General features: G+C 47.2%; 1 long non-coding RNA gene across 1 annotated transcript; it reads left to right on the forward strand.

Moving 5' to 3' along the window:
• Positions 1-31,519: 31,519 nt before the first annotated feature.
• On the forward strand, positions 31,520-82,171 carry LOC147115494 (uncharacterized). Its single transcript, XR_015078624.1, has 3 exons — positions 31,520-32,046; positions 45,416-45,528; positions 81,490-82,171. It is a non-coding gene; the product is annotated as an uncharacterized LOC147115494 (long non-coding RNA).
• Positions 82,172-144,179: the final 62,008 nt, after the last annotated feature.

The following is a 144,179-nucleotide window of genomic DNA, read 5'->3' on the forward strand; positions in this document are numbered from 1 at the left end:
GCGGAACACCACTAGTTACTGATTGCCAACCCAAGACTGAACCATTTATCCCCACTCTCTGTTTTCTGTTAGATAGCCAATCTTCCACCCATGCCAGTATATTACTCCCAATCCCGTGATTTTTTATCTTGTGCAGTAATCTTTTGTGTGGCACCTTGTCAAATGCCTTTTGGAAGTCCAAATACACCACATCCACTGGTTCCCCTTTATCCACCCTGGTTTATTACGTCCTCAAAGAATTCGAGCAAATTTGTCAAACATGACTTCCCCTTCATAAAACCATGCTGACTCTGTCTGATTAAATTATGCTTATCCAAATGTCCTGTTACTGCTTCCTTAATAATGGACTCCAACGTTTTACCAACCACAAATGTTAGGCTAACTGGTCTATAGTTTCCAGCCTTTTGTCTACCTCCCTTTTTAAATAAGGGCATTACATTAGCAGTTTTCCAATCTGCTGGGAGCTTTCCTGAATCCAGGGAGTTTTGGAAAATAATCACCAATGCATCCACAATCCCTACCGCTACTTCTATCAAGACCCTAGGATGTAAGCCATCAGGTCCAGGGGATTTATCTGCCTTAAGTCCCATTATCTTACCGAGTACCATCTCCTTAGTGATTTTAATCGTGTTTAGCTCCTCCCCCCCATTGCCCCCTGTTTGTCCAGTGTTGGGATATTTTTAGTGTCCTCTACTGTAAAGACTGATACAAAATATTTGTTCAGCGTATTTGCCACCTCTATGTTCCCCACTACTAATTTCTCGGTCTCGTCCTCTAAGGGACCAACATTCACTTTAGCCACCCTTTTTCTTTTTATATAACTGTAGAAACTCTTGCTATCTGTTTTTATATTTTTTGCTAGTTTACTTTCATAATCTATCTTCCCTTTCTTAATTAATCTTTTAGTTATTCTTTGCTGGCTTTTAAATGCTTCCCAATCTTCTATCCTCCCACTAGATTTGGCTACTTTATATGCCCTTGTTTTCAGTCGGATACTGTCCTTTATTACTTTACTTAGCCACGGATGGCTGTCTTTTCTTTTACGCCCCTTTTTCCTCAGTGGAATATATTTTTCTTGAAAGTTGTGAAATATCTCCTTGAATGTACACCACTGCTCATGTACCATCTTACACCTTAATCTATTTTCCCAGTCTACTCGAGTCAACTCTGCTCTCATACCTTCATAGTCTCCTTTATTTAAGCTTAGTACGCTGGTTTGAGATCCAACTCTCTCACCCTCCAACTGAATTTGGAATTCAACCATGTTATGGTCACTCATTCCAAGGGGATCCTTTACTAGGACATTTTTTATTAATCCTGTCTCATGACACAGGACCAGATCTAAGATTGCCTGCCCCCTGGTTGGTTCAGTTACATACTGCTCAAGGAACCCATCCCTAATGCACTCTATGAACTCTTCCTCAAGGCTGCCCTGCCCAATTTGATGTGTCCAGTCAATATGAAAGTTAAAATCTCCCATGATTATAGCTGTTCCCTTATTACAAGCCCCAACTATTTCCTGATTTATACTCCGACCAATAGAGTTGCAACTGTTAGGAGGCATATAGACTATGCCCACTAGTGACTTTTTCCCCTTGTTATTCCTTATCTCCACCCAAACTGTTTCACTATCCTGATCCTTTGACCCAATATCATTTCTCACTATTGCAATGATTCCATCCTTTATTAACATAAGCACCCCACCTCCCTTTCCTTCCTGTCTGTCCTTCCTACTAGTCAAATACCCCTGGATGTTTAGTTCCCAGTCATGGTCACCTCGCAGCCATGTTTCTGTAATGGCCACCAGATCATACCCATGTGTAGTTATTTGTACTGTCAACTCGTCTATTTTGTTACGAATGCTGCGTGCATTCAGATAAAGAACTTTTAAATATGTTTTGTGACAATTTATTCCTGCTTTTACCCCCTTTACTACTTTACCTTTATCTTTATATATTCTGTCCCTTCCTGACACGCTCTGGTTTTTAATTTCCCCACTGCTACTTTGCTCTATTGCCTTCTCCGCTGACATTTTTATTTTTCGCTCTCTTGAAACCTCCCCCCCACTAATTAGTTTAAAGCCCTCTCTACAGCCCTAGTTATTCGATTCGCCAGGATTCTAGTCCCAGCACTGGCCAAGAGAAGTCCGTCCCAACGGAACAGCTCTCTCCTGTCCCAGTACTGGTGCCAGTGTCCCAAGAAGCAAAACTCATTTCTCCCACACCAGTCTTTGAGCCACGCATTTAACTCTCTGATTCTATTTACCCTAGCCAAATTTGCTTGTGGCTCAGGTAGTAATCCAGAGATTATTACCCTTGTGGTTCTGCTTTTTAATTTGGCCCCTAGCTGCTCATACTCCCTCAGCAGAACCTCTTTCCTTGTCCTATCTATGTCATTGGTACCAACATGGACCACGACAACTGGATCCTCCCCCTCCCACTCCAAATTTCTCTCCAGCCCAGGGGAGATGTACTTAACCCTGGCACCGGGCAGGCAACACAACCTTCGGGACTCTCGCTCTCGGCTGCAAAGAACCCTATCTATCCCCCTTATGATACTATCCCCTACCACTACAACATTTCTTTTTACTTCCCCCACTTGAATGGCCCCTCGTTCCACGGTGCTGTGGCCAGGTTGCTCATCCTCCCTGCAGTCCCCGTTCCCGTCCTCACAGGGAGTAAGAGCCTTGAGCCTGTTGGACAAGAGCAAGGGCTGCGGCTCCTCCAACGCTATCTCCTGGATCCCCGTACCTGCCTCATTCATAGTCACACCATCCTGACCCTGGCCACAGAATACATCTGAATTAGTTAATCTAATTGGTGTGACTAATTCCTGGAACACAGAGTCCAGGTAACTCTCCCCCTCCCTGATGTGTCGCAGTGTTTGAAGCTCGGACTCCAGCTCTTCAACACGGAGCCAGAGTTCCTCGAGCAGCCAGCACTTACTGCAAATGTGATCACTGTGAGCATCAATGGTGTCCACCAGCCCCCACATATTGCAGCAGTATCACATCACCTGCTCTCCCATTCGATGTAATTAATTAAATTTATTAATATTATTTTTAAATACCCGCTGCCCCGATTCTAGATGATGAATATCACACCTCTAGTTTAAAAAGAGAGAAATACTCACCAACCAAACACTTACCTGCTTTCTGGTGACATCACACCTTGATTACTTTTTACTTCTCTCCTTCCCTCTGAGTTCCGAGACTGGTAAGCCTACCTGGATCTCTAGAGCCTTTTATAGCCCCGCTGCTGCTGCTGAAATTCCCGCCGATGCACTGAGGCCTACCTGGGTCTCTGGAGCCTTTTATAGTCCCGCTGCTGCCGCTGAAATTCCTGCCAACGCACTGAGGCCTACCTGGGTCTCTGGAGCCTTTTATAGCCCCGCTGCTGCTGCTGAAATTCCCGCCAACGCACTGAGGCCTACCTGGGTCTCTGGAGCCTTTTATAGCCCCGCTGCTGCTGCTGAAATTCCCGCCAACGCACTGAGGCCTACCTGGGTCTCTGGAGCCTTATATAGCCCCGCTGCTGCCGCTGAAATTCCCGCTGACACACTGAGGCCTACCTGGGTCTCTGGAGCCTTTTATAGCCCCGCTGCTGCCGCTGAAATTCCCGCCGACACACTGAGGCCTACCTGGGTCTCTGGAGCCTTTTATAGCCCCGCTGCTGCCGCTGAAATTCCCGCCGACGCACTGAGGCCTACCTGGGTCTCTGGAGCCTTTTATAGCCCCTCTTCTGCCGCTGAAATTCCCACCAACGCACTGAGGCCTACCTGGGTCTCTGGAGCCTTTTATAGTCCTTCAATTTATTGTCAATCAGGACCTCCAGATCTCTTTCATTCTCCATACGCACTATTTTCTTTCTAATTAAGTAATAGTCTCTTCCTGGATTTTCTGTACCCATGGGAAACACTTTGTGAAACGATTTTCTGCATTGAATTTCATCTGTCCAATTACTGAAGAAATGCAGCTTTGTTGGGGTTGCGTTCTTTTGGATGGAAGGTTGAACCAAGGCCCCAGTTGCTTGTTTAGGTAGATATAAAAAAGCCAACAGCATTATTTGAAGAAAAGTATTTTCTCAGAATCCTGACCAATATCACCAAAATAGATTATTATTTTTAAAAATTCATTCTCGGGTCATGGGCGTCGCTAGCATTTATTGCCCATCCCTAGCTGCCCTTGAGAAGGTGGTGGTGGGCCTTCTTCTTGAACTACTACAGTCTGTGTGGTGCAGTGTAGTCACTATTGTTATGTAGGCAAATGCAGATGCTAAGTTGTGGCCGCACCAAGTCCTGTTAGCCCATCACCCGCTGTGCTCACATTGGCTCCCGGTCCGGCAATGCCGCAATTTTAAAATTCTCCTCCTTGTTTTCAAATCCCGTCATGGCCTCACTCCTCCCTATCTCTGTAATCTCCTCCAGCCCTGCAACCCCACCGAGATATCTGCGCTCCTCCAATTCTGGCCTCTTGCACATCCCCGATTTTCATCGCTCCACCATCAACGGCCTTGCTTTCAGCTGCCTGGGCCCTAAGCTCTGGCATTCCCTACCTAAACGTCTCTGCCTCACTACCTCTCTCTCCTCCTTTAAGACTGTCCTTAAAACCTACTTCTTTGACCAAGCTTTTGGTCACCTGCCCTAATATCTCCTTGTGTGGCTCGGTGTCAAATTTTGTTTGGTAACGCCCCTGTGAAGTACTTTGGGACAGTTTACTATGTTAAAGGCGCTGTATAAATGCAAGGTTTTGTTGTTGTTGTCATTGGTGAAGGTACTCCCACAGTGCTGTTAGTTAGGGAGTTACAGGATTTTGACCCAGCGACGATGAAGGAAGGATGATAAGTTGGGCTGGTGTGTGACTTGGAGGGGAACTTGTATCTACGTGGCAATTTATCTGATTTGCTATTTGTGGGACCGTGCTGTGTGCAACTTGGAATCTGTGTTCACCTACATAACAACAATGACTCTACTTCAAAAGGTATTACAAAGTATCGCAAAGTATTTACAGCATAGAAACAAGCCATTCAGCCCAACAGGTTGCCCGCAAGTGGAAGCATCTTCACTATGTTTACCTTATCAAACCCTTTCTTAATCTTGAAGGCCTCTGTTAGGTAACCCCTCAGTCTTCTCTTTTCTAGAGAAAAGAGCCCCAGCCTGCTCAACCTTTCCTGATAGGCATAACTTCTCAGTTCTAAGGACATAAGAAATAAGAGCAGGAGTCGGCCATACGGCTCCTCAAGCCTGCTCCGCCATTCAATAAGATCACGGCTGATCTTCGACCTCAACTCCACTTTCCCATCCCATCCCCATATCCCTTGATTCCCCTAAGTCCAAAAATCTATCGATCTCAGCCTTAATTATACTCAAAGACTCAGCATCCACAGCACCTCTGGGGCAGAGAATTCCAAAGATTCACAACCCTCTGAGTGAAGAAATTCCTCCTCATCTCAGTGTTAAATGGCCGACCCATTATCATGAGACTATGCCCCCTAGTTCTAGACACTCCAGCCAGGGGAAACAACCTCTCAGCATCTACCCTGTCAATCCCCTTCAGAATCTTGTATGTTTCAATGAGATCACCTCTCATTCTTCTAAACTCCAGAGAGTATCGGCCCATTCTACACAATCTCTCCTCATAGGACAGCCCTCTCTCTCATCCCAGGAATCAATCAGTTCTGGCATCATTCCAGCAACTTCTCCAGTGACTCTATATCCTTTTTATAATATGGAGACCAGAACTGTTCACTGTACTCCAAGTGTGGTCTCACCAAGGTTCTATACAAGCTTAACATAACTTCTCTCTTTTTCAATTCTAGCTCTCTCGAAATGCTTTGTTTGCTTTTTATGGCCTTATTAACCTGTGTTGTTACTTTTAGTGATTTGTGTATCTGTACCCCCGATCCCTTTGCTCATCTACCCCATTTAGACTCTTATTTTCCAAGGGGTATGTGGCCTCCTTATTCTTCCTACCAAAATGTATTAACTCACAATTATCTATAGTGAGGTTTATTTGCCAATTACATGCCTGTTCTGCAAGTTTATTAATGTCTTCCTGTATTTTGTCGCAGTCCTCCTCAGTATCAAACACAACACCACCGCCCCCCCCCCCACCCCCACCCCCACCCCAGTTTGGTGTCACGGCAAATTTTGATTCTTTGGTATTCTTTGATTGTTAAGGTGGGTCAGTCTTGGCTTAGTGGTAGCAGTCTTACCCCGGAATCAGAACATTATGGGTTCAAGCTCCACTCCAGAGACTTGAATGCATAACCTAGGCTGATGCTTCAGTGTAGTACTGAGGAAGTGTGGCATTATTGGTTGAGATGTTAAACTGAGGCCTCATCTGCCCTCTCAAGTAGATATAAAGATTTCATGGCACCAGTTGAAAACAAGCAGGGGAGTTGCCCTGGTCAATATTTATCCCTGAACCAACACTGCCAAAACAGATTAGCCACCTTATCGCTGTTTGTGGGACCTTGCTGTACACAGATTGGCTGCTGCATTTTCCTACATTACAGCAGTAAATGTACTTCAAAAAACAAGTCATTGACTGTGGGACATTTTGATGTCCTGAGGTAGTGAAAGACACTATACAAATACAAGTTCTTCCTGTCTTAAGTGCTCACTTTAGGAAGGCCTGAGGTCATGAAAGGCACTACAGTATATCAATGCAAATGATTTCAAGTGCATGTATTATGAGTCCTTTGTGCTTTTCGATTCTATGATAAGTCAGTTTCTGCTGCTGTTCTTGCTGCACTGGGAGTGATAAATATTTACGATTGAAGTCACATTTTTTTTCTCTTGTTAACTTGGACGAGGAAGTGAGGTGGTGGGTGGTCTCTGCCTACTGTTTGTAGTGTATGTACCTTTAAGAGAGAACTACTTTTACAGCTCCTGTATACTGTAGTACCGGCAGTGACCACACATGTATATAAGCCTTGAGCAGGCTCCTGCACTGTTAGTCTTTAGACTACCCTCCTCCAGTAAACACCTGTTGATTGTTAATCTACAGCCTCCGTGTTGTTATTGAAGAACACTACACTTTAAGATTCACGGATTCAACAGTGGCGACGAGGTCGATTCGAATCTATCTGCAACTCTGCATTTCCTTAGGATTCGCTCCGGGAGGACGGTGGAAGAAAGTCGAGGCCAGAAGCACGGGCGTCGACCACGAGCAACCGCCCAGTCATCTGGCAAAGAGTGAACACCGCAGGGGAGGCTGTGGAGAGCGGGGCTTGGTTCCACAGCCACGACGATCCAGCAACAGACTGGCAACAGGTACAGCGCAGACCCTTCCCTGACAGCGGCGGCTGGAGCCGACCGACGGCACAGAAAAGGCTGAGCAGCGTCGACGGGGTAAGAGAGAGGGTAAAGCGCACAGGGTGCAGCCGGGGGTTGAAGACCGAGCGGCGTCGACGGAAAACAAAAAAAAAAGAGAGAGAGGGTAACGCACAGCCAGGGTTTAGGACCGAGCGGCGGCAATGAGAGAGGCGCACAGGAGAATGCGCAGAGCGCAGCCTGGGCTCAAGGGCTGAGCAGCGTCCACGGGGAAAGAAAGGGAGCGCGGGAGACGCCATTGAGCCGCGGAGAAGAAGGGAGAGCGCGGGAGACGCCATTGAGCCGAGGAGAAGGGAGAGCGCGGGAGATGCCATTTTTGAAGCTGTAGCGGAGAAGAAGGGCGAGCGCAGGAAGAAAGGAAAGCGCGGGAAATGCCATTTTGAACCAGTGGAGAAGAAGGGAGAGCGCGGGAGATGCCATTTTAGCCAGTCTAACCACACCCAGGGATGCCGAAGAGTGGCAGTGTCACAGCGTTCGATGGTGAGGTCGAGGATTGGGCAACATATGTGGAACGCACTGAGGTGTACTGCAAGGCGAATGAAGTGCCAGATGCCAGGAAAGCACTGGTTTTGTTGAATTCCATGGGTGCAAAAATGTATGGCTTACTGCGAAACCTAATAACCCCAGAGAAGCCAGTGGATAAGGATTTCGAAAGCATAGTGGAAATCCTACAGGACCACTTAAACCCCACACCACTGCTGATAGCAGAAAGATTTAAGTTCCACAAAAGGAACCAGCAGAAAGACGAAAGTAATGCGGAGTACTTAACGGAACTGCGCAAGCTATCGAAACACTGCCAGTTTGGATTGGGACTAGCAGATATGTTAAGGGACAAGTTTGTGTGTGGGCTTCAAAGTGAAGGAACCCAGAAACGGCTTCTATCAGAAAAGGATCTTACGCTGGAAAAGGGTTTCACCATGGCAGTATCACACGAAGCAGCCGCACGGGGCGCTGCAGAGATACAACGGAGACCGCAAGAATATGGCACAAATGAAATGTCATATGGAGCAGGGAAGTGTTATCGCTGCGGCAGAACAACACAGGGCCAGAAGGATTGTTGGTTCAAGGACCAAGTGTGCAGACGGTGTGGAAAAGCAGGACACTTAGCAAGAGTCTGCAGGTCGGGAAAGAAAACCAGCAGCAAGAAATCTCCGCAGGAAAAGTACAAAAAGGTGCATAAGTTGATGGAGAGTAGTTCAGACGAACAGAAAAGTGATACAGACTCCGGAAGCAAGGAGCTGGGTTGTCTGAAACTACATAACGCAATCAAAATGAAGGATCACCAAACTATCTGGGTCACGCTCAAGATAGATGGAGTCCAAGTGAAAATGGAATTGGACACAGGATCAGCCCTAACAGTCATAAACTGAAGAGACTACAAGCGGCTATTTCCACATATACCCTTGAGAGATACAGAGATTGTCTTGAAGACGTACACGGGGCAAAAATTCTACCCCAAAGGAAAAAGAAGGGTGAACGTGATATACAACGGCCAGGAAATACCAAAAATGGACCTATATGTATTGCCGGATGGAGGACCACCACTACTAGGAAGTGAATGTATCCGGAAGATAAAATTAGATTGGCATTCCATACAGGCACTGATGGTAGAGGCCAAAAAGGATGACGATGCCACACCTGGACGACTGTCAAAAATGCTAACTGACGCACAAGAAGTGTTCCAGGAGGGACTCGGACCTCTAAAAGGAATAACAGCGACGATTAAGAAAGAGGAAAATGCAAGCCCAAAGTTTTGTAAGGCCAGACCGGTGCCTTATGCGATCTGCCCAGCCGTCGAAGCAGAGCTGGAAGGTTTGGAACGTTCAGGAGTACTGTCCAAAGTGGACTGGAGTGAGTGGGCTACACCCATCATTCCTGTAATGAAGAGGTCATTGAGTAATACGCCTGGGGAACCAAAGAAGGTTCGCATCTGTGGGGACTTTAAGGTGACAGTGAACCCAGCCCTTCACACGGTACAATATCTGCTTCCGCGGATTGAAGATATTTTCGCCTTGCTATCTGGAGGAAAACGCTTCACTAAGATTCATCTGGCCCAGGCTTACCTGCAAATGGAGGTAGAAGAAGCCTTGAAACAATACCTCACGATCAACACTCACAAAGGTCTCCACCAATACAATCGGCTGTTGTTCGGTGTCGCATCGGCTCCGGCTATTTGGCAAAGGGCAATGGATCAAGTCCTGCAAGGGATTCCAGGGACCCAGTGTTATTTGGACGACATCCTGGTCACGGGCAAAAATGACAGTGATCACCTCGCCAACCTGGAGCAGGTGCTCACTAGATTGAAGGGATATGGGCTACGAGCTAATCGCCAAAAGTGCGAGTTTTTCCAGAAGCAGATCTCGTATTGTGGCCACGTTATTGATGAAGAGGGGTTACATAAGTCCCCTGAAAAGATTGAGGCAGTAGTCAAGGCTCCAGCACCGGAAAATGTGTCACAACTGAGGTCGTTCCTTGGGCTGGTGAACTACTACCATAAGTTCTTACCAAATTTGTCTACAGTATTACACCCACTGAACACCCTACTGCAGACGGGGGTACCATGGAAGTGGAATGACGAATGTAAACGAGCTTTCCAGAAGTGCAAAGAATTGATCACATCAAAAGAGGTATTGGCCCATTTCAACCCAGCACTACCAATTCGGTTGGCGTGTGATGCATCACCTTATGGTATTGGAGTGGTGCTGTTGCACAAATTCCCAGATGGGTTGGAGAGGCCAGTAGCCTTTGCGTCTCGGTCACTAACCTCAGCTGAGCGCAACTATGCCCAGATTGACAGGGAGGCCCTCAGCCTAGTATAGGGAGTAAAAAAAATTTAACCACTATCTGCATGGGCAGAAGTTCACCTTGCTGACTGACCACCAACCACTTGTCTCCAACTTTAATCCAAAGAAGGGCGTTCCGGTGATGACTGCACAACGGCTGCAAAGATGGTCCCTTTTTCTAGGGGCGAACCAATATGAAATAGAGTATAAAGGCACGAAACAGCATGGAAACACTGATGGGCTATCACGCCTGCCACTGCCTACTGCGGAGGAAGCACCAGCAGTGGACCCTATCGCAATATTTTATTTGTCAATAATTGAACGCTTGCCAGTAACTAACGCGGATATAGAGAAGGAGACCCGAAATGATCCGACACTGTCTCGGGTATATGATTTGACGGTGAAGGGATGGCCAACACATGGCGACTCACTGTTGCCAGCATTCTCATCCTGAAGAGAACAGCTGTCAGTATGCCAGGGGACAGTGATGTGTGGATCCCGAGTGGTAATTCCACCCAAGTTAAGGGAGAGAGTGCTCAATGAGCTTCACGAAGGCCATCTGGGAGGGGTGAAAATGAAAAGCCTTGCTCGGGCTTATGTGTGGTGGCCGGGGATCGATCAACAAATCGAGGACCTAACAAAGAGCTGCTCAGGATGCCAGAAAGTCCAAAATGCACCACCACATGCCCCTCTACACCCATGGGAGTGGCCCTCCTCTCCATGGCAATGGGTGCATATTGATTTTGCTGGTCCATTCATGGACTCAATGTTCTTAATAGCCGTGGATGCGCACTCGAAATGGCCTGAGGTGATCAAAATGTCCTCCACCACTACAGAGAAAACGATTGCAGTCCTATGGACCATATTTGCCAGGAACGGCTTGCGAGAGCAGATTTGCTCTGAGGGCAGCACGGTGGCATAGCGGTTAGCACTGTTGCCTCACAGCGCCAGGGACCCGGGTTCAAATCCAGCCTCGGGTGACTGTCTGTGTGGAGTTTGCACATTCTCCCCGTGTTTACGTGGGTTTCCTCCGGGTGCTCCGGTTTCCTCCCACAGTCCAAAGATGTGCGGGTTAGGTTGATTGGCCATGATAATAAAATTGGCCCATAGTGTTAGGGGGGGATTAAATACATGGGGTTACGGGGTTAGGGCTTGGGTGGGATGGCTGTCGGTGTAGGGACCGGGTGCTAGGGTTTGGATGATCAGCCATGATCTCGTTGAATGGCGGAGCAGGCTCGAAGGGCTGAATGGCCTACTCCTGCTCCTAGTTTCTATGTTTCTATGTTTCTATAATGGACCACAGTTTGTGTCCGAAGAGTTTCGGAAATTTATGAGAAGGAATGGGGTAAGGCATTACACATCCGCCCCGTATCATCCAGCCACAAATGGATTGGCTGAGAGGTTCGTAAAAACCTTAAAAAAGGCAGTAAGGGCCATGTGCGATGACGGCATTCCACTGCAGCATAAGGTGGACAATTTCCTGTTAGCCTACCGAAACGCGACACATGCAGTTACCAACCAGGCCCCGGCCATGATGTTCTTTAACCGAAGGTTGAGATCTCGTCTGGATTTGCTCAGACCAAATGTGCGAAGAAATGTTGAGAATAAGCAATTCCAGCCGATCAATGAGAAGCCGACAAGGAGCTTCAATGTAGGGCAACCAGTCTTGGCCCGCAACTACCGAACAGAGAACTGGCAACCCGGAACGATATGCACACGGCAGGGGCCACTAATGTACACAATGGATGTCGGGGAGAACATTGTGAGACACCATGTCGACCAGATCCTAGCGTCACAGGAATGAGTCAACCCCATGTCTCGCGTACCTGGTGATGAACCCAACATACCGGTAGCAACTACCCCAGAAACAGTAGCATCGGAAACTGATGAACTCACCGACGACAGGGGGCCAGAATCGCCTCCGCACCAAGAGCAAGACACTCAGGAAAGGCGCTATCCAGAAAGGATCAGGAAGCCGCCCCAAAGACTGAATCTATAAATGGACTATTTCAGTTAAATGTGCATGTTAAAGTGTTAACTGTTATTTGAATGTTATGGTACTGTTAATCTAAAAGGGGAGGAATTGTCGTGTATGTACCTTTAAGAGAGAACTACTTTTACAGCTCCTGTATACTGTAGTACCGGCAGTGACCACACCTGTATATAAGCCTTGAGCAGGCTCCTGTACTGTTAGTCTTCAGACTACCCTCCTCCAGTAAACACCTGTTGATTGTTAATCTACAGCCTCCGTGTTGTTATTGAAGAACACTATACTTTAAGATTCACGGATTCAACACTGTTGATCATGTTTGGGGTCATCATCCTTGCCTGTATGTGGGTTAGTCACTGTTGTATTTTTCAGTGCATTGTGGAGTTTCACTTGGAGCTGGGGTACTTCCCCATGGTCTTTGACCCTTTCCAACACGCCATGCTTGGCCAGCTCCCCCGGGGGCAGCATCAGGTGGACACATGGCGGTCTGGATCTCCCAAGCGTTGGCGGTTGAGTGCTCATTGTAATTGGCCTTGAAAATGTCGTTCACAAAGGGGGTCGTGATGCTCGTGGCCTTGGAGGAGATGCCGGTGATGGGGGTGAACCTACTTCATCACTTTGTAGATGTAGAAGGAGCAAACTCTCCTTCCTCCACCTTCTCCGCTTCCTGTCGCCCTTTGATGGCGCCTTATTCAAGGCTTCCTTGGCACTGATCTGCATTCTCTTTCTGCCAGATGGTTTGGTTGTTTGGAGAGGAGAGAGGAGACGGAAAATTGCACATGATGAACGTCCAAAAAATGGGACGCAGGTTGTTTGGTATATCTCCAATACTGGGCCGAGGCTGACCATCACTCAGTCAGACTGGGTTAGACCTCAAAAGGTGCTTCAGCCACAGGTTTACATTCGGGGAAGGCTACATCCTACACTAGTGAGGCTTTGTACCTTCTTGCAGCTAGTAGTGAGAACTGGAAGCGTTTAATTTTGTAGTGCGGAACTAACACTGACAGAGTAATTGGGTTAGTCTCTCTTTTTTTTTTGCTTCTCCCAGGAGATTACATAACTGCGGGGGCAGGGGAGGGAGGGAGAGCGGAAGGGAGGAAGTGTTTAGTCAATGATGTTCCTGCCATCATGAGATGTGGGGCAGGTTTGAGGAACCAGTTGGTCTTTTTCTGCTCGTACTTTAATGTGAGTATTTCAGGGTCAGAGTATGGGAGCTGAAACTCTAAGAAGACGGCTAACCCAGCAGGACTGAAATTTCCTGGGCCTGCTGGTGCTCCAAGAGCTAATTGGAATATCCTGTAACTGAAGGAAATAACGAGGCAGTTTTCACCAGAACAGGATTTCCAAAGTGAAGAAAACAACAGCTGATCGTACAGTTAGCCGCAGAAATCTTCATTCCTGTCTCTGGTTCTTTTCGCTGTTGCGTTGAAAAGCGAAGAAAGTTTCAGGGCTTTACAAAACCGTGCACTTACACTGGGCTTTACAGTCGTTTAGAACACGCGTTAGAATAACAGGAAGACCAGACGAGGGCACTGCAGTGGATGTGGTATCCATAGACTTCAGGAAGGCCTTCGATAAGGTGCCACACAAGAGACTCATAGCAAAGGTCAGGGTGTGTGGAGTTAGGGGCCAGGTAGAAGAATGGGTTGAACCATGGCTACAAAACAGAGGGTAGGATTTCAGAGAAGTTCCTTGCACTGGCAGAAAGTAGGAAGTGATGCCCCTCAGGGATCTGTGCTGGGACCACTGTTTTTCACCGTATACATGACTAATTTGGGGGGTGAAATTGGTCTACGACAACAGCGCCATAAAAACCGATAAGGCCATAAAGAGCGCAAACAAATTACTGGGGTTCATTTGTAGTGGAATAGAATACTAAAACAGGGAGGCAATCTTAAATTTATATAGAACCTTGGTTTGGCTACATGGCATACTGTGAACAATTCTAGTCTCCATACTACAAAAAGGATATTGAAGGACTGGAGAACGTGCAGTGAAAATTGACAAGGATATTATCAGGCTGGGGCTCTTTTCTTTAGAAAGGTCAGTCCCTGATACAGGTCTTTAAAATTGTGAAGGGATTCAACAGGGTGGATGTGGAGAAACTGAAGGGTTTTGCAAGAGTAAATGTCCAATGGCTAAAGGATCGATGACCAGAGGACACAGATTTAAGGTGATTGGCAAAAGAACCAGAAGCGACATGAGGAAAAACTTTTTTACACAACGAGTGGTTAGGATTTGCAATGCACTGCCTGATAGGGTGGTGGAGGCAGATTCAATAGTAGCCTTCAAAAGGGAATTGGAGAAATACTCGAAGGAGAAAGAATTTCAGCGATCTGGGGAAAGAGCAAGGGGAGTGGAACTAACTGGCTTGCTCTTCGAAAGAGCTGGCGCAGACTCGATGGGCCGAGTGGCCTCCTTCTGTGCTGTACTATTCGATGATTCTGTAAGCCTTTCTCTTATTACTGTTCGGACTTCGAGAATTACGAATAAGCGTAACAATGACAGACAAATATGTGATCAATAGAATTGGTCTTTATTCACACTATAGTTCAAAATTCAAGTGTACAATCGCAATCAATATGCACCCAATTTACCTGTATGTAAATGTAACCCCAGTAACTCATATGCTACCCCTGGCAATTTATATCCCAAGTCAACCATACATAAAAGTACCCTTTTAACAATATCTAAGCTCTATGTCCGACTTTCATACATACTCCTTTATCTCTGGGTGATCAATCCAGAAAAGTTGTAAGTCGAAACGTAGACTGGCCAGCTTTTTCTGTTCGTCTTTTCTTCCATTCGGTCTCCTTTATTCTGAAATTCCCGCCTATGGGTCACTCTTTATAGTGCCTTTCTGCCAGCCTCCCTCGTATATCACTGTCTGCTCACCTCTGATTGGTCAGTTTCACTCCAAACCGTCCCTGATTGGAATTCCTTCCGCATGACACGTTCATGTTCCTGTGAGGTGTGTGGGGGCGGGACTTCCTTGTCAGTCCTGTTCCTTCCTGTCCATGTGGCCTTTCAAACAAAGGACCATGTGCTGACCACCAGGCAAAGGAACCCCTGCTGACTTCCTCCATTTTGTATCCGTCTGTAACCATTTCACAATTCAATCTGAGCTTCGATCTCCACATGATAGCAGCAGTTTTATTACAGTTTTTGGAATCTTACAATTCTATGAAACTGTTTCCATTTGCAGGTGAGTCCAGAACAAGATGGGCATAAATATAAGATAGTCACTAATGGATCAAATGAAGAATTTTGGAAGGGCTTTGTGCACACAGAATGGTGAGAATGTGGAGCTGGCTGCCACATGGAGTGGCTGGAGCAGAGAGCAGTGATGCATTTAAGGAGAGGCTTGACGTATACATGAGGAAGAAGGAAAATCGAGGGATACAGGAGCAGGGTGGCAAGAGGTAATGAGCGTGGGAGGAGGCTCGTGTGGAGGATAAACACCAGCACAGAGCAGTTGGGTCGAATGGACTGTTTCTGTGCTGTAGATTCTGTGCTGTAATTCTCTGCAATTCTATGTAATTATATATAACAATCAAAATCCTCCTTTAGAACTGACGTAATAAAACTCACTACACACTTGGTTTGAGTATAAAGCAAGGCTTTAATCAACTTGTTTCAGAACATGGAGGTCTAGTTGTACTTCACTAGTTCCTTGTCTTACAAAATGTCCCTGGGCAAGCTGGGGCCCACGCCCGAGTATTTATACTCCTTGGACGGCGCCACCAGCTGGCCGTCCAGCGTTATTTCACGAGTAGTTTCTTGATGAATTATGAGATTTATAACAAGAACTATCCCTCTATTAAGATTTTAAAAAGCCGTTCATAACTGCTCTACCCGATGCTTCAGCGGGTAACTGCACTGCCAAGTGTGGAACTGAGTTATACTGTCCACATGGGTTCTAGATTTGAGCCGCGGTCTCTGTTGGCTAGCTGATGTTAACCGGGACAGCGGCCAAGGTGCTATAACTGGTGTTAGGGAGAGGAAGAATCAGCTGGGGTTGCCATTCCCAGCGACTCATAAAACTGAAAGAGAAACCAAGTAATATAAATGTTTGTGTCGAATTTCTCCACTAGCTCAAAGGTTGGGGGTGGGGGGGATGGTGGGGGAGGTCAAAGTACATCCCCTGATTTGTTGATAGCCGTGAACTGGTAGCAAAAAAGCCCCAGGGACAACTGGTGTGTGCGCGAGCAGAGGGATGTCTTAGCCAGTCTGCTGCGTGGAGGAAGAGGAGGAGGGGAAGTCTATCCGTGATACACAAGAAAGACTCAAGTCATCAATTCAGCAATCTGCAAGTTATTAAGTTTAAGTTGCATTCAATGTTTTTGGCATATAAGATCGAGTGAGTACAATTCAAGATTTAATTGAAGACAGCAGCTGGGAATTGAGCAACTGTGTACACGTCCGACATTCCGTCACGCCAGTGCAACAGTGATGTATTATTGGTAACTGTTTTTGGATAGGGACACGACGGGATCACTTTAACATTGATTCTTTCTTCGCTTTGTCACACTAAGAACCGGACCCCAAATTAGCAATCTCCGTCCTGCGTAGGTCGTTCCAACACACAGCTGTTTATGGTACGGCCAATAAGAAAGCAATAGAGCGTAGCATGACAGCTGCTGGGGAAAGCTTTTTCTGGAGTCTGGGGATGAGACTAGGCGCTGTTGTATCCAGCGTTTGGTGCCCAGCATGATTGGGGGCAGGGAGATAAGTATTTCCAACTAGAACTGGAATGACTATTCAACGGGTTATGGCCTGCATCCACGATATTGTCAGATGGATGGACTGCAGCAACTCACCAAGGTTATATTGGCCCAGTAATTCCGGGCCCAACGCATGAGTAAGGACGGGGTACTCACGCGTGTGCCCGGAGGAATTGCCGGTTTTCAGCATGCACAGTGCATGCGCTGAAAACCGGCATTTCCTGTCCTCTGTCCCAAGGGGTTAAGAGGCTGAACGCGTGCGCGGTATCGGGCAGCGCGTGCGACTTGGATTTCCTCTATTTTTAGAGAGTTGCGCGTGTGTAAAGGCCTCCGGTATTTACGCATTGAAAAACCACACGTAAGTACTTCGTTTTTCAGGTAAGTGGTCTATTAATACAATTGAGAATTTTTTTTCCCACAGGTTTGTTATTTTTAAAGAATTTTACAGTAAGGTAAGTTTAGTTTTAGCCCCGATTTTTTATATAAATTTTTTTTTCAAATTTTATAATTATTGTTTAAAATAGTTTTTCAGAGTTCTTTATGGTTCATTTAAGTAGTGCAATGTTTTTTTAAATTTTCTTCCAGGTTTAAGTAGTGTTTTGGGGCCAGGAGTTTTCATGAGTTTGACAGCTCTTACTGTCAAACTCATGAATGAACTTTTGCAACCTCCCATTGGTTGCCCTGTGCTCACGTGATCCCAGCCGGCTCATCGCACTAAGTACGCTGCTGGTTCACGCATGCACAGCGCGGCAGGACCTCAAGCGGGCCAGTCAGAGGAAATGCAATGCGGGCCAGAATTAAAATGTCAGCGCGCTGGGTAAGTGAACATCGGGGGCTTGCACACGCGGCGAGCTCCCGATCCTAATTTCAGGGCCATTGACTGCGCCTCCCTCCCCTGTGGCCTCCACCACCAAGAGGGACAAGGGCAGCAAACAGAAACTCGGCTCAGGTGGCTTTCTTTGGTTTAAAAAAATCATAAGCATGGTGAGCGATTTCCACTTGTGTCAGGCACTCTTCCTCCTTGCTTTCCACTTTCCAGTTTTGGATGAGCAGAAATTTCCTCCCGTATCGGGAAGACCGAAGCCATTGTCTTCGGTTCCCACCACAAATTCCGTTCCCTAGCCACCGACTCCATCCTTCTCCCTGGCAACTGTCTGAGGCTGAACCAGACTGTTCCCAACCTTGGTGTCATATTTGACCTCAAGATGAGCTTCCGACCACATATCCGCGACATCACTAAGACTGCTTATTTCCACCTCAGGAACATCGGCCGACTCTGTCCCTGCCTCAGCTCATAGAAACATAGAAGATAGGAGCAGGAGTAGGCCATTCGGCCCTTCGAGCCTGCTCCACCATTCAACGAGATCATGGCTGATCATCTAAACCCAGCACCCGGTCCCTACACCGACAGCCATCCCACCCAAGCCCTAGTCCCCGTAACCCCGTAACCCCACGTATTTAATCCCCCCTAACACTAAGGGCCAATTTTTATCATGGCCAATCAACCTAACCCACACATCTTTGGACTGTGGGAGGAAACCGGAGCACCCGGAGAAAACCCACGCAAACACGGGGAGAATGTGCAAACTCCACACAGACAGTCACCCGAGGCCGGATTTGAACCCGGGTCCCTGGCGCTGTGAGGCAACAGTGCTAACCGCTATGCCACCTCATCTGCTGCTGAAACCCTCATCGATGCCTTTGTTACCTCTAGACTGGACTATTCCAATGGCCGGCCTCCCATCTTCCACCCTCCATAAACTTGAACTCCTCCAAAGCTCTGCTGCCCCGTGTCCTAACTCGCACCAAGTCCCGTTCACCCATCTCACCTGTGCTTGCCGACTTGCATTGGCTCCCAGTTAAGCAACGCCTCAATTTTAAAATTTTCATCCTTCTTTTCAAATCCCTCTATGGCCTCGCCCCTCCCTGTCTCTGTAATCTCCTCCAGCCACACAACCCTCCGAGATCTCTGCGCTCCTCCAATTCTGCCCTCTTGCGCATCCCTGATTTTAATCGCTCCACCATTGGCGGCCGTGCCTTCAGCTGCCTGGGTCCTAAGCTCTGGAATTCCCTCCCTGAACCTCTCCGCCTCTCTACCTCTCTTTCCTCCTTTAAGACGCTCCTTAAAAACTACTTCTTTGACCAATCTGTTGGTCATCTGCCCTAATATCCCCTTATGTGGCTCGGTGTCAAATTTTGTTTGAGAACGCTCCTGTGAAGCACCTTAGGATACTTTAATCATTAAAGGTGCTATATAAATAGAAGTTGTTGTTGTTGTTGCTGTGACAGGCACTCTTTCCACTTGTGTCAGAAACCTGAACGAACAAAGAAAAGCAAATCAGTTTTTAGTCCTTCTAGATGTATACACGCAAACTCTATCTCACATTTAGACCCTCTGCTTTTGCCTCTCCAGCTCTTAAGACCTGAATATACCAGGATCCCATCCAATCCATCCTTTCAGCCATGCGAAAGACTTTGGTTCAGAAGGAGCCTAATAAAGACAGAGAGTTGTGCACATGAGGTGGGGAGAAGAGATTAGTCAGTGAGTTGTAACAAGTCTGGTCATAGATGCCTCAGGCATTTGCAATTAAGTTCTCCTTTCTGCCAGAGACTACAGCAATGTCCCATTTATGCTTTCCCTGTACATAGTCCCACAATCTTGGAATCAGCCTTCTACATGGGATTATCCTCGTTGGGACCCATTACCTTCCAGAAGGTGCCCCTCTTCCGCCATTCAGGGCACACGCCATGCCCTTCGTGACCTGCCTTCTTTAACGTGTTCTATGACTGTACACTGGTGGCTCCCTCTCATTGTTTCAGCATTGGTCTTTCTGTCCTTTCTGCAGTGTACACCAGGCCTCTTGTCTGTGCCTTTGCCAAAGTCCAGCTCCCAGCACTGAACACACCAGCACCTGCAGAAACATTGACGTTTTCACCACAGGGGGAGTGGAGACAAAGTCAATAGCAAAGCTCGGTTATGAATTAAACCTGCTAATGTTAAGCAAGCAAAATGTAAGCAATCAAACTACAAAAATGGGATATGATAGCATTATTTACACATTTCGTTATTATATCCAAATAACCTTACCGCAAAGTCGATGAGCAGTTTTACACCTCGCACCCGAATTTACTCTCCACTGAAACTATCAGCCATGTCAGCCATGGCTCAGTGGGCAGCACTCTCGCCTCTGAGTCAGAAGGTTGCGAGTTCATAGTCCCAGTCCAGAGACTTGAGCACCAAAATCTGGGCTGACACTCCAGTGGAGTACTGAGGGAGTGCTGCACTGTTGGAGGTGCCGTCTTTCGGATGAGATGTTAAACCGAGTCTGCCCTCTCAGGTAGACGTAAAAGATCCCATGGCACTATTTCGAAGAAGAGCAGGGGGAGTTATCCCTGGTGTCCTGGAGCCAATGTTTATCCCTCAATCAACATCACTAAAAAACAGATTATCTGCTCATTATCACATTGCTGTTTGTGGGAGCTTGCTGTGCACAATTTGGCTGCCATGATTCAACAGTGACTACACTTCAAAAGTACTTGATTGGCTGTAAAGCGCTTTGGGGCGTCCTGAGGTCACAAAAGGCGCTATAGAAATGCAAGTCTTTCTTTTCTTTCTTTTTTATACTGGGCAGGGTGTAAAACCGGCGTTCCACCCGATCCTGTGGGATTCTCGCCCGGCGAGTTAGGTTACAATGACCCCCCAATTATTGGAATCGGGGAAGGAGGCAGTGATTCAGGATTGAAAGGAGCATCTAGACCTACCAGAACATTGTGTGGCATTGTCTAAGTATTGCTTTTCATTTATTTATTGATTGGCTCGGCAAATAATAGCAATCAAAAGATTTTGTTTTTTCGAGTGGGACCCGCAGGCAGTTTCAGAAAGTCACATGAGCGTTGCTTGGGTTCATTGCATGCCAAGTCCACGAACTGCCTTCAGAAGGAATAAAATCCCCAAACTTGACAGATGAAGCCTCCTGGGACTCAATTGCAGAACGACATAATCTCTCTCTCGATGCTTTGTGGCGAGATTTGCCAAGGGCAGTGTTTACAGAAGGCCTGTCTTCCCACAGCACGCAAAGATTGGATAATCCTGGCGGGCATCTGTCCAATTATCCAGCACTTCCATTAGCATTTGCCTCCTTGACCATTTGGGTGAGACAATGAGTGACTTATGCGAATCTAAACTGCCGCTAGTAAATGAAGACTCTGTTCTCGCCGTTTAACATTCTGCTGGTGAAACAATACTTTATGTAGCTCAGTGCGTCAGTTGATTCATGAGGGAGAGCGTAGGAGTTTCATGAGTTATTGAGCTCTGAGGGGTGTGGGAACATTCGCAATCCATAGTCGGGAAAAATGTAGTAAATACTTTCCGCCTCCCCAGTACCAGGTTTTTTTTGGACACTAAGGGAAGTAAGGGATATGGGGATAGGGCGGGAAAGTGGAGTTGAGGGAGTAGATTGGCCATGATCTTATCGAATAGTGGAGCCGGCGTGAAGGCCGTACGGCCTACTGCTGCACCAGAGCCGTACAAAGCATTGTGGTGCTAGGTTCAATCTTTGGTTTGTGCAGATCTCAGCTGGTCTCAGTGATGGCTGGGGCAAAGAAAGGGGAAATTTAAAAAAAATCAGCCAAGGTTCGCCCTCCTACTTGCTACCCAGCAGCCCTTGCTAGAAAGTGTGAGTGTGTGCTGGTGGCAATAGGAGGACAAGGTTCGCGCTCGACAACGATGATCTCTGCAGTTGAACAGCCAATGTGTGACAGCCACTCGCTAGGCTCATGCATGAGGAATGGCCACTTGAGCGAGGTATTGGATGGCTGCCAACGTCCGGAGAACTGAAGCCCAGCACGAGTCAGGAGAAGAGGGGCAAAACTGAGCCAGCAACGAGGTAATGGTAGTGTAGCAACCCTGCGGTTGTGAATTCAAACACCGCGATGGCAAGATATGAAATTGAATTGAATAACTCTGGTAATTTATGGGCTAGTACCAGAATAATAACCATGAAAACTGCTGTCCGTATCCTAACTCCCATTCACCATCACCCCTGTGCTCGATGTCCTACATTGGCTCCCGGTCCTGTAACCGTTCGATTTTAAAATTCTCATCCTTATTTTTAATTCACTCCATGGCCTCACACCTCCCTAACTCTGTAACCTCGTCGAGCCCTGCAACTCTTCGAGATCTCTGAGCTCCTCATAGGATTACATCAGATATATGGCACAGAAGCAGGCCATTCGGCCCAACCAGTCCATGCCGGCGTTTATGCTCCACTCGAGCCTCCTCCCGTCTTTCCTCATCTAACTCTATCAGCATAACCCTCTATTCCCTTCTCCCTCATATGTTTGTCTAGCCTCCCCATTAAATATCAAACTAATTACAATTAACACTTTTAACATGCTACATTAACTGAAAATAGTCTATTTATAAATTCAGTCTTTGGGGAGGCTTCCTGATCCTTTCTGGATAGCGCCTTTCCCGAGTGTCTTGCTCTTGGTGCGGAGGCGATTCTGGCCACCTGTCGTCGGTTGGTTCATCAGCTTCCGATGCTACTGCTTCTGAGGTAGCTGCGACCTGTTCGTCGGGTTCCTCACCAGGTACATATGGCCGAGACATGGGGTTGACTAGTTCCTGTGACTCTAGGATCTGGTCAGCATGGCGTCTCACAATGTTCTCCCCAACATCCACTGTGTACATTAGTGGCCCCTGCCGTGTGCATATCATTCCTGGTTGCCATTTCTCTGTTCGGTAGTCATGGGCCAAGACTGGTTGCCCTACATTGAAGCTCCTTGTCGGCTTCTCATTGATGTGCTGGAATTGCTTACTCTCAAGATCTCTTCGTACATTTGGTCTGAGCAAATCCAGACGAGATCTCAACCTTCGGTTAAAGAACATCATGGCCGGGGCCTGGATGGTGACTGCATGTGTCGCATTTCTGTAGGCTAACAGGAAATTGTCCACCTTATGCTGCAGTGGAATCTTGTCATCGCACATGGCATTTACTGCTTTTTTAAAGGTTTGTACGAACCTCTCAGCCAATCCATTTGTGGCTGGATGATACGGGCCGGATGTGTAATGCCTTACCCCATTCCTTTTCATAAATCTTCGAAACTCTTCGGACACAAACTGTGGTCCGTTATCAGAGCAAATCTGCTCTGGCAAGCCGTTCCTGGCAAAAATGGTCCGTAGGACTGCAATAGTTTTCTCCGTGGTAGTGGAGGACATTTTGATCACCTCAGGCCATTTCGAGTGCGCATCCACGGCTATTAAAAACATTGAGTCCATGAATGGACCAGCAAAATCAATATGCACCCGTTGCCATGGAGATGAGGGCCACTCCCATGGGTGTAGAGGGGCATGTGGTGGTGCATTTTGGACCTTCTGGCAGCCTGAGCAGCTCTTTGTCAGGTCCTCGATTTGCTGATCGATCCCCGGCCACCACACATAAGCCCTAGCAAGGCTTTTCATTTTCACCCCTCCCAGATGACCTTCGTGAAGCTCATTGAGCACTTTCTCCCTTAACTTGGGTGGAATTACCACTCGGGATCCACACATCAAGGTCCCCTGGCATACTGACAGCTGTTCTCTTCTGGATGAGAATGCTGGCAACAGTGAGTCGCCATGTGCTGGCCATCCCTTCACCGTCAAATCATATACCCGAGACAGCGTCGGGTCATTTCGGGTCTCCTTCTCTATACCAGCGTTAGTTACTGGCAAGCATTCAATTATAGTCGAATGAAATATTTCGACAGGATCCACTGCTGGTGCTTCCTCCGCAGTAGGCAGTGGCAGGCATGATAGCCCATCAGCGTTTCCATGCTGTTTCGTGCCCTTATACTCGATTTCATATTGGTGCACCCCTAGAAAAAGGGACCATCTATGTAGCCGTTGCGCAGTCATCACCGGAACGCCCTTCTTTGAATTAAAGATGGAGGCAAGTGGTTGGTGGTCAGTCAGCAAGGTGAACCTCTGCCCGTGCAGATAGTGATTGAACTTTTTCACTCCCCACACTAGGCTGAGGGCCTCCCTGTCAATCTGGGCGTAGTTACGCTCGGCTGAGGTTAGTGACCGAGATGCAAAGGCTACTGGCCTCTCCGAGCCGTCCGGGAATTTGTGCGACAGCACCGCTCCAATGCCATAGGGTGATGCATCACACGCCAACCGAATTGGTAGTGCTGGGTTGAAATGAGCCAACACCTCTTTTGATGTGATCAATGCTTTGCTCTTCTGGAAAGCTTGTTTACATTCGTCACGCCACTTCCATGGTACCCCCGTTTGCAGTCGGGTGTTCAGTGGGTTTAGTACGGTAGACAAATTCGGCAAGAACTTATGGTAGTAGTTCACCAGCCCGAGGAACGACTTCAGTTGTGACACATTTTCCGGTGCTGGAGCCTTGACTACTGCCTCAATCTTTTCAGGGGACTTAAGTAACCCCTCTTTATCAATAACGTGGCCACAATACGAGATCTGCTTCTGGAAAAACTCGCATTTGTGGCGATTAGCTCGGAGCCCATATTCCTTCAATCTAGTGAGCACCTGCTCCAGGTTGGCGAGGTGATCACTGTCATTTTCGCCGGTGACCAGGATGTCGTCCAAATAACACTGGGTCCCTGGAATCCCTTGCAGGACTTGTTCCATTGTCCTTTGCCAAATAGCCAGAGCTGATGCTACCCTGAACACCAGCCGGTTGTATTGGTAGAGACCTTTATGAGTGTTGATCGTAAGGTACTGTTTCGAGGCTTCTTCTACCTCCATTTGCAAGTACGCCTGGGCCAGATCAATCTTAGTGAAGCGTTTCCCTCCAGATAGCAAGGCAAAAATACCTTCAATCCGCGGAAGCGGATATTGTACAGTGTGAAGGACTGGGTTCACTGTCACCTTAAAGTCCCCACAGATGCGAACCTTCTTTGGTTCCCAGGCGTATTACTCAACGACCTCTTCATTACAGGAACGATGGGTGTAGCCCACTCGCTCCAGTCCACTTTGGACAGTACTCCTGAATGTTCCAAACCTTCCAGCTCTGCTTCGACAGCTGGGCGGATCGCATAAGGTACCGGTCTGGCCTTAAAAAACTTTGGGCTTGCATTTTCCTCTATTTTGATCGTTGCTGTTATGCCTTTTAGTGTTCCGAGTCCCTGCTGGAACACTTCTTGTGCAGCAGTTAGCATTTTTGACAGTCGTCCAGGTGTGATGTCATCATCCTTTTTGGCATCTGCAGTCAGTGCTTGTATGGAATGCCAATCTAGCTGTATCTTCCGGATCCATTCACGTCCTAGTAGTGGTGGTCCTCCATCTGGCAATACATATAGGTCCATTTTTGGTGTTTCCTTGTCGTTATATAACGTTCACCCTTATTTTTCCTTTGGGGTAGACTTTTTGCCCCGTGTACGTCTTCAAGACAATCTTTGTGTCTCTCAAGGGTATATGTGAGAATAGCCGCTTGTAGTCCCTTCGGTTTATGACTGTTAGGGCTGATCCTGTGTCCAATTCCATTTTCACTTGGACTCCTGCTATCTTGAGCATGACCCAGATAGTTTGGTGATCCTCCATTTTGATCACCTTATGTCGTTTCAGACAACCCAGCTCCTTGCTTCCGGAGTCTGTATCACTTTTTTGTTCGTCTGAACTACTCTCCGTCGCCTTATGCACCTTCTTGTACTTCTCCTGTGGAGATTTCTTGCTGCTGGTTTTCTTTCCCGACCTGCAGACTCTTGCTATGTGTCCTACTTTTCCACACTGTCTGCACACTTTGTCCTTGAACCAGCAATCATTATGGTCGTGTGTTGTTCTGCCGCAGCGATAGCACTTCTCTGTTCCGTATGACATTTCATTTGTGCCATATTCTTGCGGTCTCCGTTGTATCTCTGCAACACCCCGTGCGGCTGCTTCGTGTGATACTGCAATGCTGAAAGCCTTGTCCAGCGTAAGATCCTTTTCTGATAGAAGCTGTTTCTGGGTTCCTTCACTTTGAAGCCCACACACAAACCTGTCCCTTAAAGTACCTGCTAGTCCCGTTCCAAACTGGCAGTGTTTCGATAGCTTGTGCAGTTCCGTTAAATACTCAGCATTACTTTCATCTTTATGCTGGTTCCTTTTGTGAAACTTAAATCTTTCTGCTATCAGCAGCGGTGTGGGGTTTAAGTGGTCCTGTAGGATTGACACTATGTTTTCAAAATCCTTTTCTACTGGCTTCTCTTGGGTTACTCGGTTTCGTAGTAAGTGGTGTGCCTCAATAAATCCGAGACTCAATGTTAGTGAAACAAAACAAGGCTTTTATTGACTTAGAAGGTAACACACAGAGGAGAATGTATCTTCCATCCAGAGGTCTGCCGTACTGGATGTGCTGCAGGCTGGGCCAGCTTACATAGGAGCCAGGTATGGGCGGAGCCCTACACACAGTACAATACAATGGAAATGAAACTGAAACCAACCACAGTCACAGGCAGAGAAATACTGATGAGTGATGAATGGAATATTTCATCACAGTAAGCCATATGTTTTTGCACCCATTGAATTCAACAATACCAGCGCTTTCTTGTCATCTGGCACTTCATTCGCCTTGCAGTATACTTCTGTGCGTTCGACATATGTCGTCCAATCTTCGACTTCATTGTCGAACGCTGTGTTATGGCCACTCTTCGGCATTTTTGGGTGTGGTTAGACTGGCTTAAAATGGCATCTCCTGCGCTTTCCTTTCTTCCCCGCTGCGGCTTAAAATGGCGTCTCCTGCGCTTTCCTTTCTTCCCCGCTGCAGCTTAAAATGGCGTCTCCCGCGCTGCTGCCAACGCCGCTCTCGGCGGTCCTCGTGGCAAATGGCGACGCCCTGTGGGTTTCGTGCGCTGCTCCTGCGCTGCTGCCAATGCCGCTCTCTGCGGTCCTCATTGCAATGGCAGCGCCTCGCGTTTTCCTGCACGCCTCTCTCCCCCGTTGACGCTGCTCGGCCCTTGAACACCGGCTGCGCTCTACTCTCTCTCGCCTCTCTCCCCCGTTGACGCTGCTCGGCCCTTGAACACTGGCTGCGCTCTGCTCTCTCTCGTCTCTCTCCCCGTTGACGCCGCTCGGTCCTGAACACCGGCTGCGCCCTGTGCGCTCTGCCCTCTCTCTCTCCCCCATCGACACTGCTCAGCCTTTTTCTGTGCCGCTCGGTCGGGCTCTAGCCACCGCTGTCCGGGAAGGGTCTGCGCAGTACCTGTTGCCAGCCCGTTTCGCTGGACCACCGTGACTGGAAAGCCAAGCCTGTCACTCGACAGCCTCCCCTGCGATGTTCAAATCTCCGCTGGATGACTGGGCGGTTGCCCGTGGTCGACGTCCGTGCTTCTGGACTCGACCTCCTTCCACTGTTCTCCAGGAGCAAATCCCTGGGAGGTGATGCAGAGTTGCAGGTAGGTTCGAATCTGCGTCGTCGCCAATGTTAGATCCGTGTATCTTAATGTTGTGTCCTTCAATAATCAGACAACAGACTGCAGGGAACGATCAACAGGTGTTTACTGAATGAAGGTTACTCTAGAACTAAATGTACAGACTACTACTCAGGGTTTATATACAGGTGTGGTCACTGCCGGTACTACAGTATACAGGAGCTGTAAAAAGTAGTTCTCCCCTTAAAGGTACATACATTACACATTCTTTCCTGATATATACACCCTCGCATTTCTAAACTCTTGAGCATCCCTGATTTTAATCGCTCCACCATTGGCGGCCGTGCCTTCAGTTGCCAAGGCCCTATGCTCTGGAATTCCCTCCCTAAACCTCTCCGCCTTTCTACCTCTTTCTCCTCTTCTAAGATGCTGCTTAAAACCTACCTCTTTGACCAAGCTATTGGCCACCTGTCCTAATATCTCCTTACAAGGCTCGGTGTCAGGATTTGCCTGATAACGCTCCTGTGAAGTGCCTTGGGAGGTTTGTGCTATGTTAAGGGCGCTCTATAAATGCAAGTCATTGTTGTTGTGCCAGGGGCAGGGACCCCTAAGCCAAAGCTCCCATCCCTGGACCTGCTGTTGCAGTGGAGCCAGTATGCTTAGTGAAGTCGGGCATAACCATCTCAGGCACGAACATGTTAACCATTGGGGAGCTCTAGGCCATGTCGCCAGCCTGCACCGCCAAAATTTTAAAATTAAAAATAAAATCCATGGATCACCAACCCCCCACCGCACCCCCCACCTCATCCATTGTTGGTGGTGACCAATTGGAGCAGAGCCGAGGTCGGGGTAGGCGGAAACCATTTTCCCACGGGCAGAGCAATGCTGGGATTTCTACGGGCATGAGGCAGGCGCGGAGGTGGGTATTTTTTTTGATTCAAGGCATGTGTGCGTCACGGGCAAGGCCAGCATTTATTGCCCATCTCTAGTCATCCTCGAGAAGGTGGTGGTGAGCCGCCTTCTTGAACCGCTGCAGTCCGTATGGTGAAGGTACTCGCACAGTGCTGTTAGGGAGTGAGCTCCAGGATTTTGACCCAGCGATGATGAAGGATGCTTTATGAGGCTTGGAGGGAAACTCGGAGGTGATATAAATAAATAATAAATATAAATAAGAGCTTTATGAATAGAGGCAGAGAGTACAAAGGCCAGGAAGTTATGCTAAACTTGTATAAAACATTAGTTCTGCCCCAGCTGGATTACTGTGTCCAATTCTGGGTACCATATTTTAGGAAGGACGTGAAGGCTTGTGAGAGCTTACAGAAGAGATTTACTTGAATGGTTCCAAGGATGAGGGACTTCAGTTACATGGATAGACAGGAGAAGCTGGGGTTCTTCTCCTTGGAGCAGAGAAGGTTGAGAGGAGATTTGATAGAGGTGTTCAAAATTATGAGGGGTCTAGACAGAGTAGATAGAGAGAAACTGTTCCCATTGGCTGAAGGGTCGATAACCAGAGGGCACAGCTTTCAAAAGGGAATGGGTAAATACTTGAAGGAGAAAAAACTGCAGGGATATGGGGAAAGAGCGGGGGACTGGGACTAACTGGATTGCTCTTCGAAAGAGCCGGCGCAGACTCCGTGGGCCGGGTGGCCTCCTTCTGTGCTGTACTATTCTATGACTCTTTGATGATGCTCTCAAGCACCTGCTGCCCTTATCCTTTTAGCTGGTAGAGGTCGCGGGTTTCGTTTGGGAGGTGCTGTTGAAGAAGCCTTGGCAAGTTGCCAGAGAAGTGCTTCAAGTACCATGTGCACCCAGCTGTCCCACAATAATGAGGTGACCTCCCATTGACCCCGCGAACTGCAGCAGTGTTACCGCTGGAGAGCACCATGGGCACGATCCCGACGTAACTGCGAGAGGGGAGTGGGGGCGAGTGGGGTGGGTGGGGGGGGGGGGCGGCGGAATGATTGCGGCCTGAACAAATCGGAGGCTAAACTTCCCTAAGCAACAGCCATCAGCTTCTAACTGACCTCGATGCACATTAGGCTTTGCGATCCATTTACACATGTTTTTTTTTATTTGTTCCTGGGATGTGGGCAACGCTGGCAAGGCCAGCATTTATTGTCCATCCCTAATCGCCCTTGAGAAGGTGGTGGTGAGCCACCTTCTTGAACCGCCTCAGTCCGTGCGGTGAAGGTGCTCCCACAGTGCTGTTAGGGAGGGAGTTCCAGGATTTTAACCCAGTGAGGATGAAGGAACTGCCGATATATTTCCAAGTCAGGATGGTGTGTGACTTGGAGGGGAACTTGGAGGTGCCCTTATCCTTTGAGGTGGTAGAGCATGCGGGTTTGGGAGGTGCTGCCGAAGAAGCCTTGGCGAGTTGCTGCAGTGCATCTTGTAGCTGGTACACACTGCAGACATGGTTACACAGGCTCTTACATCAGCTGGAACCTTCTATCTCAAACAGCTGAACTGCACGACTGCCAGAGAGAGCAGCAGCTCCCGAGAATTTAGTGATAAATATAAACAGTGCTTGGTACACATTATAAGAGAACAGAAATGGCTGGCAGAGGCACAGGAAAGTAATTGAATCAAGGAGCTTGGTGCACTTGCAAACAGAGCACATATGGTTCAAGTACTCCAGTGCAGTACTGAGGGAGCGCTGCACTGTCGGAGGTGCTGTCTGTCGGATGAGACGTTAAACCGGGGCCCTCTCAGGTGGATGTAAAAGATCCCGTGGCATTATTTCGAAGAAGAGCAGGGGAGTTATCCCCGGTGTCTTGACCAATATTTATCCCTCAATCAACATCACCAAAAAACAGATTATCTGGTCATTATCACATTGGTGTTTGTGGGAGCTTGCTGTGTGCAAATTGCTGCCACATTTTCCACATTACAACAGTGACTACACTTCAAAAGCACTTCATTGGCTGTAAAGCATTTTGGGGCATCCTGAGGTCGTGAAAGGCGCTATAGAAATGCAAATCTTTCTTTTTTTTGTTCAATTTCTTTATATATATGTATATATATATATCACCTTATATGCTCCGACCGACCATTCCCGTTATTATTTAAAGTTGCTTATTTGGGATAGGTGGACTGAGTGTGCCCTTGTCTCACTGATTCATGAGCCCCGTGGGCTTAGCATGCTGTCCCATTCTTACTGCCGAGTTTCGGAGAAAGCAATCCGTGGTTGATTGCTGGCAAATTCTGTGTGTCTGATGTACAGTTGGAACAATTCTTAGTGCTTACCATCTGCTGCTCCCAGCAGCTGGGTGGTCTTCATGGTAGGAATCCAAATGGTGCCTGCACAAGATCATTTTTTGATGAACTTTGTTCCCAGTCTAAGAAATATTACATCAAATTACATAGAAATTATAGCACAGGACAGGCCATTCGGCCCAACTGGTCAGTGCCGGTGTTTATGCTCCACACAAGCCTCCTCCCACCCTCTTCATCTCACCCTATCAGCATAACTTTATATTTTGGGTGCTGGGAAATGGAACACCTCAACAACAACAACTTGTATTTATATAGCGCCTTTAATGCGGTAAAACATCCCAAGATGCTTCACAGAAGCGATTATCAAACAAAATTTGACACCGAGCCACATATAAGGAGATATTAGGACAAGTGACCAAAAGCTTGGTCAAAGAGGTAGGTTTTAAGGAGCGTCTTAATGGAGGAGAGCGAGGTAGAGAGGCGGGGAGGTTTAGGGAGGGAATTCCAGAGCTTAGGGCCCAGGCAGCTGAAGGCACGGCCGTCAATGGTGGAGCGATTAAAATCGGGGATGCTCAAGAGGCCAGAATTACAGGAGCGCAGACATCTCGGGGGGGTTGTGGGGCTGGAGGAGGTTACAGTTATAGGGAAGGGCGAGTCCATGGAGGGATTTGAAAACAAAGATGAGAAATTTTAAATTGAAGCGTGGCCGGACCGGGAGCCAGTGTAGGTCAGCGAGCACAGGGGTGATGGGTGAATGGGACTTGGTGCGAGTTTGGATGACCTCAAGTTTATGGGCATCAACTTCAGACATCAAGAACTCTCGAGGCCAGGCCTGGCATGATTAAGTTCAGAATAGAGGATGGATTGTCCTCTGATTGCACTTGACCGCAAATCTTCAGCTGGGCACAGCACAAGGAGTAAAATCAGGTGAGGAGGATCACAAGCCCTGCCTAATTTTCTATCCATTAATTTGGACACATCCGTTTTAGGTTGTGCCCAGGAGATCCTATGGCCTAGAAATTCGTTGGGCTGCGTCACCAGTTAGCGCCCAAAGAGGGCACTTAGTGGTTTTAGCGCCACTGGCCACACCTCCCGCGAAATTTAGCAGGGTATAAGAATTCGCAATAATTTACAGTTCTGATGATTCATGTTTTTTGATTAAAGTATCCCTGGGCAATGTGCTTTTTAAATTTCCAGGGATAAAATGGCAGTCACCACATGGCCGAGACAAAAAGGCTTGGAATGCAGCTTTCTGTGTCTGGAAGTAAGGTTCGATGAAGACAAAGGACAATGCTTTGTTTACAAAGCAACTGAATGCTATTAGCATTTGTTTAGATACACCTGAAACTGCAGAAGAGACTTTTGCACCTTGAATGGGAATCGTTCAAGATTTGAAATGGGTTTCCAATCACCCAGTACTGGACTATAGAGCAGATGTAGCTCCCTTTTGTTTCAGCACAGGGAGCTCTGAAAATCACATTAACTCAATCTAACCACTTTGAGTTAGCCTATCACAGCTTTGGGGTTAATTTTGCACACAGCCCTTGCAAGGCACGGATGTGAGGGGCTCACCAGGTATAAAAAAAAGGCTGAGCAGCCAGCTCGCTCTCTTGACTCTTGGCTCTTGACTTCCTGGGACGATAAGGTGAGCTCTCTCTCTCTCTCTCTCTCTCTCTCTCTTCGCTGGACCATGTGAGCAGAGATTTTCTGACTCTCAACAAGGCAACCTAGCAGGAGTTAAGGGGGGGATGGTGATTTAAGGGAATTGCTAAGATTGTTTAAATACATTGTAGCCATTGTACCCCTCGTTTTTGCCGTGTGTACCCCCTTGTTATATAGTTTTACAATTTTAGTGTGTTCGTGTGGGATAGTTTGATATTGTGATTATAGTTTCTTTTAGTTAATAAAGCTTGATTTTGTTCTCTCATCCAAACCACTTGTTCCGTTTAATATCATTAATTATAAGTTCCTCCACTCAGAACTAAAGGAGGGGTAGCGATTCGAAACCGCTGTTTGTAAATTGGTTTAGAGTGCAGCAGCAAAAAGACTGCTGGCCAGGTAGATTACCTTAAACCAGTTTAAAAGAAGCCCCCGTAATCCTTACAAGGGCGCTAATGGCGGCGTTAGCCTGTAGCGCTGCACTGCCACCGATGACGTCATCGGTGTGCGCAGCGCCCCGCTACCGCCCCGATCGCGATATTTGGTCGCGCCCCCCGCTGTAGCGCCGGTTGCAAATTGCGACCGGTTCAGGGGGGCCTACCTGCGGCGGTAGTGGCGCTAATTAAAAGGGAGGTGCGGGGCGGTCATTTTTTTCACTGGCCGCCTGCCAGCACCTCCTCGCGCCGCCGTCCCCGGCCTCCTGATCCCCCCACCCCCCCGGGCAGTGCCGGCTGTCTCCCAAGAGCCCGGCACTTCTCCTCGGTGCCGGGCTCTTTTGCCGGCACTCGCGATCGGAGATCGCGCTGGTGCAGGCCCCTCCCCTTTAAGAAGGGGAGGAAGGCCTGCAGTACCGCAGCGCGCCGTGCCACAGCGTGTGGCGCTGCGGCACATTGTGCTGCGATATTCAGTTGCAGCGCCCCAAGACGGATGCGGGGCGCCTCGAGCAGTGCCCCGCTTCCATTTGGGGTGCAGAAACTGAGTATCGCGCTGGTGCAAGCGACTCTTTCCGGGGTGGGACTCCCGACGCCCAGGCGAGACTGGTGCCCCAAATGGGGCGCCACTGAATTTTTAGCCCTATATCTCCAAGTGTAAGGAGGCAATCTGCCCCTAAATCTCCCTCAATTCTATTCCAATAATGTGGCTTAGACCCAAGATGAGAAAAGTAGCCCGTGCTACACTAGTGTGACATCATTGCATCTCCCATTCCACCCGCTTTGAGTGAGACCGCCCTTTATGCCAATTCACTAGCTGAGGGCTAACCAGTGATTTATAAATGCTTAGCATAACTTCTTAGCTTTGGTGCTCCATGCCTCTACTAATCAAACCAAGGATCCTCTATGGTTTTTTTTTATCAGCCTTCTCGCTTTGTCCTGCCGCCTTCAAAGATGTGTGTATGTGAACCACCAGGTCGCTCTGTTCCTGCACACTGGCTCAGTCTTCTGATCTTGGGCCTATGCCATATTGTTCGAATAGAGTACAGGGAGATTTAGGGGCAGATTTTCCCTTACTACACTTGGGCAGCAAGTCAAATTGGGCTGGATCAATGCCACTGAGGTGAAAGGCCAGGGAGCTGACCATTCAGTCCCCCCGCCCCCCCAAATTATTCGAGGACACGCACTGGCCTTTTAAAGGCCGATTAAAATGAATGGACGGAAAAAATCACAGGCCGCGATTTTTTGACGTGCTCCCTGTAAGTGCTGCTCCTCACTGGGAGCACCTGATCATGAACTCAGCCCTTTCCTTTCCTCCTTGTGCACTGGAATTGTCTAAGATTCTAAGAATCTTCAGCAGTAGCCCTTATCCACAATTGGACACAATCAGAATTCCACTGATGGGTGAGACTAGAACTAGGGGGCATAGTCTTAGAATAAGGGGCTGCCCTTTCAAAACTGAGATGAGGAGAAACTTCTTCACTCAGAGGGTAGTAAATCTATGGAATTTGCTACCCCAGAGAGCCGTGGAAGCTGCAACATTAAATAAATTTAAAATGGAGATAGACATTGTCCTAGCAGATAAGGGAATTAGGGGTTACGGGGAGAGGGCAGGGAAGTGGACGTGAGTCTAGATTTGGATCAGCCATGATCCTATTGAATGGCGGAGCAGGCCTGAGGGGCCGTATGGCCTACTCCTGCTCCTACTTCTTATGTTCTTATGTTCTTATGACACAATACGAATTCACAAATCATTAAAAGCAGCAACACAGCTTAACAAAGCCATAAAAAGTGCAAACATAGCAATGGGGTTCATTTCTGGAGGGATGGAATCCAAAAGCAGAAACGTTATGTTAAACTTATATCGAACCTTGGTTAGGCCACAGCTGGGAGCATTGTGCACAGCTCTGGTCTCCATATTACAAAAAGGATATAGAAGAACTGGAGAAAGTGCAAAAAATATTTACAAAGATGATACCAGAACTGAGAGGTTATATCTATCAGGAAAGACTGAACAGCCTGGAGCTCTTTTCTCTAGAAGAGAGAAGACTGAGAGGTGACCAGATAGAGGTCATTAACGTTATGAAGGTGTTCAATAGGGTAGATGTAGAGAAGATGTTTCCACTTGTGGAGGGAATCCAAAACTAGGAGCCATAAATATAAGATAATCACTAATAAATCCAATGGGGAATTCAGGAGAAACTTCTTTACCCGGAGAGTGGTGAGAATGTGGAACTCGCTACCACAGGGAGTGGTTGAGGCGAATAGTATAGATACGTTTAAGGGGAAGCTAGATAAACACATGAGGGAGAAAGGAATAGAAGGATATGCTGATAGGGTGAGATAATGTAGGGTGGGAGGAGGCTCATGTGGAGCACAAACACCGGCATGGACTAGTTGGGCCGAATGGCCTGTTTCTGTGCTGTAAGTTCCATGTCATTTTATGCATAATACATAATGCAGCGTCTACTAGGCCGAGGAAGAGTGCTCTGAATTTCAAACGAAAACAGGAGACCCAATTCTGTGTGACCAGAATAAATTGGCTGGCTTCACTGTGCCAGCTTTGTTTAATGTGTGTTGCTTGCACTGGCTCTGTTTAGCATATTAGGAGCATAATATAGCAACAGGGCACTTTTAACTCGGGAAAGGGAAGGGTCAAGTCCTACGCTACATTCCAACGTAGAGTGAACAGCCAACAATATTACATATTTTCATCTCCCAAATTATGTTCATGTTAAACAAATTGTGTTTTTTTCTTAAGCGAACAGTTTTTTTTTCTGTCACATTAAATAGAGATACACAGGTTGACTCAGCCTTTTGCAGGATGTCTAAATGTGGAGGGGGGGATGTTTGGAAGGCCAGTCCAGCTATTATAAACCTATGTGGGTCAGCTAAATGGCACGGATACAGCAGCAACAGTCAGCGAGCAATAAGACTATCAAGTGTCTAACCTGCTAATTTTAGAGAAGTCTCACTACCAAACTGACTGCCCCAGTTTGCTTCACATACCTAGGAGATGGTGACTATTTGCTTTCTTAAAGCCTTATGGTGTTAAAGATAATTAATATAGTGAAATACTTTTAAATTACTCTTGGGTGATAGTCTCAGTGGTATTCTTCGCGCCTCTGAATCAGAAGGATGTGGATTCAACGAAGACAGGGGACCCAATTCTGTGTGGTCAGAATTAATTGGCTGGCTTCACTGTGCCAGCATTGTTTTGAGCATATAGAGGGGGTTGGGGGGGGGGAGGGGGGCGGGGGGTGGTGGTGGTTAGAGTTTCTGCTTGTTTGTGAAATTCGCCCGAAATTGGCATAACCCGCGCAAAAGATCGCGGAATTTGAAGCGCAAATTACGTCCAACACAAGTGGAGTTTCCGCGATCTCTTGCGCGAGATGAAAAAAGATGCCGCTAGCAGCCAACCCGCCCACAAAATTGGCAACAGCCCCAGCTCGAATTAATCACCATTGGGGGTTTCCGCTGATCGTGCCCGTTTGCGGGTCTTTCGAGAAGGTTCTCAAAATTAAGCTGGTTCTTTTTTTAAAATTCGTTCATGGGATGTGGGCGGCGCTGGCAAGGCCAACATTTATCGCCCATCCCTAATTGCCCTCGAGAAGGTGGTGGTGAGCCGCCTTCTCAAGTATTGTCAGCTGTGGGTCAGTGGGTAGCACACTTGCCTCTGAGTCAGAAAGTTGTGGGTTCATGTCCCACTCCAGGGACCTGAGCATATAAATCTGGGCCGACATTCCCAGTGCAGTACTGAGGGAGTGCTGCACTATCGGAGGTGCTGTCTTTCGGAATTGACGTTAAAACCGAGGCCCTGTCTGCCCTCTCAGGTGGACGTAAAAGATCCCATGACACTATTTCGAAGAAGAGCAGGGGAGTTATCCCTGGTGACCTAGCCAATATTTATCACTCAATCAACATAACAAAAACAGATTATTGCTGTTTGTGGGAGCTTGCTGTGTGCAAATTGGGTGCTATGTTTCCCACATTACAACAGTGACTACACTCCAAAAGTACTTAATTGGCTGTAAAGCGCTTTGAGAAGTTCGATGCTCATGAAAGGCGATATATAAATGCAAGTCTTTCTTTCTTGAACCGCTGCAGTCTGTGTGGTAAAGGTGCTCCCACAGTGCTGTTAGAGAGGGAGTTCCAGGATTTTGATGCAGCGACGATGAAGGAATGGTGATATATTTCCAAGTCAGGATGGTGTGTGACTTGGAGGGGAACTTGGAGCTGGTGGTGTTCCCATGCGCCTGCTGCCCTTGTCCTTCTAAGTGGAAGAGGTCGCGGGTTTGGGAGGTGCTGCCGAAGAACCCTTGGTGAGTTGCTGCAATGCACCTTGTAGATGGTACACACTGTAGCCACGATACGCCAGGGGTGGAGGGAGTGAATGTTTAAGGTGGTAGATGGGCTGCCAATAAAACGGGCTGCTTTGTCCTGGATGGTGTTGAGCTTCTTGAGTGTTGTTGGAGCTGCACTCATCCAGGCAAGTGGAAAGTATTCCATCACACTCCTTACTTGTGCCTTGTAAATGGTGGAAAGGCTTTGGGGAGTCAGGAGGTGAGACACTCGCCGCAGAATACCTAGCCTCTGACCTGCTTTTGTTGACACAGTATTTATGTGGATGGTCCTGTTAAGTTTCTGGTCAATGTTGACCCCCAGGATATTGAGGGTGGGGGATTCGGCGATGGTGATGCCGTTGAATGTCAAGGGGCGGTGGTTAGACTCTCGCTTGTTGGAGATAGTCATTGCCTGGCACTTCTGTGCCGCAAATGTTACCTGCCACTTATCAGCCCAAGCCTGAACGTCATCCAGGTCTTGTTGCATGCGGGCATGGACTGCTTCATTATCTGAGGAGTTGTGAATGGCACTGAACACTGTGCAGTCATCAGCGAACATCCCCATTTCTGACCTTATGTTGGAGGAAAGTTAATTGATGAAGCAGCTGAAGATGGTTGGGCCTAGCACACTGTCCTGAGGAACTCCTACAGTGATGTCCTGGGGCTGTGATGATTGAGCTCCAACCACCAGAACCATCTTTCTTTGTGCTAGGCATGACTCCAGCCAGTGGAGACTTTTACCCCAGATTCCCATTGACTTCAGTTTTACTAAGGCTCCTTGATGCCACACTCGGTCAAATGCTGCCTTGATGTCAAGGGCAGTCACTTTCACCACGCCTCTGGAATTCAGCTCCTTTGTCCATGTTTGGACCAAGGCAGTAATTGTAGTGTATGTAACTGTTCTACCTTTAAGAGAACTATTGTATGTAACCGTCCACCTTTAAGAGAACTATTTTAGGTGTGGCACTACTTTATCTTGGCTGCTGTATACTGTAATACCGACGGTGACCACACCGGTATATAAGTGCTGTGTCAGGATTTATTGGGCAGATTCGCCCTGACCTTCGAATAGTAAAGTCCTGTTAAAGTTACTCTTGTAGTCTGTGTATTAATTCGCCATAATACCTACAGGCCTAGAAATTCACTAGCCTTAGCGCCGCTTTTGAGGCGCTAGAGGGACTAGCGCCAGAGTTATGACCAGTTGAAAAATTCCCTGGGGCCCTAAAGCGGCGTTGCACCGGTAGCGCTGCGCCGGTTGCCATGCCGACGGGCCCCAGCGCCGAAATTCAGTTGCGGCCGCCTCGCCCGTGGCAGCCGCAACTAAGACTCTGGCAACAGAGTCCAACATGTGTTTGCACCGGCGCATTAAAGGCCCCGCGGCGTCCGGCCGCTTTCCCGCCGGCCGCCTGCCCGCAGCTCCCTCCCCGGACTTCTCCCCCCCCCCCCCCCCCCCGGAACAGATGCAAGCCCGGCACTTGTCCGAGGTGCCGGGCTCATTTTTAAACAGATTTGCGCGGGCCGCGGCCGGGTGCAGGCAGCTCCTCCTTAACGGAAGGAGGAGGCCTGCACTTCCCCAGCCTGCCGCACCGCATCGGGTGCCGCAGCGCCGGAATTGCGGCGCTAAACGGCAGTTAGCGCCCTTTTCCAGGCGCTAAGACCCTTCAGTAGCGCCGGCAGCCGTTTGGGCGCGGCGCTACTGAATTTTTGGCGCGCGCAGGGGGACTTAGCGCCGGCACTAACTTCCGGCGCTAAAGCCCTGGCTAAGCCAAAACCCAATTTCTAGGCCACAGACTTTACAGTGGCGACGAGTTCGATCTTACCCTGCGGCAACAATACTTCCGAAGCAGTTAACGAGCGTCGAGAAGAGGCACCCGCCCTCGTCGTTCTGCTGAGAGAAAACTCGAGTCTGCAGAGCAAGGAAGAAGGAAGAATTCAGACACGAAGCCTTCCATCAGCAACAGGCACTGATTGTCCCTTCTGCCACGGTGGTGAGTGAGCCGATCAGCACGAGAAGCAAGTCGGCCACGGTGACTGTGAGTAAAGGGAAACTAAAAAAAATAAACGGAGGATAAGGGCGGTGAACTCGACCACGGTCGGGGGAAAGGAGCCGGACAGAAGTCGGGCCCAGAGGCGCTGCGACCGGGATCGTAAGGCGCGGGAAGATATAAAAATAAATAAACCGCGGTGAACTCAGCCGCAGCTGGGGAGGAAAGCACCGGACTGCGAGAGGGCTGGGAGGCGCAATTGGAGTGAAAAAGGCCGGGCAGCGACCGAGGCCACGAAGCGCTGTGACCGGGATCGTAAGGCGCGGGAAGATATAAAAATAAATAAATCGTGGAGAACTCAGCCGCAGCCGGGGAGGAAAGCACCGGACTGCGAGAGGGCTGGGAGGCGCGATTGGAAGCCGCTGAGGGAGAGACAGAGCCCGAGCGAGCGGGAGAGACAGAGCCCGAGCGAGGGAGACTGAGCGAGATCCAGCCCAGCGGCTGAAACTGTTCGCCGTCAACGGGTTGTACCCAGCGCCGGGTGCCCTGCCGAGAAAAGGGAACAAGGAACGCACTGAAGCCGACGCGCAGGCTGCGAACCCCGAAAGCCAGCGGTCGTCCCCCGAGGGAAAAGCTTACCCCTCCCGCCAGGGGAAGAAACGCGGGAAGCCGCCAGTAGGTGGGGAAGAAGACAGAAGCGGGAAACCGCCATTTTGAAAGTGGGCGGGGAAAGAAGACAAGCGCGGGAAACCGCCATTTTGAAAAAAAAAAAGTTAAAGAAATATTTCGTTGTTGTTTCTCAGGAAGAGTGTGAAGATGCCTAAGCGTAGTAACATCAACGGTTTCGATTCCGATGTGGAAGATTGGGCCACGTATGTAGAACGCATCGAGATATATTGTAAGGTCAATAAGATAGCAAATTATAACAAAGCTCTAACCTTACTAAACTCAATGGGTGCGAAGACATATGGGTTATTGAAGCATCTTCTATCACCAGCTAAACCGGAGGATCAGTCTTTCGCTAATATTGTTGCTGTCCTGAAGGATCATTTTAACCCCGCACCGCTGATGTTAGTGGAACGATCAAAATTTTACGTGAGAACGCAACGAAAAGAGGAAAGCAACGCTGAGTACCTGGTTGAACTGCGTAGGCTAGCAAAATACTGTCAGTTTGGGGTAAATCTGACAGAGGCACTGAGAGACAAGTTCATGTGCGGGATGTCGAAGGAAGGAACACAAAAACGACTGCTTGAAGAGAACGACCTTACACTTGATAAGGCTGTCCTTATTGCAGCATCGCACGAAGCCGCAGCGAGAGGCACGGCGGAAATGCAGCGGAAGACAGCGGTACTCAGTGTGGATCAAATGACTTCGGGTACAACGAAATGTTATCGTTGTGGGAAGACAACACACGACCAGAACCAATGCTGGTTTAAAAACCAGGAATGTAGAAAATGTGGCAAGCTTGGTCACATAGCTAAGGTATGCCGGTCAGGAAAGAAGACCAGCAATAATAAGTCACCGCAGAAGAAGTACAGAAAGGTACATAAGGTGACTGGGAAGAGTCCAGATGAACAGAATTCGGACTCAGACTCCAACAGCAAGGAACTGGGTAGTCTGAGGATTCACAATGTGAGTGAAGAAGCTGACCGACAAACTATCTGGGTCACACTACAGATTGCAAAAGTCCAAGTGAAGATGGAAGTGGACACCGGATCGGCGTTGACGGTCATGAATAAGCAAGATTACAAAAAGTTATTCAAACATATTCCCCTACGGGATACGGAGATAGTATTGCAGACATACACGGGGCACAAAGCATACCCCATCGGAAAGATAAAAGTCAAGGTGAGATACAAGGACAAAGATCACCAAGGGATGGACATGTATGTGCTGCCCAAGGGAGGTCCACCACTTCTGGGACGGGAGTGGATCAGGAAAATAAAGATAGACTGGCATTCACTAAACACAATGACGGTAGATTCCGGAAAGGAAGATGTTAAACCTGAACGGTTGTCCAGAATATTGGGCGAAGCTAAAGAGGTATTCCAGCAAGGACTGGGAACACTGAGAGGAATTAAAGCAAAAATCAAGATTGCAGAACATGCAAGCCCAAAATTTTTCAAAGCCAGATCGGTACCTTACGCGATACGACCTGCTGTGGAGGCAGAACTGGAAGAGCTTGAACGTTCAGGGGTACTGTCTAAGGTGGACTGGAGTGAGTGGGCCACGCCCATTGTTCCCGTCATGAAGTCTTCATCAAGTAACAAGCCAGGGGGACCGGGAAAGGTCCGCATCTGCGGAGACTTCAAGATCACAGTTAATCCGGTGCTTCACACGGTACAATACCCGCTCCCGCGGATTGAGGATATCTTTGCTTCATTGTCTGGCGGGAAACACTTCACCAAGATAGACCTGGTACAAGCATACTTACAAATGGAAGTCGAGGAAGAGTCGCGCCAGTATCTCACAATCAACACGCACAGAGGCTTGTATCGTTATAATAGACTGGTTTTTGGAGTAGCTTCGGCTCCAGCAATTTGGCAGAGGGCCATGGAGCAGGTCTTACAGGGTATTCCAAGCACGCAGTGTTACTTGGACGATATCCTGATTACGGGAGAAGACGAGGAGGAACACCTCACAAATTTGAAACTGGTGCTCACCAGGTTGAAGGAATATGGCCTTCGAGTTAATCGCCAGAAATGTGAGTTCTTCCAGAAACGGATCTCGTACTGCGGTCATGTCATTGACCAAGAGGGGCTGCACAAGTCACCTGACAAGATAGAAGCTGTCGTGAAGGCCCCCGCTCCGGAAAATGTATCACAGTTGAGATCGTTTCTGGGGTTGATTAATTATTACCACAAGTTTCTGCCAAATCTATCCACGGTGCTGCATCCGCTGAATGCTCTGTTGCGGAAAGAAGTACCATGGAAGTGGAGCGAGGACTGTAAGAAGGCCTTTCGCAGAAGCAAGGCGTTGATTACCTCTGAGGAAGTGTTGGCTCATTTCAACCCAACGTTACCTCTTCGTCTAGCTTGTGATGCTTCCCCTTATGGAATTGGAGCAGTACTTTCACACAAGTTACCAAATGGCTCGGAAAGGCCAGTCGCATTTGCGTCCCGATCATTGACCTCCGCTGAGCGAAATTATGCTCAAATAGATAGGGAGGCCCTCAGCCTTGTGTGGGGAGTAAAGAAATTCAATCATTACCTGCAGGGCAAGAAGTTCACATTACTGACAGACCACCAGCCGTTGGTGTCCATATTCAACCCTAACAAGGCCGTTTCCACTATGACAGCGCAAAAGCTACAGAGGTGGTCCGTGTTACTTGGGGCACACCAATATGACATCGAATACAAAAGGTCCAAACAGCATGGAAATGCTGATGGGTTATCGCGCCTACCGTTGCCAGTAGTAGAAGAGGCGGCTACAGTGGACCCGGTAGAGATGTTCCACTCATCCATAGTGGAATGTCTACCAGTAACAAATTCGATGATCGAAAATGAAACAAGAAATGACCCGACTCTCTCACGAGTCTACGATTTAACAGTGGAGGGATGGCCAGCATATGGCGAACCAACGCTGCCCGCATTTTCGCAAAGAAAAGAACAGCTGTCAGTGTGCCGAGGAACCTTGATGTGTAGATCTAGAGTGGTGATTCCACCCAAACTTCAGCATAAGGTGCTAAAGGAGCTTCACGAGGGGCATCTGGGTGGAGTGAAAATGAAGAACCTAGCAAGAGCGTTTGTGTGGTGGCCAGGTATTGATGGAGACATCGAAGAAATAACCAAGAGCTGTCTAGGATGCCAGAAGGTCCAAAACGCGCCACCACAAGCTCCTCTGCATCCATGGGAGTGGCCCTCATCTCCTTGGCAAAGGGTACACGTCGACTTTGCTGGTCCATTTATGGACTCAATGTTTCTAATAGCGGTGGATGCACACTCCAAGTGGCCGGAGGTAATAAAGATGTCCTCTACCACCACGGAAAAAACCATCACAGTATTAAGGACCATATTTGCCAGGAATGGGCTGCCGGAACAGATCTGTTCTGATAATGGACCGCAATTTGTGTTCGAAGAATTCAGGAAGTTCTTAAAAAGGAATGGGGTCAAGCACTACACGTCAGCCCCATACCATCCCGCCACCAATGGATTAGCTGAAAGGTTTGTCCAGACCTTCAAGAAGGCATAAAGGCCATGGGTAATGAAGACATCAACCTACAACATAAGGTAGATAACTTCTTGTTGGCGTACAGGAATGCAACACATGCGGTCACAAACCAAACTCCCGCCATGATGTTTTTCAATAGAAGACTAAGATGCCGGCTGGATTTGATTAAGCCAAATGTCAGAAGGGACGTAGAGAACCGGCAATTTCAGGGCATGAATGAAAGGCCAACTAGATCCTTTCAGATAGGTCAACAAGTTTTGGCCCGGGACTACCGTACCGAGAAATGGCAGCCTGGAACTATTGGGAAAAGGCTAGGGCCGCTGATGTATACCGTGGACATTGGTGACAGCATTGACCAGATCATAGGGTCATCCACAAAGGACCAACCTACTCCACAACCTGACACGGCTAATGTTGAAGCAGAGATACCCAGAGCACCTACCTCCGATCTGGTAATACTGGAATCAGATGAACCTGACACTGTCCTTCAAGCCGAATCGACCTTGCCAGAAGAACCTACTACCCCGCCGAAAACTACTACACCACCGAGGCGTTATCCGGACAGAGTCAGGAAGCCTCCAGAGAGACTGAATCTGTGAACTGTTTTGCATAAGTTGTATATATGTTATGATGTTATGTTAATGGGGAATAAGTATGTTGCAAGCTAAAAAGGGAGGATTGTAGTGTATGTAACTGTTCTACCTTTAAGAGAACTATTGTATGTAACCGTCCACCTTTAAGAGAACTATTTTAGGTGTGGCACTACTTTATCTTGGCTGCTGTATACTGTAATACCGACGGTGACCACACCGGTATATAAGTGCTGTGTCAGGATTTATTGGGCAGATTCGCCCTGACCTTCGAATAGTAAAGTCCTGTTAAAGTTATTCTTGTAGTCTGTGTATTAATTCGCCATAATACCTACAGACTTTACAGTAATGAGGTCGGGAGTCGAGTGGTCTTGGCGGAACACAAACTGGGCATCAGTGAGCAGGTTATTGGTGAGTAAGTGCCGCTTGATAGCACTGTTGATGACACCTTCCATCACTTTGCTGATGATTGAGAGTAGACTGAAGGGGTGGTAATTGACCGGATTGGATTTGTCCTGCTTTTTGTGGACAGGACATACCTGGGCAGTTTTCCACATTGTCAGTTAGATGCCAATGTTGTAGCTGTATTGGAACAGTTTGGCTAGAGGCGCGGCTAGTTCTGGAACACAAGTCTTCAGCACGACAGCTGGGATGATGTCGGGGCCCATAGCCTTTGCTGTATCCAGTGCGCTCAGCTATTTCTTGATATCACGTGGAGTGAATCAAATTGGCTGAAGACTGGCTTCTGTGATGGTGGGGACCTCAAGAGGAGGCCGATATGGATCATCCACTCGGCACTTCTGGCTGAAGCGGTTTCAAACGCTTCAGCCTTGTCTTTTGCACTCATGTGCTGGGCTCCACCATCATTGAGGATGGGGATACTCATGGAGCCTCCTCCTCCCACTAGTTGTTTAATGGTCCACCACCATTCATGACTGGATGTGGCAGGACTGCAGAGCTTTGATCTGATCCATTGATTGTGGGATCGCTTAGCTCTGTCTATAGCATGCTGCTTCTGCTTTTTAGCATGCATGTAGTCCTGTGTTGCATTTTCCCCAGGTTGGCACCTCATCTTTAGGTACACCTGGTGTTGCTCCTGGCATGCTCTTCTACACTCCTTGTTGAACCAGGGTTGGTCCCCTGGCTTGATGATAATGGTAGAGTGAGGGACATGCCGGGCCATGAGGTTACAGATTGTGGTGGAATACAATTCTGCTGCTGCTGTTACTCTCAGTACTGATTCATCAGCTGAGGGAGGTTGGTAAGTGGTCATCAGCAGGAGGTTTCCTTTCCCATGCTTGACCTGAAGCCATGAGACTTCATGGGGTCTGGAGTCAATGTTGAGGACCGGACATACCCAGGGAAGGTGATGGTGGAGTTCGGGACATTGGCTGAAAGGTATGATTCTGTGAGTATGACTATGTCAGGCTGTTGCTTGACTAGTCTGTGGGACAGCTCTCCCAATTTTGGCACAAGTTCCCAGATGTTGGTGAGGAGGACTGGGCTGGGCGTGCTGTTGTCGTGTCTGTAGCTGGTGCCGAGGTCGATGCCAGGTGGTCCGTCCGGTTTTATTCTTATTAATGTGTTTCGTAGCGGTTTGTTACAACTGAGTGGCTTGCTCGGCCATTTCAGAGGACAGTTAAGAACCAACCACATTACTGTGGGTCTGGAGTCACATATCGGCCAGACCAGGTAAGGACGGCAGATTTCCTTCCCTAAAGGGCATCAGTGAACCAGATGGGTTTTTAATGACAATCCGATAGTTTCATTGTCACCATTACGGATATTAGCTTTTTATTCCAGATTTATTTAATTAGCTGGATTTAAATTCCACAGCTGCCGTGGTGGAGATTTGAACTCACGTCTCTGGATCATTAGTCCAGGCCCCTGGATTACTAGCCCAGTGACATTACCACTATGCTACAAGGACAGCACAAGGTCACTAATAGGTATGTTTTCAAAGCTCTTGAATATATATTTTTTTAATTTACTAAGAAACTGACTGCTGTACTCCAGTATAACTAGCAAATGGTTCTGTATATTTAAAAAAAATCATTTTCAGTTATTTAAAATTCGGTTACTCACAGATGGTGGATTGACACTCTGATTGAAAATGCTTATTTTTTGTAATAAACCCATTTTCAGCAGTATTAATCAAACTTTACCAAGTTACCTTTCTTAAATATATCAAGGAATATTTTTTTTAAAATATTTTTTTATTTAATGCTTTTAGAGAGGAATTGCATGCCCTATGTAGGATTTCAAATAATATACAGCTATCTCTATTGTGTTCGCGTGTTTGGTTTTTTAAGGGGCTTATCACGCAGTAGACTATAGGAAATCTCTAACTTGTCTGCTGGCATCATCGGTGTAACTTAGAAGTAAGGGAAATACCATTTGGTCCAACGAGCTCATGCATTTGCAACTGATTTCTACTTGTTGTTGATTTCTACCCCACTTAAGTGTTTTCTCACCATGGGGTCAATCTTGCATGCAGTGTAGAGCACCGTGTAATATGTACTCATATCTGGAATTCAGGTCATTGCGCTCCATAAAATGTTCCGCCCAGTTTAGTTATCGGGCAGCAAATTCTGCACGTTATAAGTTCCCAATTTGCAGGAAGCTCTGCACCAGGAACGCTAAGTCGTAAAATCTACTCCTTTGACCCCTGTTTCTCTATCAACAACAAGCTTCTACAACAGTGACTACACTTCAAAAAGTACTTCACTTGCTGTAAAGAGCTTTGGGACGTCCCGAGGTCGTGAAAGGCGCTGCAGAAATGCAAGTCCTTCGCTACACCCAATGCCCATAACTCGCTTTCCTGCAGGAGATCGACAGATTTTTGGACATTAAGGGAATCGAGGGATATGGGGATGTTGCGGGAAAATGAAGATGAGGTCGAAGATCAGCCATGATCTCATTGAATGGTCCGAAGGTCCGAATGGCCGACTCCTGCTCCTATTTCTTACGTACTTAAGCAGGAGTAACTGAATAGCTATCTGGAGCAGTAATCCTGACTGATTTTTACCCTTCCTAGCACTAGGATACTGCAGTCTATTGTAATATCCAACCTTTGAGCCCTGCTGAAATCAGCTAACTCAGCACTGGATCAACCCTGGAATATTTCTGTATGGCTCGAATCCACACCGACCAGTATATTATACTGCCAAATCATTGATGGATCTCTGTTCCATTGGCTGAATTAATTCCATCTTAGACGGCAGCACATTGAGCATATCATACCCTTAACAGCTATTATTTTGCACACCACACTGCGTGCACATTACTAAGGTCGTGTACAACATCAGGAGTTAATTTGGAATTGAGCTGCTATGGAGGTAACAGCTGTGACTAATAATAAATTGGATTAGGAGGTAACATTGGAGCAGTTGATATTATTCAATACGCTGCGAGCTAATAGAAGGCACTTTATCATTTAAGATTGGGTTTTCAATATCTGTCACGTCGGTTCGGGTCTCTGATAGCACTCTTATCTCGGAGTCAGTAGGCTGTGGGTTCAAGCCCCACTCCAGGGCAAGACCACATAATCTAGGCTGACACTACAGTCGAGCGCTGACACTACAGTCGAGCGCTGACACTACTGTCGAGCGCTGCGTTGCTAAAGACATTGGGGTGCAAATACATCAGGGGCGGTAACGCAAAATGGGCGATAGCGAATCGGCGGCCATTTTGCACTCCGCCCGATTTGTTTTCCCCGATTGGCTTTAATAGAAAAGAAAATCGGGCTGATTAGAAAATGGCTGCCGATTTTCTGTCGTCTGCTTTGTGCTACCACATGTAATATATGTGGGTAGAACAATTGAAGGACAGAGACAGGATCAGTTGCTAGTCATGGTGCTTGTTTACTTGGCCAGAGCGAATTGAGCATGCTCATACTAAACCATGTGACAAACCATGTAATAATACATTACACACCTTTCCCCTTAAAAAAAAATGTACATATTCCCCTCTCAAATAAAACAAAACACCTTTCCCAGCATTACATGCAGCACATAACAAAAACTCCTGGCTTTTTTTTCTTTTAAATGAACTACAAATGAACCACAAATCCAGTTTAATACAGGTTGCGCGTCCCAAATCCAGAGATCCAGACTCCGGGACAATTGGTGGCAGGGGTCCGGAATCCGTAAAATGTTCCGGAATCTGGACACCCTGAGAGAGGCTTACTGAAAAATCGGAAATAGCGCAACCTGGGCCCAGGCATTTCCGGACTCGGAACGTGTTTCTGATGTCCGAAGTCCGGAAATATCGCAACCTGGGCTCGGGCGTTTTCAGACTTCGGACATCACAAACACGTTCCGAAGTCCGGAAAAACCCAAAAACCGGCTCGGCCTCGGTCCCGAGGTTGCCGGATTCGGGACGCTCAACCTGTAACAGGTTTGCGAAGCCTCCCTGATCTCCTAAAAGAAGTAGGTACCACCACTTTGTTTCCCCACTTGATACAAACTTGCTCACAAGACAATTCAGTACGGTGGTTATGGAATGGTTTCAACTCTGTGTCCAGACACTGATCAGTCCATCCATTCAAGGTGTCTTCATACACTCTTTTCAGTACTGAGTCCTTTTGAGTCTCATTTGCAGTATCAGTTGCATTCACGGGAAAGTCTTTGTCAACTGCAGCTAGCATGAAAATCTCACCTTCACGCTCAACACGAGTCTTCATGTGGCAACCTGGACAAGGCATCTGCAATTGCGTTTTGCTTTGCAGTGCGATATTCAATCGTGTAGTCATAGTGTGACAACAACACTGCCTAATCTTGATGCGGCCATTGCAGGGATGGCAGGTTTGGGCCCCAATATTGCGGGGAGCGGTTTGTGATCGGTTATCAGGGTAAACTTTCTGCCAATCAGGAACTGTTGAAATTTTTTGATTCTAGACACTATGGCGAGTGTTTCCTTTTCAATTTGTGCGTAGTTTCTTTCGCTCTTTGTGAGGGTTCATGATGCAAACGTGATTGGGTTCTCTTGGCCGTCATCCATTACGTGGCTTATGACAGCTCCCACACCATAGCTGGAAGCATCACACGCTAACTTAAGCTCACGCTCTGTGTCATAGTGCGCAAGTAGAGCATCACTGGAGAGACTTCTCTCACAAGTCTCGTAAGCTTCCTGTTGTGCTTTTGCCCACTTCCACTGGACATCCTTCTTGAGGAACTTGTGCAATGGAACTATCATGGTCACTAACTCAGATAAGAAATGTGTACAGTACTGGACCATTCCAAGGAAAGATCTTAACTCAGACACGTTCTGTGGCTTTGGAGCATTGATGACAGCATCAACCTTTTCCTTCACTGGTTGCAAGCCATTTGCATCAACTTTCAGCACAAGGTACACAACCTCGGGCTGCACAAAAGCACATTTGCTCCTTTTCAATTTGACATTGTGGGAATTCAACCTTTGAAGCACTAAATTTAAAACTTCTAGATTTTCTTCCTCGCTGCTTGTTGCGATCAGCACATCGTCTTGATTGCATAAGCAATTTGGAATTCCTTGCAAAATCTTATCCACCGTAGCCTGGAAGATTTTCGGGAAGGACTTTACGCCATATGGCAGCTCGGTGTAGGAGTACAGTCCCTTGTGTGTGTTGATGGTGAGATACTGTTGACTCTCTTTGTCAACATTCAGCTGAGTGTAAGCATACGACAGGTCAAGCTTGGGGAAAACCTTTGACCCCGAGAGTGCTGCATACAAATCTTACAATGTAGGTAACGGGTACTGCTCATCATCAACTGCTTGGTTGATAGTAATCTTGTAGTCACTGCACAAGTGTACAGTTTTGTCTGCTTTGGGCACTACCATGTTAGAAATAGCAACTTAGAAACATAGAAAAATAGGAGCAGAAGTAGGCCATTTGGCCCTTCGAGCCTGCTCCACCATTCAATATGATCATGGCTGATCATCTATCTCGATACCATATTCCCGCTCTCTCCCCATACCCCTTGATGCCTTTTGTGTCTAGAAATCTATCAATCTCCTTCTTAAATATATTCAGTGACTTGGCTTCCACAGCCTTCTGTGCTAGAGAATTCCATAGGTTCACCACACTCTGAGTGAAGAAATGTATCCTCATCTCAGTCCTAAATGGCCTACCCCATATCCGGAGATTGTGACCCCTCGTTCTAGATGCCCCAGCCAGGGGAAACATCCTCCCTGCATCCAGTCTGTCTAGCCCTGTCAGAATTTTATACATTTCAATGAGATCCCCTCTCATTCTTCTAAACTCTAGTGAATACAGGCATGGTCGACCCAATCTCTCCTCATACAACAGTCCTGCCATCCCAGGAATCAGTCTGGTGAACCTTCGCTGCACTCCCTCTATGGCAAGTATATCCTTTCTTAGTTATTTACCCACTCACTCAACTTGTCTAAATTGCCTTGAAGCCTCTTTGCATCCTCCTCACAACTCACAATTCTACCTAGTTTCTTGTTGTCAGCAAACTTGGAAATATTACATTTGGTTCCCTCATCCAAATCATTGATATATATTATGAATAGCTGGGGCCCAAGCACTGATCCCTGCGGTACCCCACTAGTCACAGCCTGCCACCCCGAAAACGACCCATTTATTCCTACTCTCTGTTTCCTGTCTGTTAACCAATTTTCAATCCATGCCAGTATATTACCCTGAATCCCATGTGCTTTAATTTTGCACACTAACCTCTTATGTGGGACTTTATCAAAGGCCTTCTGAAAATCCAAATACACCACATCCACTGATTCTCCCTTATCTATTCTACCAGTTACATCCTCAAAAAACTCCAGTCGGTTTGTCAAACATGATTTCCCTTTCATAAATCTATGTTGACTTTGTCTAATCCCGTTGATATTGACTCTAGCATTTTCCCTACTACTGATGTTAGGCTAACCGGTCTGTAGTTCCCTGTTTTCTCTCTCCCTCCTTTTTTAAATAGTGGGGTTACATTTGCCACCCTCCAATCTGCAGGAATTGTTCCATAATCTATAGAATTTTGGAAGATGATAACCAATGCATCCACTATTTCCATGGCTACCTCTTTTAGTACCCTAGGATGCAGATTATCAGGCCCTGGGGATTTATCAGCCTACAGTCCCATTAATTTCTCCAGCGCTATTTTTTTACTAATACTAATTTCCTTTAATTCCTCCTTCTCTCTAGACCCTTGTGCCCAGAAATTCAGTGGGCTGCGCCACCAGTTAGCGCCCAAAGAGGGCACTTAGTGGGTTTTGCGCCACTGGCCATGCCTCCCGCTAAATTTAGCGGGGCGCTAATGGTGGCGCTAGCCGTTAGCGCTGCGGCACCACCGATGACGTCATCGGTGTGCGCAGCGCCCCGCTACCACCCCGATTGCCAAATTTGGTAGCGCCCCCTGCTTTAACGCCGGTCGCAATTTGCGACCGGTTCAGGGGGGCCTACCTGCGGCGGTAGAGGCGCTGAGTTGTGGAGCGGCCATTTTTTTTGCTGGCTGCCTGCAAGCACCTCTTCGCACCACCGTCCCCAGCCTCCTGAGCACCAACCCCCCCGCGTTGTGCCGGCTGTGTCCCAAGAGCCCGGCACTTCTCCTCGGTGCCGGACTCTTTTGCCGGCACTCGCGATCACTGATCGCGCTGCAGCATGCCCCTCCCCTTTAAGAAGGGGAGGAAGGCTTGCAGTACCGCAGCACGCCATGCTGCAGCGTGTGGCGCTGTGGCATGTTGCACCGCGATTTTCAGTTGCAGCGGCCCAAGAGGGATGCGGGACGCCTCGATTAGCGCCGCGCTTCCGTTTGGGGCACTGAAACTGAATTTCCAGCGGGCGCTCGTGACTCCTTCCGGGGTGGTACTTCCGGCGCCCTGGTGAGACTGGCACCCCAAACAGGGCGCCAGTGAATTTCTAGGCCTTGGTTCCTTAGTATTTCTGGGAAGTTATTTGTGTCCTCTACCGTGAAGACAGAATCAAAGTATTTGTTTAATTGCTCTTCCATTTCCTTGTTCCCCATTATAAATTCTCCCATTTCTGACTGTAAGGGACCTACATTTGTCTTCACTAACCTTTTTCTTTTTATATAGAATCGGGGGAGCCCATTCACTTTAATCAGTATTTACTAGCACTCCGTTCTCTCTGAGCTTCACTAGCTCTTCCTCCACCTGACTTTTCAACACATAGGGGACCTTGCCTTACAATAGATCGGCTTTGCATTGGACTTGATGCGGATATGCACGTCATACCCAGTGATGCCCTCATAACTGTCTGTGAACATGCTTTCGTACTTCTTCAGAATTGTGTCAAGTCGCTTCATTGAAGCATCTACACTGAAGACGTTTTTCCAGTCTAGTTTTAACTTTCTCAACCAGTCTGTGCCCATGAGGGTTGGCCTGTTGTTGTAGCTCGCTACACTAATAGGCAGCTTTACTGACTGGCCATTGTGTTGAACTGTATATTCCATTTACCCACATGTCTCTAGGATTTCTCTGGATTAGGTTTTTAACTCTACAGTACTCTTTGTAAGTGGTATTTGATTAAACTTACTCTCATATGTGTCCTTACTCATGATAGAGCAGTCCGCCGCCATGTTGATACACATATCAATATATTGGTCATTGATCAAAAGTTTTGTACGGAAGTCTTTCTCATGACTGCTAACATTGCCGCTAGTGGCACAGATACTGTAGATGCCGAGTTCTTCAACATCAGGTGTGTTCACGTCAATATTGTGAATTCCTCCCTTTTGTTGTTGCTGCTTTGCATTGCCACTAGAATGGTTCTTACTTCCTGCTTTCGATCTAGCTCTGCAAGTTGTTGAAATATGACCTTGCTTCTGGCAGTGAAAACATTTTGCATTTCTGTATTGGCAGGATTGTGGTGAGTGATTTCCATTGCAGCGGTAACAGTTCACTGAACTGCTCTCACCGACATGCTTTTGACTCCTTCTCACAGCTTTAGGTTTGGCGGTGGCCTTGTGACTATCGACCTCAGCTGCACTAGTCACTTGAGTTGGACGGAGCCCCCTAGCATTTTTAGATGCCATCTCCATAGATAGGGCAATTTTGCATGCTATGTCAAACGTTAGGTTCAGAGTGTTCAGTAACTTGGATTGTATGCGCTTATCCACCAGTCCACACACAAACTTATCTCACAATGCACGATCCAACAATGTGTCGAAGTTACAATGCAAAGACAGGTTTTTAAGAGCTACAATGTACTCACTGATGGTTTCACTTTATTTTTGGTTTCTGGTACCAAACTTGCCATTTCTAATGGCTTTTGGTCGAAATGGTCCTCGAGTTTCTCGACAATGTCTTCAAACGACACATCCTTTGCTTCCCTTGGCGTGAGTAGGCTTGTCAACATTCTGTAGACATCTGGCCTGATTACCGTTAGAAAAATTGCTTTTTTACATTCACGAATTACTTTATTTTGAGCTTGAACATTCTCATCTGCACCTTCGGTCTCAATAATGTTATTGTCCCTCAAAAACATCTCCATCCACTCAATGTAAGAATTGAATGGTTCACGGGGTCGGTCATACATGCCGAGGCTTCCGATGAATCCCGTAGGTGTGGCCATGATTGTCCCGATCCCGTCGAACAGTGACTCAGCTCGCTACCTGTGTACCTGTGAGAATCAATGCCGCTGTTGCTGTGTGTACATACCCGCGAAGGTGAAGCACAGACAATTCTGTACTAGCATTAACAGTAAAACATCGCAAAAGTTCAGTTTAGGTGTCACAAATTCACCTTAAACTTGTCCACTCGAAGGTTGAACATTGTGTCCTTCCATGATCCTAAAAAACCTGCAAGGGGACATAGACAGGCTAAGTAAGTGGGCAGAGATTTGGCAGATGGAATACAATACTGGAAAGTGTGAGGTTATGCACTTTGGCAGGAAAAATCGTAGAGCAAGTTATTATCTTAATGGCAAGAAACTGGAAAGTACTGAAGTACAAAGGGATCTGGGGGTCCTGGTGCACGAAACTCAAAAGGTTAGTATGCAGGTGCAGCAAGTGATTAAGAAGGCCAATGGAATGTTGGCTTTCATTGCTAGGGGGATAGAATATAAAAATAGAGAGGTATTGCTTCAGTTGTACAAGGTATTGGTGAGACCGCACCTGGAATACTGCGTACAGTTTTGGTGTCTATACTTAAGAAAAGACATACTTGCTCTCGAGTCAGTACAAAGAAGGTTCACTCGGTTAATCCCGGGGATGAGGGGATGGACATATGAGGAGAGGTTGAGTAGATTGGGACTCTGCTCATTGGAGTTCAGAAAAATGAGAGGCGATCTTATTGAAACATATAAGATTGTGAAGGGGTTGGATCGGGTGGATGCGGGGAGGATGTTCCCGATGATGGGTGAAACTAGAACTAGGGGGCATAGTCTTAGAATAAGGGGCTGCTCTTTCAAAACTGAGATGAGGAGGAACTACTTCACACAGAGGGTGGTATGTCCATGGAATATGCTGCCCCAAAAAGCTGTAGAAGCTACATCATTACATAAATTTAAAACAGAAATAGACAGTTTCCTAGAAGTGAAGGGAATTAAGGGTTACGGGGAGCGGGCAGGAATTTGGACATGAGTCTAGGTTCGGATCGGACATGGCCCTGTGGGTAGCGGAGCGGGCCCAGGGGCCATGTAGCCTGATCCTGCTCCTATTTCGTGTGTCTAATTCTGTTAGATTCAGGAGATGGTTCTGTGATAGTAGATTGGCGGTTAGGATCAGATCAGCCATGATCTTATTGAATGGCGGAGCAGGCTCGAGGGGCCGATTGGCCTACTCCTGCTCCTATTTCTTATGTTCTTATGTTCTTACAGGGATTTAGCCATGTAACTGCCTCTGTGGAATCGATGTTACAGATTTGCTTATTTAAGTGGAAATACCTTACTGGAAAAAATAGTAGGCCAATTTAAATAAAACATTTAAAAATGTAAAAAAACAAACTGGGGGAGTCTAGAACTAGGGATCACAGTCTCAGAATAAGGGATCAGCCATTTAGGACTGAGATGAGGAGAAATTTCTTCACTCAGAAGGTGGTGAATCTCTGGAATTCTCTGCCCCAGAGGGCTGTGGAGGCTCAGTCATTCAGTATATTCAAGATTGAGATATTTGCGTATTAAGGGAATCAAAAGGATATGGGGATAGTGTGAGAAGGTGGAGTTCACATAGAAGATCACCCACAATCTTATTGAATGGTGGAGCAGGCTCAAAGGCCCGCATGATAGCAAAATACTGCAGATGCTGGAAATCCGAAATAACAACAGAAAATGCTGGAAAAACTCAGCAGGCCAGGCAACATCCGTGGAGAGAAAATAGAGTCAACGTTTTGGGTCAAACCCCTTTATCAAGACATGCATGTTCTTTTTGCTTATGCTCTTAAAATAGTGATGGAAATCGCATCAAAAACACAGGGTGTGTGTGGCACTGCCATGAGGAATGACCCATGATTTGCTCTTCCATCTCAGCAAATCAAATAGAAACATAGAAGATAGGAGCAGGAGTAGGCCATACGGCCCCTCGAACCTGTTCCACCATTCAATGAGATCATGGCTGATCATCCAAACTCTGTACCCTGACCAGTAACTCATCCTGCCTCTGTCCCTCATTTGTTCTACCCACATATATTACATTTTTGACGACGAGGGTGGGATCCCAAAGCCATTTTTTGGGATAAGAACATAAGAACATAAGAAATAGGAGCAGGAGTAGGCCAATCGGCCCCTCGAGCCTGCTCCGCCATTCAATAAGATCATGGCTGATCTGATCCTAATGGCGGGGGAGCCCAGAACCAGGGCTCACAGTCTAAGGATAAGGGGTAAGCCATTTAGGACAGAGATGAGGAGGAATTTCTTCACCCAGAGAGTGGTGAACCTGTGGAATTCTCTACCACAGAAGGCAGTTGAGGCCAAATCATTAAATATATTCAAGAAGGAGTTAGATATATTTCTTAAGGATAAAGGGGTCAAGGGATATGGGGAGAAAACAGGGTCAGGGTACAGAGTTTGGATGATCAGCCATGATCTCATTGAATGGTGGAACAGGTTCGAGGGGCCGTATGGCCTACTCCTGCTCCTATCTTCTATGTTTCTATTTGATTTGCTGAGATGGAAGAGCAAATCATGGGTCATTCCTCATGGCAGTGCCACACACACCCTGTGTTTTTGATGCGATTTCCATCACTATTTTAAGAGCATAAGCAAAAAGAACATGCATGTCTTGATAAAGGGGTTTGACCCAAAACGTTGACTCTATTTTCTCTCCACGGATGTTGCCTGGCCTGCTGAGTTTTTCCAGCATTTTCTGTTGTTATTTCGGATTTCCAGCATCTGCAGTATTTTGCTATCATGCGGGCCTTTGAGCCTGCTCCACCATTCAATAAGATTGTGGGTGATCTTCTATGTGAACTCCACCTTCTCACACTATCCCCATATCCTTTTGATTCCCTTAATACGCAAATATCTCAATCTTGAATATACTGAATGACTGAGCCTCCACAGCCCTCTGGGGCAGAGAATTCCAGAGATTCACCACCTTCTGAGTGAAGAAATTTCTCCTCATCTCAGTCCTAAATGGCTGATCCCTTATTCTGAGACTGTGATCCCTAGTTCTAGACTCCCCCAGTTTGTTTTTTTACATTTTTAAATGTTTTATTTAAATTGGCCTACTATTTTTTCCAGTAAGGTATTTCCACTTAAATAAGCAAATCTGTAACATCGATTCCACAGAGGCAGTTACATGGCTAAATCCCTGTAAGAACATAAGAACATAAGAAATAGGAGCAGGAGTAGGCCAATCGGCCCCTCGAGCCTGCTCCGCCATTCAATAAGATCATGGCTGATCTGATCCTAACCGCCAATCTACTATCACAGAACCATCTCCTGAATCTAACAGAATTAGACACACGAAATAGGAGCAGGATCAGGCTACATGGCCCCTGGGCCCGCTCCGCTACCCACAGGGCCATGTCCGATCCGAACCTAGACTCATGTCCAAATTCCTGCCCGCTCCCCGTAACCCTTAATTCCCTTCACTTCTAGGAAACTGTCTATTTCTGTTTTAAATTTATGTAATGATGTAGCTTCTACAGCTTTTTGGGGCAGCATATTCCATGGACCTACCACCCTCTGAGTGAAGTAGTCCCTCCTCATCTCAGTTTTGAAAGAGCAGCCCCTTATTCTAAGACTATGCCCCCTAGTTCTAGTTTCACCCATCATCGGGAACATCCTCCCCGCATCCACCCGATCCAACCCCTTCACAATGTTTCAATAAGATCGCCTCTCATTCTTCTGAACTCCAATGAGTAGAGTCCCAATCTACTCAACCTCACCTCATATGTCCATCCCCTCATCCCCGGGATTAACCGAGTGAACCTTCTTTGTACTGACTCGAGAGCAAGTATGTCTTTTCTTAAGTATAGACACCAAAACTGTATGCAGTATTCCAGGTGCGGTCTCACCAATACCTTGTACAACTGAAGCAATACCTCCCTATTTTTATATTCTATCCCCCTAGCAATGAAAGCCAACATTCCATTGGCCTTCTTAATCACTTGCTGCACCTGCATACTAACCTTTTGAGTTTCGTGCACCAGAACCCCCGATCCCTTTGTACTTCGGTACTTTCCAGTTTCTTGCCATTAAGATAATAACTTGCTCTACGATTTTTCCTGCCAAAGTGCATAACCTCACACTTTCCAGTATTGTATTCCATCTGCCAAATCTCTGCCCACTTACTTAGCCTGTCTATGTCCCCTTGCAGGTTTTTTATGTCCTCCTCACTCACTACTTTCCCTCCCATCTTAGCATCATCTGCAAACTTTGATATGTTACACTCGGTCCCCTCCTCCAAATCGTTAATATAGATTGTAAAGAGTTGGGGACCCAGCACTGACCCCTGTGGAACACCACTAGTTACTGATTGCCAGTCTGAGAATGAACCATTTATCCCAACTCTCTGCCTTCTGTTAGATAGCCAATCCTCTATCCATGCCAGAATATTACCCCCAATCCCGTGATTTTTTATCTTAAGCAATAATCTTTTGTGTGGCACCTTGTCAAATGCCTTTTGGAAGTCTAAATACACTACGTCCACTGGTTCCCCTTTATCCACCCTATATGTTACTTCCTCAAAGAACTGCAGCAAATTTGTCAAACATGACTTCCCCTTCATAAAACCATGCTGACTTTGTCCTATTAAATGATGATTATCCAAATGTACTGTTACTGTCTCCTTAATAATGGACTCCAAAATTTTACCGACCACAGATGTTAGGCTAACCAGTCTATAGTTTCCAGCCTTCTGTCTACTGCCCTTTTTAAATAAGGGTGTTACATTAGCAGTTTTCCAGTCTGCCGGGACCTTTGATGAGTCCAGGGAGTTTTGGAAAATTATTACCAATGCATCCACAATCCCTACCGCCACTTCCCTCAAGACCCTAGGATGTAAGCCATCAGGTCCAGGTGATTTATCCGCCTTGAGTCCCATTATTTTACCGAGTACCACTTCCTTAGTGATTTTGATCGTGTTTAGCTCCTCCCCCCCTATAGCCCCCTGTTTGTCCAGTGTTGGGATATTCTTAGTGTCCTCTACTGTAAAGACTGATACAAAATATTCATTCAGTGTTTTTGCCATCTCCATATTTCCCACCATTAATTTCCCGGTCTCATCCTCTAAGGGACCAACATTTACTTTAGCCACCCTTTTTCTTTTTATATAACTATAAAAACTCTTACTATCTATTTTTATATTTTTTGCTAATTTACTTTCATAATCTATCTTCCCTTTCTTAATCAATCTTTTTGTTATTTTTTCCTGTCTTTTAAAGTTTTCCCAATCCTCTATCCTCCCACTAGATTTGGCTACCTTATATGCCCTTGTTTTTAGTCGAATACTATCCTTAATTTCTTTACTTAGCCACGGATGGCTGTCTTTTCTTTTACACCCTTTTCTTCTCAGTGGAATATATATTTTTTGGAAGTTGTAAAATAACTCCTTAAATGTACACCACTGATCATGTGTCGTTTTACCCTTTAATCTATTTTCCCAATCCACTCTACTCAATTCCATTCTCATACCTTCATAGTCTCCTTTATTCAAGCTTAGCACGCTTGTTTGAGATGCAACCGTCTCACCCTCTAATTGAATATGGAATTCAACCATGTTATGGTCACTCATTCCAAGGGGATCCTTTACTAGGACATTTTTAATTAATCCTGTCTCGTTACACAGGACCAGATCTAAGGTTGCTTGCCCCCTGGTCGGTTCAGTTACATACTGCTAAAGAAACCCATCCCTAATACTCTCAATGAACTCATCCTCAAGGCAGCCCTGCCCAATTTGATTTGTCCAATTAATATGATAGTTAAAATCTCCCATAATTATAGATGTTCCCTTATTACAAGCCTCAACTATTTCCTGATTGATACTCCGTCCAACAGAGTTGCAACTGTTTAGGCCTATAGACTACACCCACTAGTGTTTTTTTCCCCTTATTATTCCTTACCTCCACCCAAACTGTTTCATTACCCTGATCTTTTGACCCAATATCATTTCTCTGTATTACAGTGATTCCTTCCTTTATTAACATAGCCACCCCACCTCCCCTTCCTTCCTGCCTGTCCTTCCTGATCGTTAAATAACCTGGTATGTTTAATTCCCAGGCATTGTCACTCTGCAGCCATGTTTCTGTAATGGCCACAAGATCATACCCATATGTAGTTATTTGTGGCATTAACTCGTCTATTTTGTTACGAATGCTACGTGCATTCAGATAGAGAACTTTCAAATATGTTTTGTGACACTCAGTTCCTGCTTTTGCCCTTTTTATTACTTTACCTTTTACTCTATACCTTCTGCCCCTTCCTGACACGCTCTGGTTTTTAATTTCCCCACTGCTACCTAAATTTATGACCTTCTCTGTTGCCATTTTTATTATTTGCACTCTAGGAACCTCCCCCCCACTAGTTAGTTTAAAGCCCTCTCTACAGCCCTAGTTATATGATCTGCCAGGACTCTAGTCCCAGCACTGGCCAAGTGAAGCCTGTCCCAATGGAACAGCTCCCTCCTGCCCCAGTACTGGTGCCAGTGTCCCAGGAAGCAAAACCCATTTCTCCCACACCAGTCTTTGAGCCATGCATTTAACTCTCTAATTTTATTTGTCCTAGCCAAATTCGCTCGTGGCTCAGGTAATAATCCAGAGATTATTACGCTTGAGGTTCTGTTTTTTAATTTGACCCCTAGCTGCTCACACTCCTTTAACAGAACCAGCTTCCTAGTCCTATCTACGTCGTTTGTACCAACATGGACCACGACAACTGGATCCACCCCCTCCCACTACAAGTTTCTTTCCAGCCCAGAGGAGATGTCCTTAACCCTGGCACCGGGTAGGCAACACAGCCTTCGGGACTCTCGCTCTCGGCTGCAGAGAACTCTATCTATCCCCCTAATAATACTATCCCCTACCACTACAACATTTCTATTTACTCCCCACTCTTGAATGGCCCCCCGTTCCATGGTGCTGTGGCCAGGTTGCTCATCCTCCCTGCAGTCCCTGCTCCTGTCCCCACAGGGAGTAAGAACCTCGAACCTGTTGGACAAGAGCAAGGGCTGCAGCTCCTCCAGCTCTACCTCCTGGATCCCTGTACCTGCCTCACTTCTAGTCACACCGTCCTGTCCCTGACCATGGGCTACATCTGAATTAATTAACTTCATAGGTGTGACCACCTCCTGATACACAGAGTCCAGGTACTTCTCCCCCTCCCTGATGTGTCGCAGTGTCTGAAGCTCAGACTCCAGCTCATCAACACGGAGCTGGAGTTCCTGTAGCAGCAGGCACTTGTCACAGACGTAATCACCGTGAGCCTCAATGGGGTTCACCGGCTCCCACATCTCGCAACAGTAACACATCACCTGCTCCATTCTATGTAATTAATTAAATTTTTTATTGTTAGTTATGGACACCCTCTGCCCGATTTTAGATGCTAGTATCCCCTTTAATTAATTGGATTTAAATTAAATCAATCCCTCTAGTTACACCAGTTAAATGGTTTACCAACAGTCACTCTGCACCAGAAAGGACTTATTAACTACAACCCACAGAGTTAAAGTTTGAAAAGAGCACCTAACACCCCACTTATCCTAACTCACACTTACCCAAACTCACAGCACTCTTTGATGAGTCGCACTCAGTGCTTGCTCGCACTAGGGCTGGTCCTTTTATACTGTTTGTTTGTTTACAGCCAAATGAGTCACCCCTGCTGATTGGTTAGAAAACTGGTTTCCACTGCCTGCTGTGCCAATTTACTCCTCCTGCAGTGTAACCTTGTTTTACTCTTCTTAAACCAACAGAATCCCAAATATTTAACTTTTCCCCTTTACTTAAACTGCTTAAGTAATCTTATCAAGAATGATATAAAGAGAAATAACAATTAAAGAACTCTCACACTTACCCAAACTCACAGCACTCTGATGACTCACACTCAGTGCTTGCTCGCACTAGGACTGGTCTTTTTATACTGTTTGTTTGTTTACAGCCAAATGAGTCACCCCTGCTGATTGGTTAAAAAACTGGTTTCCACTGCCTGCTGTGCCAATTTACTCCTACTGCAGTGTAACCTTGTTTTACTCTTCTTAAACCAACAGAATCCCAAATATTTAACTTTTCCCCTTCTTAAACTGCTTAAGTAATCTTATCAAGAATGATTTAAAGAGAAATAACAATTAAAGAACTCTCACACTTACCCAAACTCACAGCACTCTTTGATGACTCGCACTCATTGCTTGCTCGCACTAGGACTGGTCTTTTTATACTGTTTGTTTGTTTACAGCCAAATGAGTCACCCCTGCTGATTGGTTAGAAAACTGGTTTCCACTGCCTGCTGTGCCAATTTACTCCTACTGCAGTGTAACCTTGTTTTACTCTTCTTAAACCAACAGAATCCCAAATATTTAACTTTTCCCCTTTACTTAAACTGCTTAAGTAATCTTATCAAGAATGATAGCAGCACGGTGGCATAGTGGTTAGCACTGTTGCCTCACAGCGCCAGAGACCCGGGTTCGAATCTGGCCTCGGGCGACTGTCTGTGTGGAGCTTGTACATTCTCCCCGTGTTTGCGTGGGTTTTCTCCGGGTGCTCCGGTTTCCTCCCACAGTCCAAAGATGTGCGGGTTAGGTTGATTGGCTATGATAAATTGACCCTTAGTGTTAGGGGGATTAAATACGTGGGGTTACAGGGATAGGGTGGGACATGTGTTGGTGTAGGGGTTACGGGGATCGGGTGGGATATGTGTCAGTGCAGGCTCGATGGGCCGAAATGGCCTCTATCTGCACTGTGGGGTTTCTGTGATTTCTGTGTGATTCTGTGATTTAAAGAGAAATAACAATTAAAGAGCTCTCACACTTACCCAAACTCACAGCACTCTTTGATGACTCGCACTCAAACTGGTAAAGTCGCATGACATCAGCTTCCTCCTTGACACTTTACAGGCAAATGCTTTCAGAGGGTGAGGCAGAGTTCAGAGTCACACCCTGAGGAGAACCGCTGCAGTCCGTGCGGTGAAGGTGCTCCCACTGTGCTGTCAGGGAGGGAGTTCCAGGAATTTGACCCAGCGACAATGAAGGAACAGCAGATATATGTCCAAGTTGGGATGACGTGTGTGACTTGGAGGGGAACTCGGAGGTGGTGGTGTTCCCACGCACCCGCTGCCCATGTCCTTCTAGGTGGTGGAGGTCACAGGGTTGGATTGTGCTGGGCTACAGTTCACCTGGTACCAGTCATTCTCTTGCACCTCCCTCAAGTGGCTGTTCCTCAGGTGGACCACCATCACAGTGGAAGGCGTTTTATTAACCATGGTGGGGGCGGGGGTGAGGTCATCACAGCCGGACGCCAATCCTGTCCTCATCTGAAGACCAGAGATGTGGATCTTCCAGCAGAGCTCCATGAATGGTGATCTGAAGCAGGGTCCTTGGCTGATTAGTTTTCGTCACCATAGCCTAAGAACTCAGTTGTCGAGCCCCACCTACTGCCTGGTGGCAATCAGCTAACTTAGCTGCTGCAAGTGACTCCTCTCTACAGGAAACTCTCGATTTACCGGCACCCAAACAACTGGAAATCTCGGTTAACCAGCAAAATTCAGGAGTAGGTTCAGTTAAGTTTTTCTTCATATTAGTGGCCGTTTCTTGATTCTTGGCTGTGTAATCGGGGGTTCCTGCACTTGTTGCTAAGCAACAGGGACGCTTGGTCTGTGGCCGGGCTTCTTGCACCTGTTGCTAAGCAACAGGGAAGCTTGGATTTGTTTCTGTGTACAGAGCTCTCGTACCTTTTAACTATAACTCTCTGTAATCCGGACTTTTTGATAAGCCGGCACCACGGCGGTCCCGTCGGTGCCGGATAAAAAAGAGTTTCCTGTATTTTAAAGCCATCTCATATAGTAGCGCATTTGGGAGCAGAGGGTAGCACCCTCGCTATTGACTCAGAAGGTTGTGGGTTCAAGTCCCACGCCAGAGACTTGAGCACAACATCTAAGTTGACACTCCCCGTGCAGTACTGAGGGAGTGCTGCACTGTCAGAGGTGCCGTCCTTTGGACAAGATATTCAACTGAGGTCCCGCCTGCCCTCTCACATGGACATAAACGATCCCACACCACTATTTTGAAGAAGAGCAATGGAGGTCAGCCAGTGTCCTGCTCAATATTTATCCCTTAAGCAACATCACTAAAACAGATTATTTGGCCATTATCACATTGTTCTTTGTGGGAGCTTGCTGTGCGCAAATTGGCTGCCGTGTATCCTGCAACAGTGACTACACTTCAAAAGTACTTCATTGGCTATAGAGCACTCTGCGACGTCCTGAGGTTGTGAAAGGCGCTGTATAATTAGCAATATTTCATTCAATTATTCTTTGGCAGATAAGAAAAGAAATGGAGGAGCAAAGAGATCTGGGAATGCAAATCTCTAAATCTAGCAATGCAAGTCGATAAGATCATAAAGAGTACAAACAAAGCACTGGGGTTCATTTCTAAAAGAACAGAGGAGACAAGCAGGGAGGTAATGTTAAATTTATATAGAACTTTGGTTAGACCACACGAGAGTACTGGGGGCAACTGAAGCCAATCGGGAGAGGCGCCTAACGGGCGGCCGATCTAATATCCCCTAATATCTAATATCGCCAAAAGTTACAATTACCCCCGCTGTGGGCAGTTCTGGTCTCCATGCTAAAAAAAAAAGGATATTGAAGGACTGGAGAAAGTGCAGAAAAGATTTACAAGGATGTTACCAGAAATGAGAGGAAGTGACTATCGGGAAAGATTGAGCAGGCAGGAGTCCATTGCCCTTTAGAGTCATAGAGTCATAGAGTTATACAGCACGGATAGAGGCCCTTCGGCCCATCGTGTCCGCGCCGGCCATCACGCCCTGTCTAATCTAATCCCATATTCCAGCATTTGGTCCGTAGCCTTGTATGCTATGGCATTTCAAGTGCTCATCCAAATGCTTCTTGAATGTTGTGAGGGTTCCAGCCTCCACAACCCTTTCAGGCAGTGAGTTCCAGACTCCAACCACCCTCTGGGTGAAAAAGTTCTTTCTCAAATCCCCTCTAAACCTCCCGCCCTTTACCTTGAATCTATGCCCCCTAGTTATTGACCCTTCTACTAAGGGAAAAAGCTCCTTAGTATCCATCCTATCTATGCCCCTCATAATTTTGTACACCTCAATCATGTCCCCCCTCAGCCTCCTCTGCTCCAAGGGAAACAAACCCAATCTGCCCAGTCTCTCTTCATAGCTGAAGCGTTCCAGCCCTGGTAGCATCCTGGTGAATCTCCTCTGCACCCTCTCCAAAGCTATCACATCCTTCCTGTAGTGTGGCAACCAAGGGGGGGCATAAATAACTGAAGATGGTCACTGACAGATCAAATAAAGAATTTAGGAGGCAGTTCTTTCCACAGAGAGTGGTGTGAACGTGGCGCTCACTGCCACAGGGAGTTGATAAGGCCAGAAAGAGTGCAAACAAAGTACTGGGGTTGACTGAAGCAGATAGCTTGGACACATTTAAGGGGAGACTTGAAGGAGCGGGGAATAGAGGAACACAAGGGCAGGGCGGGAAGCAGTAAGCAGAGTGGGAGTAAGTTCGTGTGGGGTATAAACACCGGCATAGACCACTTAGGCCGAATCGCCTGTTTCTGTGCTGTAGACTCTACGTAATCCCAGGAGATTGCATGGTTGCGGGCGGCGGGGTGGGGGCGGGGGGGGTGGCGGGGGCACATTGGGGGGAGAGAGGAGAGAGGGGTGGAGATGAAGGGCTGGGAAGGGAAGAAGTGTCTAGTCATGGTGCTCCGGCTATCGTGGCATGGAGGAGGCTTGATGGGCCAGGTGGTCCTCTCCTGCCCATCAATTTTGTATGACCCTGGGACAGCTGAGGCTAAGAGGAGGTCAGCCAGGCTGGCGATGGCCTTGCTCCTTCACTGCTGTGAACAGCCGTGTGGAAAGTGCAGCGAGTGGACTGATAGCAAAAGTGTGGGCTTAGTTTATTCCAAATTCACATGGTTACAGTGAGGAAAAACAGGTGCAGAATCACCACAATATATATTTTTTTGACAACTCACATTTGCCATAATAAACAAGGCCTTGAAATGGCACTGTGGGATAATAGTGTGGGAATATAAATAATCCATCTGAAATTCTTCTAATCTGAAGCATTAACATGGCCTTTTGGCACCAATTTGTATATAATGCTTTTGAGTGGGTTTGGGACAACCGCACAGGCCAGTTAATGTCTTTACTCATTGTGGCCGCATTAAGAAGGGCTGTCTAGACAGTTGACTTTCATCCCATTACTCTGGCCTGGGAAGATCGTGTTGTCCCAGGGTTCAAATACTCCCTGCCACCCAATTCCCTTTGATCTAGCCTCTCATGGAATCAGCCTTTCGATTACTGTGAATTGAATCACTTGTATTTATTCTCTGGCGTTTAAATGATTTACATTAAAGGTTCAAAATAAGCCCGCAAGTTTTATAACCTTGAAGAACGCCTTTGTTGTTCTGAATTTTAAGTTGTTCTGCCGGAGGATTCAACTTATTGATATTGAGTTCACGCATTGACAGCTTTTTGTAAAATTCCTGTGTGCAAAATTCTAACAAGCCATTAACTAGTTTATTTTCAAGGGATTAACAACTTGCTGGAACTTTACAAGAGTGTGCTCACCAGTGATAGTGCTCAGTAGAGTTTTAGCTCTGAAAGGTTGACTTTATCCTTGCCCGTCTGGTGCAGGCAGGGCCGGGCAGGGCGGGCAGTTAAAATGGCGGCGCGACATGCTTGCTCCGATCCCGCTCCCTTCCCGTGGGTTGTAATTCTAACCTGCTCTTCTGATCAGGTGAGCAGGATGACCCACAGAAAGGCAGCGGAGTCTTTCTTTAAATATGCGGATCGGGCTCCGATTATGTCATCAGGACCCAACCGCAATTGTAACCCTAGGCCAGCGCGGTGCAAGCCACCTTGGTGGCAAACTGCCGGCAATCGAGTCCCGGGCTAGGCGTGGCCCAGGAAACAAAGGAATTTGGAATTACTTTTTGTTTCCTTGTGGGCCAGGAGGAGCAGGAGTTCGCCTCGGGACTGCACGAGGAAACCTTAGGCCTCCCGTGTCCTGGGCTACCCGCCCAGCCCCCTCCCCCGACTGCGATGCCACCCCGATCCCCCCCGGCCCTAAGCACCTAGCAGAGTGTAGGACTCCAGCCTTCGGGTCCCCAGTTGACAGCCTCCTGCCTCCCGAATCCCACCGCCGACCACCACCCAGCTAGTACTTCCTTACTGGTGGGCTCCCTCTTTACATAGAAATTACAGCACAGCAACAGGCCATTCGGCCCAAAATTTATTGTCCACACGCGCCACCTCCCACCCCTCTTCATCTCACCCTATCAGCTTATCCTTCTATTCCTTTCTCCCTCGTGTGTTTTTCTAGCTTCCCCTTGAATGCATCACAGAAAGTTAACATGCAGGTACAGCAAGCAATTAGGAAAGCAAATGGTGACATGAATCTTGCCATTCATGTAGAAATGACATGAAATAATACTGGGCGGCCTGCTGGTGGCGCTGTCCAGGGAGAGTATAAATACTCGGGCACGGGTCCAGCTTGCTCAGGACATTTTGTAAACAGGAACTAGTGAAGGACAACTAGATCTCCATGTTGTGAAACAGTCGATTAAAGCCTTGTTTAATACTCAGACCAAGTGCCTAGTAGTTTTCTTACGTCAAATGGTATGTTAGCTTTTGTTACAAAGGGATTAGAGTATAAGAGTAAGAAGTCTTACTACAGTTATACAGGGCATTGGTGAGGCCACACCTGGAGTACTGTGTACAGTGCTGGTCTCCTTACCTAAGGAAAGAAATACTTGCCTTAGAGGGAGTGCAGCGAAGGTTCACCAGACTGGTTCCTGGGATGGGGGATTGTCCTGTGAGGAGAGATTGAGTAGACTAGGCCGATATTCCCAAGAGTTTAGAAGAATGAGAGGTGATCTCATTGAAACATATAAAATTCTTAAGGGTCTTGACAGGGTTAATGCTGGGAAAATATTTCCCCTGGCTGGGGAATCTAGAACACGGGGTCACAGTCACAGAATAAGGGGTCAACCATTTAGGACTGAGATGAGGAGAAATTTCTTCACTCAAAGGGTGGTGAATCTTTGGAATTCTCTACCCCAGAGAGCTGTGGATGCTCAGTCATTGAGTATATTCAAGACAGAGGTCGATAAAATTTTGGGAACAAAGGGAATTAAGGGATATGGGGATAGTGCGGGAAAGTGGAGTTGAGTTAGAAGATCAGCCATAATCTTATTGAATGGCGGAGCAGGCTCGAGGGGCCAAATGGCTTAATCCAGCTCCTATTTCTTATGTTCTTATGTTCTTATCTATGCTATTGACCTCAACTACTCCCTGTGGTAGTGAGTTCCACATTCTAACCACTCTCTGAGTGAAGAAGTTTCTCCTGAATTCCTTATTGGATTTATTAGTGACGATCTTATATTTATGGTCCCTAGTTTTGGTGGAAACATCTTCTCTCTGTCTACCCTGTCAAACCCCTTCGTAATTTTGAAGACCTCTATTAGGTCACCCTTCAACAGGAATCCCATCGAGGGCCCGCCATGCATATCGACTGAGCCCCCCCCCAACTCACCATCCACCACCGGCCCGACCCTATGGAATGGATTGGGATGCGGGGGAGGGGAGGTTCTGGAATGGTAAGCGGAAGATCTGCCCCACCTGAACTCTACCTGGAAGAGGAGACTCCCAGCGTACAGGTTTATTTTCAGTGCAAAGTATCTCCCACTTCGCGCAAGTGCTAAACTTGACTAGTGTACATAGAAAGAATTTATGCATTTATGTCGCATCTCTCACAACATCAGGATGTCCCAAAGCGCTTTACAGCCAATGAAGTACTGTTGACGTGCAGTCACTGTTTTAATGTAGGAAACGTGGCAGCCAATTGCGCGCAGCAAGCTCCCACAAACAGCAACTTGATAATGACCAGATAATCTGTTTTAGCGGTGTTGGTTGAGGGATAACTATTGTCCAGGACATCAAGGGAGAACTCCCCAGCTCTTCTTCCAATAGTGCCGTGGGATCTTTTACGTCCACCTGAGAGAGCAGACGGGGCCCCGGTTTAACATCTCACCCGAAAGATGTCACCTCCCGACAGTGCAAGTATTAATCCGGGGCAAAGCCCTGAGCTGATCCTGCAGCAAAGGTGAAGCAGGACTCCCCTCTGTAACTCCAGGGTCGGATGTGAATCGGTTGTACTGTAAATATTGCCTCAGAGTGATTCCCCATGCCAGATGTGTACTGTGTCCCTGGCAGGAACTGGGCGCTGCCTCTCCCTGGGCACAATTCAATCGAGAAGCGCATATTCCCACATTTTCCCACACTGTTCCCTGCCACTCACAGTGGGATGCGGGGAATTGCACACAATGCCAGTTTGAAGATGATGATTTGTCACAGTCCTCTTTGCCAAGTTTCTCGGCGTATTATATAAATAGCACAGTCGCTGGTGAACAAGATGAGCCAAGCCAAAGCTGTCCGTACTAGGCGAGGAGGGACTATTTAGTTGCGTTTCCAATTATTTAATTCACAAGCATGTTCATTAGATACAGTGAAGGTGAAATGTAATAAATTTCATATACTGGCCATGGAAAGGAAAAGGCAACATAGCTTATAATAACAACAGCAGCAACTTGCATTTATAAAGCGCCTTTAACATAGTAAAACATCACAAGGCACTTCACAATTCAATTCAATTCAATTCAATTTTATTTGTCATATATGCAGCAGACGTGTGTACTGCACAATGAAATGTTGATTTTTACGAGTCCTCCCAACATTGGAATAAATATGGCATAACAATGATAAAAATACTAATAGAAATACTAATAGAAAGACAGCAATAATAAATAAAACAACAGTAATAAATAATAATAAATTAATCGTTCATGAGTCTTATGGCCTGGGGGTAGAAGCTGTTTCGAAACCTATTGGTATGAGACCGTATGCTTCGGTATCTCTTACCGGACGGGAGCAGGGTGAAGAGGTTGTGGCTGGGGTGACTTGCGTCTTTAATGATTCTCAGGGCCTTCCCCCGGCACCTCTCGGGGTAGATATCCTGCACAGCAGGTAGTTTAATTCCTATAGTGTGTTGTGCAGCTTTCACCACCATCTGTAGAGCCTTGCGGTCTGTGGCGGTGCAGTTGCCATACCAGGTAGTGATGCAGCCGGACAGGATACTCTCGATGGTGCACCGGTAGAAGTTGGTGAGAATCTGGGGTCATACGGTGAAAAATTGGGTTGATTTGCACCTCCCGTTAGCCTCTTAGGGCGCTAACAGGGCGCAAAGCAACTAGCGCCTGGGCATGGCGCTGCCAACGCCACTCGTGAAATTCAGTGGGAGGTTAGCAGCGGCGCTAACCATTAGCGCCCCGTGGCGCTGCACCACCAGCGATGACATCATCGCCGTGCGCAGCGCCCCGCTCACGCCCCAGCCACGATCTTAGGCAGCGCCCCCTGACTTACCACCGGACGCTATGTCCGACGGGGTCAGGTGGGCCTACCTGCGGCCGGGGAGGCGCTATTTAAAGGCGCGGTGTGGGGCGGCCATTATTGTTGCCTGCCGCCTGCCAACATCTGCCTGCGCGCCTGTCCCCGGCCTCCTGAACCCTGAACCCCCCCCCCCACGGAGTGCCAGCTGCGCTCCATGAGCCCGGCACTTCTCTTGAGTGCCGGGCTCTTTTGCCAGCACTCCCAATCCCCGGGGGCCCAACTGGGCCCCTGGCCGGGCTGCGCAAGGCCCCTCCGCTTTAAGAAGGGGAGGAAGGCCTGCGATAAAGCGGCAAGTAGCGCCGTGATATTCCCTCGCAGCGCCCCAAGAGGGTAGCGGGGAGCTTCCAGCCTCTTGGGGCGCTACCACTCAATTTCTGTCATGGAGGTGCTAATTTTACCGGATCGCTAAAAGTAGCACCCTGGCGAAGTTAGCGCCCCAAAGGGATCACTGCTCAATTTTTAGCCCATAGAGTCATAACGGCACAGAAGGAGGCCATTCGGCCCATCAAGTCCATGCCGGCTCTCTGTAGAGCAATCCAGTCAGTCCCATTCCCCCGCTCTATCCCCGTAGCCCTGCAAGTTTATTTCTCTCACGTGCCTACCCAGTCTCCCCTTGAAAACATTGAGTGTCTCCGCTTCCACCACTTCCGTCGGCAGCGAGTTCCAGGTCCTCACCACTCGCTGCGTAAAAAAGTTTTTCCTCACGTCCCCCCTGTGTCTTTTGCCCAAAACCTTAAATCTGTGTCCCCTAGTCCTTGTACCATCAACTAGTGGAAACAGCCTTTCCCCATCTAGCCTATCCAAACCTGTCATAATCTTGTACACCTCTATCAAATCACCCCTCAACCTCCTTTGCTCTAATGAAAACAAATCCAGCTTCTCCAACCTGTCCTTGTAGCTAAGATCCCCCATCCCCGGAACCATTCTGGTAAATCTCCTCTGCACCCTCTCAAGGGCCTTCACATCCTTCCTAAAGTGTGGTGACCAGAACTGGATGAATACTCCAGTTGTGGCCTAACCAGCACTTTATAAAGGGCATCACTTCTCTACTTTTGTACTTAATACCTCTATTTATGAAGCCCAAGGTCCCATATGCTTTGTTAACCACTCTCTCAATATGTCCTGCCACCTTCATGGACCTATGCACATTAACTCCCAGGTCCCTCTGTCCCTGCGCACTCTTTGAAACTGTACCATTAAGTGTATATTGCCTCTCCCTGTTCTTTCTGCCAAAATGCATCACCTCACACTTCTCTGTATTAAATTCCATCTGCCACTTGTCTGCCCATTCTGCTCGCTTTTCTATGTCCTGTTGCAGTCGATTGGTATCATCATCACTGTTTGCCACACCCCCAAGTTTGGTGTAATCGGCAAATTTAGAAATTCTACTCTGTATTCCAATACCCAGGTCATTTATATATATATATCAAAAAAAGCAGAGGCCCCAGCACTGACCCTTGGGGAACACCATTGTCTACCATCCTCCAGTCTGAAAAACAGCCATTTACCACAACGCGCTGTTTTCTGTCCTTAAGCCATTTCCTTATCCAAGCTGCCACTGACCCACCTATTCCATGAGCCTCAGTTTTGTTAACCAGCCTTCTATGTGGTATTTTGTCAGACACCTTCCGAAAATCCATGTAGACAACATCCATTGCATTCCCTTCATCAATCCTCTCTGTTACTTCATCAAAAAATTCAATTAGATTATTCAAACACGATCTTCCTTTTACAAACTCCTTAGTTAGCTTAAACCTCTCCAAGTACCCGAGTGTTATAAGGCAACTCGCTGGAGTTCAGAAGAATGAGAGCGGATCCCAAAGTGCTTTGCAGCCAATTTTACAGCCAGCTTTACTTTTAAAATGTAGTCACTCTTGTCATTTAAAAAAAATCGTTTATGGGGTGTGGGCGTCGCTGGCAAGGCCAGCATTTATTGCCCATCCCTAATTGCCCTCGAGAAGGTGGCGGTGAGCCGCCCCCTTGAACCGCTGCAGTCCGTGTGGTGAAGGTACTCCCACAGTGCTGTTAGGGAGGGAGTTCCAGGATTTTGACCCAGCGACAATGAAGGATCGGCGATATACTTCTAAGTCAGGATGGTGTGTGACTTGGAGGGGAACTTGGAGGTGGTGGTGTTCCCATGCGCCTGCTGCCCTTGCCCTTCTAGGTGGAAGAGGTCACGGGTTTGGGAGGTGCTGTCGAAGAAGCACCTCCCAACCCCGTAATGTGGGAAACGCAGCAGCCAATCTGCACTCAGCAAGCTCCCACAAACAGCAATGTGATAATGACCAGATAATCTCTTTCAGGTGTTGGTTAAGGGATAAATGTTGGCCAGGCCACCGGGGAGAATATTTATCTAACACTGATCATAATATGATCAAATTCAATATTAGGTTTGAAAAGGAGAAACTTGGCACAGTTACTAAGATTCTAGATTTTGGTATGGCTTAACTTTAACAGACTGAGACAGAGACTGACGGCAGCAAACTGGTCAAAACTGTTATTGGTAAAATTACATTTGAACAGTTGGAGGCATTCAAAACAAATGTAGCTTAACACAGAACCCGTATATATCGCTAAGTGCAAAAGCTCTACTTACCGAACCAAACCTTCCTGGTCATTATCAGCTGTGGCTCAGTGATAGCACTCTCTGGGTGGGAGGGGCTAGGAGTGAGCAGGTGCTGCTGGATGCTTGATTGCTGCAGGGAGTTGGACTGAGTTTGTAAAAAGTTGGTGTTGGTTTTTTTTCAGGTTTTAGGGCCTTTTGGTCCTTAAACAGCAGCCAGGTGGCTGCTGAGGGGCCTGGAACGTCAGGCTCCTCAGAGGACAATGTTCTCAGGATGAATTTAATCAGGGGAGAAAATGTTGGTGGAAGGGAGGATAAAAGGCACAAAGATTTGGGCCGGAATCCCAGGAGGTTTGGAAAAGAAAACGCGGTAGTGGTTCAGTGCAAGGATAAGGAGATACGAGCTTGGGATATTATCCAGGCGGTACATGAGGACTGCGGTGAGGGAAGCTGCTTTGCCTGCCGACCAAAGCCGAATGTTGGGTTCGAGGTGACGGTCAGTGGCCGAGAGGAGGTGGAAAGACTTTCACTGAGTTTGAAGGTTGGAGATAAGTTCTTGGAGGTATCTCTGCTATATTCGGAAGAGGTGGTGGTCTCATTCTTAAACCTGCTGGTTCATATTGAGGACGATGTGTTAATCAAAAAGTTGGGTCGTGGGACATTAAAATCTGCTTGGCAATAAAGAGGAAATACTATTCAGGAACGCAGGTAGCAGATGTAACCCATTATGTAAAGGTGGGTTCCCAGAGGGGGTGAAGTCATTGCCATATAGCATGAAATTCGAGACAATGGAAGGAGGGCAGTACATCCGGGTACTGCATGATAACCAGGTGAAGGTTTGTTATTATTGTCTTGGACATCTTGTAAAAAGCTGTCCAGATTTGTATTGTTATAACTGCAGCGAGTCTGGGCACATCGCTCGGAGCTGCAAGGTGGAGAGCTGTGGGGTGTGTCACAAAGGCCCCACCCGCTGTGAGTGTGAAGCAGAAGGAAGCCCCTTGAGTGACAAGGAGATGGGAAAAGGAGCAGGAGGTGTGAGTGGAGCTGCTGGAGGAGCGGAGCAGGCAGAGGACACAGCTGGTAAATGGAAGGTAAAAAGAACGCAGGAAGAGGCAGAAAATTGCAGAGCAGTGAACAGGATGGAGATGGTGGAAAACACATCAAGTACGGTGGAAAAGGACAAAGACAGTAGCGGGCAGCATGGGTCGAGGGGAAGTCGAGCCATAATATGGCTCGGCTCTCCCTAAAGAATCTGGTGTCCGCGGGGGGAGAGGAGGCAGGAGCGGGGTGCGGGGTAAGTGTAAGTACTCCAAAGAAAGACGGGGAGTCAGATATCTCAGGGAGCAGGAGGAGGCAAGACAAGGAGAGGGTGCAAGAGGCAGGAGCCTTAAAGGGGCAGCAGGATGGGAGCGGGGAGACAAAGGTGCCAGAAGGGAGCAAGGTAGGTGCAGATGTGCCATTGTCCCAGAGAGAGAAGAAACGGGGAGCAAGGGTCAGCGGTGGAGATGAGGCTGAAGGGAGCGGCACTGTTGGAGAAACCATGATAGCAGGAAGACTCTCTAAGGGAGATTATGTATCTGATGGGGAGCAGGGACGGGTGGTTACCGAAGAGCTTGAGAGTGAGGAGTCAGAGGGGGACAGAGACATAGAAGTGGGGGGTGGGGTGGCATTGTGTGGAAAGGGAAACATTAGTGAGGGGCAGAAGCAGGGAGAAGGGGCAGCTCCTCGGCCCAAACCTAATGCAAGGAAGAGGCTGAAATTGCAGGGAAGGTTCAAACAGGAGGTGAAAAAGAGCCGGAGGCTGCAGGAGAAAGCAACAGCTGCCTGAAAAGTTGAGAAGGAGCATGAGAGGAGGGAAGGGCCGGAGATTAAATGATGGGGGGATTATCAGGCACACTTCCCTTATTTGGAGACATGATTATTGATCAATTTTGAAAGTACAATAGATTAGTATATATTATGGGAAACAAACTAAACTTCAGGTTTTGAATGGCTGTGCAGAGCGGCGGAATGGATTTGTATGATACAATGGAATGATCACGATGTTGTAAATGTTTCTAATGTTCAATAAATAATATATAATTAAAGAAAAGTGGGTAGCAGACTCGCCTCTGAGTCATGAGGTTGTGGGTTTGAAGGGATATTTACTAGTCCGAGCCCTTTGGGGCTATCCCGGATCAGGCGTATTTCTCAGACGCTCACTTTCAACTAAAGTTTGAGGTAGCCGAATCCTAAAGACGCTTAACTGGGTCTAAAGGTCCGGGCTATCTCTCCCTAAAGGAAAGGAACAACCCGAGAATGTTACCGTCTTCCAGATAGCACTTTTAATAAGTTTAGCCAGACTGTAACGTCCCGGATATTATTAGAGTCCGGAGATCTCCTTCAGAAATCTACCTCTCCACCAAAGAGTGTACAGAGATTGAGTTCGCGAGTTATTGATACAGAAGGCTTATGTGAGACAATTCTAAAAATATACAGAGATTTATTAAAAGAACCAACATGCAATTTACAGTTGGTGAATCAGTCAATCTCAACATTAACAGTTCTAAAAAGAGAAAAAATACTATCTTATTAACAGAGAATCTTACTTTTAAATCTTAACTTCGCTACAGTATTACAGTTCTTAAAATTTTCTACACGGGATATCCATCAATATCAAAATACCTTTGATCACGAGGTACGAGGAGTGGAAGACCACAGAGCCGCCTCTGTAGTCGAGAATCACTTTGACCGATTAAAGCGACTCTGATATCTCATTTGAGACTTCAATATTTATACCCTTTTTCAGTTGTATCCCATAAGGTTTCTGCTGATCCAAGTTAATTATCACTATTCATCTTTCTGTTGACCTCTTACAATTCTTACTGCTACATCGGCAATAGTGATTGGGAGTTTTACCATATAGGTGTGAAGGCAGATGCCCCTTATTTCATGTGTCATCTTTACGAGGACAGATGTTCCTTATCTTATGTGCCATCTTTACGAAGTTTAATTTAAATCACTTATCCAGGGTTGACCATTGTTTTGTTCCCAAAAGGTCAGCCACTCGGACCCATCCATTCTTCTGTATCAATAAGTTTATTTATACAGGGCCAACAACTTGTCATGTTTCAATAGCCAGAATTCTTTCATAGCTATTTCATAGTTAGGTTTCTAAATTTCCAAACCCAGTTTGTCATGTTTTAAAGAATTTATAGGGTAGAGTTCCTTATAAGGTACTCTTCAAGGTCAACCACTGTCTTATCTCAACAAGGCCAGAATTCTTTCATTGGATAGTGTATTTTTCTAAAAAGGCTATATAGTATATTTTTCTAAAAAGATTATATAGTATATTCCTTCACAGGTTCAAGTCCTACTCCAGAGACTTGAGCACATAAAGCTACACTGACACTCCAGTGCTGTACTGAGGGAGTGCTGCACTTTTGAAGGTGCTGTATTTTGGATGAGATGTTAAACCGAGGCCCCGTCTGCCATCTCAGGTGGATGTAAGAAATCCCATGGCACTATTTCAAAGATCGGCAGAGGAGTTATCCCCAGTGTCCTGGCCAATATTTATCCCTCAATCAACATCGCTAAAACAGATTATCTGGTCATTCTCACATTGCTGTTTGTGGGAGTTGGCTGAATGCAAATTGGCTGCCACGTTTCCTACATTACAACAGTGTCGACACTCCAAAAATGCTTCATTGGCTGTAAAGTGATTTGAGACGTCCGGTGGTCGTGAAAGGCGCTATATAAATGCAAGTCTTTCTTTCTTTTTATGTTCGACAAAGGGGTGAGAGATAACATAAAACTAAAGGAAAGTGCATATAAGAGTGCAAAGTACTCTAAGGCTGTAGGAACGGAGGTTCCTATCAAAAGACTGAGTTCGACTCAGATAATTAAATTAATGAACTTTAATGAAAACAAACGAGTTTAAACTGGAAACTGCTAGGACACATCAATAACAGGTCTATTCTCTCTGAGGACTCTTCGAGGACTGATCCCCTGATCAGGAGAATGACATCATGACGTCATCACGTTCTTCCCACCGTTGGGGCATCACGTGACTAACGGCATGACGTCATCACGTGCTGTAAAGGTAACTGGCATTGTACAGTCAAACAGTGTAATTAAAGGCACAGGCACAGACAGTAACTACATTGCTGTTAAAGGAATTATGTACAACCGCTCTGAGTCCTTTGGTGGCTCCGCCACATGCGCCCCCCCAGAATTGTCTTTAACAGAAAAGGTGAGGCGAGGAGGAGGCCTGATGAGCCTGTCCGATCGACTTCGATACCCTGGTAGAGGAAGCTGACGACCGGTGGACATGTTGGCAGACGGTGGCGGCTGAGCAGGCGCGGCGAGCGCAGGCGGGATGTCAGACGGCTTTGGTTGATCAGGTGCGGTGGCCATGGGCGGTCGGCCACGTTTGGGTGGTTGAGCGACTACGACAGGGTGATCCAGGTCCAGGTGAGCCGGCTTCAAGCGGTCCACTGAGATGTGATCCGGTTTCCCTCCGACGTCGACCAAAATGGATTTGTCACCCGGTTCGATGTCGCGGAAAGGACCAGTGTAAGGAGGCTTGAGTGGACCTCGGTGAGCGTCGTGTCGGATGAATACATACTCCGCAGTCTTCAGTCCCAGTGGCACGAAAGAGGTCTGCAAACCATGATTGGACGTAGGGATCGGGGCAAAGCATCTGGCTGCTTCTTGGTGGCGAACGAGTTGCCGGGAGGCGGACCATGGCTCTGTGGGCGAAGGGAGGAAATCTCCTGGTACCCGGAGCGGCTGGCCATAGACGAGTTCAGCTGAAGACGATTGTAGATCATCTTTGGGCGCCGTACGGAGACCCAACAGGACCCATGGGAGTCTGTTCACCCATCCTGCGCCTTGAAGACTGGCCTGCAGAGAGGCTTTAAGCGACCTGTGGAATCGCTCGCAAAGGCCGTTTGCCTGAGGATGGTAGGCGGTGGTAAAAGTTAACCATCCCCAGGAACTCCTGCAAGGCCTTGACTGTCGACGGCTGCAGGAAAGAAGTAACCGCCTCAACCTTCGTCACCAAAGGGACGGCGCCGTCCGCTTTTATGCGGTGTCCCAGGAAGCTGATTTGTTGCAGGCCGAACTGGCACTTGGCCGGGTTGATGATTAACCCGTGCTGGCTGAGGCGCGTAAAGAGGGAACGCAAATGGGAGATGTGCTCCGCCTTGCTGGCACTGGCGATGAGTATGTTGTCCAGGTAGATGAAAAGGAAATGCAGGTCTCGAAGAACAGAGTCCATTAAATGCTGGAATGCCTGCGCTGCGTTCTTTAAGCCAAATGGCATCCGCAGGAACTCAAAGAGGCCAAAAGGGGTGATGACCGCGGTTTTCGGAACGTCTTGTGGGTGCACTGGAACCTGGTGATATCCACGGACGAGGTCGACTTTAGAGAAGATAGTATTTCCCGCCAAGTGGGCCGAGAAATCCTGGATATGCGGGATCGGGTACCGATCCGGAGCGGTGGCGTCGTTGAGGCGTCGGTAGTCACCGCATGGCCGCCAGCCGCCGCCTGGTTTCGGCACGATGTGGAGAGGCGAAGACCAGGGGCTGTTTGATCACCTAATGATGCCGAGCTGCTCCATTGTGGCAAACTCCGCCTTCGCAGCAGCAAACTTGCCGGGTTCGAGCCTTCTAGCCCATGCATAAACCGGGGAGCCAGTAGTGGTGATGTGATGTTCAACACCATGTTTCGTCATTGAAGAGGAGAAGGTGGGCCTTGTCAGCTCCAGAAACTCCCCGAGGAGCCGCGTGAAATCATCTGGAGGAGGAAAAGCACAGGCAATGGAACGGGCCACGGAGGTACCGTGGAAGCACGGGATCAAGTGGAAGGTGGCCGCGTTGATCAGCCGGCGGTGTCGGACATCGACTAGCAGGCTGTTGGCACACAGAAAATCTGCCCCTAGGATAGGCTGTGAGACTAGCTGTGCCGAAATCCCAAAAGAAGCGCTGACCGCCGAAACAGACTTCGACCCGCCGCTTTCGGAACGTTCGAATAGCTGCGCCATTAGCCGCTATGAGGGAAAAACCGAGGTTCCCAGTCTGTGTGTCGAGCTTCGACGCAGGTAGAATGCTACACTGCGCCCCGGTGTCACAAAGGAAACAGCGGCCCGAGAGGGAATCAGTGATATAGAGGAGTTTCCCCATAGAACCGACGGCCATCGCCACTGTGGAACGCCCGTTAGATTTGGTCATCCGTCGCCAGGGACGCCTTCTTGGTTTTTTTTGGGGCGAAAAACTGCAGGGGGAACGGCAGCATCGTGCTTTCGCGCCAAAACGGGTGTGGTAAGAGCACCAGCCCGCTGTAGAAGAAGCCGGGACCGCATCTGTGGGGGGTGGGTGCCTCGTGGCCGCACAACACTGCTGGGTAACCGTGAAAATCTTATCGGCTTTGGCTGCAAGCTTGGCGCAGTCAGTAATGTCGGAGCTGGCCAGGGCAGCCTAAACCTGTTCCGGCAGTTGGTAGAGGAAAAGCTCCTGGAAGATGAAACATTCCGGTTCAGCACCCAAGTGCGTGAGCATTTGGCTCATGAGCTCGGACGGTTTGGAATCCCCGAGGCCGGGCAGCGTGATGAGCCGGCGAGCATGCTCCGACTTTGATAGCCCGAAAACCTGAAGCAACCGCGCCTTAATTGCATCATACTTGCTGTCAGTAGGAGGATTACCGATGAGGCTGATGATCCGAGATGCAGTTGCGCTGTCGAGGGCGGAGACCACGTAATAATAATGGGTCTGATCCGCGTTGATGTTCCAAATGGCGAACTGGGCTTCAGCCTGGATGAACCAGGCGTCTGGTTGTTGCTCCCAGAACTGTGGCAGTTTCAGCGTGACGGCGTTCATGTCCATGTCGAATCTTCCGCGAGAATCGTTAGTAGAAGTCGGGGTCACCAATGTAGGAATGGAGGTTCCTATCAAAAGACTGAGTTCGACTCAGATAATTAAATTAATGAACTTTAATGAAAACAAACGAGTTTAAACTGGAAACTGCTAGGACACATCAATAACAGGTCTATTCTCTCTGAGGACTCCACGAGGACTGATCCCCTGATCAGGAGAGTGATGTCATGACGTCATCACGTTCTTCCCGCCGTTGGGGCATCACGTGACTAACGGCATGACGTCATCACGTGCTGTAAAGGTAACTAGACATTGTACAGTCAAACAGTGTAATTAAAGGTACAGGCACAGACAGTAACTACATTGCTGTTAAAGGAATTATGTATAACCGCTCTGAGTCCTTTGGTGGCTCCGCCACACGGCAATCATTGGACTCCAGGGGAATCGAGGGATATGGAGATCGGGCAGGAAAGTGGAGTTGAGGTCGACGATCAGCCATGATCTTATTGAATGGCGGAGCAGGTTCGAGGGGCCGAATGGCCGACTCCTGCTCCTAATTCTTATGTTCTTAATAGTGTAAATCCAGGGGACTGGGAGAGATATGAAGAACAGCAAAGGAAGGCATAAAACATAGTAAGAGCTGCAAAAAGTAATACGAAAAGAAAATTGCAAGGGATATCAAGATTAACACAAAACGATTTTTCAATTATATTAGATGAAAGAGGGTAGTCAAGGGTATAGTGGGCCCTTTAAAACAGATGGGAGTAATATTGCAAATGAAAATAAGGAAATGGCAGAATTGTTGAATAATTACTTTGTGTCAGTCTTCACAGTAGAGGAAGAGGATAATATACCCGACATTCCAGGGAAACTAATAATAAATCAAGGACTGCCGCTCACTAAAGTTAATGTGAGCAAGAAAACAGTATCAGAAATAACAATGACACTAAAGACTGACAAATCCCCAGGACCTGATGGTTTCCACCAAGGAAGTAGGTGAGGAAATTACAGATTCCTTAGTCATAAATTTCCAAAGCTCTCTCGATTCAGGAAAATCCCTTAGATTGGAAAATTGCAAATGTAACTCCATTATTTACGAGAGGTGAGGGAAAGAAACCGGGAAATTATAAACCTGTTAGTCCAACATCTGTTGTGGGGAAGTTATTGGAATCAATACTTAAGGACAGAGCACTTAGAGAAATTTGAGCTGATTAGAGAGAGCCAACATGGATTTGCAAAGGGTAGGTCATATCTAACAAACATAATTTTATGAAAGTGAAATTCTGTTTGGCAAATCTTAGAGTTTTTTGATGGTGTAACTAGCAAGATAGATAAGGGGGAACCAGTGGATGTAGTGTATTTGGATTTTCAGAAGGCATGCAACAAGGTGCCACACAAGAGATTGTTGCACAAGATAAGGGCTCGTGGGATTGAGGGTAATATATTAGCATGAATTGGTTAAAATACAGAAAACAGAGAGTAGGAATAAATAGGTCATTTTCAAGATGGCACTGTGTAACTAGTGAACTGCCGCTTGGGCCTCAGCTATTTACAATCTATATCAATGGCTTAGATGAGGGGACTGAGTTGTAATATATCCAAGTTCGATGATGATACAAAGCTAGGTGGGAAAGTAAGCTGTGAGGAGGATGTAAAGAGGCTGCAAAGGGATATAGACAGATTATGTGATTGGGCAAGAAGGTGGCAAATGGAGTATAATGTGGGGAAGTGTGAAATTAGTTATTTTAGTAGGAAGAATGGAAGAAAAAAAGAAAGACTTGCATTTCTATAGTGTTTTTCATGACCATTGGACATCTCAAAGCGCTTTACAGCCAATTAAGTACTTTTTGAAGTGGAGTCACTGTTGTAATGTAGGAAACGCAGCAGCCATTTTGCACAGAGCAAGCTCCCACAAACAGCAATGTGATAATGATCAGATAATCTGTTTTAGAAATGTTGATTGAGGGATAAATATTGGCCAAGACACTGGGGATAACTCCTCTGCAGATCTTTGAAATAGTGCCATGGGATCTCTTACATCCACCTGAGATGGCAGACGGGGCCTCAGTTTAACATCTGATCCAAAAGACAGCACTTCCAACAGTGCAGCACTCCCTCAGTACTGCACTGGAGTGTCAGCCTAGATCTTCGTCCTCAAGTCCCTGGAGTGGGACTATGAATCCACCACCTTCTGACTCAGAGGCAAGGGTGCTACCCACTGAGCCACTGCTGACTCAAATAAAGGAGAATATTTTTAAAAGGTGAGAGACTATTAAATGTTAGGATTTGGGTGTCCTTGTACATGAATCACAGAAAGTTAACATGCTGGTGCAGCAAGCAATTAGGAAGGCAAATGGTATGTTAGCCTTTATTGCAAGGGCGTTGCAGTATAAGATTGGTACATACTCATGTGACTCGGCCAACATTGTCTACCTCATACGTTGCAGGAAAGGATGCCCCGGAGCATGGTACATCGGCGAGACCATGCAGACACTGCGACAACGGACACCGTGCAACAATCGCCAGGCAGGAGTGTTCCCTTCCAGTCGGGGAACACTTCAGCAGTCAAGGACATTCAGCCTCCGATCTTCGGGTAAGCATTCTCCAAGGCAGCCTTCGAGACACACGACAACGCAAAATCGTCGAGCAGAAACTGATAGCCAAGTTCCGCACTCATGAGGACGGCCTCAACCGCGATTTGGGGTTCATGTCACGCTACATGTAACCCCACCTGACGTAGGGTCACCCAGACTCGAGTCGTCGTTGGCTTGTTCTCTCTACACAGATGCGGCCGGACCTGCTGTGATTTCCAGCAAAAAAAATGTTTTTCGGTCTGTTTTTTGTTTTTCATACAGACCCCAGCATCTGCAACATTTGACCCCTTGTGACCCCACCTCATTGTTCTTTGATGTAATGTTTTCCTGACTATTCTGTTTGGACACCATTCACACCTTTGATTGCTGTGATTATCTCTCTGCCGAGGTGTGATAAATGGCAGTTAGAAAGATTACCTGTAATCATCTGGCATTATTCCCTGACTATATAAGCTGTGTCTTTATGCATCTCTCCACTTCACCTGACGAAGGAGCAGCTCTCCGAAAGCTTGTGATTTCAAATAAAACTGCTGGACTATAACCTGGTGTTGTGTGACTTCTTACATTTGTCCACCCCAGTCCAACTCCGGCATCTCCACACCAAGATTAAGGAGGTCTTGCTGTAATTATATAGGGCTTTGGTGAGACCAGACCTGGAGTACTGTGTACAGTTTTGGTCTCCTTACCTCAGGAAGGATATACTGGAGGGGCTGCAACAAAAGTTCAGTAGATTGAATCCTGGGATAAGAGAGTTGGCCTATGAGGAGAAGTTGAGTAGATTGGGCCTGCATCCTCTGAAGCTTAGAATAATGAGAGGCGATCTCATTGAAACAGATCGATGCTGAGAGGCTTTTTCCCCTGGCTGGAGAGTCTAGAATTAGGGGTCATAGTCTCGGAATAAGGGGTCGTAAGAACATAAGAACATAAGAAGTAGGAGCAGGAGTAGGTCATACGGCCCCTCGGGCCTGCTCCGCCATTCAATAGGATCATGGCTGATCCGAACCTAGACTCACGTCCACTTTCCTGCCCGCTCCCCGTAACCCCTAATTCCCTTATCAGCTAGGAAACTGTCTATCTCCGTTTTAAATTTATTTAGTGTCGCCGCTTCCACAGCTCTCTGAGGTAGCAAATTCCATAGATTTACTACCCTCTGAGTGAAGAAGTTTCTCCTCATCTCAGTTTTGAAAGGGCAGCCCCTTATTCTTAGATTATGCCCCCTAGTTCTAGTCTCACCATTTGGTCGGCCATTTAGGACTGAGATGAGGAGAAGTTTCTTCACTCAGAGGGCTGTGAATCTTTGGAATTCTCTACCCCAGAGGGCTGTGGCTGTTCAGTCATTGAGTATATCCAAGACAGAGATTGATAGGTTTTTGGGCACTCAGGGAATCAAGGGATATGGGGATCGGGCAGGAAAGTGGAGTCGAGGTAGAAGATCAGCCATAATCTTATTGAATGGCGGAGCAGGCTCAAGGGGCCATATGGCCTACTCCTGCTCCTAATTCTCATGTTCTTATGTAATTGAATCTTTTGAGGAAGTAACTAAAGTAATAGATAGGGGCATGTGCATGGATGTAATTTATATGGACTTCCAGACGGCATTTGATAAGGTTCCACATAAGAGACTGTTAGCTAAAATGAAAGCTCATAGAATTGTAGGCAAATTATTGAGCTGGCTAAGACAGAGAGTAGGGATAATGGGTATGTACTCAAGTTGGAAGGAAGTGACTAGTGGTGTCCAACAGGGTCTGTGCTGGGGCCTCAACTATTCACAATATTTATTAATGACTTAGATAACACAATAGAGAGTCGTATATCCAAGTTTGCCAATGACACAAAGATTGGTGGCACTGTAAGTAGTGTGGACGGGAACATAAAATTACAAAGAGACATTGGGCCGGATATTCCGATCCCTACGGGTGGGTACGCGCTGTGTACCCACCCGTAGGGACATTGGAAATGTCGGGTTCAGGCACGTACTGCGCATGCACTGGAAACCGGCATTTCCGATCTGTCAAGAAAGTTCTTGACAGATCCTTTGGCTGCCCGGGAGCAGGGCCTCTGCGGGTGGATAGTTCCGCTTTTTGGAGACCCTCCGCCCGCAGAAAACCCTTACAATTCTTGCGCCTGGTAAAAGCAGCCGTAAGGCCTGCTTTTACCAGGATGAGTTGAAAAAAGTATAAAAAAATATTTCCACTGATTTATATCATTTAAAAATACTTTAAAGAAAGGTAAGTTTATTTTCAGCCCCGTTAAAAACTTCAATTATTTTTTTCAAAAATTTAAATTTTTGTTTAAAATAGTTAATTTATGTAATTTCAAGTCATTTTAAAAATGTGATTAAAAAAAATAATTATTTGAAGTTTTACTATGTTTTGGGGGTGATCTCCATTCATATAATGACAGGTCTTCCTGTCAAATGTATGAAGGGAGATTCCTTTCTCTGATTGGCTCCCCATGGCCCAGGTGATCCCAGGGACGCTGCGAACCGCCTGCGCCTCTGGGATACGTGGGCCCTGCGCACCGGCAGTTTGGCGAGGCCCAGCAGCGGAATTGTGCGCCTCCCGGGAGCCCTCAGGTAAGGGCGCGGATTTTTCCAGATCACAGCCCTCCGCCCGCGGGAGGCCTGCGAACGGAATATCTGGGCCAGTAATAGATTAAGTGAGTGGGCGAAATTGTGACAGAGAATTTCAATGCTGGTAAGTTTGAGATCATCCATTTTGGACCAAATTTAAATTAAATAAATTAAATTATTTAAACGGTGAAAAACTAGGAACAGTGGAAGTCCAAAGAGATTTAGGGGTCCATGTACACAGATCACTAAAATATAGTAGTCTGGTACAAAAAATAATTTAAAAGGCTAATGCAAGCTAACTGGAGGGCTAGAATATAAAGGGGAGGATGTTTTGCTACAGCTATACAAAGCTCTGGTTAGACCACATCCAGAGTATTGTGTACAGTTCTGGGCACCACTGTTTAAAAATACTGCGGATGCTGGAAATCTGAAATAACAGAAAATGCTGGAAATACTCAGCAGGCCAGGCAGCATCCGCGGAGAGAGAAACAGAGTTAACGTTTCAGGTCTGGGACCCTTCATCAGAACTGGAAAAAGCTGGAAATGTAACAGATATTAAGCAGGTGCAGAGACAGGGGGGGAGTTTAAGAGGGGAGGAAGGAATTGAAAGAACATACTGTGAAAATGTTGCAAATGGGAATGGCAAAATCATACTGCATGAAAAATGTGGGCTGGGATTATTATCTGAAATTGTTGAACTCGATATTGAGTCTGGAAGGCTGTAAAATGCCTAATTGAAAGATGAGGTGCTGTTCCTCGAGCTTACGTTGAGCTTCGTTGGAACAGTGTAATAGGCCGAGGACAGAGAGATCAGAGTGGGAGTGAAGCGGAGAATTAAAGTGACAGGCTGTGCAGATTCACCAGAATGTTACCAGGACTCCAAGGGTTGGATTATGAGGAGAGATTACATGAACCAGGCTTGTATTCCTTGGAATGTAGAAGGTTAAGGGGTAATTTGATTGAGGTTTTTAGGATTTTGAAAGGAATTTATAGGATAGATAGAGGGAAACGTTTTCTGCTGGTGTGGGAGCATGGGAGGCAAGGGGACATGACCTTAAAATCAGAGCCAGGCCATTCAGGAGAGAAGTTAGGAAATACTTCTTCACACAAAGGGTGGTAGAAATGTGGAAATTTCTCTCACAAAAGATAGCAGGAGATGTGAGCTCAATTAATAATTTTAAATCTGCCGGGGGGACTGGAGTGCATCATCATCCCGGCCAATGTGATTTTAATTTAATTTGATAAGTTTAAAAAATTAATCTAGGGCTTTTTAAGCTTCTTTACAGTCCAATTGTTCGGTCAGGAGAGCGAGAGGCTCCGCTCGGCGATGCAGAGAGCCCTGCAGATGGAGAAGAATGTCAACCAGAGTCTGTCGGATCTGTACCAACCCTCCACTGGGAGCGCCGACCCTCATCTGTGTGAATTCCTGGAGACCCACTATCCGGATGAACAAGTGAAGACGACCAAGAAGCTTGGAGAGACTGGGATCCCTGCCTTGTACGCATGAGGGCATGTGTCTTTATACAAAGAGCTGAGACTTGAGCTCTGTAAATGTCATTTACTGTAAAATGTTCAAAATTTAAATTTAAAAAAAATAATAATTTTAAATCTGAGATCGATAGATTTTTGTTAGCTAAAGGTATTAAGGGATATGGAGCCAAGGCAGGTGGATGGAGTTAGGATATAGATCAGCCACGATATTAAATGGCAGAACAGGCTTGATGGCCTACTCCCGTTCCTATACTCCTACGTTCCTCAAATAGTGCTGTGGGAACTTTTGCATCCACCTGAGAGAGTAGACGGGGCCTCAGTTTAACATCTCATTCGAAAGATGGCACCTCCGACAATGCAGCACTCCCTCAGCACTGCCCTGGTGGGTCAGCCTGGATTATGTGCTCATTTTAATCAGAAGTTTTAAAATCTGGTCTTCATTATCACAGGTGGGTACTGAAGTCAAGTCATTTCCGACATTTAAGTGGGATTTAGATAAATAGGCGCAGAAGAAAATGATTAAAGGGTACAGAGAAAGAGCAGAGGAATGGGACGAGAACCAGTGGGGTGAATTTTGACTTTGCCCGTCGGGAAGAAAACGGGTCGTAGCGGATGGGCTGCTCATTTTACACCCTGCCCGATTTCATTTCCATACGAGTCAATGGAAGCAAAAGCCAGGCAAAGCGAGTGTAAAATGAGTACCCAATCCACCACCGGCCGGCACAGACACGATGGGTCGAATGGCCTCCTTCTGTGCCGTAAATTTCTATGATTCTCTGCCGCTCATTTAGTGCCCAGCTGTAGAACTGAAAATTCACACCATTGGCTCCAATGTAAAGCCAACAGCTGCACGACAGACAGACCGGCCTCGATCTGGTTTGAACGGACTTGATCAGGTTTGAATGGCGATCTGGTTTGAACCGCCTCGATCTGGTTTGAACGGCCTCGATCTGGTTTGAGCGGCCTCGATCTGGTTTGAACGGCCTCGATCTGGTTTGAACGGTGTTAGATCTGTGTATCTTGATGTTGTGTGTCCTTCAATAACTAGACAAGAGACTGCAGGGAACAATCAACAGGTGTTTACTGGATGAGGGTTACTAAAACTAAACGTACAGATCACTACTCAGGGTTTATATACAGGTGTGGTCACTGCCGGTACTACAGTATACAGGAGCTGTAAAAAGTAGTTCTCCCCTTAAAGGTACATACACTACAATTCCTCCCCTTTTAGATTAACAGTACCATAACACTCATTTAACAATTAAATATCAACTAATTACAATTAACACTTTTAACATGCAACATTAACTGAAAATAGTCCATTTATAAATTCAGTCTTTGGGGCAGCTTCCTGATCCTTTCTGGATAGCGCCTTTCCTGAGTGTCTTGCTCTTGGTGCGGAGGCGATTCTGGCCCCCTGTCGTCGGTTGGTTCATCAGTTCCGATGCTACTGTTTCTGGGGTAGATGCTACCTGTATGTCGGGTTCATCACCAGGTATGCGAGACATGGGGTTGACTCGTTCCTGTGACTCTAGGATCTGGTCAACATGGCGTCTCACAATGTTCTCCCCAACATCCACTGTGTACATTAGTGGCCCCTGCCATGTGCATATCGTTCCTGGTTGCCATTTCTCTGTTCGGTAGTCGCGGGCCAAGGCTGGTTGCCCTACATTGAAGCTCCTTGTCGGCTTCTCATTGATGTGCTGGAATTGCTTATTCTCAACATCTCTTCGTACATTTGGTCTGAGCAAATCCAGACGAGATCTCAACCTTCGGTTAAAGAACATCATGGCCGGGGTCTGGTTGGTGACTGCATGTGTCGCATTTCTGTAGGCTAACAGGAAATTGTCCACCTTATGCTGCAGTGGAATGTCGTCATCGCACATGGCCCTTACTGCTTTTTTAAAGGTTTGCACAAACCTCTCAGCCAATCCATTTGTGGCTGGATGATACGGGGCGGATGTGTAATGCCTTACCCCATTCCTTTTCATAAATTTCTGAAACTCTTCGGACAAAAACTGTGGTCCGTTATCAGAGCAAATCTGCTCTGGCAAGCCGTTCCTGGCAAATATGGTCTGTAGGACTGCAATCGTTTTCTCCGTGGTGGTGGAGGATATTTTGATCACCTCAGGCCATTTCGAGTGCGCATCCACGGCTATTAAAAACATTGAGTCCATGAATGGACCAGCAAAAGCAATATGCACCCATTACCATGGAGAGGAGGGCCACTCCCATGGGTGTAGAGGGGCATGCGGTGGTGCGTTTTGGACCTTCTGGCATCCTGAGCAGCTCTTTGTCAATTCCTCGATTTGCTGATCGATCCCCAGCCACCACACATTAGCCCTAGCAAGGCTTTTCATTTTCACCCCTACCAGATGGCCTTCGTGAAGCTCATTGAGCACTCTCTCCCTTAACTTGGGTGGAATTACCACTCGGGATCCACACATCAAGGTCCGCTGGCATACTGACAGCTGTTCTCTTCTGGATGAGAATGCTGGCAACAGTGAGTCGCCATGTGTTAGCCATCCCTTCACCGTCAAGTCATATACCCGAGACAGTGTCGGGTCATTTCGGGTCTCCTTTTCTATATCAGCGTTAGTTACTGGCAAGCGTTCAATTATAGTCGAATAAAATATTTTGACAGGGTCCACTGCTGGTGCTTCCTCCGCAGTAGGCAGTGGCAGGCGTGATAGCTCATCAGCGTTTCCATGCTGTTTCGTGCCCTTATACTTGATTTCATATTGGTTCGCCCCTAGAAAAAGGGACCATCTTTGTAGCCGTTGCGCAGTCATCACCGGAACGCCCTTCTTTGGATTAAAGATGGAGACAAGTGGTTGGTGGTCAGTCAGCAAGGTGAACTTCTGCCCGTGCAGATAGTGGTTGAACTTTTTCACTCCCCACACTAGGCTGAGGGCCTCCCTGTCAATCTGGGCGTAGTTACGCTCGGCTGAGGTTAGTGACCGAGATGCAAAGGCTACTGGCCTCTCCGAGCCGTCCGGGAATTTGTGCGAGCACCGCTCCAATGCCATAGGGTGATGCATCACACGCCAACCGAATTGGTAGTGCTGGGTTGAAATGAGCCAACACCTCTTTTGATGTGATCAATTCTTTGCACTTCTGGAAAGCTCGCTTACATTCGTCATTCCACTTCCATGGTACCCCTGTTTGCAATAGGGTGTTCAGTGGGTGTAGTACTGTAGACAAATTCGGCAAGAACTTATGATAGTAGTTCACCAGCCCGAGGAACGACCTCAGTTGTGACACATTTTCCGGTGCTGGAGCCTTGACTACTGCCTCAAGCTTTTCAGGGGACTTATGTAACCCCTCTTCATCAATAACGTGGCCACAATACGAGATCTGCTTCTGGAAAAACTCGCATTTGTGGCGATTATCTCGGAGCCCATATTCCTTCAATCTAGTGAGCACCTGCTCCAGGTTGGCAAGGTGATCACTGTCATTTTTGCCCGTGACCAGGATGTCATCCAAATAACACTGGGTCCCTGGAATCCCTTGCAGGACTTGATCCATTGCCCTTTGCCAAATAGCCGGAGCTGATGCTACCCCGAACACCAGCCGGTTGTATTGGTAGAGACCTTTATGAGTGTTGATCGTGAGGTACTGTTTCGAGGCTTCTTCTACCTCCATTTGCAGGTACGCCTGGGCCAGATCAATCTTAGTGAAGCGTTTCCCTCCAGATAGCGAGGCGAAAATATCTTCAATCCGCGGAAGCGGATATTGTACCGTTTGAAGGACTGGGTTCACTGTCACCTTAAAGTCCCCACAGATGCGAACCTTCTTTGGTTCCCCAGGCGTATTACTCAACGACCTCTTCATTACAGGAATGATGGGTGTAGCCCACTCGCTCCAGTCCACTTTGGACAGTACTCCTGAACGTTCCAAACCTTCCAGCTCTGCTTCGATGGCTGGGCGGATCGCATAAGGCACTGGTTTGGCCTTAAAACACTTTGGGCTTGCATTTTCCTCTATTTTGATCAATGCTGTTATGCCTTTTAGTGTTCCGAGTCCCTCCTGGAACACTTCTTGTGCGTCAGTTAGCATTCTTGACAGTCGTCCAGGTGTGACGTCGTCATCCTTTTTGGCATCTACAGTCAGTGCTTGTATGGAATGCCAGTCTAGCTGTATCTTCCGGATCCATTCACATCCTAGTAGTGGTGGTCCTCCATCTGGCAATACATATAGGTCCATTTTTGGTGTTTCCTTGCCGTTATATATAACGTTCACCCTTAATTTTCCTTTGGGGTAGACTTTTTGCCCCGTGTACGTCTTCAAGACAATCTCTGTATCTCTCAAGGGTATATGTGAAAATAGCCACTTGTAGTCCCTTCGGTTTATGACTGTTAGGGCTGATTCTGTGTCCAATTCCATTTTCACTTGGACTCCGGCTATCTTGAGCGTGACCCAGATAGTTTGGTGATCCTCCGTTTTGATCACCTTATGTAGTTTCAGACAACCCAGCTCCTTGCTTCCGGAGTCTGTATCACTTTTCTGTTCGTCTGAACTACTCTCCGTCACCTTATGTACCTTCTTGTACTTCTCCTGTGGAGATTTCTTGCTGCTGGTTTTCTTTCCCGACCTGCAGACTCTTGCTATGTGTCCTACTTTTCCACACTGTCTGCACACTTTGTCCTTGAACCAGCAATCATTATGGTCGTGTGTTGTTCTGCCGCAGCGATAGCACTTCACTGTTCCGTATGACATTTCATTTGTGCCATATTCTTGCGGTCTCCGTTGTATCTCTGCAACGCCCCGTGCGGCTGCTTCATGTGATACCGCCATGCTGAAAGCCTTGTCCAGCGTAAGATCCTTTTCTGATAGAAGCCGTTTCTGGGTTCCTTCACTTTGAAGCCCACACACAAACTTGTCCCTTAAAGTATCTGCTAGTCCCGTTCCAAACTGGCAGTGTTGCGATAGCTTGCGCAGTTCCGTTAAATACTCAGCATTAATTTCATCTTTATGTTGGTTCCTTTTGTGAAACTTAAATCTTTCTGCTATCAGCAGCGGTGCAGGGTTTAAGTGGTCCTGTAGGATTGACACTATGTTTTCAAAATCCTTTTCCACTGGCTTCTCTGGGGTTACTAGGTTTCGTAGTAAGCCATACGTTTTTGCACCCATTGAATTCAACAATACCAGCGCTTTCCTCTCATCTGGCACTTCATTCGCCTTGCAGTACACTTCTATGCGTTCGACATATGTCGTCCAATCTTCGACTTCATTGTCGAACGCTGTGTCACTGCCACTCTTCGGCATCCCTGGTTGTGGTTAGACTGGCTCAAAATGGTGTTTTCCCGCGCTCTCCCTTCTTCTCCGCTGTGGCTCAAAATGGCGTATTCCCGCGCTCTCCCTTCTTCTCCACTGCGGCTCAAAATGGCGTCTCCTGCGCTCTCCCTTCTTCTCCGCTGCGGCTCAAAATGGCATCTTCCGCGCTTTCCTTTCTTCCCCGCTGACGCTGCTCGGCCCTTGAACACCGGCTGTGCTCTGCGTGTTTTCCTGCGCGCCACCCTCTCTCGTTGACGCTGCTCGGCCCTTGAACACCGGCTATGCTCTGCTCTCTCTCATTGACGCCGCTCGGTCCTGAACACCGGCTGCGCCCTGTGCACTCTACCCTCTCTCTTCTCCCGTCGACGCCGCTCGGTCCTGAACACCGGCTGCGCCCTGTGCACTCTACCCTCTCTCTTCTCCCGTCGACGCCGCTCGGTCCTGAACACCGGCTGCGCCCTGTGCGCTCTACCCTCTCTCTTCTCCCATCGACGCCGCTCAGTCCTGAACACCGGCTGCGCCCTGTGCACTCTACCCTCTCTCTTCTCCCGTTGACACTGCTCGGCCTTTTTCTGTGCCGTCAGTCGGCTCTAGCCGCCGCTGTCCGGGAAGGGTCTGCGCCGTACCTGTTGCCAGCCCGTTTCGCTGGACCACCGTGACTGGAGAACCAAGCCCAGCTCTCAACAGCCTCCCCTGCGATGCTCAAGTCTCCGCTGGATGGTCGACGCCCGTGCTTCTAGACTTGGCCTTCTTCTTTCACTTTTCTCCAGGAGCGAATCCCTGGGAGGTGATACAGAGTTGCAGGTAGGTTTGAATCTTCTCGTCGCCAATGTTAGATCCGTGTATCTTGATGTTGTGTGTCCTTCAATAACTAGACAAGAGACTGCAGGGAACAATCAACAGGTGTTTGCTGGATGAGGGTTACTCTAAAACTAAACGTACAGATCACTACTCAGGGTTTATATACAGGTGTGGTCACTGCCGGTACTACAGTATACAGGAGCTGTAAAAAGTAGTTCTCCCCTTAAAGGTACATACGCTACAAACGGCCTCAATCTGGTTTGAGCAGCCTCGATCTGGTTTGAGCAGCCTCGATCTGGTTTGAACGGCTTTGATCTGGTTTGAACGGCCTCGATCTGGTTTGAACCGCCTCGAGCTGGTTTGAATGGCCTCGATCTGGTTTGAACCGCCTCGAGCTGGTTTGAACCGCCTCGAGCTGGTTTGAACGGCCTCGATCTGGTTGAACCGCCTCAATCTGGTTGGAACCGCCTTGTTCTGGGCCAAAATCGTTCATTTCTGAAGAGCAAAACACACTTCAAGTGGTAACGACAACAACTGTTTTGAAGAAGGGTTTCAACCCGAAACGTCAACTCAAATTTCTCTCCACGGATGTTGCCTGACCTGCTGAGTTTTTCCAGCATTCTCTGTTGTTATTTTGGATTTCCAGCATCTGCAGTATTTTGCTATCACACTTCAAGTGGTGTTACTGTTTCAAAGGGGAAATTTCAGACAGACTTGCATTTTGATTTAATCTGTTTTCGAAGCTAAGCTGCCTAAGTGGTGAGTACATTTAAGAGCTCAAAAATTTCGAAGCCATCAAAAGCTCCCACTTACTGTCTCTTATGTGATGGGTGCAGTACTTAATGTCTTGTCTTTAGCATTATATATAGTTCACAAAGTGATCCATGCCAGATAATGTCCTCTTAATTGGTTTTCTCTCTCAGCTCCTGTTACCAATGTGTCAATGTCCTTAGTATTTTCAGCTTCAAAAATTCATTAACAAAATATGGTTCACTTTACCTTTTCTTCATTCTTCAAGCCAATCAATGTTTGTAATGATGTGTTACAAAAACATGCAAATGTATATCTTCCCTGTCAGATATGAGATCAAAGTCACTGCATATTTTTAAAATCAGAAGCAGGTTTACATAACCAAGTTACTAGAAAGAAAGACTTGCATTTATACAACACTTCTCAAGTCCTTAAAATGTCCCAAAGCACTTCACAGCTAATGTATTACTTTTTGAAGTGCAGTCACTGTTGTATGTGGGAAATGCAGCAGCTAGTTTGTGCACAGCAAGCTCCCACAAACAGCAATGTGGTAATAACCAGATAATCTGTTCTTTTAATGATGTTGGTTGAAGGATAAATATTGTCCAGGACACTGGGAATAACTCCCCTGTGTAAGAATAAAAATATATGTTTTGTATGTGTCATGGACTCGAGACTATTAATATAAGATGTATGTAATAATAAAGATAAATTTGATGTGTATGGATCTCTCCTGGGTAAGGCAACGGCGCGAAACTTAACAAAGGAAACCTGCATAACAGGATAACCTCCCACAGAGACGCCATTGAAACTCACCATCGAAACTCAAGAGCCACTAAAAGGTGTCAACAAACAATTAACTTAAGCAAGAAATGGCTCCAGCCACTGCAGACAGACACATGTTCAAAAGAAAGCCAATCAAGAACTGCCATGAATCTAAGACCCAATCATGTGGTCTTAGCATAGAAACATAGAAGCATAGAAGATAGGAGCAGGAGTAGGCCATTCGGCCCCTCGAGCCTGCTCCGCCATTCAATGCGATCATGGCTGATCATCCAAATTCAGTACCCTGTTCCTGCTTTCTCCCCATATCCCTTGATCTCTTTAGCCTTAAGAAATATATCTAACTCCTTCTTGAATATATTTAATGAATTGGCCTCAACTGCCTTCTGTGGTAGAGAATTCCACAGGTTCACCACTCTCTGGGTGAAGAAATTCCTCCTCATTTCTGTCCTAAATGGCTTACCCCTTATCCTTAGACTGTGACCCCTGGTTCTGGACTCCCCGACCATCGGGAACATCCTTCCTGCATCTAGTCTGTCCAGTCCTGTTAGAATTTTATAAGTTTCAATGAGATCCCCTCTCATTCTTCTAAACTCCTGCGAGTATAAGCCCAATCGACCCAATCTCTCCTCATACTCCTTAGGAATTTAGACTAGAGACAATGGACTTAAAAAGATATAAAACAAGGAACCCAAAGGCTCTCTCTCTCTCTCTGGACGACCGCGTGAAAGAATAAGAAGCCCTCCCTCTACAGACCAGATCAAGAGGCAAGGAAAAAGGCCACGTGCATTGCTTAACTCAGGGAGGCACCAGTCTGTGTAAATCTAACCCATTACCTTACGCGTTGTAATCGAGTAGAGTTCATAGGATACCAGTAGGCTATTGTTTTGATGTGCATGAGTGTGTGTGTTTAATAAACTTATTCCAAATTGTTTCAAAAGAATTGGTCTTGCTGTCAATTTAATGCCAGTCGAAATAAAAAGCTTACAAAATTGGGGGCTTGTCCGGGATCTGGCGAGACAGCTTTATATCATTCTTTTAAACAATTGGAAATTTCGGGAGTTGCGATTCTAACCTGTGGTGCGAAATTTAAAAGTAAATTCAAAAGATACAGGATGAAGGGATTGGGGGCAAACAAAAAGCCAGCAAAAGATGTAGCTGTAGCCTACCATGAGAAAATATACGAAAAGGTGTCCATAAGGGACTTGCAAGAGTTACGGGCACGATGCATCTGTAAGGGCCAACATGCATCCTTTGGGGAGCTCGTGGCATTTATCCAGGAGAGGGTAGATGAGGGAAAGCTAAGGCCCAAACAGGCAAATGATCTCTTGGCATTCGGGGCACATTACTGTGCTCAGAGAGATGAGGAATTAATGAGGCAGGATGCAAAAGAGATTCGAGATTCAAAGGGAGAGATACAAGATTTAAAAGAACTAAAAGTCAAAGAGATTCAACTAAAGAAAAAAGAGATTCAAAGTATGAAAGAACAGAAAGAAGAAGGCATCCAGCTTGTTAGGCAGTTAAAGGAGGGAGAAATCCAGCATTTGAGACAAGAAATCGATCGATTAGGCCACAGTATCAGGCAACTAGAAAGAGGAGCCGAGCAAGCAGCTTCGTTGCTACAGCAACATAGCCTCTCAAATTTAAATGCAGGAGCAGCTGTCGCTGCAGCAAATGAAATGAGGTTAGAGTTCAAGAAATATAAATTGGAAAACCTGGGGCTCCGGCAGGAAGTAGAAGATGTTAGGGGGGCATTAAGGGAAGCAATTAAGAAGCCACATAGGGAGGCAGACCACTCCCGGTACCACCTAGAAATAGTGAGGCTAAAGAGTAAATTAGGGCAGCAACAGGCTCTAGTATCTGCAGTAACTCAGGGGAGCCATAACAGCGACAACAGAAGGGGACGAGAGGGAGACAGATTGGGAAGAGGAAGGCAGTCAGTATAATCCCCAGGAGGGGGGTGAAGGATGGGCTACCTTGGAGACACAAGGGCCAACCATAGCAGTAGTGACCACCTCTTTACGGCGTAATGTGCATGGTCACATCACTAGTAACCATAGCGACTCACGGCCCATATTTGGTACTGACGCCACGGTGTGTAGCCATGAGTTGAGGCCCATTAATGATGGGGACGACCCACTGGTAGTTAATAGAAGGTGGGCAGATTTCAGGAGGGGTCACCCCGAGTTAGAAGAAGGAGATTTAACACGAGTCCTCCTCTTGGCCTGTTCCACTTCTTTAAAGAATAATCTGCCAGACGCGATCCTCCAGCGTGACACAGCGACTGATGCAGTCGTGATCGAGATCCTAAACCATTTAGGGATCCAAAACTTAAACTTAGTGGATATGCTTAGTCAGACCAAACAGTGCCCAGATGAGACCCCTGGAGCCTTCAGTAATCACCTGTACGATATCTATGAACGTACCCAAAGCCAGGCACCTGCAAATGCTGCAGCAGCAAAGAATCAGGAACAATTCAAAATGATGCTCCTGACCCAACTCCACTCTTTAGTTAAAACCACCCTGGGCATAGCTGTGAGGCCCATCGATCAGTGGACAGATATAGAGACTAACGAGATGGAAAAAGACCAGTTAAAGGTGAAGTCACCACCCACCGCAAAGAAACCAGTGTCAGCGGTGGAGGGATCTAGGTACTACCCCTTTAGGGGACAGTGCTTTAATTGTAAGAAGGAAGGTCACCTAGCAAAACACTGCAGGAGACCCAGACAGGCATCGGACCACGATACAACTCATAGATACCTCCTGAGGGAGGCACCCAAACCCTCTGGGATGGAACAACAATTGGCTCAGTTAGTTACCCTTCTAAAAAAGGATGAATCCAAGCCCTCTTGGACGGACCAACGATTGGACCAGTTGATAACCCTCATGAATGCCCAAATTGTCACGGGGGAGATGCAAAATTATTTACCGGTGCACGCAATCGCCAATGCACACCCATTGGAGGGGCCCCGCCAAGGATCCACCCTATGATGGGGTTTGGCCCCCAAAGATTGGTCGGAAGTGGGGTTCTGACATGATGGTAGCGGGAGACCAGTAGTTCTTGGTGTCTTAAAAGGGGGCCGGCAGCAGATTATGCTTATAGACACTGGCTCAGCTGTTACCATCATCCACACCCCATACCCTGAACGCCATGCAGCGGCGGGCAAGGGTTGTCCGGGCCTTAAAGGGTTTAATGGTGATACAACTCCCGCGTATACAGGGAAGGCCTCTGAGCTTCAGTTGGAAGGCCTCACCTGTAAGGTCCCAGCGCCGATGCTGATGACCATCCCCGTCAGAAGGGGAATTTTAGGGACTGATGTGTTGGATCAGTATGGCGCGGTAATAGATTACAATCGGGACTGTGTTTGGATGGGATTGAGAAATAATGCAAAAGTGATAGAAATTTCAGATGCTCACTCTGTTTTTGCTATTAAAAAGCCATCCGAGTATGACCCTCCGGGGAGCGAAAATGAAGCTGTGGCAAAACTAATTCAGGAACACCTAGCGGTGTTTGCCACGTGCAAGCGCGATTGTGGAAAAATGGCAGGCAAAGAGTCTATTGAGGGACCCCCCCACTCATTCACCAAACAGTACCCCATCCCAAGGGAGAGTCACCCTTACATCCGAGACACCATAAAATCCCTAGTCAAGCAGGGTGCTGTTAGGACAGGCACTTTCACAACCAATTCACCCACATGGCCGGTTAAAAAGCCTAATAGCAGCTGGCGACTGACAATTGATACAGAAAGTTAAATTCTGTAACGCCAGCCTGCTCACTGGTAGTAAGAGAATCTCCCACCATATTATCTCAAATTCCTGCTGGTTCCAAGTACTTCTCGACCCTCGACATCGCCAATGGATTCTGGAGTATCCCTGTTAAAAGGGAGGACCAGGACAAATTCGCGTTCACATTTGAGGACCAGAGCTACACCTGGACACGCCTGCCTCAGGGGTTCCACAATGCCCCCACGATCTTCCAGAAAAGAATGGCTGCAGTTTTAAAAGACATTTCCCATCCCACCTGCTTGCTCCAGTACGGAGACGATCTACTGCAGGCAACCAATAGCATGGAGGAGCATCTGTCCCTTTTTCACGAACTGTTGGCATTGTTGGCTCAGGCGGGGCTAAAGGTGAATCCCCGTAAGGCTCAGTTGGTAAAGGAACAGGTCACCTTTCTGGGAGTGTCCATTTCTCCAGAGGGATCATCCCACGACTCCCACAAGGTGGAGATAATACAGCGACTACCATTACCCACTTCCGAAAGAGCCCTACGATCATTCTTGAGTTTGGTGGGGTATCAAAGGAACTTTATCCCAGGCTTTGCAGAGTGCGCAAAGCCCCTGTATGATTTGATAAAACTGCAGGGTGATGAAATAAGCCTGGCATGGACTGATGCTCACACCCAGTCTGTGGCCAAATTAAAAACTGCAGTGATACAGGCCGCATGTCTGATTCCTCCGGATCCCGCGCAGCCCTTCCGTTTGGAGGCCGGGGCCACAGAACAAAGCCTCGCCGCAGTTCTGTGCCAAACGCGAGCTGATCGACTGCAGCCCATTGCATATACGCCTCGAATCCTGCAGGGGCCAGAAAAGACGTATACCGCATGCGAGCACCACCTGCTGGCCGTCTTCTGGGGGGTACATCATTTTACCTTTATTTCTGGGCTACAAGCGACCATCCTTCACGGCGCTCACATGCCTCTGAACCTACTGATGAAACCTGGAGAGTCGCTAGTTTCCTTGCAGCGCCTCAGCAAATGGACATTGGAATTTATGGAAAGAGACACTGGTATCATTTCCAAACCCACCATATTGCTGCCACAATTTCTGGTTTATGAGGGGGAACTGTATGAATGTCCGCTACCCCTGATTAACTTTGAGACCCATCCTGTGCAGGAAGAGCCCAGACAGGGAGCCCCAGATGTCTACATCGATGGGTCCTCATATCACATCGAGGGATCCTCCCACACCGGGAATGCTGTGGTATTGCCAGAGAGAACCATCCAACAACGATGCAACTGACTGTCCTCACAATACGCAGAAATCGCCGTGAAAGAAACCTCAGATAGACCTGTGAATATTTGGTCCGATAGTGCCTATACTATAAACACCATGCTCTCCTTGCCCAATACCACAAAAATGACTACGATACAATCGACGGTAAGGCCCTGGTCCACGGGCCCTGGTTACGCCTGCTCTGATCATGCCTTAAACAGCGATCCCAGCCCGGTTTCATAGGAAAGGTAGCAGCCCACAGAAAAGGGGGCCCACATAGTGAGGGAAATTCCAGAGCAGCCAAGGACGCTGCGATTGTTGGGGCGATAGAGGATGTAGTTGTTGAGCCCTGCAATGCTGTTAGCAAGGGCTCCCCAACAGATCACCTAGATTTAAAATCCCTGCAGCAGCAATACTGGCCATGTGCCATTGTAAGCGCCTGGCATGTGGAAGGCTGACCCCTTCCCCAACCGACAGCCTGGGCCCCCAATACCACACTAGACACTGCCCCTGACAGACCCCTTCCCCAACCGACAGCCTGGGCCCCCAGTACCGCACTAGACACGGCCCCTGACAGACCCCTTCCCCAACCGACAGCCTGGGCCCCCAATACCACACTAGGCACTGCCCCTGACAGACCCCTTCCCCAACCGACAGCCTGGGCCCCCAATACCACACTAGACACTGCCCCTGAGAGACCCCTTCCCCAACCGACAGCCTGGGCCCCCAATACCACACTAGACACGGTCCCTGGCAGACCCCTTCCTCAACTGACAGCCTGGGCCCCCAATACCGCACTAGACACTGCCCCTGACAGACCCCTTCCCTAACCGACAGCCTGAGCCCCCAATACCACACTAGACACTGCCCCTGACAGACCCCTTCCTCAACTGACAGCCTGGGCCCCCAATACCGCACTAGACACTGCCCCTGAGAGACCCCTTCCTCAACCGACAGCCAGGGCCCCCAATACCACACTAGACACTGCCCCTGACAGACCCCTTCCCCAACCGACAACCTGGGCCCCCAATACCGCACTAGACACTGCCCCTGAGAGACCCCTTCCTCAACCGACAGCCTGGGCCCCCAATACCACACTAGGCACTGCCCCTGACAGACCCCTTCCCTAACCGACAGCCTGAGCCCCCAATACCACGCTAGACACGGCCCCTGACAGACCCCTTCCCCAACCAACAGCCGGGGCCCCCAATACCACACTAGACATGGCCCTTGACAGACCCCTTCCCCAACCGACAGCCTGGGCCCCCAATACCACACTAGACACTGCCCCTGACACAGCGGAGCAGTTGCTGATGTTCAAAAGAAAGCCACACGCTTGCCCGGTGGTGTGTGTTCCACCAGAGGTGGGTCAGGAACTGCTCTCCCTCTTTCACTCCCAGCCCACGGCAGGGCACTATTCGGCCTTGGTAATCTTCTATAAGGTATCATCCACAGCTTGGTGGCCTTCCATGAGGGAAACAATCAACCTTTATGTGGCACGATGCCTACCGTGCCTGTAGCACAATCCTCCCACGTACACTAACCGAGCCTTGCTTCAAAGAGCGCCCCCACCTCAAGGGCCTTGGACTCACCTTCAGATAGATTTCATTGGACCACTTCCACAGGCGCAGGGCAATTTTCAGCATGCCCTGGTGGTGGTGGATCAATTCACTAAATGGATCGAAGCATTTCCCTGCCGCTCCAACACCGCAAGCGTGGCAGCCAAAACACTCGTAAATCATGTGTTTTGTAGGTGGGGAGTACCGGTACAAGTGGACAGTGATGAAGGTTCACACTTTACTGGTAAGATTTTTACCCATCTGCAGGAAATGTTGGGGATAAAACACAAACTACACATTGCCCACCACCCCCAATCATCCGGAGAGGTCGAAAGGGGGAACAGGGCCCTCAAGTTAATGTTAAAAAAATTGTGTGCGGACCACCCCACTCAACGGGCTAACATGCTGCCAATGTGCTTAATGGCAATGAAGTCCACACCTCATGAAACAACAGGAATCTCCCCATAACAGGCCATGACAGGGAGACTCATGAAAACGCCAGGCCAGCTAACACTAACGGGAATGAGCCCCTTGACAATGGAACCATGTACTGTAGTTCCAAGTGGCTGGAACAAGTGGTAGATCACATCAATCAGATGAATCAATTTGTGGCCACAAAATTGGGGAAGTCAAAAAGACAAATTAAAAGGTACTTTGACAAGAAAGTACGTCCCTTTGAGTATCAGGTGGGGGACACTGTAATGATTCCAAATTATGGGAAAAAGAAGCATGTCTTTGAGGCCAGGTGGTGGGGATCGCATACGATTATAGACCGATTGAACCCCACGATTTATTTGATTCAATTACCGGGGGAAAAGGGTGTTAAGTACAAGAAATGGTATCATATTAACCAGTTAAAAACTGCCAAAGAGTAAATACTACACTGATCTTGCTTCCCACAGGGCCATGATATGAGTACAGATGACACAGAACAATGCCATAAACAGCAGAGCTATACAAAAGCTAGGAGCCAGCCCATGGTGGGAAACAATGTATAATGTAGGATAACACCCCTGGCTCAGAACCCTCTCAATGCTTATGATACTGCGGCACAAGCCATACTTGTAGTGGTGGGGATCATCATGATCTGCTACCTGAGAAAACTCCTTAGGAAACCCTGAGGAGATAAACCAAATGAGGGGTCAATAAGGATATTTCCCCCTCAAGGCAGGGAATCTGTAAAAATAAAAATATATGTTTTTTATGTGTGATGGACTTGAGACTATTAATTTAAGATGTATGTAATAAAGATGAATTTGATGTGTATGGATCTCCCCTGGGTAAGGCAATGGCACAAAACTTAACAAAGGAAACCTGCATAACAGGATAACCCCCCACAGAGACACCATCGAAACTCACCATCGAAAATCAAGAGCCACTAAAAGGTGTCAGCAAACAATTAACTTAAGCAAGAAATGGCACCAGCCACTGCAGACAGACACATGTTCAAAGGAAATCCAATCAGGAACTGCCATGAATTTAAGACCCAATCATGGGGTCTTAGCAATTTAGAGTCGAGACAATGGACTTAAAAAGATATAAAACCAGGAACCCAAAGGCTCTCTCTCTCTCTTTGGATGACCACATGGAGGAACAAGAAGCCCTCCCTCTACAGACCAGACCAAGAAGCAAGGAAAAAGTCAATAAACACCAGTAGGCTATTGTTTTGATGTGCATGAGTGTGTGTGTTTAATAAACTTATTCCAAATTGTTTCAAAAGAATTGGTCTTGCTGTCAATTTAATGCCAGTCAAAATAAAAAGCTTATACCTGCTCTTCTTCTAAATATTGCCATGGGATCTTTTATGTCCACCTGAGAGCAGGCGGGGCCTCGGTTTAACGTCTCATCCAAAAGACAGCACCTCCGACAGTTGAAGAGATCGCAAAGTCTCTGTTTGAAGAATGGACTCAGTCGAGAACATTTTTGTGGACTTTATGGGCTGAGGGTGTTTTCCCTGTGGTGGGATCGCCCTGTGCAAATGCGTGGGGGACTGGTTTGTTAAAACTCCAGAGAACGCATGGCAGTTGGCTGTGACAAAAGAACTGTCAGTCATCCAGAATGTATGGGTTCGCCCGACAGTCCTGGAAAAAGGAAGGGGGCCATTGAACTTGATTAAAAGGCCACTCTAATATGCAAAGCACTTCTCACCTCCATCTCAGAAGAGAAGCAGAACAATGAACCCACTGGCCTCAGCCAGCCGAAAAGGAGCCAGTTTTTTCCCAACACAAAGGCCGAAAGATATGTCCCAGACTTAGGGCCATTAATCCAATACTCATGGGTCCGAGGACGACCCATCACTGATTAAGCACTGGAGTGCTTAGAATCAAAAGGATTTTAAAGATTGGCAGGAAAGATAGGGGTGGCAAGACTCCTACAAGAGATAGATTCTTTTCCACCATTCTCTCTCTCTCTCTCTCGCTTCCTCACTCCACCAAGATCGACTTAACAAGAAGTACCAGAGAAAGAAGCTGCTGAGCGAAGCGATCGAGCCAAGCCGGTAACCAGATATCCCAGGCAAGCTGGGTGAGCTGTAAGGGGCTCAGAGTTTTCTCAGAAGTGAAGTTTTTGGGCTATTCCGAGGGTGGGAGCTTCGTTTGGTTCAGCCAGGTGAAGGGGTTTATGCGACTGGGTAATTTGTTGGTAGGGGTGGAGTTAGAGTCCACCATAGCAACAAGGGAATTACTGCTTGTTATAGTCCCCAGTTTTGTACTGTATGTGTATTGTTTGTAACCTGGATTTTATTCTCCACAGGGACAGTGATTTTGTTTAGTAGTGCATGTTTTAGCCAGTGTATGTTAGACCAAATAAATATAGGTTTGATTTTTCACCGAAGCGTTCCTGTCCGTGACTTATTTCATTTACACTCTGAATAATAATTCCCGGGTATAGAACTTTCGTAAGGCGGGGGCGATTCGAACCGTCCGTCTAACAATTGGGCTAGGATCAAAAACCGCTTACACAGTGCAGCGCTCCCTCAGCACTGCACTGGAGTGTCAGTCTAGATTATGTGCTCAAATCTCTGGAGTAGGACTTAAACCCACAACCTTCTGACTCAGAGGCAAGAGCGATATCTACTAAGCCAAGGATGACACAACTAAGTTGTGAATAACCACAGATCATTTTTCAGACAGCAGCTGTTGGTAATGAATCTGTCATTCCCATTTAAACCTTCTCTAGATCCCACCTTTTGTTTCTTTACTTGTCCCATTGCCATCCCCTTTTACCTTGTACCATTATCCCTTTTGCCATTTAATCACTCCTGCCTTCCCCCCTATGACCGACCCTCCCTTTTGATCTTTCCTCCCCTTCCCACTTTCCCTGCCTCTGTACAGGAAACTTTGGTTTATCCGGAGGTTGTATGTCCGGAAACCTCGATCTAACGGCAGAAATCAGCAGCCGTTTTTGTAATGTATATACCTTTAAGGGGGGAACTATGTTTTACAGCTCATGTATACTGCAGTACCGTCAGTGACCACACCTGTATATAGCACTGAGTAGTAATCTGTACAGATCAGTTGCAGTGTGAGCCACGTTGAGTAAACACCTGTTGTACTGTACCCGCAGTCTGTGTCTTATTATACACGGACGCAACATTGGCGGCGAGGCAGGTTCGAACCTACCTGCAACTCTGCATCACCTCCCGGGGATTCGTTCCTGGAGATCAGTGGATTGGAGGTCAAGGCCAGAGACTCAGGCGTCGACCACGGGCAACCACCCAGTCATCCAGCAGAGACTCGAGAATTGCGAGGGAGGCTGTCGAGAGCCAGGCTTGGCTTTCCAGTCGAGGTGGTCCAGCGAAACGGGCTGGCAACAGGTAGTGCGCAGAACTTCCCCGACAGCGGCGGGCTAGAGCCCGACCGAGCGGCACAGCAAAGGGCCGAGCAGCGTTGACGGGGAAGAGAGAGAGAGGGCAGAGCGCACAGGGCGCAGCCGGTGTTCAGGGGCCAAGCAGCGTCGGAGAGAGTGAGAGAGAGACGCGCAAAAACCTGCGAGGCGCCGCCATTGCCATGAGGACCGCCGAGAGCGGCGTTGGCAGCAGTGCAGGAGAAGCACGCGAAACCTACAGGGCACCGCCATTGCCACGAGAACCGCCGGGAGCGGCGCTGGCAGCAGCGGGGGAGGAAGGAAAGCGCGGGAGACGCCATTTTAAGCCATTGGGAGATGCCATTTTAAACCACACCCAAAATGCCGAAGAGTGGCAGTATCACCGCATTTGCCAATGAAGTCGAAGATTGGACTACATATGTCGAACGAATAGAGGTGTACTGCAAGGCAAATGAGGTGTCAGATGACAAGAAAGCATCGGTATTGTTAAATTTAATGGGTGCAAAGACATATGATTTATTACGAAATCTAGTAACCCCAACGAAGCCAATGGAAAAGAGTTTTGAAGACATAGTAACGATACTAAAGGAACATTTAAACCCCACACCGCTGCTGATAGCAGAAAGATTCAAGTTTCACAAACGGAACCAGCATAAGGATGAAAGCAATGCTGATTATTTAACAGAACTGCGCAAACTATCGAAACACTGCCAGTTTGGAGCGGGAGTGGCAGATACCTTAAGGGACAAGTTTGTGTGTGGGCTTCAAAGTGAAGGAACCCAGAAACGGCTTTTATCTGAAAAGGACCTTATGCTGGAAAAGGCTTTCAGCATTGCGGTATCATATGAAGCAGCAGCACGGGGCGCTGCAGAGATACAACAGAGACCGCAAGAATATGGCACAAACGAAATGTCATATGGAACAGAGAAGTGCTATCGCTGCGGCAGAACAACACATGACCAGAATGATTGCTGGTTCAAAGACAAAGTGTGCAGACAGTGTGGAAAAGTAGGACACATAGCACGAGTCTGCAGGTCGGGAAAGAAAACCCGCAATAAGAAACCTACCAAAGGAAAGTACAAGAAGGTACATAAGATGACGGAGAATAGTTCAGACGAACAAAAAAGTGATAACGACTCCGAAAGCAGGGAACTGAGTTGTCTGAAACTACATAATGTGATCACAAACGGAGGATCACCGAACCACTTGGGTCACTCTCAAGTTAGCAAGATTCCAGGTAAATATGGAATTGGACACAAGATCAGCCCTAACAGTCATAAACCGACGGGACTACGAGCGGCTATTCTCACACATACCCTTGAGAGACACAAAAATTATTTTGAAGACGTACACGGGGCAAAAAGTCTACCCCAAATGAAAAATAAGGGTGACCGTTATATATAACGGTAAGGAAACACCAAAACTAGACCTGTATGTATTGCAAGATGGAGGACCACCATCACTGGGACGTGAGTGGATCCGGAAAATACAACTGGATTGGCATTCCATACAGGCACTGACTGTGGCTGATAAAAAGGATGACGACGTCACACCTGGGCGACTGTCAAAGATCCTAACTGACGCGAAAGAAGTGTTCCAGCAAGGACTCGGAACACTAAAAGGCATGACAGCGACGATTAAAATTGAAGAAAACGCAAGCCCAAAATTTTTTAAGGCCAGACCGGTACCTTATGCGATCCGTCCAGCCGTCGAAGCAGAGCTGGAGAGTCTGGAACGTTCAGGTGTACTGTCCAAGGTAGACTGGAGCGAGTGGGCTACACCCATCATACCTGTGATGAAAAAGTTGTTGAGCAGCACGCCTGGGGAACCAAGGAAGGTTTGCATCTGTGGAGACTTTAAGGTAACAGTGAACCCGGTCCTTCACACCGTACAATATCCACTTCCGCGGATTGAAGATATTTTCGCCTCACTATCTGGAGGGAAACGCTTCACTAAGATTGATCTGGCCCAGGCGTATCTGCAAATGGAGGTAGAAGAAGCATCAAAAAAGTATCTCACAATCAACACCCATAAAGGTCTCTACCAATACAACCGGCTGGTATTCAGGGTAGCATCAGCTCCGGCTATTTGGCAGAGGGCAATGGAACAAGTCCTGCAAGGGATCCCAGGGACCCAGTGTTATTTGGACGACATCCTGGTCACGGGCAAAAATGAGAGTGATCACCTTGCCAACCTGGAGCAGGTGCTCACTAGGTTGCAGGAATATGGGCTCCGAGCTAACCGCCCCAAATGCGTGTTTTTAGAAAACAGATCTCGTATTGTGGCCACGTTATCGATAAAGAGGGGTTACATAAGTCCCCAGAGAAGATTGAGGCAGTAGTCAAGGCTCCAGCACCGGGAAATGTGTCACAACTGAGGTCGTTCCTCGGGCTGGTAAACTACTACCATAAGTTCTTGCCAAATTTGTCTACAATACTACACCCACTGAACACCCTACTGCAAACTGGGGTGCCACGGAAGTGGAGTGATGAATGTAGATGAGCTTTCCAGAAGAGCAAAACACTAATCACATGGAAAGAGGTATTGGCCCATTACAACCCGGCATTACCAATTCGGTTGGCATGTGATGCGTCACCCTACGGCATTGGAGCGGTGCTGTCGCACAAATTCTCGGACGGCTCAGAGAGGCCAATAGCCTTTGCGTCACGATCACTAACCTCAGCCGAGCGTAACTACGCCCAAATTGACAGGGAGGCCCTCAGCCTAGTGTGGGGAGTGAAAAAGTTCAATCACTATCTGCACGGGCAGAAATTCACCTTGCTGACTGATCACCAGCCTCTGGTCTCCATTTTTAATCCGAAGAAGGGCGTTCCGGTGATGACTGCGCAACGACTACGAAGATGGTCACTTTTTCTAGGGGCGCACCACTATGAGATTGAATATAAGGGCACGAAACAGCATGGAAATGCTGATGGGCTATCACGCCTGCCACTGCCTACTGCAGAGGAAGCACCAGCTGTGGATCCTGTCGAAATATTCCATTCGACTATAGTTGAATACCTACCGGTAACTAACGCTTGTATCGAAAAGGAAACCCGAAATGACCCGACACTGTCTCGGGTATATGATTTGACGGTGAAGGGATGGCCAGCACATGGCGACTCACTGTTGCCAGCATTCTCGACAAGGAGAGAACAGCTGTCAGTGTGCCGGGGGACCTTGATGTGTGGATCCCGAGTGGTAATTCCACCCAAGTTAAGGGATAGAGTGCTCAATGAGCTTCATGAGGGTCATCTGGGAGGGGTAAAAATGAAAAGCCTAGCCAGGGCTTATGTGTGGTGGCCGGGAATCGATAAACAAATCGAGGACCTGACCAAGAGCTGCTCAGGATGCCAGAAAATCCAAAATGCACCATCACAGGCCCCTCTACACCCATGAGAGTGGCCCTCATCTCCATGGCAATGGGTGCATATTGATTTTGCTGGTCCATTCATGGACTCAATGTTTTTAATAGCCGTGGATGCGCACTCGAAATGGCCTGAGGTCATCAAAATGTCCTCCACCACCACGGAGAAAACTATTGCAGTCCTACGGACCATTTTTGCCAGGAATGGCTTGCCAGAACAGATTTGCTCCGACAACGGACCACAGTTTGTGTCCGAAGAGTTCCGGAGGTTCTTGAAAAAGAATGGGGTAAGGCATTACACATCCGCCCCGTATCATCCAGCCATAAATGGATTGGCTGAGAGGTTCGTACAAACCTTTAAGAAGGCAATAAAGGCTATGTACAATGACAGCATTCCACTGCAGCACAAGGTGGACAATTTCCTGTTCGCCTACCGGAATGCGACACATGCAGTCACCAACCAGGCCCCAGCCATGATGTTCTTCAACCGAAGGTTAAGATCTCGCCTGGATTTGCTCAGACCAAATGTACGAAGAGATGTTGAGAGTAAGCAATTCCAGCACATCCATGAGAAGCCAACAAGGAGCTTCAATGTAGGGCAACCAGTCTTGGCCCGCGACTACCGAACAGAAAAATGGCAGGCAGGAATGATATGCACACGGCAGGGCCCACTAATGTACACAGTGGATGTTGGGGAGAGCATCGTGAGACGCCATGCTGACCAGATCCTAGAGTCACAGGAACAAGTCAACCCCATGCCTCACCCATACGTACCTGGTGATGAACCCGACGTACATGTCGCATCTACCCCAGAAACAGTAGCATCGGAAGCTGATGAACCAACCGACGACAGGGGGCCAGAAACGCCTCCGCACCAAGAGCAAGACACTCGGGAAAGGCGCTATCCAGAAAGGATCAGGAAGCCTCCCCAAAGACTGAATATATAAATAGACTATTTTCAGCTAATGTTGCATGTTAAAAGTGTTAATTGTAATTAGTTTGATATTTAATTGTTAAATGAGTGTTATGGTACTGTTAATCTAAAAGGGGAGGAATTGTAATGTATATACCTTTAAGGGGGGAACTATGTTTTACAGCTCATGTATACTGCAGTACCGTCAGTGATCACACCTGTTTATAGCACTGAGTAGTAACCTGTACAGATCAGTTGCAGTGTGAGCCACGTTGAGTAAACACCTGTTGTACTGTTCTCCGCAGTCTGTGTCTTATTATACACGGACGCAACAGTTTTGGTTAGGTTTTTTTTCTTCCCCTAGCATTTTTTTAAACAGTCAGGCTGTGGAAAGTGTCTCTGTAGCTTAGCAACACCTTCAGAGATGCTTCCAAGGTACGGGCCGAGTGTTTACAAGCTGTTGCTAAGCAACAGTGTTTGTTGTCAGATACGGAGATGAAAACCTCCATATCCTTCAACATTAGCGCTGGTCTATCCGGAAGTTTTGATCTAACGGCACCAGCTCAGTCCTGTCGGTGCCGGATATCGCGAAGTTTCCTGTACATGCTTAAAACCTCTAACTTTTTCCAGTTCTGATAAAAGGTCATTAACCTGAAATGTTAGCTTAGTTTCTCTCTCCACTGAGTATTTCCAGCATTTTCTATTTTTATCTAAGTTGTACTTGTATTTTGTAATACATTTTTAAAGCAATGTCAAATGGTTCTTGATGACGTAACCAAATGAGTAAGTCTTGATTGAATCAGCAATTCTAGAGCCTGGCAAAGAGTCAAGATACAATGGAAGAAAAGTAATGGTGAAGAAATGTATTATTCTATTGCAAAACCAAGGCACAGAGCCAAGGTCTACGGGCACTGGGCACCATCAAAGTTGAAAAGAGTAGGAGACGAGATAAAGTAAATTAGGAAGCGATGTCAAGTGATGCCAAGCTTGGCTATCCAAAGTCTGTAGCTTGTGGGAAGAAGGGTAAACTCAGGGGCGCAATTTCCTGTGACCAGAGTTTCTTTCTTCAGTGAACAGCAAAGCAAATAAAGTCTATTTACAGGGTCTATTTAAAGAGAGTCTCTATGAACTGCAGCAAACAGAACTCGTGACCGAAACTACAGCAGTGTCTCCCGATAAAAGCAGGGTGATTTCTCCAGCAAAATGCAGTGAGTGGAGGATGGTTACATTGTACAAATTATGTGTGTAACCTCAATCCCAGGCATGGACTCAATGGGCCGAATGGCCTCCTTCTGTGCCGCTATGACTCTATGGGGGAAAAATTCGGTTGCTTTGCACCTCCTGTTAGGGCGCTAATGGGGTGCGAAGCAAATAGCACCCGGGCGCAGCGATTTTTGCGCCGCTCGCGAAATTGACCAGACATTTTGTGGCAGCGCTAAACACTACCGCCACGATCTCCTGCGCCTGTAGATCATGACGTCAGTCGAGCGTGCAATGCTCCGGTAGCGTCCCGGACCGGATATTGAGTGGCGCCCCCTGCCTTTCCGCCTGCCGTTAGCAACGACAGGTTGAGGGGAACGTTTTGCAGTCAGGAATGGACTGGGGGAGCGCTATTTAAAGGCGACCGCTTCCTGCCTTTTTTTGTCTGTGACATTTTTGCACCACGCATTCTGAGAGAGAGAGAAAGACTTCTGGAGAGATTCAACGCTGTGTGAAGGAGTTTTGGGTACTGAGCAGCACTTTGCAGGTTCATTTTGATTTGATCTTCCTTGCATCAATTTAGAAGAGACTATGGGGGCTGCACTCTGAGCTCTTTCCCTGGACCTCTCCATTGTTCTTTCCAGCAGATTTGATGTACAGGTCTCTCCAGGCCGAGATTCAAGGCTGCAATGAGCAGGGTGTGGATGGAGAGCAAGATCAACCCTCCCCTTTAAGAACTGGCCGGCGCCAGTGTGTCTGTGTTCCATTGCTGACTGACATCACATGAGCTTCGCCAGCGCTCGGAGTTAGCGCCTCGCTCCTCGGCGTTAGCGCCTTAAGACAGATGTGTAGCACCTGATTTAGCACACCAATCACCTCCAGGGGCGATAGAAGCCAAGTTTGCAGTTGGAGGCAATAATTTGCGCCAGGGGCTAAACTTTGCGCCCGGCCGATAATTGCGCCCCAAACGGGGCGATACCAAATTTCTCCCTCAATGACTTACAGCAGTGTGGTCTCCAGGCGTGATTGATGGGGGAATTACCCAATAATCTCCATTCTGGCCGAGAATATTGATGTCATTATATGCGGCCCTGTGATTTTAAGATCCAAGGGAAGAATTGGATTAGAGGATGACATTAAGCGTCTTGAACTCTGTGAGGTTCCGGGAGGAGGAAGATTGCATAGGTTAGTGCATTTCGAGCATAGGAAAGGAAACGTCAGGGGTGTAATGTCCATAGATCCATTCAGAAAATAGAAGATAGCAAAAGAAGAGATCACAAGGTCATTTAAGATGAAGAAGACCCTTAAGTCCATTTGATCTCAATAACAACTACTACTTGCATTTATATAGCGCCTTTAACATAGTAAAACGTCCCGAGGAGCTTCACAGGAGCGATTATCAAACAACATTTGATACCGAGCCACACAAAGCAATATTAGGACAGGTGACCAAAAGCTTGGTCAAAGAGGTAGGTTTTAAGGAGCATCTTAAAGAAGGAGAGAGAGGTGGAGAGATTTAGGGAGGGAATGCCAGAACTTAGGGCCGAGGCAGCTGAAGGCACGGCCATCAATGGTGGTGCAATTTTAATCGGGGATGGGCCAGAATTGGAGGAGTGCAGAGATCTCGGAACATTGTAGGGTTGGAGGAGGTTCATCCTTCCATAGTACTCTACTATAATTCCATTGCATCCTCTATCTGTTTCTTAAATGTCTGCAACCACCCTTCCTGCTATCTTGTGATGTGTGATCTCCATTTGAGACCAGAGGAGAAAGTGAGACCAAGATCATTGACTGGGGATATATATTTGCTGTATTTTGGATCAATAACAGATTGTTAATCACACAGTAATCATCAGTCACGTATCTTCCCATCACTACCTTGAGAGTTGTATTAAATGTAGCCCCCAGTTTTAGAAGTACCACATGACCAGGATAGAATACTTCATTGCAGACTCCTAGAACTTGCACGGTTGCCTTCATGACTTGGAGAGGAATTTCTCAGAGTTTTTCCCTAAATTGGCCAAGGTGGTTTTTTTTTGTCCCTTGCAGGAGATTGCATGTGTGGTGGTGGATTAGGGTCCATAGAGTCATGGAATCCGAGAGTCAAAACGGCACAGAAGAAGGTCATTCATCCCATCGAGTCCGTGCCGGCAATCCAGTCAGTCCCATTCCCCCGCTCTATCCCTGTAGTCCTGCAAGTTTATTTCCCTCATGTGCCTACCCAGTCTCCCCTTGAAAACATTGAGTGTCTCCGCTTCCACCACTTCTGTCGGCAGCGAGTTCCAGTTCTGTAATGATATGCAGTAACATGTCATTCTAGAATGGTACACTAGGTGTGGCTGTATGTTTTAGTAGTGAGCTACATCTATATGGGTTGTCTTGTTTAACATGAGGCACTGGTTGAGAGAGACAACATGGCTACTGTATACAAGTCAACATGGCTGAATAAATGACTAGCACAAGCTAGCTGTTCATAATAAAAACGTCTATTTATTTATGAACATAACAAGTTCCTCACCACTCGCTGCGTAAAAAGTTTTTCCTCACGTCCCCCTGTATCTCTTGCCCAAAACCTTAAATCTGTGTCCCCTAGTCCTTGTACCATCAACTAGTGGGAACAGCCTTTCCCCGTCTAGCCTATCCAAACCCGTCATAATCTTGTACACCTCTATCAAATCACCCCTCAACCTCCTTTGCTCTAATGAAAACAAATCCAGCTTCTCCAACCTGTCCTTGTAGCTAAGATCCCCCATCCCCGAAACCATTCTGGTAAATCTCCTCTGCACCCTCTCAAGTGCCTTCACATCCTTCCTAAAGTGTGGTGACCAGAACTGGATGCAAGTTGTGGCCTAACCAGCGCTTTATAAAGGTTCAGCATAACTTCTCTACTTTTGTACTCAATGGGCAGGATTTTCATTGGGCTGTGGAGGCGGGATTGGAGGCGTGTGGGGGGTTAGAATCTCAAAATCGGGGGGAGCACGAACCCATCCTGCCCCCAACACGCCTCCATGCCAGTTTCAAAGGAGGCGGATACCCGACTTGTGCTGGGAGCCGCCTCCCCGAGGCGGGAAGGGGATTAGTGCCAATTAAATGCCTGTTAACAGGTAGTTAACAGGCAGTTTTTAGCCTAATCCCTATTTTTATTCCTGAAGTGTGGGATTCCCGACGGCTCCAAACCACGGCAAGTTAGCGAGGCGGACCGTCGGGCTGAAGGGCTTGGAGGGTTCCAGATGTCCGTTGTTCAGGTGAGTAATGGGTGCATGAGTGCAGAGGTAAGTGTGTTTGGTGGGTGTAAAGTGTTTAAAGAAGTTTTACTTACCTTTTCTTACCTTTACAGCCTTCCTTCCTTCAGGTTTCGGGAGTCCCTCATCTCACCGGCACAGAAAGCAGAATGGCCGCGAGCTGTCAAAAGTTGCAGCATTCAGCTTTCTGTTCTGGGGAGATCTCTAAATCAGCCTGAGAGGAAGGAATTAACTTGGAGTACAGATTGTCAGTGCTTGACAGCTTCAAAGAGCTGTCAAACGCTGATATTTCATCTGTCAAAAGCTCTTGACAGATGAAATGTCAATCTGTGACATCACCTGTTGCTGGGTGGCCCTTAATTGGCCTGCTGAGCTCGCTGGGTGGGCTCAACAAGGTCAATCAACTCAAAATCGCGTGGGTTGGCCACAACTCGATGGAGGCGGGACTACAACCCCGAAAGTTGTAGTCCCGCCTCCTACACGCCTCCAGTATTAAAGTCCAGCCCGATGCCTCTATTTATGAAACCGAAGATCCCATATGCTTTGCTAACCACTCTCTCAATATATCCCGCCACCTTCAGGGACCTATGCACATTAACTCCCAGGTCCCTCTGTCCCTGCACACTCATTGGTGCACAAGAATGTACCATTTTTTAGATGGGGCGGGTTTGATGGAATAAATGGTCTTTTCTGGTCCCTGGTGAACTATTTGTGTATAATCCCCTTTAACTTTCCCCCTCCTATCACAACAGGCATCACAGAAGACCCATCAAATCTCAACCGATTGATTTAATCATAAAAATCAGAGCTCAGCAAGCTAAGGAACGTAAATGACACACAGACATTGAGCAAGAAGTAGAGGAGAACGTTGCAAGTAGACCGAAGGCACCGTCACAGAGGAAAGCTTTACAGGAGGCTGTTGAAGGTGCTGAGAAAAGTCGTGAAGATTGCCGTATCACATTTCTCAAACTGCAGATGGGATGAAATACTTGAAAATACAGTGACTATTGATATGCAGGCAAACGTGGCATTCATTTTGTGCACAGCAAGATCCCACAAACAGCACTGAGGTGAATTTTTTTTTTAACCACAGTATTGCTTGAGGGAGGAATGTTGGCCAGGGTACTAGGAGAACCATCCTGCTATTCTTCGAACGGTGCCATGAGATGTTAAACATTCACTTGAACTGAGGAAACAGTGCAGACAAGGACCTCCGTTTTATGTCCTATCTGAAGAGCACCACCTCTGATAATACAATACTCCCTGACCAGTGTTCTGAATGGTGGCTGAAAGCTTTGCCATCAGTGGTGGAGTGAAGTGCGAGGTGTAATATACCAGATCCAGAAGAGCGGGGGGGTGGGGGGGTGTGTGCGTGATAAGGCATGGGGGCTAGGGAAACATAGAAACATATAAGATCGGAGCAGGAGTAGGCCATTCGGCCCCTCGAGCCTGCTCCGCCATTCAATGAGATCATGGCTGATCATCCAAATTCAGTACCCTGTCCCTGCCTTCTCCCCATACCCCTTGATCCCTTTAGCCTTAAGAAATATACCTAACTCCTTCTTGAATATATTTAATAAGTTGGCCTCAACTGCCTTCTGTGGTAGAGAATTCCACAGGTTCACCACTCTCTGGGTGAAGAAATTCCTCCTCATCTCTGTCCTAAATGGCTTACCCCTTATCCTTAGACTGTGACCCCTGGTTCTGGACGCCCCGGCCATCGGGAACATCCTTCCTGCATCCAGTCTGTCCAGTCCTGTTAGAATTTTATAAGTTTCAATGAGATCCCCTCTCATTCTTCTAAACTCCAGCGAGTATAAGCCCAATCGACCCAATCTCTCCTCATACGTCATTCCTGCCATCCCAGGTATCAGTCTGGTGAATCTTCGCTGCACTCCCTCCATGGCAAGAACATCCTTCCTCAGATAAGGCGACCAAAACTGCACACAATACTCAAGGTGTGGTCTCACCAAGGCCCTGTACAACTGCAGCAAGACATCCTTGTTCTTGTACTCGAACCCTCTCGCTCCGAAGGCCAACATACCAAAAGTGGCGTGAAGTGAAGCTATTGCGAGACCTGAAGACAAGGATGAGGACTTTGAAGTTGATACATTGGGAGGGGGAACAGGGAGTCCCATAACAACAGAGTGGCATTGCAGCTTGGAGTTTAACAAGAAATATGTGACAGAAATTTCCTGGAGCGTTCTTCAGATCGGGCTCCATAACTTTAGCGGAATAGTAGCAGAATCCCTGTTTACGCGCTTATCCAGAGTTTCCTTCTGCCGAAGTTCCAGTAACCAATTGGGAGGAAATTCCCACCGATGGTCTCCTGAATCTATTCTGAACACAAGAGCACAGTGGCTGTGGGATAGGAATATGCCTGCATATCTATGGGATTGTAATGATTCCTTTTCCCCCATCCCTTCATCAGCATGTAGTAACGTAATATAGAGCACAGTACAATTTCCATTGTGTCCAGTCTTAGCATTTATGAACATTAAAAAAAATACAATTCTTGCTTCCCAATAGTACAATCCTTATGGAAAATGCATAACTTAATTGTATATCTTAACAAGCACACTGGAAAAATGACACACACTGAGAGGTTACTCCCATCAGGAAAAACTGAACAGGCTCCTTTCTCTAGGAAAGAGAAGGCTGAGGGGTGACCTGATAGAGGTCTTTAAAATGATGAAGGGGTTTGTTGGGTAGACGTAGAGAAGATGTTTCCACTTGTGGGGAAGACCAAAAACTAGGGGCCATAAATATAAGATAGTTACTAATAAATGCAATCAGGAATTCAGGAGAAACTTCTTTACCCAGAGAGCGGTTGGAATGTGGAACTCAGTACCACAGGGAGTGGTTGAGGTGAGTCGCATAGATACATTTAAGGGGAAGCTAGACATACACATGAGGGAGAAAGGAATAGAAGGATGTGCTGATAGGGTGAGATGAAGAGGGGCGGGAGGAGCATCAACACTGGCATGGACCAGTTGGGCCGAATGGCCTGTTTCTGTGCTGTAAATTCCCTGTAATTCTAGGTAATATACAATGAAGAAGAGCTATTCTACCATAAGACCGTAAATGCCAAACAGATGATGTGTGAAAAATGCTATGAAACCTCCTCAACAGAGATACCTTCAGAGGTTGCTGCAAATGACTTCCCCTTCCATCACAGACAAGTTTAAGGAGCATTCTCAGATCAGATTCTCATTGAATAAAATACCTTTAACATTCTCAGCTTGCCTATTGTCCTCTTTTAGATTATACCTCGGAAGATTGACTGTTAAGAGATATGTGGGAGCTTCTAAAAGATGGCTCACGCCTTTCTTTTGTTGTATTATCTGGATTAACCTTAAAACCTGGATAACGTAGAATCTTTTTGGACAGTGCACCTCATTCCTTTGATTCGTGACCTGTGATTTCCATTTTCCATTGATGGTGAGCCATCTGGTAAATTGAGAAGATCGGGTTTGAAGTGCTGTAAGAATTTAATTATGCCGCTGCCCTTTCTACCTCCCTGCAGAACAATCAGATGACTATCGTTCCTGTGGCCAACTCGACGTGAGAATGACCCATTATATTTTTCCCGCTAACCCTCCTTTCATTTCTCGGAAACATGTATCCAATGTTCCAGGTCACTAAGTCTTTTCTGCCTATTGCTCAGTCCTCTTTCCAAATGCTAACTATTACTTCCACATCATTGACTCTCATTGAGAGAGCAACAATGTGGATGAGTTGCCTCAATGGTTATTTAAATACCATTCAACTTCATTCTCCGCTCCATTTTGTCCCAGTCTGGCACAGACCACTTCCTTGTAAAACCTTTCAGAAATGCTAGGTGGGGATAACTATATAGCTTCCATTTTTAGAGTTCCTCTTTTAAAAAGAAAAGTATCGGGTTTTTTAAATGTTGAAAGGATTTGATAGGGTAGATTCAGAGAAACTATTTCCTCTGTCCGCAAGAGGCTGTGGATGCTGGGATAATTGGAAATTTCAAGATTGAGATCGATAGATTTTTGTTAGGTAAAAAGGGAGATGGAGCAAAGGCGGGAATACGGTGTTGAGGTGCAGATGAGCCATGATCTACTTAAATGGCAGAGCAAGCCCGAGGGGCTGAATGGCCTCCTCCTGCTCTTGGTTTTTCCCAGATTTTCTTCCTTAGCACATTCTCAACTCCAAGCTTTATTTTTTTAAGCCTCATTTTGTGGCAATTCTTCAAAGAACTTTATGTCTGGGACAATGGATTACCTTCCCCCCTTGCCCAAAATGACCAATTAAGAATTGTCACTGTCACTCTGCTATTACAATGCAGCCAGGTAATGAATTGAGGTTTGACATTGGGCACTGGAGGTTCACAGCAGGAGTGGGCAGGCAGGTGCCAGAGATGTGTACAAAGTAGTGCCTGACCCATGCCGATGAGGAGTGATGTAAGAAACTACTAGGCACTTGGTCTAAGCATTAAACAAAGATTTAATCAACTGTTTTACAACATGGAGGTCTAGTTGTGTCCTTCACTAGTTCCTGTTAAGAATGTCCTGCGCAAGCTGGGCCCGTGCCCGAGTATTTATACTCTCCCTGGACAGCGCCACCCGCAGGCCGCTCAGTATTATTTCGTATAAGTCTTTCTTTCATGAATGACTGATTCATGTCAAGGAGTCTCCCACTGACCCCACAAATTTCAACAGTGTTAACTCCAGAGGGTGCCAAGAGCCTGATCCCAGTATAACCACTGGGGTCGTGACCCATGGAAGAGAGAGGCATATGTCCGTGTCTGACATTCAAATCCAAACCCATTATCGTAGAAATGAGGTTACTTCACCCGCCCCCCACCCCACTCTCTTCATGTACCTGTTTTACACTCTTTACTGTAGAAAATGTGAACATTCAACTTGGTCGGGGGGTAGTCCAGATCTCAATATTGCAAGCGATAGGTCTGAATATTTCCATCACTAACATTTTGATTTTGGCCTACTGAGTGATTCACTCCAAATTAGTTGAATATTTTTTGAGATGTGCACGGCCCCTTTAACTTGTCTGGAATGCTCAACAAAGACCCATTCATCAGCCAAAACCACAGCCCAATTGTGCATCGAGTACACCAGTGGCCTCATTAATAGTGCAGGCCACGCACAAGCCTGAATTTGCACTCAGGCACATATCAGAAACCTACGCTCACATCCATGCCCCATCCATCAGGTTGCAAGTAACTCCCCTTGTTGACTAATATTGCTTGGCTTAACTCCCAGCTCACTGAGCAAAACACAATTTAGATTAGATCAAGAAAAAACAGGAAAAGCAAGGCATGATTTTACAAGAAAATCTCCTTACGATAGCAGTCAGTATTTCTATTTCTGCTGTAGTGGCCAATCTTCTTGTGCCCATTAATTAGTTTGACAAGCATTCTTTCTGTACTGTTTTATAGCCAAATTAAACATTCAGGTGCTGCCAGTGACCTGTCACCAAGGAAGCAGCCTTCAACCAGAATCATTGGTTTCTCAATAATAGTCAATAAAGGATTAAAGCAGATAAGTGCAAAACTCACAGAGCCCTGAGGAAGGTTAAAGGTAGAAACCACACTTCCCCTCCCCCTCCCCGCCCATAGTGGACACATGGGGCAGCCTCCCAGCCATGGTAGTTGATTCAGGATTAAGTGGACAGCTTTAAACAACAACAGCAAGAATAACAACTTGCATTTATGTAGCACCTTTAACATAGAAAAAACGTCCCAAGGTACTTCGCAGGAGCGATTATCGGACAAAATTTGACGCTGAGCCACATAAGAAGATATTAGGACAGGTGACCAAAAAGCTTGATCAAAGAGGTAGGTTTTAAGGAGGAGAGAGAGGCAGAGAGGTGGAGAGGTTTAGGGAGGCAATTCCAGAGCTTAGGGTTTGGGTAGCTGAAGGCACGGCCGCCAATGGGTGGAGCGATTATAATCGGGGGTGCTCAAGAGGCCAGATTTGGAGGAGCGCAGAGATCTTGGAGGGTTGTAGGGCTGGAGGAGGTTATAGAGATAGGGAGGGGTGAGGCCATGGAGGGATTTGAAAATAAAGATGAGAATTTTAAAATTCAGGCGTTGCTCAACCGGGAGCCAACGTTGGTCAGTGAGCACAGGGGGTGATGGGTGAACGGGACTTGGTGCGAGTTAGAATATGGCAGACGGAATTGATAAGTAAGGAGGGATTGAGGATGTTATTATTTTTCTTGGGAGGTGGGGAAGGAAATTAATGTCCCTCAAAGAAAATAATCAATAACTGGTAGGGAGTCCATGATAAATGGACTGAGGATGGGCCAAGACTTTGTGAGGGGAAAATCGCGCAGTTGGACAAAGACGCAAAAACTAAGATTTTGAATGAGGCGTTAAACCGAGGTCTATCTGCCTTCTTATGTGGACGCAAAATATCCCACGGCACTATTTGAAGAAGAGCTGGGGAGTTCATCCCGGTGTCCTGGCCAATATTTATCCCTCAACCAACATTACAAAAACAGATTAGCTGGTCATTTATCTAAATGCTGTTTGAGGGTCCTTGCTGTGTGCGAATTGGCTATCATATTTCCTACATTACATTAGTGATGATAATTCAAAAATATTTAATTGACTGTAAAGCACTTTGGGACCTCCTGAGGTTGTGAAAGGTGCTATATAAATGCAAATTATTTCTTTCTTTCTTTAACCTGGTGAACATTCATATTAATAAAAAGTCAAATTCTGTCTCTGAGGGACTAAGGGGGAGAAATTCGGTGGAACCGCAAGCGGGGCGCCTAGCTCGCCTGGGCGCCGGAATTACCGCTGCGATCAGAGCAGTTGCGCCCGCTGGAAATTCATCTTGAACGCCCCAAGAGGGACTCGGGGCGCTGTTCGAGGCGCCCCGCGTCCCTCTTAGGGCGCTGTAACTGAATATCACAGCGCAAAGTGCCGCAGCGCCACACGCTGCGGCACGACGTGCTGCGGTACTGCAGGCCTTCCTGCCCTTCTTAAGGGGGAGGGGCCTGCACCAGCACGATGAGCGATCGCGAGTGCCGGCAAAAGTGCCCGGCACCGAGGAGAAGTGCCGGGCTCTTGGGACACAGCCGGCACTGCCCGGGGGGGGGGGGATCAGGAGGCCGGGGACGGAGGTGCTGGCAGGCGGCCACTGAAAAAAATGGCCGCCCCGCACCTCCACCTTAATTTGCGCCACTGCCGCCACAGGTAGGCCCCATGAACCGGGCGTGATTTGCGACCGGCGTTACAGAGGCGGGCGCTAACAAATATCGCGATCGGGGTGGTAGCGGGGCGCTGCGCACACCGATGACATCATTGGTGGCGGCGCAATGCAACAGGCTAACGCCGCCATTAGCGCCCCACTAAATATCGCGGGAGGCGTGGCCAGTGGCGCTAAAGCCACTGAGTGCCCTCTTTAAGCGCTAACTGGTGGCGCAGCCCACCGAATTTCTAGACCTAAGAGTTAGAATAAATGAACCACATCTCCACAATAGAATGTAGATCAGTTTAGCATGAAGAAAAAAATGCAATACTGTGCCTTCCTTTTCTAAGGCAGGTAAACTGTTAAATGTAGTATAACAAAACCTGTCCAGAATTTTGCCGGTGCGCAGTGGATGGGATCGGTGGCGGGTCGACAGCTAAATTTGAATTGAAGGACAAGTTAGGAACCCGCTGACATAACGCGCACACTTGCCTTTCCCAATGTTGGGTCTGCCAGCGCTGAGCAGACCCGACAAGCAGCGGCGGGGGAGCCAATTTAAATGATTAGGGGCCTGTTTACAGCCACTTAACAATGGTTTTAAATGTACCTTTTGAATTTGACAGCTCGCCCACGGGTTTCACGCTGTTGCTAGACCACATCTGTGAAGCTGAGGCGGGAGGTCAGTGGCCATTGAATCAGCTGATGAGTTGACAGCTTCAAATGTCAAGTAAAAGCTCCCACCTTACAGAGATATCTTCCCTCAGCCACAAGCTCTTCCTCACTGCATTTTCACAAAAGATTCACCATGCTGCAAGTCTTTACACAAGTCTCCATCCGGTCTGACCTTGTTACCTCTCTCACCATTGGCAGATCACTTCTGTCATCTCTACTTCACCTGCCATCTATTCTATCAGCATGAGTGCCATTTATACTCTCTCACCTTGGTCCTCAGAATCCCACCACGATCAGCCCTACCACCAGCAGCACCAGGCACGCCAGCAGCACCAACAACAACACCAACCTTCTCCGCAATCAACGGATGCTGCACAGGACAGAGGGCATCAGCGCCCGACCACATTGCTGCCCGGGAGGCCAGGGATGGCCTCACCATGGCAAGATTTACTTCACTTGACGCTGTACACCCTGGCTGCCACATGATGCGCCAGGTTGGCACCACCCCACACCAGCACCATAAAGCATCCCTACAATGCCCAAGCCATTCCTTTCACACTCACCACCATTGCGGGGGGTGCCGTTATATCTCACCATTCACTGCAACTCACTAAGACACTTCCAAATGTGCACACAAATCTGTCCAAGAATGCAAAGTGTTGAAAATAAAGGTTTCAATGTTTGACACCACATTAGCAGAAACTTTACATGGACATTGCATTAAACACCCAAATGCCTACCCTTGACTGTTGTTAGTTGGTATGATTGCACTAGGATGAGGGTGAGTGTGAGGGGTGGCTAGTGAGATGGGGATGTGATAATATAGATAAAGTGAGATGGGTGGAGGTCCAAGGTAAGTTGGTGTGAGTAATAATGTGCAGTAGTAGGGTAGGGAAGGCAAAATGATGGGGATGTGATGAGAGGCACAGTAGGATGAGGTTGAGTGTGGCTTTGTACTAACTTTTCGTGATCTACTGAGATCATTGAAACATTTGCAGCACTACTGCCAGGTCCTCCTGATGACATCCCTGCTTGTGCCCTCCTCTGCAATGTGCAGCCAGGCTGTGATGATCTCCTGGGGAGGTCTCTTTCGCACATGGGAAGGGAAGAGGACCTCCCTGCATGCTCTGACTCCCTCCATAAGCATCTAAGATAGATATGAGATAAGCAAAATCACAGCCTTACTGTCCCTCCCCCCCCCATAGAAACATAGAAACATAGAAGATAGGAGCAGGAGTAGGCCATTCGGCCCTTTGAGCCTGCTCCGCCATTCAACGAGATCATGGCTGATCATCCAAACCCTAGCACCCGGTCCCTACACCGACAGCCATCCCACCCAAGCCCTATCCCCGTAACCCCGCGCATTTAATCCCCCCTAACACTAAGGGCCAATTTTTTCATGGCCAATCAACCTAACCCGCACATCTTTGGCCTGTGGGAGGAAACCGGAGCACCCGGAGGAAACCCACACAAACACGGGGAGAATGTGCAAACTCCACACAGACAGTCACCCGAGGCCAGATTTGAACCCGGGTCCCTGGCGCTGTGAGGCAACAGTGCTAACTACTATGCCACCGTGCTGCCCATGTGCCATCTTCATCAGGCTTCAAGCAATGATAGGGCTCAACACATTGGCGTCTGCATTACATAGGATTGCATAGGATATACAGCCAGTCCATGCCGTCGTTTATGCTCCACGCGAGCCATCTAACTCTATCAACAGAACCCTCTATTCCCTTCTCCCTCGTATGCTATCTAGCCTCCCCTTAAATACATCTATACTATTCGCCTCAACCACTCCCTGTGATGGAGAGTTTCACATTCTCACCACTCTCTGGGTAAATGAGATTCTTCACAACAGTGACTACTCTTGAAAACTACTTCATTGGCTGTAAAGTGCTTTGGGGTGTCCTCAAATGTGCTAGATTTCTTTCTTTCTTTTGTTCCTTCCTTCCTTCTTTCTTTCTTTTTTTTTCTCTCTCTCACGTTAAGACTCCCGCTCTTCAAAATTCATAAAATACTGTTCCTGTCAACCAGAAACATACACAGGAAGTCTACAAAATAAGACCTTTGCCATAATTTTAAAAAACCAGTGCAAATTATATTTTTGACCATTCTCATTGTCTCTTCCTTGACATTTGAAAATGATTAAAATTTAAAGAAAGAATACACAGCTGAGTAAATGGTCACACTTAGGACTAAACTACAAATTATACAACGCATGTAGAGGGTAATGCAAAACATTCCAACTTTATTCATTGTCTAATCAAATTAGAATCGATTTTCTTCCAGGGAATGAAGATGGGGGATTATAAAGTAATCCGTGTGAATGTCCATCTCTATTGGCAAGACTTTAAGTCAAAGTCTATTGATTTATAAAAATAAATCTACTCGCATAATGTAATTCTAAGATGCACACTTGCACTCATGACTGACACCGACTCCTGCATATTACCTCCTTTTAAATGCTTAATGCATCCAGAATGATAGCTGAGAAAATGGAGGGGAGTGGAACTTGGAAGAGATAATGGCGAAATAAATATCTATGTGACATTGATAACATGGTTTATGTGACGGGCAGGCAGGGTGGGTGGAATGCAATTTATCGGAGCACTAGCCCGCTCCCGACACACTTCCAGTGAAGTTAGGGCAGCGGGAGGCGGAACAGCTGCAAGGAAATCCACGGACACAATATATATTAATGATCTAGGCAAGGGAATTAGATGTAATATCTCCAAATTTGCAGACGACACAAAGCTGGGTGGGCGTGTGTGCGGTGAGGAGGATGCCAAGAAACTCCAGGATGATTTGGACAGGTTGGCTGATTGGGCAGAAGCATGGCAGATGCAATATAACGTGGATAAATGTGAGGTTATCCACTTTGGTGGCAAAAACAGGAAGGTAGATTATTATCTGAATGGCAATAGATTGGGAGAAGGGGAAGTGCAATGATACCTGGGCGTCCTTGTGCACCAGTCGCTGAAGGTAAGCATGCAGGTGTAGTAGGCGGTTAAGAAGGCAAATGGTATGTTGGCCTTCGTAGTGAGAAGGTTCGAGTACAGGAACAAGGATGTCTTGCTGCAGTTGTACAGGGCCTTGGTGAGACCACATCTTGAGTATTGTGTGCAGTTTTGGTCGCCTTATCTGAGGAAGGATGTTCTTGCCATGGAAGGAGTTCAGCGAAGATTCACCAGGCTGATACCTGGGATGGCAGGAATGACGTATGAGGAGAGATTGTGTCGATTGGGCTTGTACTCGCAGGAGTTTAGAAGAATGAGAGGGGATCTCATTGAAACTGATAAAATTCTGACAGGGCCAGACAGACTAGATGCGGGAAGGATGTTCCCGATGGTTGGGGAATCCAGAACCAGGGGTCACAGTCTAAGGATAAGGAGTAGGCCATTTAGGACAGAAATGAGGAGGAATTTCTTCACCCAGAGAGTGGTGAACCTGTGGAATTCTCTACCACAGAAGGCAGTAGAGGCCAATTCATTAAATATATTCAAGAAGGAGTTGGATATATTTCTTAAGGCTAAAGGGATCAAGGGATATGGGGAGAAAGCAGGGACCGGGTACTGAATTTGGATGATCAGCCATGATCGCATTGAATGGCGGAGCAGGCTCGAGGGGCCGAATGACCTACTCCTGCTCCTATCTTCTATGTTTCTATGTTTCTATACAAAAATACTGCAGCAAATGATCAAAAAGCTTAACACATATGTACCTTTCAGTAACTATTTTCCTTGTACAGTGGATGGTATTTGATTCCTGTCAGGAAACCAGTTCATGTCCAAATCCTGGCAGCCCACCTATTTTTTTCACTGCACCGGTGAGAGGATGCTTACTGACCTACAGACAGAATCTCTTATCTGAGGCAATGTTAACAAGCCAGCCAGTCTTGAAGATTGCACTAGAGAGGGTGCAGAGGAGGTTTACGAGGATGTTGCCAGGACTGGAGAGGTTTAGCTATGAGGAAAGATTGGATAGGCTGGGGTTGTTTACTTTGGAACAGAGGAGGCTGAGGGGAGATTTAATTGAGGTGTATAAAATTATGAGTGGCCTTGATAGAGTGGATAGGAAGGGCCTATTTCCCTTAGCAGAGAGGTCAATATCCAGGGGGAGTAGATTTAAAGTAATTAGTTGAAGGGTCAGAGGGGAGTTGAGGAGAACTTTTTCACCCAGAGGGTGGTGGGGGTCTGGAGCTCACTGCCTGAAAGGGTAGTCGAGGCAGAAACCCTCATCACATTTAAAAAACACTTGGATATGCGCTTGAAGTGCCGTAACCTGCATGGCTACGGATCAAGAGCTGGAAAGTGGGATTAGGCTGGAGAGCTCTTTTTCAGCTGGCACATTGACAATGGGCCGAATGGCCTCCTCCTGTGTCATAAACTTCTATGATTCTATGAATCTATGATAAGCCCGGAGACATGTTTCTGCATTTCATAAATAGCCACCTAGTTTCCTTAGCAGCGCACAGCAAGATGCATTCACATTACACAATGGACTGAGAAGACTTGAGAAGTGTGCACTCAAATTGAGATGGCTTTGAATCCCCACCTCCCCAAACCCTGAAGAAGGTGAAATTCCCACCAGTGAAAATGACCGTTGGATCATCAGCACCGCAACGCGATTTTAGCTAGAAAAGTCGTAAAGCCCGCACAGTGCGGAATTTGGCAGGAGGCAACAGAGTGCCCAAAAGAGGCCAAAGTAAGTATTATTTTTTTAAATTTCTGTGAGGTATTCACTGTGGGGCCCGGAGGAGCAAGAGTGCCCCTCTGGGCCCGACAAGAAATCCTTGGGACTCCCCAAACCTGGCCTTCCCTTTCCCTCCCAACACCAGCATCTGTTTGGAACCATCACCACCACTCCCACCCTGCCCGCCCCCTCCCCATCCCAGCAATTACATTATCCCGTGGATCGTTCCCTTGGGTCCCCGGCAGCGTCCGGCTCATGCGCGAATTTCCCGCTCCCAGCCGCCAGCCATGACACCATTCCCGCCGGCTATCAACGGGAGACAGACCAGAACAATTCAAGTTAGGCCCGGGAGTTAAAATGGCCGGATTGTCACTCTCTGCTGGGGTTTACCACCCACACAGTTTCATACAGGCAGTTTCTTCCTAACCTGCATTTTCACAATTTCTCTGTCGGTCCAGCCTGGGTCATGATCAGGGAAAGACTGAACAGGCTGAGGCTCTTTTCTTCTAGAAAAATAGAAGGCTGTGGGGTGACCTAATTGAGGCATTTAAAATTATGAAAGGGTCAATGTAGAGAAGATGTTTCCACTTGTTGGAAGACTCCAAAACTAGGGTCCATAAATATAAGATAGTTTCTAATAAATCCAATAGGGAATTCAGGAAAAACTTCTTTACCCAGAGAATGGTTAGAATGTGGAACTTGCTACCATATGGAGTAGCTGAGCAGAATAGCATAGATGTATTTAAGGGAAAGCTTGCTAAGTACACGAGGGAGAAAGGAATAGAAGGATGTGCTGATGGGGTGAGTTGAAGAGGGGTGGGAAGAGGCTCGTGTGGAACATAAACACCGGCATGGACCAGTTGGGCCAAATGGCCTATTTCTGTGCTGTAAATTCTACGTAATTCTATGTACTATTTGGTCTGTTGATCTACCAGTAGGTTCTAATCTCTGGGCCCATCCACCTCCACCCTCTTCCTGTGGCCTTGAAGGGATAATTACTAGTCCTAACCCTTTTTGGGCTACCCCGGATCAGGCGTATTCCCCAGGCGTTCACCTCCAACTAAAGTTAGAGATAGCCGAATTCTATAAGACGCTTAATTGGGTCTAAAGGTCCAGGCTATCTCTCTCTAAAGGAAAGGAACGACTTGAAGATGTTACCATCCTCCAGATAGCACTTTTAATAAGTTTAACTAGACTGTAACCTTCCGGATATTATGAGGGTCCAGAATACTCCCCCAGAATTCTGTAACTCCTCACCAAAGAGTATACAGAGATTGAGTTCGCGAGTTTGATACAGAAATACTCTGTGAGACAATTCTAAAAATATATAGATTTATTAAAGAACCGACATGTAGTTAACAGCTGGTGATTCAATTGCAACTTTAACAGTTCAAAAACAAATAGCTTACATTTCTTATTCTCAGAGATCCTTATTCTCAAATCTTAACTTCGTTACATTTTTACATTTCTTATTCTTATTTCTAATCCAGGATATCCACCAAAATCAACTAAAAGCACCTTTTTGATCCCCGAGACTCAAAGAGTTAAAAACTTACAGAGCCTGCCCCTGAAGTTAAGAATCGCTTGCCCCTTCCAGTGACTTCTGATTTTCTATCTGGAAGTTCCATATTTTATACCCTTTTTGAGTGGTATATCCTTTGAAGTTTTCTGCTGATGTAAGCTAATTATCTCTCGTCATTCTTTCTGTTGACTTCTTTCTAATCTTACTGTCAGTTCAGCTGTTAACTTACAGAATCCTGTCTCTACCTTTAGGTGTTCAAATTTTATCATAAAAAATGGTTATGACTGATGTATCTATTTGATGCCATTCTTACGAAGGTCTTCCATTCAATTTTTAAATCACCTTTGCTGTTTATAAGCAGACGTCGTGTCTCCTAACTGTTCCATTTTCAACACAAACACAATGTGATTGCTTGGTGCGTCTATTGAAGTCATATTTACAAAGTCTTCTGTTTGTACCTTTTACAATATGTAAATCAAAAACACTTCAACCGAATACTTGTTTGTTTTCCTATTTACTTCAATTGGTTGTAAGCAGGCTTCTGTCTCCTTGTTCTAAGTTTAACATAAAACTATTTTACGGCAGGTATTTCTTTTACTTGATGTCATTTTTTCAAAGGCACCTGTTTTTCTAATGTTCTGAGTTTCTGTTCGAAGTGTTAGTTTTTAACACTTTAAACTGGGTGTAGCTAATGGCCCAGAAATTCAGGTCGGGGGCTTCCCGCGGGTGCAAGCCCCCGACCTACACTTACATAGCACGCCGACAGTTGAGGCCTGGGCCTGCGTGGATTTCCGGCCTGTGGCCCGCTCCAGCTCCCGGCGCGCTGTGCTTGCGTGATCCAGCGGCGTAGTTAGTTCGATGCGTCGGCTGGGATCACGTGAGCACTGGGCAACCAATCGGAGGATGCAAAAGTCCATTCATGAGTTAGACATAAGACCTGTCAAACTCATGAAAACTCCGGGTGCCCAAAACAGTACATAACCTTAAAAGAAATTTTTAAAAAACATCACACTATTTATATCAACTATAAATAACATTAAATAACCATTTTAAACAATAATTTAAATTTTTGAAAAAAATAATTTTATAAAAAATCAGAGCTAAAAATACACTTACCTTACTGTAAAGTATTTAAAAATAATAAACCTGTGGAAAAAATGTTCTAATTTTAATTAATTGACCACTTACCTTTTAAAATGAAGTCCTTACGTCTGCTTTTTTAACGTGTAAAAAGTGGAGGCCTTCACGCACGGGCAAACCTGTAAAAAAATGGAAGTTCAACGCGCACGCGCAGACTCCTGCACACACGCGTTCGATCTCTGAACCCCTTCGTTCAGAGGATCGGAAATGCCGGTTTCCCGCGCATGCGTAGTGCATGCAAGAAACTGGCACTTCCATCGGGTCCACGCGTGGGTACTCCATCCGTACTCACGCGTTGGGACCCGAATTTCTGGGCCATTGTGTTTTTTCCAAACTGCAGACTTCTTGGAAACTCCAACCCTTTGCTTCAATAGGGCCATTGTTTTAGTATTAACAATCAATTCCCATTTCAAAAGCTTGTGTGGTGTTTACAGCTTGTGTTAACACTTCATCTTATCTCAGAAGCCTGTATTCTGTTTACCGCCTGTGTCATTGAGGCTTTTAGATTTTTAAATCCAGTTTTCATGTATTAATAAAGTCAAAAGTTCCGTTCATTGGATGGTGTATCTTTCTGAAATATGGCTATTCCTTTATAGCCTCAGCCAACTTCCAGGAAGCCATAATTTCTGCTTGTTCTTCAAATATTCCTGGGCCTTCCCACTACCTCACAGAACACAGTACCCCACCCTTCAGTGCTCCAATGAAAACCTCAATGACTGACACTTTTCTCCTCGCCTTCACTGTTGCTGTAGCTCCTGTTTGCTTAAAGCTTCTTTCACAGAAGTAAGTCTGGATACAAAGAAACATTGCACAGTCATCCTGCAGAAGAGAAAGTGGCAGGAAAGGAAGACACACACTGACAGGAGGGTCTGTGCTAAACAACAACAACAACAACTTGTCTTTATATGGTGCCTTTAAGTTGGTAAAACGTCCCAAGGCGCTTCACAGGAGCTTTATAAGACAAAAAAATTAACACCGAGCCACACAAGGAGAAATTAGGGCAGGTGACCAAAAGATTGATCAAAGTGGTTGGTTTTAAGGAGCGTCTTAAAGGAGGAAAGAGAGGTAGCGAGGCGGAGAGTTTTAGGCAGGGAATTCCAGAGCTTAGGGCCGAGGCAACAGAAGGCACGGCCACCAATGATTGAACGGTTATAATCAGGGATGCTCAAGAGGGCAGAATTAGAGGAGCGCAGATATCTCGGGGGGGGGGGGGTTGTTGGGCTGGAGGAGATTACAGAGATAGGGAGGGGCGAGGCCATGGAGGGAATTGAAAACAAGGATGAGAGTTTTGAAATCATGGCGTTGCTTAAGCAGAAGCCAATGTAGGTCAGCGAGCACAGGGGCGATTGGTGAATGAGATTTGATGCGAGTTAGGACACGGGCAACCATATTTTGGAATACCTCAAGTTTACGTAGGGTAGAATGTGGGAGGCCAGCCAGGAGTGCATTGGAATAGTCGAGTCTAGAGGTAACAAAGGCATGGATGAGGGGAAAAAAAGCTACAATTGGCCAGCTTATATAAAGAAAGAAAAATCAAAACAGCCATGAAGAGCATTTTGGACGGATAGACTTCTGTATTTAAATCTCAATCAAACAGCAACTGCTTCTAATATACCATCTGTCATCACTTTAATTCTCAACTCCATGGAGATGGGGATTTCTTTATCAAAATATTATTGGAAGTGTGGTCACTGTGGTGCTACAATCTACTGGAGCACCAAAGAGTGATAAGACAGGAGCTCACTCAGTCAATTACACTCAAAGCGCCGCTGAGTTTAAATCCACAGCAGTCACGCTGGCGCTGTACGACGCTCTCATCAAGGCTACGCCTGGTGTGCGATGTGCAGTTCTGGTTGCCGTGACAAAAGGGGGCTAAGACTGGGCTTGGAGGAGGTTCACAGGAAATCCTTAGGGACACAAAGGGCAGGATTTTCATTGGGCCGTGGAGGCGGGATTGGAGGCGTGTGGGGGGTTAAAATCCCGAAATCGGGGGGGCACGAACCCATCCCGCCCCCAACCCGCCTCCATGCCAGTTTCAAAGGAGGCGGGTACCCGACCCGCACTGGGACCCGCCTCCCCGAGGCGGGAAGGGGATTAGTGCCAATTAACTGCCTGTTAACAGGTAGTTAACAAGCAGTTTTTAGCCTGATTCCCGACAGCTTCAAACCACACCAAGTTAGCAAGGCGGACCGTCGAGCTGAAGGGCTTGGAGGGGTCGAGATGTCTGGTGTTCAGGTGAGTGATGGGTGCATGAGTGCAGAGGTAAGTGTGTTTAAAGTGTTTAAAGAAGTTTTACTTACCTTTACAGCCTTCCTTCCTTCAGGTCTCGGGAGTCCCTCATCTCACCGGCACAGAAAGCAGAATGGCCGCCAGCTGTCAAAAATTGCAGCCTTCAGCTTTCTGTTCTGGAGAGAACTCTAAATCATCCTGAGAGGAAGGATTTAACTTGGAGTACAGATTGTCAGTGTTTGACAGCTTCAAACAGCTGTGAAACGCTGATATTTCATCTGTCAAAAGGTCTTGACAGATAAAGTATCAATCTGTGACGTCACCTGTTGCCAGGTGGCCCTTAATTGGCCTGCTGAGCCCACTGGGTGGGCTCAACAAGGTCAATCAAGTCAAAATCGCGTGGGTTGGCTACAACTCGATGGAGGCGGGACTACAACCCCGAAAGTTGTAGTCCCGCCTCCTAGCCGCCTCCTCAATGAAAGTCCAGCCCAAAGGGTGAGCAACAGCTAGAGGCTTCATCCAAACCTATCTTGTGACGTTGTCTGGAGAATGGAGCAGATGCTTGACACTTGCCCACAGGAAGGAAGGGGAAACTAGGCCAGACCTTCTTAGCCATCTCCTAGAACACAGCTGCAGAGCGACATTGAACAATACCTTGGAGATAATCACTAGCCTGCCATCTCAGCTGAGGATAGAACATGTTATGGGGAGGCTATCAAAAGGACAACCTGGAAAAATGAAAGTTTGATTATTTATGTAATAAAAACGCATGACTAGTCAATTTTGGCACAAGTCCCCAGATGTTGGTGAGGAGGACTTTGCAGGGTCGACTGGGCTGGGTGTGCCGTTGCCATGGCCGAGGTGGATGCCCGGTCGTCCGCCCGGTTTCATTCTTATTATTGTGTATCGTAGCAGTTTGTTCCAACTGAGTGGCTTGCTAGGCCAGAGGGCCAGAGTCAACCCCATTGCTGCGGCCAGACCAGGTAAGGAAAGCAGATTTCCTTCCTAGATGGGTTTTTGCGACAATCTGGTAGTTTCGTGGTACTGATAGTGGCTTTTTATTTCAGACTTATTTAATTAACTAAATTTAAATTTCCCAGCTTCCATGGTGGGATTTGAACTCGCGTCTCTGGATCATTAGCCCAGACGCTACCATTCCCTGTGTAGTACAGAAGGTTAAGGAGTGATCTGACTGAGGTGTTTAAGATAATTAAACGAGTTGATAGAGTAATTAGAGGAAAAATATTTTCTTCACACAAAGAGTAGTGGAAATTGGGAACTCCTCCCGAAAAAACACTGTTGAGGCTGGGGGTCAATTGAAAATTTCAAAACTGAGATTGATTGTTTTTTGTTAGGTAAGGGTATTAGGGGATTTGGATCCAAGGTGGGTAGATGGAGCTGAGATACAGATCAGCCATGATCTCATTGAATGGCGGAACAGGCTCGAGGTTCCTACTTACAAAGTGCATCAGTTGATTGACTGCGTAACGTGGTAACTTCCTCCAGAGTATTGAGGACACAAGTTAATGCAGCGGCGTCAGAGAGGTTGCATAGAGACAACAGTAAAGTGTGAACAATGAAGGAAAGATGAGGTTAACTGGATTTAACTAAGATTGCAGGGAGGCGATCTTCGACAATTAATTTAGGTGCTAAAGAGGTAAAGAGGTGGCCAAGGAGGGGTCTTGAGCTGGAACGCTGGTTTAGCCCACGTTTAGCGCAAGACGCCATCTTGGTACTGTGGTGTATGTGCCTTTAAGAGCCCCAGGTGTGCTGTAATGCCGGTAATTGCCACTCGGGCTATATAAACCTATATATTGTGTATATCCGTTAGAACCCCCCCAGACTTTGCTTAGTAAATACCTATGAACCAACTCCTGTCTTCAGTGTCTTTATCAACACACGGACACTACAGTGGCAACGAGGATGGGATGGCCAGCACATGGCGAACCACTGTTGCCAGCATTCTCGCAAAGAAGAGAACAGCTGTCAGTGTGCCGAGGAACCTTGATGTGTGGATCCAGAGTGGTGATTCCACCCAAACTCCAGGATAAAGTGCTAAAGGAGCTTCACGAGGGGCATCTGGGTGGAGTGAAAATGAGGAACCTAGCTAGGGCATTTGTATGGTGGCCAGGTATCGATGGAGACATTGAAAAAATGACCAAGAGCTGCCTAGGATGCCAGAAGGTCCAAAACGCTCCACCACAAGCCCCTCTACATCCATGGGAGTGGCCCTCATCTCCCTGGCAAAGGGTGCACATCGACTTTGCTGGTCCATTTATGGACTCAATGTTCTTAATCGCGGTTGATGCACACTCCAAGTGGCCGGAGGTAATAAAGATGTCCTCCACCACCACCGAAAAAACCATCACAGTATTAAGGACCATATTTGCCAGGAATGGGCTGCCGGAACAGATATGTTCTGATAATGGGCTGCAATTTGTGTCCGAAGAATTCAGAAAGTTCTTAAAAAACAATGGGGTTAAGCACTACACGTCCGCCCCATACCATCCCGCCACCAATGGATTGGCTGAAAGGTTTGTCCAGACCTTCAAGAAGGCCATAAAGGCCATGGGTAATGAAGACATAAAACTTCAGCACAAGGTGGATAACTTCTTATTCGCATACAGGAATGCAACACATATGGTTACCAACCAAACTCCCGCCATGATGTTCTTCAATAGAAACCTAAGATGCCGGCTGGATTTGGTCAAGCCCAACATCAGAAGGGACGTGGAGAACCGACAGTTTCAAGGCATGAATGAAAGGCCAACTAGGGCCTTCCAGATAGGTCAACAGGTTTTGGCCCGGGACTACCGTACCGAGAAATGGCAGCCTGGAACTATCTGCACACGACTAGGACCACTGATGTATACCGTGGACATCGGAGAAAGCATAATAAGGCGCCACGCTGACCAAATCATAAAGTCATCCGAAAAGGGACAACCTACACCACAACTCTATACATCTAACGATGAAGTAGAGATACCCATATCTACCTCCGATCCGGTGATACTGGAACCCGATGAACCCGACACTGGCATTCAAGCCGAATCAGCCTTGCCAGAAGAACCTACTACACCACCAGGAACTACTACACCCCCGAGGCGTTATCCGGACCGAGTCAGGAAGCCTCCTGAGAGACTACTGTTAAGTCTGTGTGTTATATTGAGAATTACTACACAGACCACAAGAGTAAAATTTAACAGGTCTTTACTAGTCGAAGGTCAGGGCGGAACTGCCCAATAAATCATTACACAGTACTTATATACTGGTGTGGTCACCACCGGTATTACAGTATACAGCAGCCAAGATAAAGTAGTGCAACCCTTAAAATAGTTCTCTTAAAGGTGGAACGGTTACATACACTACAATCCTCCCTTTTTAGCTTAACAGTATATATTCCTCATTAAACATAACATCATAACATATATACACAACTTCATGTAAACACAGTTCACAGATTCAGTCTCTCTGGAGGCTTCCTGACTCGGTCCGGATAACGCCTCGGTGGTGTAGTAGTTTTCGGTGGTGTAGTAGGTTCTTTCGGCAAGGTCGATTCGGCTTGAATGCCAGTGTCGGGTTCATCTGATTCCAGTATTACCGGATCGGAGGTAGATACTATGGGTATCTCTGCTTCATCATTAGGCGTATAGAGTTGTGGAGTAGGTTGGCCCTTTTCGGATGACTCTATGATCTGGTCAACATGGCGCCTTATTATGCTTTCACCAATGTCCACGGTATACATCAGCGGTCCTAGTCGTGTGCAAATAGTTCCAGGCTGCCATTTCTCGGTACGGTAGTCCCGGGCCAAAACTTGTTGACCTATCTGGAAGGTTCTAGTTGGCCTTTCACTCATGCCTTGAAATTGCCGGTTCTCTACGTCCCTTCTGATGTTTGGCTTGATCAAATCCAGCCGGCATCTTAGTCTTCTATTGAAAAACATCATGGCGGGAGTTTGGCTTGTGACCGCATGTGTTGCATTCCTGTACGCCAACAAGAAGTTATCTACCTTATGTTGTAGATTTATGTCTTCATTGCCCATGGTCTTTATGGCCTTCTTGAAGGTCTGGACAAACCTTTCAGCTAATCCATTGGTGGCGGGATGGTATGGGGCGGACGTGTAGTGCTTAACCCCATTCTTTTTTAAGAGCTTCCTGAATTCTTTGGACACAAATTGCGGTCCATTATCAGAACAGATCTGTTCCGGCAGCCCATTCCTGGCAAACATGGTCTTTAATACTGTGATGGTTTTTTCCGTGGTGGTGGAGGACATCTTTATTACCTCCGGCCACTTGGAGTGTGCATCCACCGCGATTAAGAACATTGAGTCCATAAATGGACCAGCAAAGTCGATATGTACCCTTTGCCATGGAGATGAGGGCCACTCCCATGGATGTAGAGGGGCTTGTGGTGGGGCGTTTTGGACCTTCTGGCATCCTAGACAGCTCTTGGTCATTTCTTCGATGTCTCCATCGATACCTGGCCACCACACAAACGCTCTGGCTAGGTTCTTCATTTTCACTCCACCCAGATGCCCCTCGTGAAGCTCCTTTAGCACTTTATGCTGAAGTTTGGGTGGAATCACCACTCTGGCTCCACACATCAAGGTTCCTCGGCACACTGACAGCTGTTCTCTTCTTTGCGAGAATGCTGGCAACAGTGGCTCGCCATGTGCTGGCCATCCCTTCACCGTTAAATCGTAGACTCGTGAGAGAGTCGGGTCATTTCTCTTTTACTTTTCAATGGTAGAATTTGTTACTGGTAGACATTCCACTATGGTTGAGTGGAACATCTCCACTGGGTCCACTGTAGGCGCCTCTTCTACCGTTGGCAACGGTAGGCGCGATAAACCGTCAGCATTCCCATGCTGTTTTGATCCTTTGTATTCTATGTCATATTGGTGTGCCCCTAGGAAAAGGGATCACCTCTGTAGCCTTTGCGCTGTCATAATGGAAACGCCCTTTTTAGGGTTGAATATGGATACCAACGGCTGGTGGTCTGTCAGCAGTGTAAACTTCTTGCCCTGCAGGTAATGATTGAACTTCTTTACTCCCCACACAAGGCTGAGAGCCTCCCTATCTATCTGAGCATAGTTGCGCTCAGCGGAGGTCAATGATCTGGATGCAAATGCGACTGGCCTTTCCAAGCCATTTGGCAACTTGTGTGAGAGTACTGCTCCAATACCATAAGGGGAAGCATCACAAGCTAGACGAATAGGTAGCGTTGGGTTGAAGTGAGCCAACACTTCCTCTGAGGTGATCAATGCCTTGCTTTTGCGAAAGGCCTTCTCACAGTCCTCGCTCCACTTCCATGGTACTTCTTTCTGCAACAGAGCATTCAGTGGGTGCAGCACCGTGGATAGATTTGGCAGAAACTTATGGTAATAGTTAATCAACCCTAGGAACGACCTCAACTGGGATACATTTTCCGGAGCGGGAGCCTTCACAACAGCTTCGATCTTGTCAGGTGAATTGTGCAGCCCCTCCTGGTCAATGACATGACCACAGTACGAGATCCGTTTCTGAAAGAACTCACATTTCTGGCGATTAACTCGAAGGCCATATTCCTTCAACCTGGTGAGCACCAGTTTCAAATTTGCGAGGTGTTCCTCATCGTCCTCTCCGGTAATCAGGATATTGTCCAAGTAACATTGAGTGCTTGGAATTCCCTGTAATACCTGCTCCATGGCCCTCTGCCAAATTGCTGGAGCCGAAGCCACTCCAAAAACCAGTCTATTATATCAATACAAGCCTCTGTGCGTGTTGATTGTGAGATACTGGCGCGACTCTTCCTCAACTTCCATCTGTAAGTACACTTGCGCCAGGTCTATCTTGGTGAAGTGTTTCCCGCCAGACAATGAAGCAAAGATATCCTCAATCCGCGGAAGCGGATATTGCAACGTGTGAAGCACCGGATTAACTGTGATCTTGAAGTCTCCACAGATGCGGACCTTCCCCGGTTCCCCTGGCTTGTTACTCGATGAACACTTCATGACGGGAACAATGGGCGTGGCCCACTCACTCCAGTCCACCTTAGACAGTACTCCTGAACGTTCAAGCCCTTCCAGTTCAGCTTCCACAGCAGGTCGTATCGCATAAGGTATCGGTCTGACTTTGAAAAATTTTGGGTTTGCATGTTCTGCAATCTTGATTTTTGCCTTAATTCCTCTCAGTGTTCCCAGTCCCTGTTGGAACACCTCTTTAGCCTCATCCAATATTCTGGACAATCGTTCAGGTTTGACATCTTTCTTTCCGGAATCTACCGTTATTGCTTGTAGGGAGTGCCAGTCCATATTTATTTTCCTGATCCACTCCCGTCCCAGAAGTGGTGGACCTCCCTCAGGTAGTACATATATGTCCATTCCTTGGTGTTCTTTGTCCTTGTGTATCACCTTGACTTTTATCTTTCCGATGGGGTATACTTTTTGCCCCGTGTATGTCTGCAATACTATCTCCGTATCCCGTAGGTGAATATGTGTGAATAACTTTTTGTAATCTTGCTTATTCATGACCGTCAATGCCGATCCGGTGTCCAATTCCATCTTCACATGGACTCCTGCTATCTGCAGTGTGACCCAGATAGTTTGTCGGTCAGCTTTCTTACTCACATTGTGAATTCTCAGACTACCCAGTTCCTTGCTGTTGGAGTCTGAATCCGAATTCTGTTCATCCGAACTCTTCTCAGCCACCTTACGTACCTTTCTGCACTTTTCCTGCGGTGACTCTTTGTTGCTGGTCTTCTTTCCTGACCGGCATACTTTAGCTATGTGACCAAGCTTGCCACATTTTCTACATTCCTGGTTTTTAAACCAGCATTGGTTCTGATCGTGTTTTGTCTTCCCACAACGATAACATTTCGTTGTACCCAAAGCCATTTGATCTACGCCGAGTACCGCTGCCTTCAGCTGCATTTCCGCAGTGCCTCTCGCTGCGGCTTCGTGCGATGCTGCAATAGAGACAGCCTTATCAAGTGTAAGATCATTCTCTTCAAGCAGCCGCTTTTGTGTTCCTTCTTTCGACAATCCGCACACGAATTTGTCTCTCAGTGCCTCTGTCAGACATTCCCCAAACTGACAGTATTTCGCTAGCTTACGCAGTTCAATTAAGTACTCCGCGTTGCTTTCCTCTTTCAGTTGCGTTCTCGCATAAAATTTAAATCGTTCCGCTAACATCAGCGGTGTGGGGTTCAAATGATCCTTCAGGACAGCAACAATATTAGCAAAAGTCTGATCCGCCAGTTTAGCTGGTGATAGAAGATGCTTCAATAGCCCGTATGTCTTTGCACCCATTGAGTTTAGTAAGGTTATTGCTTTATCTTCATTTGATATTTTATTTGCCTTACAATATATCTCTATGCGTTCTACATACGTGGCCCAATCTTCAACATCGGGATCGAAATCGTTGATGTTACCACGCTTAGGCATCCTCGCAATCTTCTTGAGAAACAAAAAGAAATTTTTTTTTTCTTTAACTTTTTTTTTCAAAATGGCGGTTTCCCGCGCTTGTCTTCTTCCCCGCCCACGAAAATGGCGGCTTCCCGCGTTTGCCTTTCTCCCCCCCCCGCTGGCTGTAATGGCGATTGCCGTATTGCTGCATTCGCCCTCCCCAGCGGTTCTCGAATCGTGCCTCCCAGCCCCTCTTGCAGTCCGGTCCTTTCCCCCCCGGCTGCGGCTGAGTTCTCTGCGTTTTTTTTTTTTTTTTTTCTCCCGCGCCTTTCGCTGTCCCGGTCGCTGCGCCTCGCGGCCTCGGTAGCTGCCCGGCCTTTTTCACCGGTCGCGGTCGAGCTTGCTCTCGACGCTGTTGCGTCTCCCAGCCCGCTTGCAGCCCGGTCTCTCACACCGGCTGCGTTTGCATTCACCGCGGCTTCCGTGCCTTACGCTGCCCCAGTCTCAGCGCCTCTGGCCCCGACTTCTGTCCGGCTCTTTTCCCCGGCCGTGGTCGAGTTCTCCGCCCTTATATCCTCCGATCTTCCCTCCCCTATTTCACAGCCAACGTGGCCGACTTGCTGCTCGTCGCTGATCGGCTTACCCACCACCGTGATAGAAGGGATGATCACTGCCTGTTGCTGATGGAAGGCTTCGTGTCAGAATTCTTCCTTTGCTCTGCAGACCCGAGTCTTCTCTCAGCAGAATGATGAGGGCGGATGCCTCCTCTCGACGCCTGTTAAACTGCCTTGGATGTATCTCTGCCGCAGGGTAAGATCGTATTCATCGCCACTGTTAAGTCTGTGTGTTATATTGAGAATTACTACACAGACCACAAGAGTAAAATTTAACAGGTCTTTACTAGTCGAAGGTCAGGGCGGAACTGCCCAATAAATCATTACACAGCACTTATATACTGGTGTGGTCACCACCGGTATTACAGTATACAGCAGCCAAGATAAAGTAGTGCAACCCTTAAAATAGTTCTCTTAAAGGTAGAACGGTTACATACACTACAACTACCTTATAATTAATTAACTACAGCAATGTATATTATTTTGCTTATAACATGTAATTAATAATTACTTATAATATGATGTACTGGTTAGCTAAAAGGGGAGGAATTGTGGTGTATGTGCCTTTAAGAGCTCCAGGTGTGCTGTAATGCCGGTAATTGCCACTCCGGCTATATAAACCTGTATATTGTGTATATCCGTTAGAACCCCCCCCCAGACTTTGCTTAGTAAATACCTATGAACCAACTCCTGTCTTCAGTGTCTTTATCAACACACGGACACTACAGGTACAGAAGTTGAAACCAGTGCTAGGAACAGCTGCCCAGAGGCTTGTTAACCAGCTGATTGCCACTTAAAATGCCTGCTCGCCCTCATTAAAGAAACTGCAGAACATTTTGCCAGCTAGCGCTTCAACTAATGCCCTCTCCTAGCGGCGACCAGCTGTCTGGGAGTAAACGGGGCGTTGATGTAAATTTCCATCACTAGGGGAACACTCATCATTTCATGGTCATTGCTGCTGGAGCTGTGAATAGGACCTCTGAAAAACCTCGGGAGACTTCCTGGGACACTTTGTCAAGACTTCACCAACACTCGAGCAATCTTGCAATGTGCCGCTGTGTGCCAGTCAGAAAACTCCAGACCTTCATTGGAAGTGAGTGGGAGGAACACAGATATACTGCTCCACGAAAATCAACAGTTGAGCGCTAAACCTGTAGGTTTCTGGTTAGCACCTCCAGGCAAGTTCAAATTATAGTAATCAACAATTAGAACCCAAATTGTGTGCTAAATCCAAACTTTCAAACAGGCGTGTCTTATTAGCAAAGTACCCATTTAGCATCTGTTTTCACACTTTGGCCAAAATTACCCCTACAATATTTCAGGCTACAACAGCTTCACAACAAGCTCTGCCTTCAGGATCTCTTTAAACTGGATATGGCAAAGGGCGTGGCTAGGAGATTGATGATCATAAATGTGCTGTCGGTTATTGCTAATCAGTAGGAAGAGGGGATGAAAAATGTTCAAGGTAAGAGTGGTTTGGAACGTCAAGCGATAGTAAGGGATGATGTAACAGCCATTTGAAAGGGTGGAACCAAAGCAATTTAGATAGAAATGATAGGGATAACATAGCAATAATTGGCAAACAGAAAGGGTTGGTAGGCCGAGTTAACATGCAGATACTGGGTTGTTTGTACATGTACGAAAGGCAGAGAAGAATCAAAGAAAGAAAGAAAGACTTGCATTTCTATAGCGCTTTTCATGAACTCAGGACGTCCCAAAGTGCTTCACAGCCAATGAAGTATTTTTTTGAAGTGTAGTCACTGTTGTACTTTAGGAAACACACCAGCCAATTTTTGCACAGCAAGCTTCCACAAACAGCAATGAGATAGTGACCAGAGAATCTGTTTTTAGTGATGTTGGTTGAGGGATAAATATTGGCCAGGACACCAGGGATAACTCCCCTGCTCTTCTTTGAAATAGTGGCCGTGGGATCTATTACATCCACCTGAGAGAGCAGATGGGGCCTCGATTTAATGTCTCATCCAAAAGGCAGCACCTTCGACAGTGCAGCACTCCCTCAGTACTGCCATGGAGTGTCAGCCTAGCTTTATGTGCTCAAGTCTCTGGAGTGGGACTATGAACCCATGACCTTCATGACCCAGAGGCGAGAGCGCTACCCACTAAGCCACAGCTGACACTAAGGCCGCGATTTTCTTTGAGGAGGCGGGTTGGAGTCGGGTTGCCTGGTGGGCGGGTTTCGGTCCTGCTGCCAGTTTCAGCCGCTCCCAATTCACGATTTTAAATTAAGTGGGCTCATTAAGGCCACCATGCGCGCTACCCGGCCCAATGAGTGGGAGCGGGTCTGCTGCTCGCCTCTGATGATGTCATTCCTTCAGTTGTTTTTAAGGGGCCCATGTAGTCTTAGCTTATCATTTTGTTTGTTCTGCTCGAGAAATCGGCCCAGGTCACCGTGACTGCTGCAAGAGCAAAGGCTGCTCCACGCTTTGATGAGGACTCCCTCCAAGCTCTTGTGGAGGGAGTAAGAGGGTGCAGGGAGATTCTGTTCCCTCCCGATGGCTGGAGGAAGACTCCCCTGCAGCCGAAGACAGCCTGGCTGCAAATTGCTGAGGAGGTAAGCGCAAAGTCCTTATGCTCACGCACCTGGGTGCAGTGCCAAAAATGGTTCAATGATTTTCTGCGCTTATCAAAAGTGAGTATCACATTACACTTTCCTTCAATCTGCTTCCCTTCTCGTCTCATCGCCAGCACTCTGCATTGTCAGCCTGCTCCTCCACATCCCACCTTACCCTGACTTCCCTTGCACCCTTACCTATCCCTCTCTCTCTCTATGTACTGAACCACTTCACCATCCTACTATGCACTCCTCACACTCGCTCTCATTGTTATGCAATGACAACAACTAACAATGCACAGGGAGGCACCTTCCTCTTGGCACCTCACTCCATCTTGGTCTCCCTCTAAGCTTCTATGTTATGGATTCTTCACAGTCACTCCATCAATCTCACTGAAACTCCACTTGTGTCCCTACTTGCAGGAAAAGATAGCCCACAATAGGAGGGAGAGAGCGACGACAGGAGGCGGGCCACCATCCCTCACAAGTTTGACAAGCGGTGAGGAGGCTGCTCATGACATCGTGGGAGGTAGCGAGGAACTGGAAATGGGGGACGGAGAGACGGGCGCAGTAGAGGAAGCTGGTGATAGAATAGATTTTCAACCCTCTCATTTAGATTTCATGATTGACTGAAATGGCATATGATGTTCATAGAGATTGACTTTTGATCATCTGCACAATAGGATGTGTCTGCTACCTAAATATCAGATGTCTAACTCATGTCTTTAGTCTCCCACAGGACCTTTGAGAACCCCCCTCCCCACTGTCCAGGAGGAAGAGCTGGACGACTCCTCAGAGGAACCTGCAGTCTCTGAAGGAGCAGCATCACCAGGACTCAGCGCACCCAGCACCAGCGCAGAGACACACACCTCAGCGGGGCCTTCGCGACATAGTGTAATATTGTCACCTGGTGTATCACAGCTCACAAGTGGGCATCAGCAGATGGTGGAGGCAGCGACAGCAGTGGAGAGTCCTCGTTGGAAGTCACAGGACGCTCCTACCTCTGCTCAGCTACAAGTAGACGCTGTGCCTTTGGGGCCACCCAGAACTAGAGTGGTGCTGGAGCTTCAGGAACAAGTGCAGGAGCCTCTGACAGGGTTTGCATCCAGGGTGACTGCGAGTGAATCCATCTCAAACATGAGCACTGCCTTGGTGGAGGCAATGGCGCATGAGTGTGCCGCCATGGAGAGGGTGGCAACCTCCATGGAGGAGATAACTTACCAGACTCAACAGAGCATGGTGACTCTTCTAAATAGATGGTCAGCTATGGAGGATAGATGGGCATCTATTGAGGAGAGACACCAGAGGAACATGGAAGTCCCAGTTATGAGGACTGTCAGTGCAGAGACGGGTCCTCATGGCCCCACTGATGTTCACCAAGGTGCTCTCCAGCCAATTGCTAGCACTGAAGTGTGGGTGACCCATGAGAGGGATGATGGTAGCTGACAACAAGGAAGTGTGGGCTCCTCTCCAAGCGTTCACACAACCATGCCACTGTGGAGCCCTCAGTCAGAGCCCCAGATTCCTCACCCAACTGAGATGGCCGTCTCAGCCCTTGCACAGCCCCAGGAAGAGCAGATGGTTGAGGTTGACCTCCCAGGCTCCCAAACCCAGAGGATGCCCGCCAAAGGCATCTAAGCAGGTGCAGCATAATAGTGAGCAAGGTGCCTCTACATCTGCTGAAGCCACAGGGGAAGCACCATGTAGAAGCACGCGTAAGAGAAAGTTAACACATAAATAGTCACAAGGGTAGTCACTTGGGTGTTTTCTTGTGTAACAAAGTAGTGATTGTCATCCTGATTATCATTTTATTAAACAAAAGTGATGGCAAAGAATTGAAGATTTGGACTATGTGTGCTGAGAAATGGAAGTTGCACAGTAAGGGCTCAGGTTCAGACATTCACCTCCATCTGCCAGCCACCTGCGGTTGAAGCGTGAGCTTACGCGAATCTGGCATGGATGAGTGCATCCCTTGCCTGACGGCCAGCTATGTGGTCATGTGCTGGTTGAATTGGCACATCCGGGCCCGCAAGGTGTCACTCAACTGCCACCTCCTCCTCCTCCTTATCCTCCTCCTCCGCCTCCTCCTCCTCCTCCTCTTCCAAGGAGGCTCTGCGCTGTGCCACTTGTTCCTCAGGCAGCGCTAAGCCACGCTACTGTGCGATGTTGTGCAGGGCACAGCAGACCATGATATTTCTGGAGACCCTGGCTGGTGCATACTGCGGGGCTCCACCAGATCTGTTGAGGCATCGGAATCGCAGTTTTACCATGCTGATGGTTTACTCTATGATGATTCTGGTGGAAATGTGGCTCAGATTGTAGCGCTCCTCATTGGTGTCATTGGGGATAGCCCTTGTCGCCAAGAAGCGATCCAGAAAGTTGGGTTGGCGGATTGAAGAGCTAAGGCAGAGTAGATTGCCACAGGATGCAGGAGTCATGGCAACTGCCAGGATACTTGGCGCAAACATGGAAAATGATCTTCCTGTGGTTGCACACCAGCTGCACGTTGAGGGAGTGGAAGCCCTTGTGGTTCACAAATACAACTGGGTTGTGATGGTGTGCCCTAATGGCCACATGTGTTCAGTCGATGGCACCCTGCACCCTTGGGAATCCTGCCATATTTACAAAGCCAATCGTACGCGTGGTTACACTTGCTTCATCCGTGGAGAAGTGGATGTAATTGTGCGACTTTGCAAAGAGGGCATCGGTAACCTGCGTGATGCAAGTGTGTGTGGTCGACTGGGAGATGCCGCTGATGTCTGCTGCTGATCCCAGGAAGGAGCCCAAAGCAAAGATGTTGAGTGCGGTGGTGACTTTGACAGCCACTGGTAAGGGGTGTCCACCCGCTCCTCTGGGCTCCAGGTGTTAGTGTAGCATTGCGCAGATGTCTGCGACTACCTCTCGCAAAAGTCTCAGCCTCCTTTGGCACTGCTGCTCAGTCATGTTGAGGAAGCTCATCCTTGGCCTGTAAACCCTGTGGTGGGGGTAACTCCTGCAGCGAGGTGCAGACCGTGTGGTGAAGGTGCTCCCACAGTGCTGTTAGGGAGGGAGTTCCAGGATATTGACCCAGCGACGATATATTTCCATGTCAGGATGGTGCGTGGCTTGGAGGGGAACTTGGAGGCGAAGACAAGTTCAGCTGAGTCGAGATAGTGAGATCGTTTCACATGCTTTGCACAATCTGTGTCCAGGGACATCAATCTGAATTTGCAATCTACATTTGCAAATACTGGTCAAAGCATTAAAAAAACAAATTGTTCTTGGGATACGGACAACAGCAGCAATGCCCAAACCTATTTGCCTTAAGGACATTAAGGCTCAACCACATAGTGTGGGACTGGGGTCACCTGTAAGCCAGACTGGGTAAGGGTTCCCCTCTTGAAGGACATTAGCGAGCCAGCTATTTATTTTACGACAGTCCAATCGTAATGTGATCGTAATGAGAGTTGTGGAATAAGCTGCGGAATAAGTTATCACGGGAGGGTGCTGAAATGGACAGTATAAATGGAGGCAAGGGGCATTTAGATGGATTTCTGAAGGGTAAGGGAGTTGAAGATATGGTAGGGAGTTGGACATTTTGGGTTGGAAGTGGGTCTTGCTCTGTTCCTAAGAGTTGTTGCATTCTTAAACCTTCTGCCTGGATGAGTTATTAGTATAAATTATTGTGGGAGCAAATTGTGCAAATTTAATATGGACAAAATGGACAAAATCTTGCACTTTGCAGTTAATAAAGATATAGAATATTCTGTACAAA

Source organism: Somniosus microcephalus, chromosome 6, assembly GCF_052327205.1.
Source record: "Somniosus microcephalus isolate GS21.2 chromosome 6, FLI_Smic_1.0, whole genome shotgun sequence".
NCBI lineage: Eukaryota > Metazoa > Chordata > Chondrichthyes > Squaliformes > Somniosidae > Somniosus > Somniosus microcephalus.